Source organism: Oryza brachyantha, chromosome 3 (assembly GCF_000231095.2).
Source record: "Oryza brachyantha chromosome 3, ObraRS2, whole genome shotgun sequence".
NCBI classification, from domain to species: domain Eukaryota; kingdom Viridiplantae; phylum Streptophyta; class Magnoliopsida; order Poales; family Poaceae; genus Oryza; species Oryza brachyantha.
The window spans coordinates 26298851-26438775 of NC_023165.2; the positions used below are offsets into that span (position 1 = coordinate 26298851).

At 41.0% G+C, this 139925-nt stretch overlaps 15 protein-coding genes, 1 long non-coding RNA gene and 2 other non-coding genes across 21 annotated transcripts in view; 9 read left to right on the forward strand and 9 right to left on the reverse strand.

Annotated features, from left to right (window-relative positions):
- Positions 1-6381: 6381 nt before the first annotated feature.
- On the reverse strand, positions 6382-9054 carry LOC102703479. The gene is made up of 9 exons (XM_006651792.3): positions 8799-9054; positions 8626-8687; positions 8471-8532; positions 7548-8376; positions 7371-7460; positions 7183-7281; positions 7040-7099; positions 6798-6940; positions 6382-6694 (listed from the first exon to the last, which is right to left on the reverse strand). The coding sequence occupies exons 1-9, from the start codon at positions 8971-8973 to the stop codon at positions 6610-6612; spliced, it is 1605 nt and encodes a 534-aa protein (XP_006651855.1). The 5' UTR covers positions 8974-9054; the 3' UTR covers positions 6382-6609.
- Positions 9055-11480: 2426 nt separating this feature from the next.
- LOC121053978 lies at positions 11481-20365 on the forward strand. Its single transcript, XR_005811461.1, has 4 exons — positions 11481-11651; positions 13214-13281; positions 18414-18549; positions 20070-20365. It is a non-coding gene; the product is annotated as an uncharacterized LOC121053978 (long non-coding RNA).
- A 552-nt stretch (positions 20366-20917) lies between these two features.
- On the reverse strand, positions 20918-22622 carry LOC102716389 (transcription factor RAX3-like). Its single transcript, XM_040522724.1, has 3 exons — positions 22338-22622; positions 22095-22224; positions 20918-21975 (listed from the first exon to the last, which is right to left on the reverse strand). The coding sequence occupies exons 1-3, from the start codon at positions 22471-22473 to the stop codon at positions 21249-21251; spliced, it is 993 nt and encodes a 330-aa protein (XP_040378658.1). The 5' UTR covers positions 22474-22622; the 3' UTR covers positions 20918-21248.
- A 6915-nt stretch (positions 22623-29537) lies between these two features.
- Positions 29538-35873, forward strand: LOC102703767 (homeobox protein knotted-1-like 8). The gene is made up of 5 exons (XM_040522722.1): positions 29538-30144; positions 30258-30368; positions 30478-30586; positions 34310-34545; positions 35348-35873. The coding sequence occupies exons 1-5, from the start codon at positions 29806-29808 to the stop codon at positions 35573-35575; spliced, it is 1023 nt and encodes a 340-aa protein (XP_040378656.1). The 5' UTR covers positions 29538-29805; the 3' UTR covers positions 35576-35873.
- Positions 35874-41220: 5347 nt separating this feature from the next.
- On the forward strand, positions 41221-43592 carry LOC102716665 (L-type lectin-domain containing receptor kinase SIT2-like). Its single transcript, XM_006650600.3, has one exon. It carries the CDS (start codon positions 41246-41248, stop codon positions 43304-43306), a length of 2061 nt encoding a protein of 686 aa, XP_006650663.2. The 5' UTR covers positions 41221-41245; the 3' UTR covers positions 43307-43592.
- Positions 43593-45817: 2225 nt separating this feature from the next.
- Positions 45818-47857, forward strand: LOC102716946 (cytochrome c oxidase subunit 6a, mitochondrial). Its single transcript, XM_006650601.3, has 4 exons — positions 45818-46011; positions 46116-46222; positions 46310-46352; positions 47514-47857. The coding sequence occupies exons 1-4, from the start codon at positions 45894-45896 to the stop codon at positions 47546-47548; spliced, it is 303 nt and encodes a 100-aa protein (XP_006650664.2). The 5' UTR covers positions 45818-45893; the 3' UTR covers positions 47549-47857.
- Positions 47858-48261: 404 nt separating this feature from the next.
- Positions 48262-49653, reverse strand: LOC102704047. Of its 2 annotated transcripts, none has more exons than XM_006651794.3 (2): positions 49348-49653; positions 48262-49182 (listed from the first exon to the last, which is right to left on the reverse strand). In XM_006651794.3, the coding sequence occupies exon 2, from the start codon at positions 49123-49125 to the stop codon at positions 48517-48519; it is 609 nt and encodes a 202-aa protein (XP_006651857.2). In that variant the 5' UTR covers positions 49126-49182; positions 49348-49653; the 3' UTR covers positions 48262-48516. The 2 variants fall into 2 exon arrangements, with proteins under 2 accessions (XP_006651857.2, XP_015690201.2); XM_015834715.2 differs by having other exon boundaries at positions 48262-49188.
- Positions 49654-56599: 6946 nt separating this feature from the next.
- Positions 56600-58296, reverse strand: LOC102704326. The gene has a single exon (XM_006651795.3). The coding sequence runs from the start codon at positions 58203-58205 to the stop codon at positions 56889-56891; it is 1317 nt and encodes a 438-aa protein (XP_006651858.3). The 5' UTR covers positions 58206-58296; the 3' UTR covers positions 56600-56888.
- Positions 58297-68286: 9990 nt separating this feature from the next.
- Positions 68287-68358, forward strand: TRNAQ-CUG. The gene has a single exon. It is a non-coding gene; the product is annotated as a tRNA-Gln (tRNA).
- A 326-nt stretch (positions 68359-68684) lies between these two features.
- On the reverse strand, positions 68685-72872 carry LOC102704604 (probable LRR receptor-like serine/threonine-protein kinase At2g16250). Its single transcript, XM_006651796.3, has 4 exons — positions 71117-72872; positions 70246-70374; positions 69654-69676; positions 68685-69514 (listed from the first exon to the last, which is right to left on the reverse strand). Exons 1-4 carry the CDS (start codon positions 72706-72708, stop codon positions 68934-68936), a joined length of 2325 nt encoding a protein of 774 aa, XP_006651859.3. The 5' UTR covers positions 72709-72872; the 3' UTR covers positions 68685-68933.
- A 13664-nt stretch (positions 72873-86536) lies between these two features.
- LOC102704880 (kinesin-like protein KIN-8B) lies at positions 86537-94070 on the forward strand. Of its 2 annotated transcripts, XM_006651797.3 has the most exons (16): positions 86538-87170; positions 87297-87374; positions 87507-87623; positions 89307-89392; positions 90000-90144; positions 90256-90351; positions 90883-90974; positions 91246-91347; positions 91438-91584; positions 91658-91808; positions 91969-92031; positions 92124-92360; positions 92627-92731; positions 92812-92925; positions 93008-93586; positions 93979-94070. In XM_006651797.3, exons 1-16 carry the CDS (start codon positions 87123-87125, stop codon positions 94006-94008), a joined length of 2190 nt encoding a protein of 729 aa, XP_006651860.1. In that variant the 5' UTR covers positions 86538-87122; the 3' UTR covers positions 94009-94070. The 2 variants fall into 2 exon arrangements, with proteins under 2 accessions (XP_015690199.1, XP_006651860.1); XM_015834713.2 differs by lacking the exon at positions 93979-94070 and having other exon boundaries at positions 86537-87170; positions 93008-93900.
- Positions 94071-103118: 9048 nt separating this feature from the next.
- Positions 103119-107106, forward strand: LOC102717227 (leucine-rich repeat receptor-like serine/threonine-protein kinase BAM1). The gene is made up of 2 exons (XM_006650602.3): positions 103119-105899; positions 106195-107106. Exons 1-2 carry the CDS (start codon positions 103319-103321, stop codon positions 106677-106679), a joined length of 3066 nt encoding a protein of 1021 aa, XP_006650665.1. The 5' UTR covers positions 103119-103318; the 3' UTR covers positions 106680-107106.
- A 4469-nt stretch (positions 107107-111575) lies between these two features.
- LOC102717505 (malate dehydrogenase, glyoxysomal-like) lies at positions 111576-114618 on the reverse strand. The gene is made up of 9 exons (XM_006650603.3): positions 114296-114618; positions 114003-114212; positions 113412-113726; positions 113213-113302; positions 113016-113099; positions 112275-112310; positions 112108-112197; positions 111928-112022; positions 111576-111821 (listed from the first exon to the last, which is right to left on the reverse strand). Exons 1-9 carry the CDS (start codon positions 114365-114367, stop codon positions 111749-111751), a joined length of 1065 nt encoding a protein of 354 aa, XP_006650666.1. The 5' UTR covers positions 114368-114618; the 3' UTR covers positions 111576-111748.
- A 658-nt stretch (positions 114619-115276) lies between these two features.
- LOC102717781 (tubulin alpha-2 chain-like) lies at positions 115277-118052 on the forward strand. The gene is made up of 4 exons (XM_006650604.3): positions 115277-115488; positions 116303-116537; positions 116622-116992; positions 117071-118052. Exons 1-4 carry the CDS (start codon positions 115396-115398, stop codon positions 117725-117727), a joined length of 1356 nt encoding a protein of 451 aa, XP_006650667.1. The 5' UTR covers positions 115277-115395; the 3' UTR covers positions 117728-118052.
- A 1542-nt stretch (positions 118053-119594) lies between these two features.
- Positions 119595-119668, reverse strand: TRNAT-AGU. Its single transcript has one exon. It is a non-coding gene; the product is annotated as a tRNA-Thr (tRNA).
- A 113-nt stretch (positions 119669-119781) lies between these two features.
- LOC102705151 (NADH-ubiquinone oxidoreductase subunit 8-like) lies at positions 119782-122955 on the reverse strand. The gene is made up of 8 exons (XM_006651798.2): positions 122836-122955; positions 122590-122671; positions 122096-122149; positions 121913-122004; positions 121714-121827; positions 120504-120571; positions 120284-120395; positions 119782-120202 (listed from the first exon to the last, which is right to left on the reverse strand). Exons 1-8 carry the CDS (start codon positions 122887-122889, stop codon positions 120107-120109), a joined length of 672 nt encoding a protein of 223 aa, XP_006651861.1. The 5' UTR covers positions 122890-122955; the 3' UTR covers positions 119782-120106.
- Positions 122956-126328: 3373 nt separating this feature from the next.
- On the reverse strand, positions 126329-133891 carry LOC102718066 (5'-nucleotidase domain-containing protein 4). 2 transcript variants are annotated; one of them, XM_015835638.2, is made up of 17 exons: positions 133438-133891; positions 132582-132844; positions 131854-131931; positions 130699-130919; positions 130499-130591; positions 130299-130382; positions 130009-130125; positions 129833-129923; positions 129703-129759; positions 129323-129376; positions 129161-129218; positions 128611-128687; positions 127824-127894; positions 127536-127596; positions 127041-127100; positions 126833-126895; positions 126329-126762 (listed from the first exon to the last, which is right to left on the reverse strand). In XM_015835638.2, exons 1-17 carry the CDS (start codon positions 133580-133582, stop codon positions 126715-126717), a joined length of 1641 nt encoding a protein of 546 aa, XP_015691124.1. In that variant the 5' UTR covers positions 133583-133891; the 3' UTR covers positions 126329-126714. The 2 variants fall into 2 exon arrangements, with proteins under 2 accessions (XP_015691124.1, XP_006650668.1); XM_006650605.3 differs by having other exon boundaries at positions 126329-126743; positions 133438-133887.
- A 4917-nt stretch (positions 133892-138808) lies between these two features.
- LOC102718346 overlaps positions 138809-139925 on the forward strand; it is a 1969-nt gene continuing 852 nt past the window's right edge. The window contains exons 1-5 of the mRNA XM_015834603.2: positions 138809-139057; positions 139152-139259; positions 139354-139478; positions 139562-139662; positions 139757-139816. Coding sequence (XP_015690089.2) covers positions 138835-139057; positions 139152-139259; positions 139354-139478; positions 139562-139662; positions 139757-139816 — 617 coding nt within the window. The 5' untranslated portion in view covers positions 138809-138834. The remainder of the gene's footprint in view (positions 139058-139151; positions 139260-139353; positions 139479-139561; positions 139663-139756; positions 139817-139925) is intronic.

The window sequence follows — 139925 nt, forward strand, 5'->3', positions numbered from 1 at the left end:
ATCCCTATCATCGCGATAATCGTGCGAGACATGTTTTGAAATTTTCTTTATAGAATTTCAAAATTTTAGTAAAAATTCGAACAAAATGAGTGGCCACGACTATCCATATTGATCGTGCCACCGTGATTGTCAATACTGTGAAAACCATCCCTATTACTGCTTAAGGGGGTGTTTAGATGGGACTAAAGTTTTTTTTAGCTCATGTCACATCGGATGTTTGGACACTAATTTGAAGTATTAAACATAGACTAATAAAAAAACTAATTTCATAAATAAGAGCTAATCCACGAGACGGATTTTTTAAGTCTAATTAATCCATACTTAGCAAATGTTTACTGTAGCATTACATAGGCTAATCATGGATTAATTAGGCTCATTAGATTCGTCTCGCGAATTAGTTCAATATTATAAATGAGTTTTATTAATAGTCTATGTTTATTATTTATAATAAGTGTCCAAACATCCGATGTGATTAGAAACTAAACTTTAGTCTCTATAAACAAACACCCCCTAAGAATATTATGATAATCATTAGATACCTTGTGATTTCCCTTCCAAAACCTCAGCGATTTCATCCAAAATTTAAAATTCAAATATAAACATTTTTGGATGATAATCTATCACTGATTATAATCATATCGGTCGCGTCATGGTTTCGGCCAAAAACGATATTGCAAATTGTAGAATCATAAAGGGTCTTTTCTAACCCAAAAGCTAGCCATTGAGGTGAGGGGCTCTCCCACTTATATCTTAGGTTCTTTGCCCCTCCACAATCAATATGGGACTATTCAATAATTTCCTACTTTCACACATTGGTGTTCCTTAGCCCTTCACCGTCCCTTCATAGTATATGGGTCTCCACCGGCCCACGGTCTATTAGGCCTTCACATAATGTGTTTATCAGGTTAGAGATGTTAAACTAGCCAGGCTCTGATACCAATTATAAAATCGTAAAAGGTCTTTTTCACCCAAAAGTTAGTCATTGAGGTGAGGGGATCTTCCACTTATATCTTTGGTCTTTTGTTTCTCTACAACCAATAGTGACTATTCAACCCAAATCACCTATGGGAGACGCAAGGACGAACGATAATCTATCACTCATTATCATCATACCGTCGTCACTCCTAAAAAATTTTAGGAACTAAATAGCCACATATAGGCTATTGCTCTGGTGAATAATGCGCAGCACGCAGAGCGATTGACCCGACAGGGCAGCGAGACAGCGAGAGCATTGCTACTGCGTGGAAGCAAGCATGCGTGTGCCAATCGATATCGCCATGAATGAGTGAGTGGTACTGGCAACCATGCATCACTCGTACATGCTGCATGCATCCATGGGTATCGCTACTAGCAACCTACTACAGCAAGCTGCGGTTGCAGCGTCGATCAGCGATTCAGCGTGCAGCTAGCTTGCAGGGCGCCCAGCCCTGCACGGCACGACAGTGAAATTAAGCTCTCACGTCGTCGATCTCCTCGTTGTACGTACGTACGTATAGGTCGAGCTGGCTCGACGGCACGAACGCACTGTGTTCATCAATTAACGCCCATGTAAATGTGCAAGCGTCATCAATACAGGCTGCTAGCCACAGTGGCTAGGCACTGTTACAATGTGTATAGAGAGAAATTAAAAAACTCAAGGCTGCGTTCAGTTCGCAAAAGAATTCTGGAGGGGAGTTCACATCGACGCGTATGGTCACATATTTAAAGTATCAAATATAGTCTAATTATGAAATAAATTTTAGAGACGCGAGACGAATATTTTAAGTCTAATTAATTCATCATTACCATATATTGGTTACCGTAGTACGTATGGCTAATCATGTACTAATTAGGTTCAAAAGATTCGTCTCATGATTTCTTTCATAAGTATTTAATCAGTTTTAATATTCATGTATATTTAATATTTTATTTATATGTCTAAAGATTCGATGTGATGTATTTTGGAAAAGTTTTTGGGAACTCATCCTCCTGAGAATGTATACACTAGACCTACGTACGCACATTAGCCGCAACACGTACGTATAATGCCAGCAGCAACAGCAGTCGATCGATGACCCGTTTGTGCGACGTCGATCGACTTTTCGTCGTTCAATTAACAACGGCCGACCGGCCGCCCGGGCGAGCTGCTAACTAGCTGTGAAAGCCTTCCGGCGGCCGGCAAACGGAGTGCGGACATGCTTGGTAGCTGGCTTACTGGCTAGCCATGTCGGCCAAAGGCGGCGTCTGACTTATCCACGGCCACAAAGCCCGTACTGTTTGACGAAATATAAAAAATTATTTGAACTTTTGATAACCAGTTAATAAGTATAAACGATAAAATTAACTATTATAAGATATAAAAAAGTAATATTTAAGATGATTTACAAAATATTCTATATAAAACGATCGTTTAGTAGTGTGAAAATCTAAGTGAAAGCCGAAGAATAATAATACAGACAAAAGACGCGGCATGTCTGGCTGTTTCTTGGCAAATCACACGGATTTCTTCTCGTCAAACACTATAAAACTCCCGGCGCCAATCAGGCAGATCGCGCCGCGAGCATCAATGGAAACCGTGCGATCGGGGGCATGGTGATGGGGAAATGGAGGGTGAATCGCACGTGCCTGCGCGTCCAATCTCGCGGTTTGGGCCCCTGTCCGCGATCACGGTACCTCGGCTCGCGAGGAGAAGCATGTGACATGGATTGCGTTTTTTTCCCTCCCCTTTTTCTTTTTTCTTCTTCTCATGGACCATATGTGGTTTTTGGCCCAGTAACGATGATGATTGCGGCAGCGAGGATAAAAAAGGAGTGTGAGATTGTTAACGTAACACAATTTTGTTAGCTACTTATTCCGTTGAATGAACGGAGAGAGTAGCTTTATCATGTGCCTGATCTACAAAAGCTTATGTTATAAACTCATTGGTCTTTGTGTAATGCTCACTTAGGTTTGCCCTTTTTTGCGGAAACTAAATGAGAAATAACGTAATGCGGAGGTTTCGAGGCGGGATGAAAGCAGACTATGGATGCGTTCGGCTCAGGGGAGGAGGTTAGTTATTTAGCACGAAAAACATATTAATAGATTACTACTTCTGTCCTATCGTAACTTTATTTTCCGTTTTTCCGTGTCCAACTGACCATTCGTCTTATTTGAAAAAAATTGTACAAAAAATTAAAGAAATTAGTCACGCATAGAGTACTATTCATGTTTTATCATCTAGTAAAAATAAAAGTATTAATCGCAAAAAAAATTTAAATAAGACGAAAAGTCAAAACATTGTAGGAAAAGAACTGGAAAATGATCTTATTTCGCGATCAAGATAGTAGTACATAATTAATTAATTATTAATTATTAAAAAATAAAAAATAGATTAATATGATTTTTTAAAACAACTTCCTATAGAAAATTTGTAAAAAAATATATTGTTTAGCAGTTCGGGCAATGTGCACAGAAAAACGAGGGGGTTAAGGTAACTTATTGGCTTTGCCAAACACAGCCTATGAATAAGATTTTGAGTAGTTATCAAGAAATCATATTTAAAATATACCTTCTTTAGGCAAAAATATTTATCGGTTAGGACAAAATTTAGTAAAAATTCTAAAATTTCGACAAACATTTTTGTGTTGAAATAATTTTACAAAGTTTAATAATTTTATAATATTATGATAGTATTTTTTTAAAGTAGAATCTATGAGTGTCACTTATTTGGTATTTAAACTAAGCATCTAATAAATTATTGATGGTCGGAATTTTAGAAGTTTGTTCAAATCATTTCCTATACAACAAATATTTTTTACCAGAGAATGAAAGTTTTAAAGTGAATTTTGATTGAATTTTAGCGGAAGTTATGATGCTGATAGTCGACACGGGTCGAATTCAACACTCACACCCATTTTTTGCTTTTGCTTTTGAGCTAAAATTTAAATCTTTAACCTTAAATTTAAGGTTACTTTTATGTTTTTCTAATCATAGTTTATCTTACCACTTTTGTTTTTAGATTACTAAAATATATATGTAGAAAAACTTTTCGTTTGCACCTATGACCCTTGGCAATCACCCCCTCAGTCGAAAAAGGTAAACCCGACATGTGCACAAAAGAAACGGTACGGGAGGAACGTGCGTTGGTGCGTGCACGTATTGCCTGTCACGTACCACATGCATGCCAGATCGATCGGAAAATTAACCGGCCGGCGACCCCACCGTCTTCTCTCTCTCTCTCTCTCCACACAGCGAGAGGGGGTAAAGGACGCGCCGCGCATCGCCGCTGCCAGCCACCGCGCCGCGCGGCGGCCGCCGTGATCTCTGCGCCATTTCCGGCGGCCGGCCGGCCGGCACCACGTCCTGCAAGTTGCAGCGAGACAGCCCGTACGCCTCCTAATCCTAATTTAACCCGGTGCTTTTAGCACGGCTGCTAGCTACCACTAGTCTACTACAGTACTGTCCATCGGTTTAACTGGGGCGTTCACGCACTTGTTTATTACTGGGATCTCCGATCTCGAAGCCGCCGGCATCCATGGAGGAATGTTCCCGCACCTCGCGAGAAGGAAGCTTCTTGCCCTTTGCTGCGAGGTGCCAACTGTCTGAGTATTTAAGGTGGAGCTCTTCTCTTTTACTCCCTTGATACATTTCATAAGTCAATATTTTATGTCAACTTTTTATAAGCTTAACAAAAAAATACTAGCATCTATATCACCAAATTAGTTGTACTAAATCCATTATTGAACATGTTTTTATACTTTATAGTTTGCATTGGACATATTCCTATATTTTTTATGAACTTGGTTAAATATCAAGAGGTTTATAAAAGGGAGTAAGGTATTTGGATTTTCTTAATTATTTAATTTTGTGATCGCTATGCAAGTTATAAATGACTGACCTGGGTCTTTTTGTTTCTTGCTTATATTTATTTATATGCGAATTTTGAATTTTAAACTTATATCTAGAGCTAATTTGGGGGGTTTTTTTGTGCAGATTATTTTATATCATCGGTACGAATATATATATATATATATATATATATATATATATATATATAAAAGTTCTAACAACAATTTATTTAATTAACTATTACTGTAAGAAGTTAACATTTTTCTTTGAAAAGATCACTGGAATAACTTTTATGTAGATTCTTTGTTTAGAAGCTTAAAAAACATGTAAATAAAAATCTGAAATCAATAATTAGAAAAGAAGATAGCCTGAGTGGAACCGTGCAGCAAATCCTTGTGCTTTCTCGGCAAAGCCTGATGGCGCTCGTGCGATGCTACAGACAGCTGGATCTGCAAGCATCAGTGATCAAATATGCTGCGAGACAGAAGATCTTTGCTCGGTCCATTTGGCCATTTGGGCCATCCTGAAGGACCCAGTTGAAGCTTCCTAGCGCTACCTTTCTAGCTTTGATGAAACATTACCAGATCCCATCCTTTTGATCAATCTGTTGCAAATCCGTCGAACTATTCACCGGATCCCACGCTGCCGCACACCCAGCTGAGAGGAGGACCAACCAATGGGTTCATGGTCATCAATGGCAGAGTTGATGGCAGCGGGCAAGCCGTATCCGTAGGCGAGATGGCGAGATGCACCTCTTGATCTGGTGTACATGAACAGCTCTGCACTACAATACAACGCAGATGCAGTGCTGCCTGCGTGTGGGTGGTCCACGTCAGAGTTTAGGTTACCGTGGTTACCGTCACGGTAACGCGGTAACCGCCCCTCTGTGGAGACACGGCTTCGATAAACTGCGGTAACCGAGTTCAAATTTAAGGAGAATTTAAAAAAATTGAGAAAATTTAATGAAAAATATATATGTTGATATATAGTGTAGTTTTGTCAAAGAAATTAATAAAAAAAGTGTATTTTCGGCGTAATTAAAAATCATAAACGAGTATCTCTGCGTTTTTTTTCGATGGACCGACGCAGAGAGGAAGGAGAGAGGGAGAGAGAGGGGCCAGGGGTTTGGCTTGGATTGGCTGGGCGGCTGGGCATCAGTAATCCTCCTCCTCGTGACATTCTGGATTCAAATTTATGTTCTGCCATTCTGTATTTTGTTCAGACTTCAGACTGATCAGTGAGCCAATGGGCTTGCATTTACAACAACAAAAACACTGTGAAGTTAAGGGATCTCACATGAGCTTATTTCACTTATATACTGATCTAAGTTTCTAATGGGCCAGCCCTCTACTTTCCCCACATTTTCTTTTTAGGGCCATTGAAAAAAAACAAACGACGTATTGACAAATAAAAAATAATTTGTAAATAAATTTTTATATACGTGTTCTTATCGAACTAAAAACAAAAGTTAGGAAATAAACTATGATATAAAAATCTTAAAATTAACTCAAACTTTAATATTAAAATTTTCAAAATTTGGCTTATAAGTATAAGCCCAAAACGAAAAGACGAGGCCCTTCGAGTTACAAAAGAATCTGGATGGTACAGAACAAAAGAATTCCACTCAACACTCGAATCGGCATGGACAGAACAAGGAAACATGATACATCCTTGTTGGTGTGAGTGTCCTGACGATTACAGACTACAGTATAGTTCAAGAACAGCGGGGCATGAATCTGATACAGTAAATACATACTCCTATTTTCATCCTTGGAGTTGACAATAAAACAGTTGTCACTTCAATCAAGCTGCAGCTGCTTGGAGTCTCGATATTTTCACTGAGGTCTTCTTCTTCTCTTTTCCAATCTGAGACGGTGCAATGGAGCCACTGAACAAACACAAAATAAATGTTACATGATTGCATTCTGTAAACACATTTCTCTCAACGCATCCAAAGATTTTTGTTTCCTGTGTGTGGGCTGTGGGCAAACCTTGTTATGTTGGTACTTCTTGTTGACTTCCCAACTGTTTTCCTATTCGTCATGGCAGGCTTCACAGTGTTGCAACGAATGCTATTCAAGACCCTTTTGGTTTCATCAAGCTGACCCGCGGCAACGTTTCTGGTTTGCTTCTTCTGAATATACACAGAACAGCAGACCAGCAGTTTAGCATGAGGAGTGTTTTCTAAATTGAGTTGGACCTGCAAAATCTTTTTGGAGATATCAATGCGCACCTGTTTCTCGCCACAGATCGGTTTGTCTCGTCCCTTTCCATCATGACATCTTCCTAGTTGCTGCATCAGCGTACATACATAATAGATCAGCGAGTGACCACTACATTAGGAATCTTATAGTTGGTGTGCGTAGTAGATCTTACCTGGTTTGCTCTTTTTCCATCCTTGAGTGCAGCCATGGAGTTGTTCTCGGTAACCGCCTGGTGTCTTTCTGGGTTTGCTTCTTTCAACACTCCTCTTTCCTGATTGAACATGGTGGAGTAAAAAAGGTTAGTACATGAGTGAAACACTCCACATCAACGAGCATTGCACAATGTAGTAATTAACTCACATCAGTCCTCAGCCTAAATGGCTTTGGATTTGTAGTCTTCTTGAGTTTTCCTCCTTGCTCTGCGTGCACTTTGCTCTGAATTTTAGCTACCTGCACATTGCCCATTACAATTTCAGGCTCATGTCTTAACTACAATCACAAAGAGGAAAACCAATTAAGTGCCATCAGTTTCAGTACCTTCTGTGGAACATTCTCATTGTTCTCCAGCTGCTGCATGTTTTCACCATCGGAACGGAAAATTTGCTCTGTTGGCTGATCAACGTATGCCATATTCTCCTTATCGGCATCGCAATTGTCAGTTTTGGATGTTTCTATCCCAATTCTGGATTCTTGAATCACCTTTCGTTCCTCATTGGTGCTTTCAGCTTCTGTGCATGCATTCTCATGCGCAGCTGTGTTCTCAGGGCCGTTTCTGTTTTCTTTACCAACTTCAGAGTTGGCAAGTTTCAACGAGCAGCCTAATATCTTCTTCTTCCTCACATCTTGCCTGGACTCTTGAGCTGCCTTGATGCTCTTCGCTGCAGTCTGATCGCATTTCTTGGCGGTGTTCTGATTCGACGACGAACAAAGATACCTGCTAGGCACCTCCCGGCACGCCAAATTCAGTTTCTTCATCTTGGAACAGACCTCGGACAGGGGTTGCGCCTGGCCCTTCGCCGGCGTCTGGCTGGCGTCCTTCTTCGGCGTGGTCATGAAGAGAGCTTTCACTACCGTCCCCTTCCTCGCCGCCGCTACCGGCTCCTTCTGGTGCTTCGCGCTGAGGAACGGCTCCTGCCTCGGCCGGACGGGCTTGCTCCTCGGCGTCGTCAGGGCTTTCTTCCTTGCGCTGGACGCCTCGACCCTCGCCGCCTTGGTCCGGGGCGGAGAGTCCCGGAGGGTGCAGATCCGGTGGGTCTTCAGCTTGGGCTTCGCCGCCTTCTCGGCGGCCTCCGCCACCGTGCTTGGCCTCGCGAACCGAGCCATGGGAGGCTTCGGCGGCGCGGTGTGCGGGCATTTCAGCGTCGAGCTGCACCACCAGATCACGAAACGGGTTCCACTTCAATCGAATGAACCATACAAAATTCATGCAGGCCGCGCGAGAGAGAGATCGAAATTCCCACCTCTGGTTCCTCCTCCTGATCGCCTTCTGCAGCCGGACGTTGGGGCTCCTCGCCGCCATGACCTGCCACCATTAAACCAGAAGCATTACAACCTCCTGACCACAAAATTCCCGCACACACACGATGGCGAGAGGCGGGACGAAGAGGCGACGCACCCGCATGAAGAAGCTCCTGTGCAGCGCCTCCGGGTCAACCTGCTCATGGTTCTGGTCGCAACCTGCGCACGCAGCACCACGGGCACGGATTAGGAATTCAGGGTCGGCGACTGCGCATTCATCATCAACAACAGAATCTCGCAGAGACGCGGTGGATCGGTGTGAGGGCGTACCGATGCGGAGGCAGAACCAGGAGGGGCCGTCGGTGGGGAGGGCGGCGTCGGGCGCGGTGAGGTCGACGAACCTGGGCGCCTCGATGTCCTCGTAGAACACGCGGTCGTACTCCTCCTCCTCGCCGCCCTCCCGCGCCATGTCGCGCTTCGACCAGGGGATCTCCATGAGCACCATCTCTCGGCTGATCGGAGCGCAGCTTGCTGATCGAAGTGGTTGGGGCTGGGGCAGTGGATTTTTGAGTTGGGGGAGATTGGCGACTGGTCGGGAACTAGCCGTTGGAGCGGCGCGTTGGAGTAGCGATTTTTTGAGGAAGGGGAAGAAAATAAAACGATCGTTGCCGGCACATGGCACGGTCTCCTTGAGAGGCCAGAGCCGTTGGCAGTTTGGTATGCAGTAACGCAGTGAGAGTGTGAAACTGCACCAGAAAAATACAGTGCGATGAGTGATGGTAGTGTGAAATTGTACCAGAAATTCACGAGGGATAAAAATAGAAATATCAAATATTTTAAGCGAAAATGAGTTTTTACTTCGGCTTATATTTACAAGCCAAAATTAAAATTTTAATCTTAAATTTATAGTTGACTTTAGAGATTTTTTCACCGAAGTTTATTTTTCAGCCATAGTCATTAGATCACTTGTATACGTATATAATTTTTTTATTTCTAAATTACTTTTCTTTTACAAATATGTTTTTTTGACTTTTTCCTAAAAAAAGGTTAATTAGATTCATGTCATCATAAATTTGCCAGTTTTAAAATATACCATTAATATTCGACTAATGGTAAGGATGTTATTATGATTTTAGAACTATTTCATATATGTTATTTTTGGACTAAATTGCCCTTTGCATATATCAAAGGCGCACCTAACAACATAGGGGTAATATGGTCTATTTTTTAAAAAAATACACCGAAGGGGGTATGGAGTGGCATATTTCAAATATTTCTGAAATTATAATAACATATTTACAATTAGTCAAATAGTAATGATATATTTCAAACTAGCAAATTTATAATGGCATTGATCTAATTAATAAAAAAAACAATTACCCCGACGGCTCTCCTGCCACCCGTGCAATCATCCGAGAAAAGAAAACACCACAGCTTGAGCTTATAAGGCTCTTTGATTTAAGTTGTGCTTATAAGGTGTATAAAAGCACTATATTCATCAAAACTTAACCTTAACTTTTCTCTCATTCACCGGATATCATTTAAAGTCTTAAATTGTATAGGTAACAACTCCATCGCAAATTAGGAGAACTTTTAATAGTATCTCTAAGATAATGCTAATACTAATACTTTACTCCTAAAAGTTTATACCGGATCAATCAAAAAAAATTACACAAATCCATATCCCCAATGGTTAATTAGACCATGTCATTATAAATTTGCTACTTTTAAAATATACCATTACTATTCGACTAATGGTAAGGATGCCATTATAATTTCAGAACTATTCGAATATGCCACTCTATACCTTTTCGGTGCATTTTTTTAAAAAAACTAGACCATATTACCCCTCTGCTGTTCACTACACCCTTTGTAGGTACAAATGGCAATTTGGTCCATTTTTTTCTAATGGCATATTTCAAATAGTTCTGAAATTATAATGACATCCTTGCAATTAGTCGAATAATAATGGTATATTTTAAAACTGACAAATTTATAATGGAATATATCCAATTAACCCTATCCCTGTAAGCCCAAAATTGAATATCTTGTATTGGAAACACATATCTCAACCCTATGAAACAACCGATGTGTAAATATTAGAAATAGAACTGGAAACATATTGGAGATATGTTTACCATTATAGTTCCCAACTTACAGGTTTAGGAATTAATTTTAAACAAACTCTTGAAGATGCTCGGTCCCATTAGATATTACATGACAACTACAAGACGAGATTCTCTTCAGATGGAACACTTAGGAACCACTTGGTATCCTCCGGTACCGGACGATTCCAACTATATAGTATTATCTGTTAACATCGATGCAACACTACGAGACAATACGGAGAGCTCAAGCAAAGATTAGCGTCGGCGTGTGAGGCAACACGAAGGAGTGACGACGATATCTAAAGTATAGTAAAAGACTTTGTGTTAGAATTATGGCATGTTTGGATCCCGAGTACTTTTTAAGTCCCTATCACATCGAATGTTTGGACAAATTAGAAGTATTAAATATAGACTATTAATAAAACCCACCTCATACTCTCGACTATTTCGCGAGACGAATCTATTGAGCTTAATTAGTCCATGATTAGCGAATATGATGCTATAGTAAACATTTGCTAATCGTGGATTAGTTAGGCTTAAAATTTTGTCTAATGAAATAGTCTTTATTTATTCAATTAATTTTATTATCAGTTTATATTTAATATTTCTAATTAACGTCTAAACATCCGATGTGACGAAGGACTTAAAAAAATCGTTGAATCCAAACGGCCCCTCAGAACTTCACCACAAGCTATAACTGTCACTCCCGGCCCAATCAGATGCAGAAATGGAAGCCCCACGGCCTCGGCCTGCCCAATTAGGCATGACGGGCCTATGGAGGCCCACACTTCTACTGGTAGCAACTAGGCCTGATGGGCCTACAAAAGCCCACGCTTCGCGACCTCCAGTCTTCCCACGTCGAGCGCGGGACAGCCGGCTGCCACCCCCGCCGTGCCGCCAAAAATTTCCAACCCCCAAAGGGAGGATCGAGGCTTGCGGAGAGGCGGAAGCTGCTGCTGCGGCGGCGGAGGAGACAGATCCTAGGGTTTCCTTGACCCGTCGCGTGAATCGTGTTCGCGCGAGCGGAATTCGCCGTCTCCTGCGCGCGCATCCATCGGAGGTACCCGATCCGGAGGTTTGCCCTTGATTTCCCCTCCCCCGCCTGCCTGGATGGCTATAGATAGGATCGTGTGGTTCGCGCGACGAAATCTCTGGCTCGTTGAACGGTCGGCGCGGTTTCATGCGGATTTTGGTGGTGGTTGGAGTGTTGGTGTTGGAACCGGTGGCGGTGTTTGATTTGTTTGATCTGCAAATCACGACGACGGTGGTTTCAGGTAGTGTTCGATTTGCCGATATATATTTTTTTTTTGAGTTTAGGGAACAAGCTGCTACTGAAAAGGGGACTAACACGCCTGTGATGTGAGGTTTGGTTAGATAAAACGCGGGGTGGAGAAATTCTATGCGTGGAATTTTATGAACAATTAGAAAATCACATATTATATCTGCAGTGATTTAAGTGAAACTTGTCCCTGTTAGGTGCCACAGTGAGATGATCAGACCCATGAAATGCGCCATAGAACGACTTCCAGTTGGCTTCTGCTAGTTGTATAGGGACTTCAACTGTATGATTGGACCAATGATCGATGTACTGAAGTCAAGCATTAGCTTAATTAGGCTTTGTTATAACTCGAGTTTACATCTCATCTGTTTATTCCCTTATGTCAATCAATACAGTGCGGCTACACCAAGCTACTGAGGTAGCTTGGATTTTTGTTACTTCATTATCTTCCTTGCAGCCCTTTTTATAGGCTTGACTCTTGACCAAATTATCCACATTCAAGTTCTATTAAAGGCAGACTACCTATTGAACCTGAACTCTTATGTACTTAATCTAGCCAATAAACCACTATGTTTCATCATCTTCTCATGCATCCATATGGATATATGGTGCAGTAGGACATGGATTCATATTTCTAGGCCTTTACTGAGTTAAAATCTGTGAGGTAACTGTATCACAAAGGAGACTTTCCTTAGTAAAATCTGTGAAGTCTATTTATAATCAGCTATGGATCTACATGTTGGAGGAACACCTTTGCTGAGTTAAGGAGCTATCCTTCCCCCCCTTTTCCTTTTCACTGGTAGGGGCCATCAGTTTATAGAGATCATGAAAAAGGGGCTCTCATCTTGTGCCGAAAGAGCAAATGATAGATCCTACACCATTCTAGCATTTCATCAATCTGTAGGGTGTGTTCCTAAGGTGAAACCAGTTACATCGACTAAGGATGCGATAGAATAACTTTGGATTCCTGTTCATTGGCATATATTAACCTGATTGGATCAAATGCACCTCCGTCACATGGTTTGGAATCTACTTAACTGGCTGTATATTTATCCATATGAGAGGTGACACGTAGCTAATAGCATGCAAAACCATTTTTCAGACTAATCATGTTTACAATTTAACATGCCGTAGAACATTACATGCATGTTGAACAACAGGAACGTGTTGTTTGATGGTCTCTGCTTGCATCTTTTATTCAGTTTGATGCCATGCTGCCTGATCTGCTGCTTGAAATGTTACTCTGCAACTGAATCATAAGATAGCACGTTGTTTCAATAGTATTTTCTTACTTCCATCATTTAATTTATAGAGAAAAATATTTCTAATGGCATACACTTTATAATTATTTAATGTAGGAACAAAGCGATTCTTTGTCTTCAAAGAATGGATCTCTCTCATGGAAATTTTGCAGACTGTAAAGATGGTAAGATCTCTTATTACGTGAACAATATCATATTTCTTGAAATTTACTTCATCTTATTGATAGCCAAATTTATCGTAACATCAGTGCGGGTTTAATTGGTATGATTTGGCTCTTAGTCAAGCAATTAGCCGAAAGAAAAGTATTGTATCTTTAATTTGGTGATTAGTCTTAGTCAAGCAAGGAGTAGATGAAGAAGAACACTAACTAACTGGACTAGTCTAATCAAGGTTCTGCACACATTTTATTCGGTCGCTCGGAGCACAAGCCGTCCTTGAGTACCTCAAACTTTAGCCGTTGATGTGCTTAGTGAACCTGTCTGCCGAACAGCCGGACTGCTTCCGGTGGAAATGGGAGAGCTCAGGTCAGTACTCCATGAGATCAGCTTACTGGCCAATGTTCTTGTTTCGTACTATCTTCCCTGCATCCCCAATGTGGAAGACTCTGGCACCCCTCAATGCAGATACTCACTGGTTTTTTCTTAATTGACGTTCCAGACTTTTAGATCTGGATTTAACCATTCGTCTTATTTAAAAAATTATATAATTATTAATTATTTTTTTATGATTTGATTTATAACTAAAATAATTTTAGGTATGATTTATAGTTTTACATATTACACAAAAAAGTTGAATAAGACGAATGGTCAAACATATATCCAAAAGTTAATGATGTCAATTAAAATATCCGGAGGGAGTACTTTCTATGGCCGGTTGCACCTCGTCATTCTTGGACGACATACTGGCTTGGCATGCATGGTATCTCTCACCCTAGCTGCTATGTCCTTTGTGACCGGCACGAGGGGACCATCGACCACATCTTGGTTTTCTCCCTAGAGTTGTGTCAACTATGGTGGATGGCGCTGACCACCATCGGTCCACCAAACTGTGTGTTACTCAACCAGCAATCCTTTCTGGACTGGCTTTGTGATGCTCAGAAGAAGTTGCCCAAATGTCGTTGGCAAGAGTTCAACACCACCGTTACCTTAGGAGCCTGGTTGATCTGGAAGGAGCACAACAAAAGAATCTTCGAGACAAAGCAACAGACTTGGAGGGAAACTGCTAAAGCGATGGCAGAAGAAGCCATGCTCTCGCAATTGGCCAAGGGGGTGTCCCTCAACTAAGCTTGAAGAGTCTAGGTCACAATATCCTCTAGCGAGACTTAAGACTTCGTTGTTTTCTAGTGGTCATTGTCTTGCTTTTTGAGGAAAAAGGTGAAACGTTATATTTGCAAACATAAAATAATTTATGAATGTGTTCTTAGTGATCTATAAGTAAAGGTTGAAAAATAAACAACGATAAAAAACCCAAAATTAATTCCAAATTTAAGATTAAAAATTCAAAATTTGGCTTATAGGCATCTCCAATAGTATGACTATTTTTGGTTCTCCATTTGTCCATTTGACCAACTAACAAAAAATATTCCTTTCCATATCTGCTACACACTCTAACAATATCTTCATTTCCAACTCTCCAAATCTTAACAGCTAGTTCCAACTCGTTCTGTCACACACTTTGCCTCCTATGCTCCACATCATCCATACAAGATGCAAACTTTTTGACATTATTCTTCTGTATATCACCCCAACGATGCATGAGAGAGCTATGATTGCGATCTGAAACAAACGTTTTGAGTTCATGGAAGTAAGCACGGATTCTCTCCCAATAGGTGTCATGTAGTTGTTCATTGCCTTGGATTGGATCCATACTATCATTAAGCCAAACTGAAACTAACACCCTGTCTTTGTCCTTTGAGAAATTTTTGGATCTTTTGGTGCTTGTTCTCATAGACATAGGGGAAAATCTACTTGCATGTCAAGTTGTTCCTTTTCCGAAGCAAAATATGCCAAGCTTTTGCTAATACACAGTCTATAGTAGCTAGCTAGGCAAGATCGGTGTATGTTCTTGTTGATCAAATTTAAAGCACATGTACAAAAATACACACGCACACATCCTTGTCAAGCTCACCTCCTAAGCTTTTGCTAAACCCCTAGGGATTTATACATAAACACAACACAAAGGGGAAAGGAATGGTGGATGGGGGGTATTTACCTGCAGGCTGTAGGCGTTGGAGTAGGTTGGACAACGACAAGAGGGTTGTTGATGGCGGTGGAAATTAGAGGGATGATGGTGGCGAAAAGCTCTCGGTCTGGGACGACGACTCTCGGTCTAGGATGGTGACAGTAATCACTTGCTTCGGGAACAACAGGTCTTGTTCTAGGGACGACGGGGCGGTGGACAAGGGAGAGAGGGAAGGGGCAGGCCGTGCGCTCGATCCAGAGAGGGGAGGGGCGGCACATTACCACACTCGATCTAGGAGGGGGGGAGTGCGATCGATCTGGGAGGGAGAAATGATACGTGACGAGAGGGGAGAAAGGAAATATATCTGGGGCCCATGCGTGAGCATGACAAGGCAATTTTGGCTGGCCAACTTTGGCCAGCACGATGAGTAGTTTGGCTAGCCGATTGGTAAGTCTGTTGAAGTTTGGATTTTGATCAAAATTACCAAATTTTGGCTTAAGAGACAGTATTAACTCTGTTAGAGATGCTCTAAACGTAAGTATGAGAAAGAAAAAGAGAGAGACCTTCTGTCTTCCTATCCCTTTGTTTGCATCCAGAACTACAGTTTTTGGGATTTTCTGTGAATAATGAGAGTTGTAGACAAAGTTACGATATGATATTGATTGAAGATAATCTTAGATTCCTACGGGAGATGTATGGTATGGAAGTATGCATGGAAGTGACGAACATGAAGCAGCGTGCCAACCGACCGGTAAGATTTTCTGCAATCGAACTCGCCCAGCGAAATTTTCCTTTTTAGAGATAATTTGTAATTATGTTCCAATTAATATGGTAGGCCCAAGCTAAAGACTAGATGCCCTATATGAGTGTTTAGGCCCATTGGAGAAATTATCCCCCAAGAAAATCGACCAAAAAAAAAAAACACTTTGCATCACATGTTCTCTTCTTTCTTTTTCTCTATGCCTAAGAGTATATTAATCTTTTCTTTATCGATTTGGCTGGAAATCATTCGTTTGTCACCGCCGAAAGTCAATTTATTCTTCACAATCGTACTGCTTGTTGGCGATTTTCGACGCCAACACATACTTAATTCCTAGCTGATTCATATGTTTCACAATGTTGCATCACAACCACACTTTCCCCATTCATTTTTACTTTATACGATTTGACGGTTCAACGACAATTGCGACACAATGCTGCACCCTAGCTAGCTTGCAGCTAGATAATTGCTTAAACTTTCTAATCTAACAAACTTGCTGTCATCCCAATAAAAATAAGTGTAGATGCATATATAATATATTTATCGGGGACAGAGTCATATGGAAGACGATGGTCAGTGAGCATACTATGATTATTCCTTTATCCTTCCTTGGACAACATAATCAGAGCCAGTTCGACTTCTTCCTCTTGTAATGGAACAATGAACAAGTTAGTAAAGTGGCTGCCTTGTGACAGTCAATAAACTTACATAGGTGCATTAGATTATATTACCCAAAGTGAGAGGAGGCTGCTAGATTAAAAAAAAAGAAAAGCTTTTGTATTAGTATCACAAAAGTTAAGCAACATCAAAATCTATCTTAGTGACTGTCCCTGTCATATAATAAACAACGAGCCTCCTTTCTCAGATTTCTTGAGTTCTTTATCATCGCAGTACTGGCTCTTTAGCTCTTGTCTCAGGTGCAGGCAATACTTATAAATTAAAACTCAGCTAGTGTTGACGGCATGTGCCATCAAGTTGTGAATGATGTTTGACGTTTTGCAAGCCGCTCTTTCTTGCAGAAACCTAGTTGAGCAGAGATATTCTCACCACTTTACAGCCAATGTATGGTTTTTATAGTGAAATTTGGGTAGCTTTCAGGGAAAGTAGTTTTTTTTTGGGTAATACATATAAGCTTAATTATGTCCTGTTGAGATTTCTTGTTAATTTTGTGTGATGTTATTATTGCATCCTTCAGTGAAGATAGGTTGCAAAGCAAGCAATGACCGGTCCACCGCCTAACAGTTAATGATATAGCCATATACTAACAAGTAACATGTGTTGTCCCCTATTTCTAGCTAGCAACCAGTAAAAGATACATAGACAACAGTTACCTCCATCATCCTATACGTACAGAGGATTACCATTTGTCTTATACCGGAAAATATCACATATTTTTGATAAAGCATTAAATGGGCAGTTCATTACTGAAAGTATATATTACATAGAAGCTGAATAATTTTGTTTTGTTGTGGAAAAATTAAGTTGCTTTTGCCTAACAGAAAAAACAAGACAGCTGTGTGCTCTTCTGTGTGTGTATTCGCGTGTAAGGGCCTAGGAGAGGGGAATTTTGGCATTATCAAAATGTAAATTAATGTGTTTGAACTTATAGCAACAGTGTGGTTTACTTCTAAAACAATGTTTAATACTCAATTAGGGCTTCTTCGCATCACAGGAATTTTACAGGATTTTCAGAGGAAACAGTTCATTTTCTTCATTTTTTCTTTCAAAAATCCTTCAAACCAAAATGACCCTTAGATAAAATGCCACGTAGCTAACTAGCGAGTCTTGCCAGTTAGCAACAAGTTAGTAGGCTAGCCGGACTAGGTTCGAGACACACCTCCTACTTAATATTATTGATATGGAAGTCCTTCCCTTCATATCCACTCTATTTTACAAAACTATATCTAAATATGTTCTATTAGACACTTATGCTTCCTTTGTAAAATTCTTGTCTAACAAAATGGGAATGCATGTCCATTATATTATGCGGAGTGTCATACATTGCTCACTGACTCCAAAGCAGATGATCCGCCAAACCATAGTGTATGTGAATTCCCTGCAGTGTCACTGCTTACGTAACAGAGTCCTTGATATTAAAACATTTACATAGCATTACTTTGCATATCATTTGTACATCTATCTTATGTGATTATTGATATGATTTATATTCATGACAAAGAGGATGGTGTAGGCTTGTAGTTCGTGACTAGCTGCACGTGCATTTACAAGCATTTATGCCTTTTGGAACATTGTTTCGCTGTGTGATTAGTGTTGTTTCAATCAAGGATAATGACTCTTGTGAGAACCATGTAGCCTCTCTTTTGTAGACTCAAGCTGTTGCCCCATCTGTGCAGGTGTTAGGTATTTGATTGAAACTGAGCTGTTACAACAAGTGTACTTCAAGATGTCTCTAAAGATGTTGTGGCCGTACGGGACATCATATTAAGGAGCTATACTAATCATTGACACATCTGATAAGATGGCCATGAGGTGAGTGTGGCCTCAGTTTAAATATATTTTATATATTACTATAATAATTTTATTTTTTGATTTCTGTGTCTAATGTTTGACCATTCATTTTTTAAAAAATTAGTCACACATAAAATACTATTTACGTGTAACAATAAAAATATTAATTGCAATTTTTTTAAATAAGACGAAGAATCAAAACATTATATCTAAAAGCTAAAAATAAACTTAATATGAAACATGGATATTATAGCATACCGTGGATGTCCAAATGCAATTACATAGATACTATAAGATGATAAATCTATAATTAGCTATGGCAGACTGTAGACATTACTATGAATTAACAAATTACATGATGGAAATTGAGACAACCAACGGGACGACTGAGGTGGTGTTTAGTGACAAAATTTTTTGGCAAAAACATCACATTAAACGTTTAACCAGATGTCGGAAGGGGTTTTTGACACGGATGAAAAAACGAATTTCACAGCTAGCCTAGAAACCGCGAGACGAAACTTTTGAGCCTAATTAATCCGTCATTAGTATATGTTGGTTACTGTAGCACTTATGGTTAATCATAGACTAATTAGACTTAAAAGATTCGTCTTAAGATTTCTTATATAACTATGCAATTAGTTTTTTGGTTCATCTGTGTTTAATGCTTTATTTAGGTGTTCAAAAATTTGATATGATGTTTTTTTAAAAAAAATTGGAAACTAAACCAGGCATTATCTCGATTGACTGCCTCATGAAAATTCAATTCAAAATAAAATTTTCGTTTCACAACAGATGAGATGTATGGCCTCTGTCCCATCAATCCAATCATTTTAAAACATGCCTATAACTCACCTATATGTCGAGGTTAGGTGACCAAAGCAGCTTTGACTTCTTGCCCTTGGTAGATTTACAGGTTCCTTTCTGGCTTGGACTGTGAATTAACCAACTTGACTCTTCTTAGGCATGCTCTGTACTATACTATTTCTTTTCTAACCGATGATAGACTTGTTTGTCCATGGATGCATGATTCTGATTCTTCCTAATAATCATATACATAGGCTGGGTCCGAGAACTTCTTTTACCAAACAAAGCAACATAAGTAAACTTGACCTTTCTGCTTCGGCTTATTATGGTGGCGCCAATGAAAATAGTTTATTTTAATTTAATTCATCCATTCGATTTCTTTAATTAGCAAAACATATATAAAAAAACACCCAGGCCAAATGTATATATTTATCTAAATTTCTTGCAGTTTTTCAGTTCCTCCTATAACAAAGTAGAAATTAACGGTGATATCGAACCTTATAGTAAATGAACGTAATATATCTATATATGTAACATGTTTATTGATTACTCCTTTAATTACTTAGAAGTACAATATCATATTTTGTATTGTAAACCTAATAAATACTGTGGCTGGAATCACCCAAAACAATATAAAGTACTTTGAAACTTTGTACAATTATGTTGCGCCTTTCAATTCCTTTATATATTTATTAAGAGCTCCTAACTAAGCATGCTCTTTACTTCATTTTATGCAGGCATCCAAATGGAAAATGAATGACGACATCTCACTGGAACAATGTGTGGTTTCAATGATGAGAGAGAGGTCAGTTGAGTTCTCTCTCTCCCTTTTTTTCTAGAACAACAGTTTGTTGAGCTGACATTTTCCCTGGTCGTAGGAAGGGGCATGCTAGCTTAATAGTAGATATAAATATCGTTTAGTTCGTACCTTGGTTGAGATATGTTTTCTTCCCCAGGATGACAGCTACTTGTTCAAGGCAAATGTCAACTAATGGTTATATTAACTCTTGCACTAACTTGGCTACTGTACGGAATGATAAACCACCTAAGTCAAATAAACGTTTTGATAATTGCATATGGAAGCTAGAGAAATGAATCCATCATTTCAGACTCCAAAATACCAAACTTGGTCACTGATTAGTCACCATAAATATATTTGACACAGCATGAGGAAGTTTGAACACATTGAATCTCAATCTCATATGTCATGAACGAAACCTCTTGTGGCACTTAATTAAGTAGAAGATTATTTTACTTTACCAAAATGGCCAGTGCACTGGAATATCAAATACATTTAAGTAATAGGAGTATAGACTGATTCTTCTCTTGCCTTTGCACACAAAAAGGTAGGGCATATAAGTTGTACTGGGGATTTTGTAGACATGCGTTCCTAATTAGTATGTCTCTTAATATCGCATGAAGTACCATGTAACATTGGACAAAAAAAAAAGAGAGTAAAGATCGTCATTCACCTCGATAAAAGTGTGTGCGCGTACGTATGTTCTTAAAAAAAATGTAAATATTGTGCCCTATAGACTATAGTATGGTATTAGGATCACAAAACAAATTTCTAGCGATAGCCTCAAGTCTAATTAAGTTCAAGGGTCAGTACTTGTCACTTGGTACAGATAAAATACGCCAAAGCACACAGATAAATGCAACTCGTACAATCTAATATAAACTGTTTCTGTATGGCAGCAAGAGAGTATAGAGAAGATATCATTCAAAGACTAGACTCACACACAACGACGATCACATGAAAAATCAGCAGGGAGTGGTGAGAGCTCGACCTTATTGTTCTTGAGTTGAAAGAAATTGAAGCTTGGTCCCATCGATCTTTCCCCATTCCCCATGAATTGCTACAGATTTACACCACAATAATCATGCATGTACACGGAAACACAAAAACTGAATTGCTACTGCATCCCGAGGTGAGCTGGTTCTTCGACTAGGCAGTACTGCTGCATCCCCTGGGAGCTAGACGAAGACGACGCCATGGCGTTGCTAGGGCAAACCAATGGGCTCACCTCGTTCCATCTTATGGTCTGGTCTCCCATGCCGAAGAAGCACTCGAGCCCGTCCAGCTTGACCTGGTTGAAGTGGAAGCTCTCGTCCAGCTCCAGCGCCGGCAGAGCGCTGGAGCACCGCATGCCGCCGCCGCCGCCGTCGTTGAGCGGCGGCAATGGCGGCCCCGCGAGGACAGCTGGGGCTTCCTCGTACATTGGTGGTGGGGGAGGTATGCATGGCGGCGCCGGCAAGGCCGCCAACGGGCTCGTCCCGCCGAGCTTGAGAAGAAGCTTCCGGATTGACTCATCGACGTCGTCTCCGACACGGCCACCTTCCAATACCGGCGCCGACATCATCGGGTGCACTGGCACGGCCATGGCGTGGTGGTGGTGGTGGTGGTGCCAGCTACCGAAATTGGCGCCGGCAGCCAAGCCATCGGCCTCGCTCGCATCCCTGATCGCTTCTTGCTTGATCCGCCCGTCGTCGCCGGCCGCCGCCTGGCGCGCCAGCTGCTGCTGCTGCCTCTGATCCTTGCGCGACTGCTTGCCGAAGAGCTTCTTCTTCAGCCTCGTGTTCCAGTAGTTCTTGATGTCATTGTCGGTCCTCCCCGGCAGCTGCGCTGCTATTATCGACCACCTGTGCCACCATGCATACACGGTCATTTCAGATCATAGGCTGTACTGCACCTCTCATGCCCATGTGCCCTCCTGCCTGCCTGCCTACCGGTTTCTCAGCTAATTCCACAGTAGTAGTACCTGCTGCCTATGCTGATGTAGAGGCTGACGATGATCCTGTCTTCCTCCTCCGAGAAGCCGCCGTGCTTGATGTTCGGCCGGAGGTAGTTCAGCCACCGGAGCCGGCAGCTCTTGCCGCACCTTTTCAAACCTACACGACCAAAAAAACCCAAACCCACATGCACTTATTAGCTTTCTTTCTTCTTTCTTCATCTGCTTCTCACACAAACATCGTCACCAAATCAATCGAATCGAGGCACATACCGATCTTCTGGGGCAGGGCGATCCAGTTGCCGCCGGTGCCGTTCTGCTCGATGTAGGACTTGAGCTTCGCGTCCTCCTCCGGCGACCATGGCCCCTTCTTCACGCTCGCCTTGTCGCAGCACGGAGCTCTCCCCATGGCGATCGAGGTGTGTGTGTGCAGAGCAAAGCGTTGTTGATTAGGGCCTAAACTTGGTTAGGCATGATGAATTGATCGATGATGGCGAGCGAGGGCGGTGTGTTTATGTGCTCAAAAGGCAGACACGCGAGAGAGGAGTGTATTATTGGGACGGGAGAAAAGGGGTCTGCGTGTGATGGTAATAAAATACGGTTTAATTTGCGGTGGTGTGATCTGGGTTGCTTTCTTTCTAATTGTTGTTTCCCTTGGATTAGAATCTCCATCATGCGGCCATCAGCAAGGCAGCAGCTAGCTTGCTGGCCTTTTTCCCTTGGACACGGTCTTTGTGCACCGTTTATATGCTTCGAGTTCTCATTATCTGGTCCAGTACCTTTGGTTCATGCTGTGGACTACGATTGCATATATACAGTAGTGCAGACAGCCAGACAGTGACCAGTAGTAGTAGAGTGTAAAAATCATACTCCATCTTGGGAGTGCTACTCATGTACATTATATAATCTTTTGTTTAGGAAAATGCAGTGAATTTTGAATTTCCATTATGGGAGAGAAGAAAGAAGTCTGTCTTGCGAACTTACACGCTGAAGTAGGGTCTCATCTTTGTCTCATCTTTTCGTTTTTGGTTATGCTTATAAACTATAATTTAAATTTTAACTTTAAATTTGAGTTGATTTAGGGTTATCGTAGTTTATTTTTCAGCCTTTGTTTTTAGATTGCTAAAAACACGCATATATATTTTTATTCATAAATTATTTTTCGTTTGTAAATATTGTTTGGTTTTTTCTTTTAATCTTGATAGTGAAATAACACTGTCAGAACACCTTCGAATCCATACATATGTGCACTTTGCATTGTAGTAAATAAAATGCACGCATTTCGTTGTTTAAAAAATGCACCTCATTATTTCTTAAAGAAAGTAGTGCCCAACTGCCCATCCTTCTTCAGTTTGGTAGAATATTTGGTAGAAGCATAGTAACTTACTATAGCACAGAGTAGCTAGCAACAAGTACAGTGCTTGCATTTTCTAAAAATATCCTTGTTTCCAATGCAAGGTACAGCAATCAGGTGGCATGATTGATCTTCACATTACCTCCTCTCTATCTGGATCTCAAATTCATCATCCACTCTAGCTTGTTCCGAAGCTTCTGTACTAATTTTTCAAGGGGAGTGGGATTTTGCTGCTACCTAAGCTTTTTTACCGTTCTCAAAAAATAACTTGAGGTACCAATAAATTAGTACATCAAGGAACCAATTTTTTATATTTGAAAAATACGATACTTTAAAGTATTTTTTCAAGGATGTTAAAAAAAGCTCAGAAAGAGCATGAGCTAGCCATTTTGTTGTGTGATTGCTGCTATCCATGGATCCATACCAACCCTCCTGAGCATACTATCATATTCAACACCATTTTTGTGTGCCTTGATTGAGCCACTTGTGGAGAAAGTATGTCAGTAAAAGAAGTTGCTTGAGTTCCAAGCGCTATGAAATATACCCACGGAATAAACGAGCCATTGGCATTTGGCACTTGGCCTTCCTTCCTTGGTCCCTTTACTCCTCCCGTCAGTGTCAATGCTACGGTGAATGGGGTGATGTAGGCAGGCTTGCATCAGTGTAGATTTTCTGTTAATTTGTGTTGTATTGTTATTCTTGTTCCGTTCTACTCAGTCTTACAATATTGTTCGTGCTGATCTTTTAGATGGTACACTTTGAGCTGTGCTCTTTCATGGTTTGAAGTTCCCTGATTTAGTTGAAGAAAATTAATATATTTTAATGAACAATGGGGCCAAATTGGTCTGATTGGCTGATTATCAATTAAGGTCCAAGCTAATTTACATCATTGTGCTATTGCATTGTTAAGCCACATTGGGATGTCTGAAAATAACTTGGTTATGTTCTATGGATTAACGATTTCAACTGAGAAAGAATATAATTGATATATTGGTAGATGTCTAGATGTCATGCTTTCTTGAATTTATTTGACAGGATGGGATCAGGGTGTTTGATCTTGTTTTTTTTTTCCTTTTCTCCTTTTTATTGTCGTCTCGTCAAACGCTTCCTGTGACTTTGAAATGCATTACATCTCATATTGTTAGGAACTTGGAAGGCATTTGAGGTTCATATACCATGCTATGAGTAATCCCTACGTCTGTTTTGGCTTTTCGTATTCAATAATCAATATATTATTTACTGATTAATTACAATCCGGTGAAAAGTGGCAGTTTTTATCTGATACATTATTTGGACAAACCGGACCTGTCGGTTTTAACGCTGAAATTGCAACGCCTTTTGTCGTTGGTTTGAACTCTTGTTGCATTTACTCATGGCATCATTCATATATATGTGAGGACTAAGGAAGTGAAAAGTTGTTTCTATATATATGACTGCAGGTTTGTAACTGAAGTAATCTGGACTTCTGAAGTTCTGGACACGAGAAAGTGAAATCCGAGCAAAAGATAAGACAGGTCAGGAGCACATTGATACGTAATTATCTATACATTAACCATTTCGCATTCTCAAAGACCTCTCCGAAAGTAACTTGGAATGGTGGATGTGATTACGCTTTGCTTGTCATTTAGCTGGTCATCTTTTCTTGAAAGGCTATCTTTTTTTTCTTCTTTTTCTTAAGAGGATCTTGGAAGGTTATCTTATCTATTGGAGTAAAGTAAAATTGGCTCATCATATCCTAGATAACACCTGTATCATCGAGAAAAATCAGCCCAATTCTTGGACAGCACACCTCAAAGGCATAAGTGGGCTCTAGATAGTTTATCAGGCTGAAACCTGAGCTAGACATGGCCCATAGAATACAACATGTTTGAAACTACTACCTGTTTGTGTTGGGCTGATATTCTGGCTGTGGATGAATGGCCGTAATTAATGCAAGGTCCAGTTTCTACTGCATCTGCATTGCATGTTGATCTGGCCCCGATTGCACAGCCCAAACTTTGTTATATCCCTAACCTTTTGACCCTGTGGATGTTTTTATACATGTTTAACTATTTATTTTTATTAAAAAATTTACATAATTATTAATTATTTTTATATCATTTTATTTTTTATTAAATATACTTTTATACATATATATATATATCTTTACATATTAAAAAATTAAATAAGATGAATAGTCAAATGTGTATAAAAAAGTCAATGTCTTACGAAAAAAGGTGTACTGTAGTATTTAGAGCAAGTTCAATAGTATAGCCAACTATAAGCTCCAATTCATCTATAGTCAATCTAATAGTCAATTCATACAATAGTTACCTACAAAACATCAATACAAATGGTCCTACATGTCATACACAGTTTGTCTTGAGCCCGTATGCAGCTGGCTACAAATTAGTAGTCCATCTCTCTTCTCTCCCCCTCTTATCTTATAGCTGACTTATAGCGCTCTTAGCGGCGTACTGACATTTTCTTTTCCTTTTCAGCAGGAAGGAGGATTGGCCTACTGCCGCTTTACATAAGCACCAGGTTGATGGATGCTGTGCTCACGTCCATGCTGACCAAGTGACCATGCACGTAGTCGGCCGGGCTCAAGCTTCTGACCTGCATCCATGGGGTCTCCCTGGTCAGTTGTACTACTATTTAGCTCCTCTTTGTTTAAATTTTGTTGATTCTGTTTTTAATATCTTGAAAATAATATCATTCTGTGCTAGACGTCCATGCACATCAAATAGCTGGATGAACTATTAGATACGAAAACACATAAAATGTGTACTAACCCTGTTCGACAAAATAATTCTATTTTTACACTAAAATAATTTTACCTTTTCCCCCTTACGTACCCTTGTCTGTAAATTGATGAGGTTTGTACTTCTATGACTTTTATTCCTCTTAATACAAAGATGCGTAAGCCTTTTGTGTATTTCTAAAAAAATACTTTTTCTAAAATGAGAGAAATTTATTTAAAATAGTATCCTGAGATAACATTTTTCTAACGTAAAAAATTTGTACCTTCAGATTTTAGCGAGGTACATTTAGGTGCTTTCTCATAGTCTGTATTTTTTTCCATAATGAAAGTTTATTATATTCTGGTTTGGTTAAAGATGAGTTATTTTTCGAGGGAGGTATTACGAGACAGTATATATATAATAACTCGTACTCCCTCATCACTAAAAAAAATAATTTTATTTATTGTTAAATATACTTTTATACATATATGTAGCTTTACATATTTGATAATTTTTTTAAATAAGATAAATACTCAATATTTATAAAAAATTTAACGACGTTAAATATTTATATTTATGATACATTTACGAGAGGTAGTATAACGCCTAGCCGACGACGGAGCATCCCCCTGAGTCTAGGGGTACACAAAATGATAAGATTGGTGACAAGTCTAAGTCCATCTTTTGCTTTTAGATAAAAGATTCTTTGGCTACATTCTGCCACTATATCCAAAAGATATCTCAGGTAATCTCTGTAGGGTGATTTGATTTTACAAGGCCACCACCTGCACAGGCGTTTTATGAGCAGCTTTTCAACAAAAACAATTAAATCGGTGATTAATCACCTGTCCCAACCACTGTTGGGGCGGCTATGCAAATATAGCGACCTTTGATGATGTTTCATCTTCAAGTAATATGATTAGTACACGTATTTTTTATGTAATCAGTACATGCACATACCTCTCCTCTGAGGATAGATTTTTTAATAGAATTCTACTACTAGCACATTGTAATATTTATTTTTAAATACAAACAGCTTAAGACTGGTTTCACCACAGACTGGTTGGCCTTATCTTGCCAAGCTAGTTTAGCCGGCGTGACCAATAATGCTATACCAATACAAATATGTGTTATTTTGACACACCAGCCAATGATGTGGTCAAAATGGTGTGTATTTTGAAATAATTTTTTAGATGGTTATTTTTATAAATAAGTATTAAAAAGGTGTAAAAAAATCCAGATCATATACATATTTGATAATCAGAACAATATTTAGTTAATTTTGATCGTCAATGACTAGCATAGAACACCAAATAAGTGATTCTATATGTTGTGCATCGAAAACTGGCACGTACAAGCGATTTTCGCCCATATCATGAGCAATGAATGTGAATAGGACCAAACTTAAAAGCCGGTACATATAAAACTCCATATGTGTCATGATACTCTCACACATGTGATGAATTTATATGCTGGTTCTTTTAAAAAAAACACTATACACGTGGTAACATAGGCACCCCCACTTCAAAATAAAAATGGTCTTATGTCGCTGTTTTTCTCTATATTACAAAGATATCACTTGAGTATAGTTTGTGGTATTATTATAGTTTTTAGCAATATTTTTACCATAATGATTTAAACTCTCGTTAACTTTATAATTACCTAAAACACAAAAATATTATTGGATTAGACATATCATGTTTTTGACTAGATTCGTAAAATTGATTTTTAATATCAAATAAGGTGGTGAGTATGTCATATATTTATTACAAACTATATTTATATATAACAAAATGATATATATGCACCAATACACTACTCACAATCATAATTCTAAAGAAAAAATGAGGCAAATTGTATTTTAGCGTGTTACAACAGCGCGAGAATAAGTGACATTTTAACGAGACCGCCTGTTAAGAAAAGGAATTTTCTCCTACGGACCTGAGAGGGAAAGATTTTTCTCTAGTGGTCTTCCGAGTGAATAGCTCTAATTCTAAACACGCTCCATGTGCCTATGCCGTTATGCCTGGGCTAGCTGCCTGCACAACGAAAACCGAGCATCGATTAGACGGTAAACTAGTAGTAGTACTAGCGCATCTTTCGACGTGGATTTGACAGGACGAACTGAAAACACGGGCTCACCCGTCTCCGCACAAACTGTCCAGAGCTCGTATGGAGGATTGGAGTTGTAACCTAGGATATGTTATTTCTCTCGGTTAACTAATCAGATTTTCATGTATTTTACGTACATGTTCTCTGAACCAATAAAGATTCGTTCTTTACAGAAATCTATACACAAAATTTAATTTTAAAATCATATCCATTCACTTTTTAGCCGTTTATAACTAATAATTAATTATGTATATACTAATATATTGCTACGTTTTTTGTGTCTTTTACTTGACCCATAAAAGAATCGAATCCTGCTCGAGGCCTCAATGACGTTTATTTATAAATTATTTTTTAAAAAAAAATTACATTTATTTCTTAACATTGATATTTAGATTGCTAAGAAGAATATATATATAAATTATTTTTTGTTTATAAAATATATTGCGTTTAGCTTTTTAGTGAAAACCCAAGCCATAGGTCCTTTATGTATTGTGGTACTTACCTGAGGCTGTTGGCACAGCGACGATGTGATGTAGGTGAACATCTGAATTTTCTGATAGGATATACAGTGCCATCACATAACTTCCCAAAGAATCTTTCCATCTTGGTGAAAAAGAAGTTAAGAGCTCGACGTCTCACACATGTAACAAACACTGAAACACAGTTACTGTAGCTCCCTTGAACAAGCACAGTCCCGCCGTTGTGCACTTGTGCTGTACATGAGAGATGCCCCTCCTGCCACTGCATGCAAACGCTGCTGCCGCCGCATGCCGACCTGGAGACGAAACGAGCTGCGGATCAGCATGAATATCCTGTATATCTCACCTGACTGAACAATCTGGAGACTGACCCTCGAAGAAATATTCGCATGGGAAGCTGAAGAAAACATGCCACACGAGAGGTGCATGTGCCATGTATCAGCTCCTCCTTCCCCGGCTGTTTTTATCTGCCGTGTCCTTGTTCTTTGTCCATGTTTTTAGTGCAAGTTCAATAATATAGTCAACTACTAGCTCTAATTAATTTATCCATAGTCAATCTAATATAGTATAATAGTTATCTACAAAACATCAATACATGGTTCCACATATCATACATATATTTTATCTTGAAGTCCGTGTGTAGCTGGCTACAGCCCACCTCTCTCCTTTCTTCTCTCTTATCTCTTTAAAATATATTTATAACTAGCATATAACCTGCTATTATACCTGCTCTATACGATGAGTGTAATTATTCCAATCCCATCTCATGTGTGTGTTGCAGTATCACTGTAGCAGCAGCTGCTGCTTCTTGCAAACAGTGCAGCTAGCCCTCTTGTTAAATTTTGCTCTGATTTGACGTTAGAACGAAGCTACGATGGCCACCAGCCACACATAGATGCCATCACTTCACTCGCTCATCCTCTCCTTTCTTCCCTCCCCCTTCACATTCCAAGTATCTGTCCCTCCCAACCACCACCTCCTCTTTTCAGGAGATCATCTCCTCCTTTTTCTTTGCTAGGGTTTGTCCACCATAACTATCACCTCTTCTTCCGATTCTTGTCCTGTTGTCGGCCATGGAGAACTTCGTGAGTCTCGCGGCAGCAGCAGGAGGAGGAGGAGGATGCACCGCCAACGGCGCCAAGTCTTGTTCTTTGCTGGAGCTTCCACTGACGACGGCGTCGTCGGCGCCGGACAACAAAGCGCACCACAGCTCGCCGCCAGCGTACTACCAGCTGCTCGCCGCCGGCTCGGCGTCGTCGGCGCAGCATGGCCGCCACCACCACCACCACCACACCGGTGGCGGCGCAGCAGCTGCGCCGGGACAGATCTCGCCGGCGGCGGCGGTCAAGGCCGACATCATGTCGCACCCCCAGTACTCGTCTCTCCTCGCCGCCTACTTGGGTTGCAAAAAGGTAGCTAGAAGCAGCTAGCGAGCAGAAGCATACTGAACCCCCATGCAGATACACAGACGACACACGCCATGTGAGCGCTGAGCCGCTGACTGGTTTCTTGGTTGGTTTATCAGGTCGGAGCCCCGCCGGATGTGCTGGCCAAGCTCTCGACCGTGCCGGCGGCGAAGCTGGACGCAGCCGGTGGCCACCCTCGCCGTGATGACCCGGAGCTCGATCAGTTCATGGTCTCGATGACATGGATAAACTCCTTTGCTCGATCAGTTCATGTGCTAGCTGCTTAGTACATGTTCCGTGGTGCTGTTCTAATCGATCGACGAACTCTGATCTTCACAGGACGCGTACTGCAGCATGCTGATGAGGTACAGGGAGGAGCTGGAGCGGCCGATCCAGGAAGCAGCTGAATTCTTCAGGAGCGTACAGTCGCAGCTCGATTCGATCGCTGGTGAGTATTTATACTCTTCTTTTTTTTAAGAAAAAAGATTAATTTGCTGCTTGCCTTATTGGGAAAAGGTATCTCACTTTGTTCGATTGGATCAGATAGTTGCTTTTATTTTTCCTCCTCTTGGACTCGTGTGGTTGTTGCAGCTGCTTTTTAAGGCTGCTAATTTTTTGTGCGTTAGTTTGTTTATTAATTAATGTAGAGGATATTAAGGTTTTTGCAGCCTTGTTTGCATGCTTTAGAACACTCTCTTAATAACTGGAGCTTAACAGAGTACTACTTCATATATTAGCAGTGTAGTAAGGAAGCATATCACGAGGTCACACAGTGATGCAGTGAGCTGCCTGAGCTTCAATTCAGGCTTCAAATTCCTGCTTTTATGTCTCAACCTCCTTAATGAATTATACAAAGGAATAACACTGGAGCGCATGCACTTCTTTGAAATTCTAAGAACATTCTTTTTTCCTTTTAATAAATATATATTTTTTTAATTAAGACCGTACCCTTGCTGACGACGTTGACTATTAAGGAGTTCAGTGCATGACAATTGATAGACTGACAGGAGACGAAAGATCTCAGCACGTTCTGTCTCCAATATCTCTGCACTTCCCTGTACCTGTACGTCTTGCTCTAGTACTCACAGGGAAAATGAATACGGGAAAACGAGTACCATCTCTCGTCAGGATAATGTGTCCACGCAAATTAACGAGTCATCAGTAGACGATTTATGGTTGACGATCGTCATTGGTCTAGTATAGATGATCTTCATTTTACAACCTAGACGATTTATGTCAAGATTAAGATATATATCTTCCAGGCAAACGAACCATCAAAGTTTACTGATGAACATAGTGACTAAACTGATCAGGTATAATATACTATGTAAGTAGAGCATTTTCCCATTCTCGATGAGATACCATAAGGTAACATTATTTTCTATGTAAAATTTTAGAGCAGTTTTACAATACTTGAGAAGGTGCCATGAGGTATCAAAATTTCAGTATAAAATTTTGGTATCTTTTAGTATCTACTATGAGGTACCAAATTTTACACTAAAATTTTAGCACCTCTCAGTATCTACTCAAGCACTATAAAATTACTAAAAATTTGGTATCTTCTAGTATCTAAAATTCTAAGGTACCAAGATACTAAATTTTACATAAAAAACAGCGGTACCTCTTGATACCTTCTCAAGGATAGTAAAATTGTTCATATAAGTATAACAGTTAAACTGTTTGAAAACATGTATGGCGGTGGATGACACAATGACTGGTAGTATGTTTACGGACCTGAACAATCTCCAAGTCTTTGGCTGCTGGACATGAATGGACACTGTTACTTACTTAGTACGCTGTGCACTTTGTCTCATGGTCTGGCTAGCTAGTTACTGGAGTGGGGTAAGGATCCAGCTATATATTAGACGATTGATAAGTGTGTATGACCATCTGTGTCCTTTCAAGTGTTGTTGTTTTCAGACATTATTGACCACTTTCCATAGGACATAGATTGCCAAACCAAAAATTATTCCCTCTTTGCTCTATAAACATGCATCGATCATCTGGGAGCCATATAACTGGGGAAAGAAAAGAAAAAGTAACGTGGTGACCAGCATGCATATCATTGTGTTTTATTGAAATTAAAGCCTCCATTTGCATGTATATGCATTTGGAAGAATCTGGTCTCTGATATATTATTGCCAGACCTTTATGCAGCTATACCCTTGATGATGGGTCATTAATTGTGTGGACACATTATCCTGGCTACATGGTCTCTTTGAGAATTTAACTGGGTTTTTTGTTGGATATAATTTTTGAGTAGTGCAACACTCTTATACCATCAGATCAAAATGATTAAATTGATTAACGAGGTTGTGCATATGTGAGTATTCCATGTCATCGGTGCTATTTGGACGCCTCCTATAGTCTTATTTATCTGCGATATATACGTGGTCTTCTATGCACAACAGTAGAAAATGCGGTCTTCTATGCACAAAATCAATTTAATCAGTGTGTCTAGTAGGCCGTTAAGCATCAATGCTACCTAAAACTTTGCATCTTGACTCCATTTCGTGCCTAGCATTTTCATTTGAGAACATCCATGTGACTGTTCATATGTTTGTTCTCTCTATATATTAAAGATTTTCAAGCTCTATTACATTTTAAATCGATCATATATATTCTGGTTGCGTGCTGCTGTACTGTCTGGAAATATTCCAATTTGAACAGAATGTGTACAGAATAAAAATAGCACCCAAAAAGTTCAAAAGGAATTTTGGTAGTGGTTGGAATTTGAATGCAGGCTGGTAAATTTTAGTGAGCATAATGTGAAAGGCAACATTTAGTACATTTGTGCATAGTATCCTATTAATTGAAGGAGCTGTATATATAATACATTGGTATATTGTAAATGTACTCTAAATACATGTGCATGCTATTTATATATTTTTAGGAGCATTTAAAGTCAAGGGAAAATAAATTTTACTGGGACTAGTGTGGTCTTTGCAAGTATTTGGCGCTGTTTCATTGTTTAAATCAATTATTTTGTGCATGTTAACTAATGTAGTATTTTGCACTAGCTAGTAATGCATAAATATAATGTAGCTTTTTGCAAGCCAACCAGTATGGAAAAAACTGTGCAATTCACTATCCATACATATATTACGATTGCTTTGAGATGAACGCAAAGAATGGGTGCAATTTTGTTCATAGCACAATGGAATGGTTTTCTTTGTTCATCGCCATCATTTCGGACTCATGTCTAATATGTGACACTGCTAGCTAGTAATTCTAATTTAAAATTGTTCTCCATTTATATGTTCACAGTTCACACAAGATTACTGAATGCAAGGCCTTTGTAACATTTAATATTCTTGTAATAATTTTTCCTTATGAATCAAAATAAATATCCTTACCTGAAGAATTTAACGGTGTGACGGCTGTTTGACTAGTAGTCGTAGTTATTGTCTGCTTAGAATTCGGAAATAGTGTCTAGATGAGCAAGGACAATTGGGTGTACAGCATAGTCAGAGTTGCACTGTTGCTTCCTTCAATATACCTAGCTAAACCCAAAGAATTAATTGACAGAGCGGTGGGGCTGCGTAGTGTCTCTTCAGCACGGAATTACGTACGTTAAGTATGCATAATGTACTCGATCTCCCACAACTCCGCTTCATATGAGGTTTACTACGGAATCATGCAGCCAACCTTTCTTAAATATATCTGTCAATGTGAATAAAATCGTATTTGACATGTATCAAATGTTGCCATGGGATATGTGTTGGAAATTTGGTGGTAAATCATATATCTTTTCTGAGCAATTTCTACTGTACTTATACTTAAGAAAGTACCAAGAGGTACGGTACCAAAATTTTAATGTAAAATTTGATATCTTCTGATATCTAAGATACTAAGGAATATTAAATTTTACATTAAAATTTTAATACTTTCGGTACGACCTACTTAAGTAATATAAAATTGCTTATCTTTTGTTATTTTTTGGTCAAGTGCCTGCTATTATAACGTTGCATGTGAGCTTTGAGTATAATTTTAGTGTGGCGAGAGATGCGCCGCTGATCTCAGACTATTTTAAGTGTTTAGCGTTAACTGGATAGTGGTTTGTGCGTGTTTACGTCTAACGTGTAGGTAAAGAAAAAAGTAAAAGAGTACAATGGCTGTAACTATCACTTTCTTCGTCTATTAATATTTTTTTTTCAATTGCTGTCTATAGACAGTAATGGCGATGGCCCGGGATCATCCGAGGAAGAGCAAGACACGAGCTGTCCTGAAGAAGCCGACCCTAGTGACAGGGAGCTGAAGAGGCAGCTTCTGAGGAAGTACGGCGGTTCTCTGGGCGATCTCCGGCAGGGGTTCTCCAAGAGGACCAAGAAAGGGAAGCTCCCCAGGGAGGCCAGGCAGAAGCTACTGCACTGGTGGGAGCTGCACTACAAGTGGCCCTACCCCTCTGTACGTATCAATAAGCTTGCCAATGCCGTGCATCATTTCAGATCATGTTTAGATCCCTCTAAAAATATTAAATATATATAATTAATAAAACTCATCTTATACTCTGGACTATTTCGTGAGACGAATCTATTGAGTCTAATTAGTCCATAATTAACGAATGTGATGCTACAGTAAATATTTGCTAATCGTGGATAAATTAGGCTTAAAATTGTCTAATGAAATAGCTTTTATTTATACAATTAGTTTTATTATCAATCTATATTTAATACTTCTAATTAACTCCAAACATTCGATATGACATGGGACGATAAAAAAGTCTCTGGATCTGGCTCAGTTCAACCACTTATTTGTCTTGTTCAGATCTAAGTAAAGATTCAGTTACATCACCGGCTAGTTTAACCAAATAGCTTAAGCTGTTGAGATAATGCGGTCGATTTACTCATACGCCCCCCTATTTTCGTTTTTCTTATGTTCATGAGCCAAAATTTAAATTTTTAATTTAGATTTAATTTTTAGGTTTTTTATCAAAATTTATTCTTCGGCTTAAACTTTTAGATCGCTAAGAATAATTATATATAATTTCTTAAACTTTTAGATCGCTAAGAATACTTATATACAATTTTTATTCATAAACTATTTTTTATTTGCAAACGGTCCTTAGGAGAGCTTGGCACCCTACCTTATCCCACAATCTCAACTCTCTAAAAATGATCTGATTTCTTAGTAACTGTTTTTTAAAAAAGTTAAGCTCACCCAAACAGTACCTATAAGTATGCACTAAAATTAGCGCATAAATGAGCAGGAGACGGAGAAGGCTACGCTGGCGCAGTCGACGGGGCTGGACCAGAAGCAGATCAACAACTGGTTCATCAACCAGAGGAAGCGGCACTGGAAGCCGACGCCGGCGGCAGGCGCGGCGGCCTTCCCGGCGATGGAAGCTGCAAGGCCCGGCGGCGGCGTAGCGGCAGCGCTGCCGCTGTACATGGGCCGGCCGTTCGTGTTGGACGGCATGTACCGGCTTGGGTCTTGACTCTTGAAGGCTCTTGGGTCCTTTTGGTAATCTGGAGATAATGACGCTGCTAATGGCGATGTTACTACTCGATCAGTAAATAGGACTATATTTGCTAGCCTTTTGTGTTGTGTGTGTGTGTGTGACAAGGCTCAGATATGTATCTCTCCTACTGGTTCAAGTCCGAAATGGAAATGTAATTGAAAGCCTTAATTCTAAACATATTTCATTCTTGGGCGAGATGAGATCTGCCCAATGGTGGGTTCCCATCCGTGCTTAACTGCAAGATACAAGGTTTCACAAGCTGTCCGTGAATGAACTCGTCCTGTAGCACCGATCGGCCAACAGTGCGTGCGAACTGCCCATGTCCCCCCTTAATAGTACCGGCAGGGCTTATTCGGTTTCAATTAATTTCAACTCATAATAGAAATATGATAAGTAGAGAAACTGGGATATATGGCAATACTTATTCATAGAAATTTTTACAAGAGATTTGAGTGGATAAATTTTTTTCTATATTTTCTTTGCAACCTATAGAAAATATTTTTTTTGATTTTACTATGTTGTATTCGTATAAACTGAATGGCTTTCAAATAAATTTAGTAATTGAGTCCTTTATTTTTCCTTCAAAACGAGTAGGCCCTAAGCCTGATTAGAGGAGCCATGGTTAGCAATTTTGGAAGGCACAAAATTTCGAGAGAACCGAACAAATCTGAAATCTTGGAATATTTTGGTCTGAAACTATTTGAATTTTGAACAAAATTTACTAAATTTATAAAAATATGAAAACTTTGGATGAAGTTTTTTTTTTGGTGTCAGGGGCCTGCTGAATTTTGTGGGAATTTGAAATGAAATTTCAAACCCTGAGAAGAGCTCGAGATCCAAAGTAGCTAGGGGCCACCGTTAGATAATAACTACTCAGTTGGTAAGAATAGAAAAATCTAGGCTATCCTCTTTTGGCCTAACACGCACATATCATGGTCAAAATTTAAATTTAAAAATTTAATTTTTATGATTGTTTTTAATGTTTGTTTCATCATAGTTTCTTTTCCAAAAGTAGTGTTTAAGTCACTAGGAACTCAAATATAAAAGTATTAACCATAAATTATTCTTTTATCCTACTAATACACCGTTTGGCATATTTTCAGCATATGGCCAAGGCCCATAACCTTCCTAGCTTATGCCATCTATAGTTTATCTTCTAGATTTTACATTCACATTGTTTAAAAGCCGTACTAGTGAAAATCTAGAACGTCCCCCAAGTTGAAGACTATAGAAGAAACCACAAATGTCACGCACCCCATCTTTTTATTTTTAATTATACTTATAAGTCAAAATTTAAATTCTTAACCTTAAATATGAAGTTGATTTTGAGTTTTTTTTTTGCCAAAACTTATTTCTCAGCGTTGTCTTTCATATGTATACCTGTTTAACTTCATATGTATACCTGTTTAACTTTTTCCAAAAAAGAAGAACGAAGCCAGCCTCAGTGCAGCATGGAAATGCATCCAACTTCTCATGGAGGACCGCATCGAGGTGCACGCACTGTTTCGCATTGCCGCGCGCACAGTGCGATCAGGGCAGGCGCTACGCTCGCCGGAGCCAGCGTGATTTTGACGAACCCGGGCAGCTTTCGCATTAAGCCGCGGAGTAAATGGCATGCTCCCCCACCCCGCTTGCATTGCATTTGCAGCTCGTACGTGCAGCGCAGATCGACCGACCGGGACACACACACCTTCAAGGGGGCGTGTACTTTCCACTGTTCATCGCAGGCGAGCAACAGGAGGAAGAGGGCCGTACGTACTCGATCGATCCCCGTCCTGCGCCGCTGCGCTGCGAGTCTTCGGCCGCTTTCGGCGAGAGGCTACGGCCGTGTTTAGTTTCTAAATTTTTTTAAAAAAATATCACATTAAATTTTTAGATACCTAAATAAAACATTAAACATAGATAAACAAAAAACTAATTATTTGATTATAGAAGAAATCTTGAGACGAATCTTTTGAGCCTAATTAGCTCACGATTAGCCATAAGTGTTACAGTAACCAACATGTGCTAATGATAGATTAATTAGGCTCAAAAGATTCGTCTCGCGGTTTCTAGGCTAGCCGTGAAATTCGTTTTTTCATTTGTGTCCGAAAACCCCTTTCGACATCTAGTCAAACATTTGACGTGACACTTCTCCTAAAAATTTTCTCAATCTAAACACCACCTAAGTTAACTTAACTCCCTCGTTTTTCACGCGCACGCTTTCCGAACTGCTAAACGGTATATTTTTTAAAAAAACTTTCTATATGAAAATTGTTTTAAATAATCATATTAGTCTATTTTATATTTTTTTTAATAATTAATTATTTACTAATCTGTTAGTATATTTTTTGTAACAGGTAAGTTGCCTTACCTCCCCCACTAACGAACGCGGCCTTCGACGACAACCATGCAGTTGCTGGCTTGCTGCAGCGTTCACCTACTTGTACTGCTACTGTGCCGAGCCATTTCGCCATCGCCATTTGCCAGCCGGGCCCTGTCTCGCCTTTGATGCTTGCGTGCTAGCTGCCGGGCTCCACGACGACGACGACGGCGGCGGCGGCGGCGTGTGAGCAGAGCAGAGCGGCCCAATCCTACAAGAGTTCGGCCCGGCCCGGCCCAGTAGGTAGGTGCAGACATTAGGCCCGTCTGTTGGCCTGTTGTGGGCAGCCAGAGTAGTACAGTTAGGGTGGGTCCTTTTTCACTTATTTAGTTCTTAAAAAAAATTTTAGCTAAAAACTCTGTATAATTTTGTTTTCAATCTGTTTTAAATTCGGTCCTTAAATTTGTTTAGATAAAATAGTTAAACTCATTACCACCCACCTCCACCCCCACCCCCTAAATACAGTACTTCCTTCGTCGTAGAATACAGGGATCTTAAGAGCTGTGCACGGATATTTAAAATTTTAGTGAAATTGAATTAAGAAATGTTACTTGGTTGAGAAGACGAACTAGAAAAGAAAAACACTTAGGATGGAAGTCTATGATTAGTTAAAAAGATAATATAGATGTAGATATTGTTACTCCCTCCGTTTAGGTTACAAGATGCTATGTGTACACGTACTTACGTATGTGTTTATGCATGCATGTATCTTTTTTAATCTACCTTGTACAAATCAATAAAAAGCCATGAAGACTAAAACGCTCTTCATTTTTTTTCAAATCACAATCCATTTATACTCTATATTTTTAAATTCTGATGTATTTGTTCCTCAAGACGAAGCTTCAATGCAATAGTTGTTCAAGAAATAAATTCTTTCTAAAAAATTGAAAAATGCAAAAAATAAAGTCTCTTTGAATTTTGAATCAAAGACAGTATGGATGAGGAGCGTGTTGATTATTTTTTCCCTGCCTACTTAGTCTGTGTTTGTTTCTTGATGAAAGATTAAAGATTTTCCGATTTTTATGATAACTATGTAATGATATAAAGATATAATTAAATACTATCAGGTTAAAATCTACTTTAGAAAGATGAGATGATAAAATAACTCTTTTATAAAAAGAATAAATTGTTTAGCTGTTCGATAAACATGCACACGTAAACCGACAATAAACCAGCCTGGAGAACACACCCTGAACGTATCCTGCGATTCTGGGTTCAAGTAATCAACTTCCAGAACACACAAGTCACCAGGCAATGGTTTGAAACTTGAGATATCTATCCATCTCGTTCCAATATCTACACCACATCTACATCTGTCAAGTTCCTGTTAGCCTAGGCAGAATTTTCTCCAATATGCATGCGCTGGTCATCGCTTGGGACGGCACGAGCGTCGCCTTTGGACTGCGAGAGGATGTCAACATGGCTCCCGTTCCTGTCCACGCTAACCAGAGTTCAGACGAACAAATTAATCCCGGTCAAGTCGTCATTTCTTACGTATGAATTCTAGAAAAAAAAAACGGTGTCCTTGCCGACCTTGAATCAATAACACTGACGTCTCGATCGATCACGTCAGCCAAGGTCCCATTTAGGCCTCGTTTGGTTCTTAAAAATTTTTATCCAAAAACATTATATTAAATCTTTAGACACCTAAATAGAGTATTAAATATAGATAAATTGAAAAACTATTGCACAGTTATGTGAGAAATAGTGAGACGAATCTTTTGAGCCTAATTAGTACATGATTAGCCATAAGTGCTATAGTAACCTACATGCACTAATGACGGATTAATTAGGCTCAAAAGATTCGTCTCGTGGTTTCCATGCCAGCCGTGAAATTCATTTTTTCATTATTGTCCGAAAACCCCTTCCGACATCCGGTCAAACGTCTGATGTGACATGCAAAATTTTTCATTTTGCCAACTAAAGAACCCCTTAGGCCCGTTTTAGTTGAGAAAAATATTTTAGGAGAGAAGTCACATCAACGTGTACGGTCATACATTTGAAATATTAAATGTCGTCTAATTACAAATCAAATTTTAGATTCCGCCTGAAAACCGCGAGACGAATCTTTTGAATCTAATTAACCCGTCATTAGCATATATTGGTTACTGTAGCACTTATGGCTAATTATGTACTAATTAGGCTCAAAAGATTCGTCTCACGATTTTTCATAACTGTGTAATTAGTTTTAATGTTCATGTATATTTAAGGCTTTATTTAGGTGTTCAAAATTCGATGTAATGTATTTAGAAAGTTTTTGAGAACTAAACAGAGCCTTAATCATTTATCCACAAATAGCTATATCTACATCAATCAGCGTGCTTATGAAGTTATCTTTTCGTTTTTTTATGAAAAAACCAAACATTATATTTGTAAATTAAAATAATTTATAAATAAAATTTTATACATGTGTTCTTAGTAATATAAAAACAATGATAAAAATAAACTATAATAAAAATTTTAAAATCAACTATTGAAAATTCAAATTTTGTATTACAAACGTAAATAAACGGAAAGAAAGAGATGTGTTGTACAAGTGTGCGAAGCTTCCGACTGGTCCCGGCTGCAGCTAAAGGTCCAAACGAGACAAGATAAGCGATGGCTCGCGTGACCTGCCTTTTGTCGTTTGTCGCCGCCGCCACAGGAAATGAGGAATAGAAAACTCAACAGCTACGTCAAGATTATTGCCAAACATGAACGGTGAAACATGTTAAATATGTGTTAAAAAATTAACGGGGTTAAATATTTAGAAACTGAGAGAGTATTTGATAGCAGAGATAAAAAAAACGTTATAAGCCTGATAACGAGTATCATGCTAGATCTACCGAATCCCTCGGGTCTATATCGTTCAAGCCATATACTATTTGGTACTGTCTTTCGTAAATTTAATAAATAAGGTTAAAATGAGTGATATCGGACATGGTTTTTAAGTGAACGTACTCTTCGAAACGTGGAGCAAAAAAAATGTTTGAAGGATTGGCTAAGTTCCGCGTGCATAAACCGTAAAGAACATGACAAGGGGTGATTTTTTTGGGGGTTTTCAGCTAAAATGTCAAATGACATGTTTATAAATAAGCATTACTTTATTTTATGAATAAAATTTTTATATAAATATTTTTAGTGATATAGAAACCATTATAAAAAAATCTTAAACGAAAAAACTTTAAAATCAATTCGAAGTCAAGCTGACTTCGTTGCTCTGCTCAGAGCGGTATATGACGCAACGGCTGCATGCTCTGCTCTGCCCTGCGACGCAACGGCAGAGCAGCTTCTCTCTTGCTGCAATGGCTGGGAAGAACGGCGCGGGTGGCCTTCTTGCCGTGCTCGTCGTCGTCGTCCTCGTTTGCTTCGGGGTGGGCGGCGTGCTCGGCGCCGGCGGGAGCGATGACCACTTCGTCTACTCCGGCTTCACCGGCGCGCCACTCGCGCTCGACGGCACTGCCGTCATCACGCCGACAGGGCTGCTCGAGCTGACCAACGGCACGGCGCAGCTCAAGGCCCACGCGGTGCACCCGGCGCCGCTGCGGTTCCACGTCGGCTCGCCGTCCGGCGGCGGCGGCGGCGGCGTGGTGCGCTCCTTCTCGGCGTCGTTCGTGTTCGGGATCATTCCCCCGTACTCCGACCTGAGCGGCCACGGCATCGTCTTCTTCGTCGGCAAGAACAACTTCACCGCCGCGCTGCCGAGCCAGTACCTGGGCCTCCTCAACAGCGGCAACAACGGCAACGCCACCAACAACATCTTCGGCGTCGAGCTCGACACGATCTTCAGCTCCGAGTTCCAGGACCCGAACGACAACCACGTCGGCATCGACATCAACAGCCTCAAGTCCGTCGCCGCGAGCGCCGCCGGCTACTTCGACGACAAGACCGGCGCCTTCCGCGGCCTGTCCCTCATCAGCGGCAAGGCCATGCAGGTCTGGGTGGACTACGACGGCGCCACCACGCAGATCAGCGTGTTCATGGCTCCCCTCAGGATGGCCAAGCCTTCGCGGCCACTGGTGTCCGCCATGCACAACCTCTCCCAGGTGCTCGTGGAGCCGGTGTACGTGGGATTCTCGTCGGCGACGGGCACGGTCAGGTCGCGCCACTACGTTCTTGGCTGGAGCTTCGCCATGGACGGCCCTGCTCCTGCCATCGACATCAACATGCTGCCCAAGCTGCCATTTTATGGCACCAAGGCAAGGTCAAGGGTATTGGACATAGTCCTCCCCATAGCGACCGCGGTGTTCGTCCTCGGTGTGGTGGTGGTCGTGGTTTTCCTCGTCCGGAGGAGATTGAGGTACGCTGAGCTGCGGGAAGATTGGGAGGTTGAATTCGGGCCGCATCGATTCACGTACAAGGATTTGTTCCGCGCGACGGAAGGATTCAAGGCGAAGATGTTGCTTGGCATAGGAGGATTTGGGAGGGTATACAAGGGAGTTCTACCGAAATCCAATATGGAGGTTGCTGTGAAGAAAGTGTCCCACGAATCGAGGCAAGGCATAAAGGAGTTCATTGCGGAGGTCGTAAGTATTGGCCGTCTTCGTCATCGGAACCTTGTGCAGTTACTAGGTTATTGCCGACGAAAAGGTGAACTTATTTTGGTTTACGACTACATGCCAAATGGTAGCCTTGATAAATACCTATATGATGATAAGAACAGGCCTACTTTGGATTGGACTCAAAGGTTCCGCATCATTAAAGGGGTAGCATCTGGTCTACTATATATTCACGAAGATTGGGAGCAAGTTGTCATCCATCGAGACATTAAAGCAAGTAATGTGCTCCTCGATAGCGAGATGAATGGACGGCTAGGTGATTTTGGTCTAGCAAGATTATACGATCATGGTGCTGATCCGCAAACCACACATGTGGTTGGTACCATGGGATACCTAGCCCCGGAATTAGCCCGATCCGGGAAGGCTACCACTCTGACCGATGTTTTTGCCTTCGGTGCCTTTGTTCTTGAGGTCGCATGTGGACGAAGACCCGTTGAGCAAGCCATGCCGGACAACCAGCTCATGCTGGTCGATTGGGTGCTTGAAAATTGGCAGAAGGGGACCCTCTCAAAGGTAATCGATGCGAGGCTCCATGGTAACTATGATGCTGATGAGGCGATGCTAGCACTGAAGCTAGGGTTGCTGTGCTCACATCCATTACCCAATGCGAGGCCTAGCATGCGACAGGTTGTGCAGTATCTCGAAGGTGACATGCCCTTCCCGGAGCTAACGCCAACACATCTAAGCTTCAGCATGCTAGCTCTTATGCAGAACGAAGGCTTTGACTCCTTTGTCATGTCAACATCGCTTCCTTCGGAGACGATGATGACCATGGGCACAATGAGTGGCCTTTCTGGAGGAAGATAGCACATTAGCACCTGCTTGATTTTCTTTAACAAGAGTTTTATTTTGTGTAACTCTTTGTACTATTGATAGTAACTAGTAATTCACTGCTGCCTATAAAAATTCTCTTTGGTTTTGAGACGCAAAGAGTATTTTCTAGAAATATATTAATAATAGAGCAATGATATATTGTTGTGCGCAAAGCAAATTCTTATGGTAGAGTAGATAGTAAAGTAAGAGAAATTTTACGGTGTTTGAGAGAGGTACTAAATATTAGTGTAATATTTTGACTCCAAAAGTTCTAAGTATCTAGAGAGGATAACTTTATCATTTTTAAAAAAGTATCTATATGTACCAAAATTTACACTTAAAGTTTCCGTATCTCAAGTTATAAATTATTTGGAGCTACCAAAATTAATATTAGAAATTATGGCATCTCCAGTTACACCAGAAAATACTTTTCAGTAACTTTTTAAGGATGATAAAATGATCGTCTAATAAGATACATGCAGTAACTCACTGTAGCGCACAGTAGCAAACTGTATAATGCCAATGCAATGTGGGGAAATTTTATGTCCCTGAGAAAGTAGCTAGAAGTATTAAATTGTTTCAAGATACATTGAAACCAGCATATAATTTGTTATTTAAACATACCCATACCAAGGGTGGTAAAAAAACTCTGTAATGTATCTAATAGATGTGCTAGCAGAGTAACAGTACCGTCTTGCTTTTTTGATACTCTCCAAAAAATAGTATACAGTCATACTGCGTGCAGATTGATCTTTACGTTGGTTTTGATACTATCCAAATTTAGTATAGTATTAAATTTGGTTGTCAAAACATCTAAGCCTCAAATAATTGCACAAGCTAAGAGGATTTCCGATCGCCAATGATCCCATCATGAACACTTGCTAAGCAACACCTTAGGAATGGTAAAACAGGGTATTCATCCTAGTTATGCAAAGATGAAAAACTGTTCCAAAGAAAATAAATTTGTCTACCCCTTCATTAGTCAATTGTCATTCCAATGGAAATGACACTACCTTCTTGAAATTTCACATTTGAGAGAGTTTGTTGCAGTTGGGAGAGCCTATTCAAGAATTGTTTGCTGTTCCAAAAATTTCCCGGTTTAGATTTGAAAAAACTCACTAGCTACACAATCTAGAAACTAACTAGTATTCAGAAGTTGGGGTTATCCAACTCTCCATTGGTTAAGCTGGTATGTTCATAATCTAATAAGTGAGCAAGTGACCCGTGTTCGAGCAAAGAGTATAAACACGTTGATTTGGGTGGGGCAAATTAGGAGTGCTTGACGGGGTAAACAAATTAATTAGGATTAGGACGAACCAACAAAATTGTTCCCATGGTACTGTTAACGAAGGGTATTCTCATGGTACCAAATAATTGCACAAGAAAGTGGTCCCTTGTTGCCGGTCATCGCATCATGAATACTCACTTATTAGTACCAAATGATTGCACAAGAAAGTGGGTTACCTGCTAAGCATAACCTAGGGCCACATCGTTTTGCCTCTGATTATGTCCAAACTTTGAATTTTAAAACTTAAATTTTAAATTAATTTTATGTTTTTTCTATTATAGTTTATTTTATATATAGCTAGGTCAAGTCAAGTTAGGCTCGACTCGATCCCATCGGGGACCAGGCTTAGGCCTTGTATTGAAGCTTGGAATTTATGAAAATACCCGAAAAAGCCATGGGGGGCAGGTCGGGCTTAGGCTGTTTGTTTTGGCTTGGGATTATTATAATCCACCTTATTGAGTTAGATTATTATAAGGTGGATATAAGCTCGAGGAGAATAAGTTGCGAGCTGTTTCTTTATCTAGATTATTGGAAACCTGGATTATTGAGTTTGCATGGCTAAAGTTTAGAATGTCCTTAACTATTTTTGAGTTTGTGGTGGCAGGTTAGATAATTAATTAGAAGTAATCAAGGGTAGTGGATTTTTTGCCATCTAATAATCCAAAAAAGCTCCCCTTTGTGAGCTTATTGGATTGCAATAATCCATCATTCAGATTATAATAAACTATAAAAATAATCTACTTGTTTTTTCAGCTTACTAATAATAAGCTAGATTATAATAATCTTAAACTGAAAAGAACATGTCTCATGCCTGTGTTTTTTGGTTGGGCTTTTTCAGGCCAGTCCAAAGCCCAGCCCAGTACATGACTATTTACACCATATGTCTTCAAATTGATATAGACATGCATCTCAAAGTTGTATCCATAAATTATTTTCTGATGGATAAAAACCCATTTTGTGAGCTTTATTGTTAGAAATCGTTAAAAAAACTATCCGTATTTTACCTTATCTTTGAAATGGTAAAAAAATGTGTCAACAATTTCATAGCTGCTTTTTAAACTGACATGTTCTGTTTGATCGACCTGGCTGAAATTCCATACCAGTGACTGCAATTTTTTAATCAAGGGCCCAACAAATCAAAGCCCACCAGACTGCAAAGGCCCACAAAATCGGCAAAGCCCACAAAGACCAGCACAATAAAGAAACCGGAGGAACGGCAAAGCCAGGTCCATCTCCACCCGTTTCCCCCAAAACCAGCGGCGCCACCACCACCCCACCTCACCTCCACGACCCATGGCATCGGCGGCGGCGGCGGCGAGATCCGGCCTCCGGTCGCTGGCGGCGCGCGCCAAGGCGACGGCCGCCCCCGCGGCGAGGCGCCGCATGTCGTCCTCCGCCCACGACGACGCCCGTGCGCTCACCGCGCCCCTCTCCCCCCCTCCATTCCCTTCTCGTTGACCCTCGATTTGGCTCCTGATCCGGGGTTTCGCCCGTTTCGATCTCTCCCCCTCGCAGATGAGACGGCCAAGTGGGAGAAGATCACCTACGCCGGGATCGTGACCTGCACCCTGCTGGCGGCGTACAACCTCTCCAAGGGCCACCCCCACTTCGACGAGCCGCCGGTATAGATCTCGACCTCGTGGTTTCATCGGGGTTTGGATCAGCTATCGCGTGATTCTGATTCGTGGAATTTTTTCCTTGTGTTTCAGGCGTACCCCTATCTGCACATCCGCAACAAGGAGTTCCCGTGGGGTATGGATTGTTTACCTATTATTACCCGTATCCATTTCGGTACTTGCTGTGATGTTATTTTAATCTGATTTATCCCGATTACGATTCTGATTGAAGTGAAATGGCTGGTGTATACTTGCATGCGAATTGTTATATAGAAGAGTTGCATCCATGCTACGATTTTTCATTTTGTCAAAATACCAGTGCCTTCAATTTAGTTAGTTCATAATCTAGCTAATGCTTCTTCATTTTCCGATGAAACTAAAGGTTTAGTTGACTGGATAGGCATCTATGATAATTTGCTGAATATCAGTTAGAATGCGCATATATATGTCTGCAAGCAATACTTGTTTTGTCGCTGCAACAATATACAATTTCATGTTTGAAGATTTAAGGAAATATATTGAGAAACTTAGGGTAATGCCAAGTTCTGCACTCTGCAGAACACTGTTTGGCCAGATGCTTACCATACTTTAATATGGAAGTTGATCATATATTGTGCTTGCAACATTGCATCCAGTTCTTGGTGTAAATTTACCTACAGAAACTTATGCAGTTACATTTGGTTGCCCTCATGTGCATATTAAATTACAATGATACCCAATGCCCTTCATTCATCTGATTCAAAATTAAAATAGTTAGCGTGGGTTTTGTGGCATTTCTATTTCACACTTAAGCTTAAGACTGCTCTAATATTCTTGTAGGAACGTTTTCACTTTTCAGAGTTGCATTTAACATGTGTCAAACAACAATGCTATGACAAGATGATCATAAACTCAGTCAGAGTTTAGAAAAGTCTCCATGCCTTCCACCTCACGCTTATATGACCTATTGTACACCAGAATGTAGAATAGTTCGTTATTGTTGAAGGAAGCTATGAAAAGCTCAAAGTTACATTAACAAATGCCATGAACACCCACAGTAGATAAGATGTGAGCATTATCTTTTTTTTTTTTTGGCATGCATATGTTAGTAAAATACCTTCTAATCTAGTACTCCATATTTTTTAAAATTGTAAGGCATTGGCTACACAAAGAAAACACGGCTATTTTTTTGTGTGCCTGTTAAGTGTCCACTAGATTATTATTGATTGAGTGCGTACTGCCGTTTCTGTTCTGTCATTTTCTTCAAATTACTGTTTTGCTTTCAAATTCTCACACATCCTACAATCCTTCCATGCAGGACCTGATGGTCTATTTGAGAACAAGCACCATTAAGTACTGAGTAGCGCCCCTCCAGAAGACCAGTGCATGCTTAAGAAAAAAAAATCTCTGGATGTTCCAGTGTTCTCGTTTTCATTGAGACCTATTTTTCCTGCATCAACAAATAAACAAGACAAAACACTTGTGTTGATAATCAGGATTTAACTGTGTCTTTAGTTGTCACCTGTCATTTACTTCCTTCACAGCAGTGATTGCATTGCCCAGTTTCACAAACACTGTCATCATTACTGCAAGCTTTGTTACCATGGCTTTTGCGCTATTTTTTATGCCCGTGTGCCTTAATGAATTAAACCTATTCTGAAAGTATTATTTTCTCTGTTCTATATTGTTCTATATTATAAGACTTTCTGATTGTCAATGATATCCCCTTGTCTACCTCCGATTGCCAACCAGCAGATGCCGCCAAATCGCTCCCGGGGAAGAACGATCATGCCATGGCCATCCTCCACGACCTAGCTACATGAGTTTTCTTAGAGGTAGCCGCATGAGTTGGGCGGAAGAGAACCGGGCAGACGTTAGATAAATCTTCCTCGCCGACGCCGGTGTGGCTTCCTAAATTCTTTCGGTCCTTGAGTCTCCCGATTTTTTTGTTCTTCCTGAATCAGGTGAATCTGGAGCCTTTTTATGCCAGCACCTTCGGAGGATGCTGGCATTCTCAATTCAGAAAACTAATTTGAAAATTTTAAATGATTATGTTTTGGGTTTAGTTAAAAAGGTCCAAGTTCAAATCGAACAGACACGTGGTCTCTCGCTTTCTAACCAAATTCGGAAGAATATATCTGGTTGCTTCCAAATAAAGGTAAATGATCACCTCTACAGCTTTACTGAAACAAGATGGGGATCGATGCTAGCTAGTCGTACACAATTTCAAGCAGGGTCAAGTAATTAAACAGGCTTATGTCAGCTTGAACCAGCGAGGCTGTGCTGAGTCGATGGTAGACTTCTCTGCGATTGTGCCTCATTCACGCAGCCATAGATGAATTCATGCTTACAGCAGAATCGATTAACAATGTGTTAATCCCATCAGTTTTGTTCAAACTATCTGCAACACCATTCACCAATGGAGCAGCTATGGCGACAGAAGATTTCACCGGAGGAACAATGTCTCCCTGATGGAATTCTCTGCCGTCATCGTCTTCGTCGTCACCGGAGAGGCCACCCTCGGCAATGTACACGTCGTCGTTTTCGTCCTCTTCACCGGTCTCCTCGCCGCCGTCACCTTCGGATTCGCCAAGTTCACTCTTGCTCAACTGATTGGACGTGAAGCCTCGCTCAACGTCGGCCTCGACACCGGCATTGCTCCGGTCACCTACGATCTCACCAACGCCATCACCAGCGAAGTCGACGAGGCCCTTCCTGCCCAGCCGGCGCCGCGTCGGCGTCACCTCACCGTCCATGTCGGCGGTGGCGGCGTTCTCCACGGCCACTACAGCTCGCCGCCGGTTGTTGTAGGAATGTGTCAGCTGGTACATCAGCCAGACGCTGACGGCGACTAGCAGGAAGATCTGGAGGCCGTGCTTTGGTCTGAGCTTCTTTGATCTGTGGCATCTGCTGGATGACTGCCTCAGCATAGTGAATCAGTCTCACTGTGAAGGTGTTCAAAGAAATTACAGGTTGAGCTCCTTCTGCTGCACCTTAACAAAAAAAAAGTGTTAAAAATCAGAACTTTTTCATGTTCATGTTCTGCGAAGCATACGGGTGGCTGATGAACAGCAGTAAATCATTCAGAACCGACGTGAGCGTAGGAAAAACAACAGCTTGGTGAGCATTCTCGAACAGAATAGTGCGTTTACCTTGAAAAGTGAAACGGGTGAAAAACGATCTTCTTCTAGCTCCTACAACACTGCGGACGCGAGGAAGAAAAAGGTATCCCTTCCCTTCCTCTAGCTCGCTACAACAACTGCTGCAACTGAAAGACCTGAATCTCTCCGATGCAGCTTTCACGCCCCCAATTACTACTTCCACTGTATCTCTGTGTTCTTCAGCGGCAGTAACAGCCACAGTATCATGAACGAGTACAAGGTGCATGACACCATGAACGCCGAGGGAGAAGCAGTTACGAGACACTTATGTCGCATGAGCTATAAAGCAGGAGATAGTCACAGAGACTGAAGAAAGCAGGGTGCCATAGCAAAGCTGAGTACCAACAGTAGTTGGGCACAGGCGAAAAAATTTTCAGAATCCAACCAGGATTGCAACGGATCGGGGCGAACGAATCATCAAATCATCAAAAGCTGACAGCGCGGGTGTTCTTGGTTCGGTCAAATCGTCAAAGCAAGCAGCTGGGGTGTGTGTGACTGTGTAAGAGCAGGTAAAATAGCAGGCCAGAAGCCAGCTATAAGCATATTTTAAATAGATAAAAGGGGAGAGAAGAGAGGTAAGCTATTAATTTATAGCCAGTTGCACACGGGGTTTAAGACAAAATATGTGTATGACATGTGGAACCATATGTTAATGTTTTATAGGTAACTATTTTATGAATTGGCTATTAGATTGATTATAGATGAATTAAAGCTAATAGTTGACTATACTATTCTCTCATTGCGTGATTGTGCAGGTGTGCAGCACTAGCGCACATGTGGCTGCATCCTGCATCTGCGCCCCTGCATGCCTCGACACCGAGGCGAGGGCGGTGTTTTTCAGTAAAATGAAGGATAATCGAAGAAATCTTCTCATAACTGAAGAATACAAGAGGAGGGACTACTTGGCCCATAGAAACGTGAGCTTGGATTAGTTGATAGAGGGGCCCAACAAGAAGATTAGGCACGATGCACATTAGCATGTCGCCAACCAGGGCACGTGTTTTTCTTCAGGTTTTGCTATAAATCACTCGACTAATTTTGCATTCAAATCACACGAATATAACACGAGACTTACCAGCTGGTTACATTTATAATTAAATGCTAGTTGAATTATAATTACACTATAATTATACCATACTTACATTCGTGTGATTTGGAGGAAAAAATTGCTCGACAGCTCAAGTATTATGTAGTCATTCCCGGCCGTTTATGCAAGACTGCAACTGATCAACGAGACCATAGAGTATGTCCAAAAGAATATTATAGTTTACTTTCCAAAATATTATATTTGGTCCATCTTGTATTGGAAATATATATTTTTGCCTCAAATTTAGAATACGGGAGAGTTGATTTTAGTCCTACGCCAATGCTACAAATAGAATTGGAATCTATTGGAGACATGTTTTACAGTCTAATTCTCAAAATTTAGTTTTATGAAAAAATTTTAGGCAACTCTTGGAGATACTCTTAGCTAAGCTATGTATGTTCAACGGCTCATGGGTACTCAGTAAACTGGGATGAAAATGACTTGGAAACTAATGAGAACTACATCTACCATTTATGGTTCCATATCTTTTTTTTAATCAAAATCAAAAGCATTGGATAAGAAAATGTAACTGAAATTTATCATATCATAAAAAAAACCTCAAACTGTGCTCCCAATTTTTTTTGTAAAATAATATAAAAGATTCCAAACTTTAACAACTAACCATACAACTTTTTATCATAAGACCAAGTTTATAGTCACTTGTCAATGGTTGTCTCAATACCAAATAAATGATATAATCTACATGTTATTACAAACAAAAGTGTATATCTCACATAATAATATTACAAAGCAAATTGTGTATCATATAAGTCATTACAAAGAAAAGTGTTTGGACATATGCCTGGACTAATTAAGAGCTTAAGGTTAAGGTTAATTTGTTAAGTGGGTTGGACTAGGACTAATATCATGGATTTATGGCATATTGGTTCGCATAAATTTTAAGAAAAATTTCTGAAAGTTTCTGACTGGTTCTAATTTTTGACGGAACGTGCACTTACCGTATCCATTCTCTTTCCGAGAGAAATTCTAAATCCGTTTCCATTTCAATGATTTTCGAAAATTTCAGATCGACGATTTCCATTTTAAAAAACTGGTCTCGAAAGTTCTCAAACCGTTTTCATCCCTCAGCAGTAGCAGAGCAGCGTGAGGGTCACGACGCTGGCGTTTCCTCCGCCGATCCATCGATCGACGCAGCCAACGCGCTGGGCGCTTGCAGCTCCCTCTCTCTGCAGCCGTTAGCAATTGCCAATTGCCAGCAACACATGCGATCTGTATGAACATACAACACACACAAAGAAAAAGGAAGTCGACATTTCTTGGTTCCATAAAATTGCCAAAGCGTACACTCAAATCCTCTTCGATCCTCAAATCTCGTAGAGTATATGTACTCAGCACACGCCGTGATATGCTTCTTATTGAATCTTGATCGAGTTTTTGTTGTGCAGGAAGCAACAATTCGGTGCTAAATAATTCAAGAGAGAACGAGTAAACATCCCCGACACCGAGGTGGCCTTAATATACGTAGACTAACATCCAGCTAATAGATACTTTTTCAGTACGAATCCAAATATTATAATGTGCGGTACTAGAGCCAATGCACTGGCACGAATTAGATATATTTTTGCTACAAAACACTTAATGTTTATATAATTTGCACGTAGACATGCTGCCTCCGTGTCATAATATGATCATTCATCTTATTTAAAAAATTAGTCATGCATAAAGTACTATTTATATTTTATTACTTCTTGAAATTTATGTGTACTCCAAACTATTCATCCATATTCTCTAAATCCTAATAGCCGGAAGAATGACTTGTGTGCCCAATCACGTGAGACTCACTAATAGCAATCCTCTAGGTGAGAGTATGACTTACCACATTTGGTCATTGAGAAGACACAATTAGACATTCAAATGATATAACAAGTTAAATATGTAGTCTTTTGAAGAATAATATTTTAACATAATTGTTAAATTTTGATACAATAAATTAAATAAATAGTCTCTTGAAGATGCTCTAAAACCATCCCCACATCCTTGTCCAAAACCGTAGAGCTATGGCTACAAGTACATTTTGCAACTTCTCGAAAAATTTAAATACCACTCTAAGCAAACATCAATAAATATATATATATATATATATATATATATATATATATATATATATATATATATATATATATATATATATATATATATATATCACCCTAACCATGAGTACATTGATACCGCACATCACATTTCATCTTTATTTTTTTTCCCCTGCGGAGCACGTGGCGCCCGGCTAGCATGGACAGCGCGAGCCTGCTGCATCCACAGGTGGCGATGCCCCGCCTATAAGCCATCCATCCGCCCATCTCCGATCGGACGACCCACAAAACTCGGGCGACGTGGCCAGGGCGAGGGCCGCCCTAGCCCGTCAGCTTTAATATATACTAATTTAGCACAAGGATATGATTATTTTTTAAATATCTAATTGGATAAAAATAATAAAATGTCAGCTACGGTGTTATTTGCTAAAATACTAGTTTTAGGATGTGTTTTTTTTATCCATGACATGTTTTTATCATACCACCAACAAATTACACAAACTTTAAACATATCATGTAGCAAAATTCACGTACTACCTCCGTCCCAAAATAAGATCATTTTTTAGTTTTTTGATACAATATTTTGACTATTCATCTTATCTGAAATTTCTTTGCGATAATTTTTTTCTTACTAGATGATAAAACATGAATATTACTTTATGCGTGACTAATTTTTTTTTATTTTTATATAAATTTTTTAAATAAGATGAATGGTCAACTAGACACGGAAAAACGAAAAACGATGTCTCGAGACGGAGGACGGAGGGAGTACAAATTAACGTGTGGGTGCATACAAAACATGCAGGATGGTTGAGTCCGTATAGCATCACCACTGCAGCATTAACAGCACGTACGTGTAGTATACAGCGTGTACGGCGTACACCAATAACGCAATAGGACAGACATATACCGTCGTGCCCGTGATGGCGTGACATATACAGCCTAGCTTACGAGCTCTAGGGACCATGCAAATGCAACTTGCAAAAGCTAGCATTCATACCTGTGTCACCCCGTCCTTCTGCTTCTGATTATAGTTATAAGCTAAAATTTAAAATTTAAATTTCGAGTTAATTTTAAGATATTTTTTATCCTTAACTTTTATAAAATATTTTCTATTTATAAATTATTTTTTGTTTGTAAGTACGTCGCTTGGGATAAACAATATCCTCTTGCGGCAAGGCAATTAACTAACGTTGCTGGCTCGCTAGCCGGCCAGACCTAGGTCTGCTAATGAGTTGGATGGAAATGGGTTAAATGTGTTGATTTTAATTTGGATTGTGTTTGGTTTGGTACAAATGGATTGTAACTTCAAATGGTCTGGATTGGATTGGGTTATAGAGACAAATGGATTGGTATGGACTGGATTTGGTTAGGTTATTTTAGTTTCTAAATGGATTTAACCCGTGGAGGGTAAATGGATTCTTTAATTGGATAGGCAATGAATAAGATAATAGACATACGTGAGGCCCACATGTAGAAATCGACCAAAATTTGCGCAAAGTTGCTTTTATACATAACAGATCATCCCACTAAATTTCAGCCAAATTTGATAAACTTTTATAGTGTGAACACGAGTTTTAAAATTTTAGATCCGAGTTTATACATATCAAATGGTGCATCCATTTTGTAAGGGTGGGTTAAATCCATTTTAACCAAATGGGTTGATGCGGGTTGGGCTAAAATCAAAGTTGGATTGGTTTGGATTGGATCCCAATAAAAAATAATTTATGCGGGTTGATTTGGTATATTAATTAGTAACGAAATGAATTAGAGCGGATTTAGATTAGATTACGGTCCCTGGCAGGCTTAGCCAGGCCAGGCTCGGCCGAAAGCCACGGCTGATCCGACGCTGCAAATATGAAACGCACATTTCGTAACGTACGCACGCCGTGTCATTTTGTGCTGTGTGGACGGTAGAGACCAATGACGGTAGGGACAGGGCATGCATGCTTTGCATGGTGAAGAAGTACATGTTTCGCTAGCTGGGCAGTAGACGTCATGAGTTCAATCATCCTCGCATACATACTTGCTGTCTTGTATCATTCATATCTAAAATTTGAAATTCTAAAACTAATTTTAGAGTTGGTTCCCCACCCCCATCCTAGTTTATTTTTTGGCTTTAGCTTTTTCAAAATGCTAAAATAAAATATATAAACTTTTATCTATAAATTAATCTCGGTTGTTTTAATTTATTTTTGTCTCGAGCCGCAGATCAAACAAGTGCACAGCAACGTCATGCAAGATATATATAGCTAACTGCCTAACATGTAATTTATTTATAAAAGAATTTCTCTATTGCAAAATAAGTTGATGCTTTGACTAATTTAAGTCAAATAAATACGTATGTGAAATGGCCTAATGTCCCTATATTTATTTACCATTTTTTATGATGGAAAGATGTAAAAATAATTGGCATACATAATTACTCTACTCTATTTCTTTTATTTCAAATTCCAAAGCACTTACTTATTTTGTGACAATTTTTTTTAAAAAAAATTATCTGTTATTTTGGAATGGATAGAGTATCAAAGTCCACTTATCTCACAGTAGATCAGTATTCCTTCCATAAGCCGCCTTTAAATTCTTTATTTCCATCGTTGTGCACTTGTCTAGGTAATGGCCAGAGCTTTCTTCACCGGCCATAGCCGTAATTGTACAGTACAACCACAGACAGGAAGGCTCGAGCTGGCATGATTTGGATGCTTTTCAGCAGCGGATGAGAACGCCAAATTCTCGCCAATTCCCACTCGTCGTGGCAGCTTAATTCAACCTGCGATCGCCGCCTTCTCCGCCGCACGCATCGTTTTCTCCGTGGTCAAAATCGATCGAATCGAATACACCACCAACGCTGGACTGCACTGGCCATGACTGTCTCCCCCCATTATCCATCATCTGGTGGTAGCTGTCTCGCCAGCTCGATCGATCAATCACCGGACGCATGGCATGGAGAGACGAGATACAGGCATGGGCAAAACGGCTTTAACAACAGCAACAGGTCAGAAAGCCACCGTTTGCGACAGTAGTACAGTATAGTATTTTCATAGCTAAGCCTAAATTTATCTATTAGTTTATATATATATATAAAGATTCATTAGTATATTTATATAACAAGGACACTACTAAAAAGTTTTCCGTTCTGAAACGAGGAAATACGCAGAAGAAACCACTACAGTGCAAACGCGCGGTGTGTGTTGAAACAGAAAAAATAAACAGAATTAGAGAGGAGGTGTGATGTGTGGGCGCATGCAGAGGAGGTGGGTGCGTTGGATTCCTTTTTGGCCAAAGCGACCGGACCGGACCCAACTCCACGGTGGCAGCAGCAGCAGCAGCAGCAGCAGACAACCGAACGGGAATGGCATTCCTCCCTAGGCGCCAATCCCAACAAACCATCCACACACAGCTCCCCCCACGCCGCGCCGCGGTCCACACGCACCGGCCGATCAGCTCCTCAGCAGCAGCAGAGACGACGCAACGCTGCATCGCCCGTACCTTGCCTGCCACTCCATCATCACGTACCTCGCCTGCCTGCCATCCAGCTCCTCCTTGCCGTCCGCCGCATTCAAAGTCCCCTTTTTTTTATGTTCTCAATATGGACAAGCTAGAAAAGTTTTTTCTCCATCTTTTCTCTTTTTCTCAAAACTTTGCTTGACCGACGCTTGATCTACTGACTATTGCCACTTTGCAAAAGCAATCTCACCTGGAACGCACTCCGATCCAACCTGTAGCTTCGGTTCCCCTTAAGGGCTTATTCGTTTTAAAAAAAAATACAAGAACATAGAAATAGAAAAAATATAAGAATATCATGAGTTTACATATACAAAACAGAGAATAAAAACAAAAACAAATGAGGTAAGGATAGATGTTTTAATCCTACGAAATTCCAAAAACAAATGAGGTAGTAATAGATGTTTTAATCCTACGAAATTCCTAAGATTTGTCTAATGCATGACATGATCAGTTCCTAATAGGTAATCCTGTGAAAATCCTTTGAAAATCATTTGAAACAAATAAGCCTTAAAATTGAAGCTTTTCATCGTGTGCCGTTCGTAGAATGTCACAATCGCACACCGTTCTGAAGGTTATATTGCAGAGATGGGTTCAGATGGATCACAAATTTCTCTCGATTATGGACATTGGAAAGGAATGCACCAAGATTGGCTTGAAGCAAAGAGGCCAACCCAAGAAAAACAGAACACTCGCTCGCAGATGCACACACACTACTACTACTAGCAATCACAGAAAAAGTGATCTAATCTAATAAGCTCAACCAACTGATCACCAAAACTGAACTACCACTACACCAACGAACGAACGAACGAACAATCTCGTGTCAAAAGAGTCTCAACTACTTATGTACAATTTGCTCGTGATCCGTGGAAGGCGGTGGGTTCCGGTCACCGGAGCACGTCGGAGCGCAGGTGGGAGAGCTCCTTCCTGAGCTTGTGCGAGAACAGCCTGCACGCGTCCATGCTCAGGTCGACCGCCGCCGCCAGCGCAACGAACGCCGCCGCGTCCTCGGCGCACCCGACGTGCGGGACGCCGACCTCCACGGTGGGCTTGCTGCACCGCCCCTCGCCTTGCACCGACGACGACATCACGAAGCCACGGTAGCTGTAGCTAGCGAGTGGCCAATGGCTGAAGTCGCCGCTGCCTCGCGGGCTGCACCCCGGCGTGCCGCCCCGGCTCTGGGGCTGCATCGAGGTGAGGTCGATGGCGAACTTGCCGCCCTTGGACGCGCCGATGGAGGACTCGGCCAAGGGGACGGCGTGGTCGACGCCGGGGAGGAGGAGGTCGAAGCGGTAGCCGAGGCTGTCGGAGGCGCCGGCCCCGCCGCGCTCGCGCCAGCACTCGAGGCGGCCCCAGGGCTCCCACGAGCCGTCGCCGGCGGGGCGGAGGATGAGCCACGCCCCCGGGTTGGAGCGGCTCACGCGGTCCGTCCCCGGCGAGGCCACGAACGGCGTCACCATCGAGGCCAGCGCCACGGGTGAGCCCGACAGGTCGTGCACCGTCACCGACCACCCCTTCCGCTCCTTCCCGGCCGCCGCGTCCCGCTCCGGCTGAACCATCGATCTCCGCAGGTCGCTGTTGCTGCGGCACCCGAACTTGCAGGTGAACATCGGCTGCTTCATGCTGCCCCTCACCTGCAGCACCTGCGGGCTGCACTCCGGCTCGCCGTCGAACTCAAACACGAAGCGCGGGTCCGGCTCCGCACGCACGGTGAGGCTGAGCTCCGCGGCTGCAAACCCACCCTTCCCGCCACTCTTCCCGATACAGATCCAGCCGCTATGCAGCACCGCGGGCTTCGCCTCGGCGCCCTTGAGATCCACCGGAATAGTAGCCTTCCCAATCAGCCGCCCGGAGCTGACCCCACACGTCGTCCCCTTCCGCCCGGCGTACACCGCCACCTTCAGCACCGCCGGTCCGCGGCACGACGAGAACAGCGACGGCTTCCGGCCGAACCACTCCAGCTCGGCCTTGGACAGATGGAACGCCGCGGCCAGCGTCCCCGACGACGGCGCCTGCTCGCCCCCGTCCGCGACCACCAGCGGCGCCGCGGCCGTCTGCCACGGCATCCTTCCCAGCCGGATCTTGCAGTAACACGGCGACGTCGACGGGTGGACCCCCGCCCCGGCGCCGGCCGCCGGTGGCGCCACCGCCATTCTGAGCGCGAGGTTCCCGACCAGCACCCGCACGAACGGGCACGGGTCCATGGCCGCGGATCGATTGCTCACTTCCCTACTCCAAATCCTCCCCCTGATCAGGTTGGTTTCTTGCTAGCGATGGCGGCGAGGACGACGAGAGGGATAAGGGGGGAGAGGAGTATATGAATCGGGAGGTGGGGCTTGGGGCGCGGCCAGGCTGGATCCCGGTGAGCTGTGGCCGGCCGGGACGGAGGCTAGGATCTGATCGGTCACTGACTTGTGGGTCCAGAGGTGAGTGGGGCCGGAGCGTCAGTGGCTGTGCCTGGTGAGTGTGGGTGGGTGAGTGGGTGGGTGTGGGGACGCGCGCTGGCATGAGGGGGAAGGGGAGCTGGAGCCTAGCCGGATCCGAACGGGCAAACTGGTAGTGTGGCTCGCTCTGTTTTGCTTTGCTGTGTTGTGCTGTGCTGTGCTGTGCAGCGCGCGCGAGATGGAGATGAGATGAGATCTCGGTTGATTGATTGGTTGCCCTCTCTCCGGGTTGGGGTTTTGCTGCTTTCCAGCAACAGAGGCTGGGGCATGGGAATAGTCGACGTCGACTGGTCCGGGCCTACGTGTCAGTCTAACTCGAATCGATGGAACAGGTTTTTAAAAGAGTTTCCCACTCAAGTGAAAAAAATGTTTATAAAAATATTCTTTTGCATTTTCTGCAAAATTTTAACCTTGTTTAGAGTAAAAATTATCTTAATTGTTTAAAGACACACGCTAGCAGTAACACCTTAATAAGATTCATGGGCAATCGATGCCAAGTGGCGAGTAGGCATGACGAACTACGGCGATGCATACGACTTGTGTTGATTCCTATCCTTCTTATATTGGCTCGCCTGGTAGTATGCGGTAGAAATAGTTTACATTATTTGTGTTAATCCAAATTTTCTTAGTGTCATTGACAGTATAGGTGTCGCCCATATATAGACATGTTTGATGAGTCAAATCTTCTTAGTGTTTCTTGACAGTATAGGTGTCGCCCATATATAGACATGTTTGATTAGCTTAAGATTTAAAAAACAATCAGTAAAAAGTCAGCCTTTAGTTTTACAGTTTTTGGCTTTTATTTCATTTACCGAATTCTACTATTTTAAAATCTTAGAAATTGGGTGATATTTTGTGAGTGCTTTTGACTTTTCTATAGATTATGTCAGAAGTCGCACCTGCCATAAGCTTCCAAAATAGGCCCCGTGAGAGTTTTGTTATGTGCTGCATTAGTTCAACAAGACTACGACAGTAGACATCAACACGCCTGAGTGGCGAGCAATACGAAGGGCAGAGCGGGTGTCTCCTCGTCGTCCTCGAATCCTCACCCATGCAATAGAAACCCTCTCTAACAATACATACTTACCAACGTTATTGACCAACTGTTATAAAAAACAAATTTAGTAACACTTATTAGTAGATGAGGTGAGTTTGCAATGGATAATTCGTGTTGCAGCACATACATTGCAACATCTTACACAATTAGCAATAAATAATAGTATATATTGCTAGTTATGTGTTGCAAAGGTTAAGTTGTGTTGGTAAAACTTTTAGGACTAGATATGTCAATCTCATCCATACTTAACCAAAAAAAATTCTCATATATAGAAAAATAACATATTTCAATCTTATCCGTAGTTAGCCAAAAAATCTCATTCATGAGAAAAATAACATATTTTAATCTCATCCGTAGTTAGCCAAAAAAATCTCATTTATGAAAAAATTACATATTTTAAAAAATAACATATTTTAATCTTATCCGTAGTTAAAAAAAAATCTCATTCATCGAAAAAATAACATATTTTAATCTCATTGCAGTTAGAAAAAAATCTCATTCACAGAAAAATAACATATTTCAATCTCATCCATAGCCAAAAATAATCATTTATAGAAAAAATAGCATGGTAAAAGTGCACAAGTCTAGGCTCAAGCACACTACCTATAGGTTGAAGCATTGAGTCAATGTGTGAAGACTTGATATAAAGAGTACTTAACTTTTCTAATAAAGAGTATATATCAGAAGTGGATTAGTCATTCACATTCATTTGACAAAATAATACATTTTATAAGTTAAAATATTAAATTATTGTACATGTACGTACTCAGGGGTACATGTCAATAATTTAAGAGAAAATTGATAAAATAATACGTTTTACTATAAGTTAAAATATTAAATTATTGTACATGTACATACTCAGGGTACAGGTCAATAATCTAAACTAGAATAATATCAAAATATGTCACGGGCTCACGAACCTAATCGAGATATTTTAGATCATTCTCACGCTCAGGCTGACTACAAATCAAGATCATGGTCCAATAGGTATGGCGTCCCTCCACAAGTAGGAGGTTCGAGGTTCGATCCTCGGCTCTGGTCATTCTTCAGTTATATTTAAATAATATAATATAATTATAAATATAATAATAAAATCATAAAACTGGAGGAACATAAAACTGTCCATTATTAAAATTAATAGCGCACAAATATATTGCTACAACTTATATTCTTTATTGCTAACTAGCCACGCTTATTGTCACATATTACCCTAGTTGTGCATGTATTGTAAATGATGTTAGCAACGATAGCAAAGACAACATATATTTAATGTGTTGGTGTAGACCCTAGCAATACTTATTTGAACTTTTAGCCATATATATATATATATGTATTGCTAAAGAGGGTTTCTCTAGTAGTGATGGTGGCTCAACCTAGACCTTTTGGTAAACTGGTAGGTTAAGATAGCTAGTACTGTACCTATCACAATGTAAGATTTTTAACATTGTTTATATTCATATGAATTCCGATGAATCATTCACATATTTACAAACAATATATATTGATCTATTGATAAATCTGTATATAGCTAAACTGCTTTTCAACATAAAACGAAGGGAGTATAAAAGTAATTCGAATGCTCATGCTCGATTTAATGTATTGAATGCTTAATTCAGACTAGTTTTATTTAGAGCCCCAATTTGCATAGTCCTGAGCCTACATTCCTGCCAACAGCCCTAAGAGTGATTACCATACTACAACATTAGTGCTTCTGCAATAAAGACTATTTGAACATTAGTTTCATCAAAATGCGGTTATATAATCTAGTTTATCCAATTTTCATGGGTGTCTTTTAAGTTTAAAATAATGAAAATATGATTAACCATACATCATTGACTCTTATTTTGCTCAGTTCAGGTTGTCTGGACCCAAAAAGAACTCACTAACCGTACAGAGACCAGCAAGGATGAGTAGGACGCGAAGCGGCCGAACGGCTTGAAGCGGACAAGAAGCCGGCACACAGCCACTTGAATCTTGAATTCAGCACTGATCCGTCCAACGACGAGACGAAAAAAAGAAAGAAAGAAAAACTGCATCCGTGGATCGATCGATCGATCGCTGTTTTGTTTGGGAGCGCGGGGGCGCATGCATGCGCATCCACCAGTGAGCAGCAGCAGGAAGGACTGGAGCCCCATTCGCGCTGGTGACTCGGCTCAGCTGTCGTCTTGGATCGCGGAGACAGACAGAGAAAGCGAGCTGTCGATCGATCGATCGCGCGCACTGTGCGCTCCACGAGCGGAGCCGGGAATGTCTCGAGGATCCAATGCCCCCCCGCGTCCGCCGTGCCGCGAAGCTCACGCCTCGCACAGGTCGATCAGGTGGTGGTCATAGAGAGAGATGCCCATGCGATCTCATGTGCGAAAACTGTAGAGATTAGTAAAGAAATTAGAGTAAAATGCAGGGCACGCACGGGTGCAGCAGCAGAAGTTGGTAGTAGTAAGAGCAGCTTAGCTGGACTGGACTGGAGTAGTACCACTACTAGCTAGCAGCAGCTGATGATCGGCAGTACGAAAAGGCGACGATCTTGACTGCATATGCGCTGTGGCGCTTTAAAAACGAGAAATCAAAGCGTGGCGAAAGGAATCAATTGATGGATGACCTGTCCAATTCCATCCGTTATCCTAATCGCCCCCAATAATCTAAACCCCTCGTTGTCATCCAGCCATGCGGGCGCACGTACGCACCCGGGGCCCCGCTCCCGCACGACAGCGGCGGGCGGGCGAGCGGAGATGTGAACGAAGCGAACGGTCTGCGCTAGCTGCGTGTTGGAGTCCAGGCTGGGGACAGCTCACGCGCGCGGCTCCGGATTATTCCGGTTCCGTTCCACGAGTCGCCCTCGGGTGGTTTCTCCCTCCGATAAGAATCCGCACGGCGATTGGGGTGGTGGGAAAGGTCGCGTCGCGCATTCAATCCGGTGCTTGTGCTGGCCGGCGGGGTCGCGGTGCGCTGGCTGCTGCCAGCCAACAGCTCAGCCTGCTCAGGCTCAGACCATTCTCAACCCATAACACCGATTTAGTTTTCATAAACTCTATATCATTAAGAAACTAGTATTAGATATTATTCTTTCAATACAAACATCATTATTCTATATTTTAATTTAATACTACTTATCTCATATGATTGTTGTATAGAAACCATGTCTCATGTAAAACATGATTTTATTCTCTTTCTCATTTATTCACTTGCCACATCATCTTTTATCCAGGATGACAACTTAATTAATATTATAGGCACTATCCTAGTCATTAGGTTGGAAATACAGGTGCGCGCTGCACTGCAGTGCCAACGACGAGGACGAACGCGAGATCCCATGATATTCTCATCCGATGCAACCGTGCGGCTTCGCGACCCGAATCCACCGGGGGTGTGGCCGACGGAGAAGCTTCCCGCGATGGATGATACTGTACTCCTTAAGATCTGTGTTGGTAACATGGCGTCCATACATGCATGGGTGTTCTCCCATGCTGGTGACACGGCATGAGCGCGATATTACTTTAGGGTAAGGGGCTAGTCCCCCTGTTGTTCTTTTGTCGATGCCGTGGTTAAATGTATCGCGTGTTTGAGTGTAAACTGACAGGCGTGGTGTTTTTCTATTAAATACATTTTTATTAAGCAATTGTTTTTAAACCTGAAACCTTTTGGTCACGCCAGTGTTGGTGATGTGATAAGACAACGCTGCCACGTAGCCTGACTGGCGTGCTATGGCGTGATAGTCTTGTCACACCAATGTCAATAGCGTAGCAAGACAATGCTGTGGCAGGCTATTTCGCCACGTCAATGTTGGTGGCTAAAAGATTCATACGGTAAAAATATTTATCTGAAGGTTTAGTAATAAAATTATTTATTAAAAGGGTTTAAAAAATAAAAAAATCCCTCTCGTGGTTTCTTAAGTTTATTTAATATATGATTAAAACCTTTTATACCTTGTCTATAGCAATTTAAAAGAAAAAATGAAAAAAAATATGATGAAAAAATCAACTTTAAAATTAGGTTTTAAATTTTAATTTTTTACTCATAAACAGCTGTAAAAAGCAAAATAATGTGAACATGAGACTTCGGTTCGGTTGAATAAATTCGAACCTTATTTTTTTCAAGAACTCACTCAGCAAGGCCACCACATCATCCGTCTTGTGGGTGACAGGGGAGGCAACCAGCTGGCTAGCCCTAGCAACCATCTCCCCTTATCCTCCTCTCACACCTCGGCATCTCGCGCACTATCAGAGCGAGTCGACTAGGAACAATGGTAGGGAACCAGGACGACGTATACGAGACAACTGCTAGTTTTTACAGGCTTGGATCTAACATGGAGAGAGGGACGGCGAACGGGCATTGACAACGGTTGATGCGACGATGGGGAGTGTTGGGGCTGATCTAGCACTCCCATGGCTAGATATCGTGTCTTCTAACATAAGTAGCGTTGGATGGAGAGGCAGGACAGCAGCACATCCTACAAGGATGTGAGATCGAGCAAAGCAGTGCACTATGCGGCACTAAGGCAACGTTCGCAAGTGATGTATCCAATTTGTCTAATCAGCGCACGTAAAACGAAGAAAGCCATTAGCATATGATTAATTGAGTATTAGCTTTTACAAACTTGAAAAATGAATTAATCTGATTTTTTAACAACTTTCATATAAAACTTTTTTTAAAAAAATACATCGTTTAATAGCTTGAAAAACGTGCACATGAAAAAAGAGAGAAAAGTGTTATGGGTTGGTCGGTTTCGAACGCTCCCTAAAGGTTTCGCATATGACAAGGATGAGCGGGTCCGACGCTGCTCATTTGAATCCGATGATAGGCTTTGTGTGGCAGCTAGCGCATGCAGCGAGTTGCTCAGTTTTTACCTATAGAGGTTACCAGCGGTGACATTGTATTTAGATTGTCTTCAGTGTGGTACTCCAGAGGAGTCCCTACCCTAGCAACCACCATTGGATGCAAAAGGAGCGATGAAGCGATGGTTGCCAGCACCAATCCTCTTCTTCCAAACCGTGAAGTGCGTTATTTGGGTTAGCTAGTAGGCGATGCAATGGCCATTAGTCGTTTATCCGAATGAATTCCAACAAATCTGCCCATTGGTGGTGGATTGAGGAGACTTGCACATTGTTCCTGGTGGCTGCACACTTTGTTATGTGTGATCATTTCAGCCATATGGTCACAAAATAGTACTTGATAATAACTCTAGGGTGAAAGCCGTAATCCAATTTATCAAGATCATGTAACAATGACGCTCACATATCATTTTTCATGTTAAAGGTGGGGAAACTCTCCCCTCCAGTGAAAATTAAAAAAAATCATGTTAAAGTGTCATATCAGGTTTCGGATGAAATTCTATTTCTGTTTCCCGATGGCAATGACGATCGAGCGTTGGTCCATTATTGAAGGTGTTGTTTTGAAGTAGATGTTTAGAACTCGCTGCGCTTGTCTTGATTGCAATTAAGTGAGCTACTCAAGATAACATTATATGTTTGCAATTAAGTGAGCTACTAAAGATAACATCATATGTTAATGTAGTACCTCCGTCCCATAATAACTTTATTTTTTAGGTTTTTATACGGTGTTTATAGTCTTCGTTTTATTCGAAATTTTTTGCGATCAATATTTTTATTGTTACTAGATGATAAAATATGAATAGTACTTTATGCGTGGCTAATTTTTTAAAATTTTTGTATAATTTTTTCAAATAAGATGAATGGTCAAACATTAAACACAGAAAAAAAAAATTATAAGACGGAGGTAGTAAGTCTTAGAAGAAAATCGAAAAAGACGAGGATCATAGTGCGCCCGTCGCCACGGTCGCCGCTGCAAAGCTACCGGCAAAACCCTCATAATTCGGCTGGCAACTGCGCTCCGCTTGCCCGCAAGGGCATGCGTGGTGTCAGCGTCAGATTCAGGGCTCTCTCCTACTCCACTCGCCTGCCTTTGCTCTCGCTGTCGTCGTCGTCGATCGATGCGGTAATGATGAATTCATGGAAATTCATTGCGTGATTACTTTGTGCCGTGTTGGCATTGCTAATGAGGTGATTTGATTGTGGATGCGAATTGCACGCTGGTCTTGTTCTTTTCACGGTGAGATATGGAGAAACGGGAGATAGGAAAAAAAACACCGGGAAAATTTCACAAAACCATAATGCTTATGAACCACGTTTTAAAAGACAATACTATTCTTTATGTGACACATAAGCATAGATAAAAAAACGCATGCAGTAGCTTCGTTTTTCGTATGCATGCACTCTATCATTGAATCAATCAACCGCTGGCCATGGATACTAATTATTGAGATCCCAAAATATGCATGTATTCGTTTCGTTTTTCGTATGCATGCATGCAGAGATTTTTCCATCATCGAGTCAATCAACACCCGACCATGGATATTAACTATTGAGATCCAACAAAGTGCAGAGATTTTTCCATCATCGAGTCCACTTCAAAAAATAGATTTTCACAAAAGTTCATCGTCTCTAACATTAAAACCTGACAGCTAGAGACAAAATATTTCCTCAAAATGCACAGTATCCATATTGTCACATACGTCGAATCGAAACTGTAGCGTCATACGCTATTCTGTATTGTTGCCCTGTTGTGCCCGACTACCTATACAGGTTGTCATAGCCTAAACAAACTATCAGAAATCCAGCTATTAGCACTGCTCGCATACTATCATAAACAAAATAATCTACCGATAAAGCACAAGGAGATCACACATCATTAAAAAAAAGTGAAGCCTGCTACTTGGGATAGCATAAAATTCTCTTACACTACAGCATTAAAACATGCTCGAGAATATGCAAAGGAGTACCAGAACCGATATTGTCCATCAGAACATCACTAACGTTCAAATATTAAGAATTTGATACATATAATATGATGACAATTGTATCAAAAAGGGTAATACTTGATAAGCCTATTACACTTCCATACTTTTTCACCGATCTATGGTCCCGTTCCATTTGAACTTCCAACTTTTAACGGTACTGCAAAAGGGGAAAAAACACACATTGAGAGATCCCGAAGAATAAAAGAACAGCAAAAAGAAACACAGATAATACAAGCACCTGTACGATAAAATAACTACATATCCATTCAAATTTCAAATAGACAAGAACAATAAGGTGGAATGATGTAGAAAATTCTAGCAGCTCCACAAGGTCTACACCAAGACTAGCATAAAAACAGGTGATTAGATAACTGGACTGAAAACATGGGAAAAAAATTTAAGCAAGAGGTAGCCTTTAAAGTGTGGTTAACTACCTTTTTTTTTCTCAAAGGAAACTACCCTGATTTGATTGAAGGCAATCATGAAAAGTTCAATACATATCGAAAAGGAAAAACAGACAACTGAGGAATGGGGACTCCAGTAAACAGGAGTTAGCTCAGAAGATCCAAGGTATATAACAAGAAACCATCTTAGTATTAAGACCAGTAAACAAAAAAAAGAGCCTCAAAGGTCATTCCATATGCACAATTAAAAGATGATAGTTTAGTCTATTGTTTCACAATAGATCCTCCTATTGTTCATTGAACTACGGTTAAATTTAGAGAGATGTTTGCAATACATATCAAGCATTGGCATTTAGAAGGTATCTACAAGTGACAACTATTGAGTTCGCATTGCGCATACTAGTTAAGTCAAAGAGGTAACAAATAAGATATGTTTTTCAAATTAACTGGTAAGCAGAGTATTGCCATATGCAAGATAAGCTCAGCTCACGAGCAGCGTGAGCATCTATTTCACGATTCCAACTAGCCCTTAATTTGTAAACATTCATACCAGCCCAAACTATACTGCGAACATGATGTGATAGATGTTATGTTTCGTATTGTAAGACTTTCTAGTCTTGTCTAGATCCATCAATTGATGAATGTATATAATTTATATATATGTCTAGATTCATTAGCATCCATATGAATCTAGGCAAGACTATAAAGTCTTACGGTACATAGTAAAACGGAGAGAGTAATGGATAGTCCCAAGACCCAAGGGGGACTCGTACTACAGTTCGTAACATTCACGCTACTTCGTTAAAAACTAGTGTCACACGGGATGCAGCACTGACGGACTAAACAACCTCGCCTTGACAAGTAAAACTACCAACTCGAGTCTGGGTGTTAGAGGTAGCCAACAAAAAAGTATTGAGTATACCTTAATGAATCCAATGTCCTTGGCGTTGCTGCGGAAGCACTGCCTGCAGCACATGAGCCCGTACTTCCGGATCAAGCCATGCGGGTTGCCGCAAACACGGCTGCATCAACAAATCCACGCCACAAATCCGTAAGCACTCGTCGAGCAATCGAAGAGAAACCTTCTACTGGAAGCACGAGATTGCTATAATAGGGATCGAAGCTAATCTACGCCACAAATCTGACCCCGATACTACGGTTTGACAATCGTCATCGAACTGAATTGAAAAATCCGAGACAAAACGCGGCAGCGGAGTCCCGGATCGCTGAGATCGCGAGCGGAGAGGAGAGGATTACCAAACCCTGGATCCGGGGCCGTAGTTTTTAGGGTGCGAGTTCCACACGTTGGAGTGCCCCATGGCGGCGGCGGAGGCGAGGTCCTGACTTGTAAACCCTAGAAATTCTTCCGCTTGGCAACAATGAATAAGCGCGTGCACAGCAACTCGGGTTTCCTCTATATATAAGCATTAGTTTCGCCTGTTGGGCCTGCGTCCGACAAGTCCTAGCATGGGCTTTCTGTAATGGGCCGTAGGCCCAGTCAGGCTAGCTGGTAGGTATAGTAAGGTTAACTTATATATAGAATGTAAAAACCATTCTCACCAGAATGGTCCCATGGTCTAGCGGTTAGGACATTGGACTCTGAATCCAGTAACCCGAGTTCAAATCTCGGTGGGACCTGTTTTTAATTTTAATTCCCTATTTCATTTTTTTTTCCTTTCATACATTTTGTAATCGTTCGTGATTCCTAGTACTGTAGTAACTTAATATTTTTCAGTGTAGAAATCCTTTTTTTTTAACAGAGAGGACGTTGTGGTTCTTTCAAGTAGTAGCAGCGAACAGAGAGAGCCAAAACGACTTCTGGACGAATGTTCTTGTGACAAGTTGCCATTGACTGGATCAGCAGCTGGATTATACTTTTTCAAACAGACGATTCTTCCGATTAATACTCCCCAAACCTTAGGCTTAAACTACAAAAAGTTGTGCTCGGTTTCAAAGCTCCAGAATGACGAAATCGTGGCCACTTGCATTTCGAGCACCGCGCACCATTGTGCCACTTATTCTCTCAGAATCTCAGATACAGATTACACAGCACTGAAATGAAAAAGGAAAAGAGAAAGAAGAGCCTACCTCCTATATGCACAGTTTTTTTTCTTTCACCTAGAGGCATCAGGAGATGCGCATCAGAGGATGAATTATACACAAGTGAGATGAGATCTGAGAGCATGTAAAGTATTGCTAAATCTGTGGTGATCCTACACAACAGCATTCTCTTCCAACTCTACCGATGGGTCAGGGAGAATCTCCCGTGAAGCCCTCTTGAAGGAGAACGAATCCTCCTCCTCCTCCTCCTCGTCACTTCCTTGTGACTTCACTGACTGCTTCCGAGCAAGTGATTGCCCTAATGTTGGCCTGAGCTCCGAGCTTCTGTACGATTGCCCATGGAAGGCGAACTGCCATGAGCTTCGAGATGAGGTACTCCTGAGCCGTGATGAGTTCAATTCTAATTCTTCCCTCACCACCCGTAGTGGGTTCTCCAAAGCTTTCAGGATGTACCGAGCCAGCGGACGTCTGGAGGGCTTTGGATTCAGGCATGTCTTTGCAACAATGGAAACTGCCCATACCTCTTCTAGGTGGTCCTCATCTACTACAAGTGAGGGATCTACAATATTTGAAAGACCCTCCTTCTCATGGGCATCGATGAAATCTAATGTTCTTGCCAACCACTCCTCTGAACCAGTGTCATTTGAGCCACTCACGCCAAAATTCCCGGTGATTAGCTCAAGCAGCACCTTTCCAAAGCAGTATACATCATACGAGCAGCTGGCTGGCGGACCTGTTAGGTAACAGATACATACATTAATGTTAGACCATCTTTATTTTGCACATCAGAATTATTTACACAAATGGTTGTGTAGTATAATAGTAGAGATTATAAAATTCCCCTATAAAGGTTATTCAGACGCTTTACACACCTGATGTGTTCTTGTCAAGAGACCTGCCACAAGAAAGAGACGAATATTAGTGTTAAGCAGAGGCCCCGATATTCTATACAGATGTAAACAAACAAAAAACTTTCATAGCAAGCATGGTGTTGTCATGTTAACAAGTGGGCTGTCATATTTTATGATCTGCAGGTGGTAGGTTTTCTTATTTTATCTGTGTAGGTGAGCAGGCCTGGCCATTAATTTACAGGACTGACTCTTGATGAGAATTTCCTTTTTGGAAGTGATTTAACAAGAATTATTGTAACTTATGTGAGAGAAAGGACTAAAACAAAAATTCCCTGCAGCCAATGATATATTTTATTGACAATCCCATTATCTTCAGTCAACTTCATAAAGAAGTTATTGCTTTTGCCTTCAAACTTCTTAGTGCTAAAGGCATCCTTAAGTGATAAGAATAGTTATACCCATTCAGGTGATCATAAAATACTTAGGCATGTTTTAAAGAAATATGGCAACTAAAGCTGCAATTTTCAGAGCAATTGATAAGAACAGTTATACCCATGCTGAACTCATGCAAAAACAATTAAATAAGAGGAAAGGATAAATATAAACATCTTACTTTGATGATCTCAACATCCTAGAGAAGAAACTCCTGCTTCCCTCACTTTGTTGAGTGCATACATCACTCAAACTTCCAAGGCACACTTCAAATTTGTCATCAAGAAGCACACTGCTGGCTTGGATATCTCTACAGTTATAACAAAGGGCTCAGAAAAAAATATTGATTTGAAAGTAATTGAAACATATAAGAACTTGAACAGAATGCATAAAATAAAAAATGAGTCAAAAAGGACATGAAGTAGAACGATGAGTCAACTAAAGTCATTCAACTGGAATAAAAGATGACTAGCACCAAGTGCGTCCAAAGTTTAATGTGCTGCTTATGTTACCTACAATGATTGATGACACTATACATCAAAAGATAAACTACCACAAAATAACTTCAGAACCATGATAGAGACATGAGTTTCTCGTATAGTTACACTACGATGTACAAATGAATTATATACTGTACTATCCTTGCATACAGCTTCCTAATTTTCTACAATATATTTTCATGAGAAGTTGTGACCATATGCACATGAATAACAATAATGAAAATTCTAATTTCCTACATTAGTCTATCATGTGTGCAACTAGTAAAAGTATAAATGAATATATAGATTAAATTATCCCACTTGTTTCACTCAAGCACTTGCCATAAATAGTGCAGATTTTCCATTACATAGATAATTATTCATGCCGAGCTGAATAACATGTAAAATTTCCGCGCTCTTTTTTATCATCGCCGTTCAAACTATGATTAGCACACTTATCATATGCTTTATGCAATTAAAATACTTTTGGTAACTACTGTTGCTCTATAAATCAACCAGTTCCACGTTATATTAGCTAATTAGCTAACAAGTCAATAATATCACTAGGCATACCTGTGAACCAATGGTGGACTACACTCGTCATGCAGGAAGCACAAAGCCTCTGCAACACCGATGGCTATCTTCAGCCTTGTTATCCAATCCAAAGACTGCAACCCCTCCTCAGAATCGACTGGTTTCTTGTGTAATGCAGTAGTCAAGTCTCCCTTTGCCATGTATTTGTATACCAGCAATTCCTCATCATCCACAGCCAAATGCCCCAGCAATGGAACAATCCTCCCATGGGAATTCTTTGCAAGGAAGCCCAATTCCCCCAAGGTCTTATTACTGCTCTTCCGATCAACCTTTTTGACGACAACATTGAAACCACTTTCCAGTGCACCATGGTAAATGTCCCCAGAATGCCCATGCTTGACAAGATTGTCATCCCCAAAACCCCCAGTAACATAGTGCAATTGCTCATAGGTGAAGTCATCCACAATGGTAGGCAGACCTTTCACAGTACCATTTGCTGCCGGGGATGCCGCCATAGATGAAAGCATCACAGGATTAACGCTGCTACTCCTGCGACCTGAACGAATCCCTTCTTCATTCTGCTCCAACCCTCTTCCTCTCGGTTGCCGTCTCCCCCTCCTCATCAGGCAAAACACTAGTGCTACAAGTAAAAATACCACCAAAATTGCCGAGCCTGCCAGGACTCCAGCAAGTACATGCTTCCACTTCACCCCTTTCTTGCTTGGTGATGGCGATGCATTTGGTGGCTCTGGCAATGAAGCCCTATTCCTCTTGTAGAACGCCTCACAATCCCCCTGGCTTCGCTGGCTTGATCCGGAGAAGCAATTCATATTTATGTGCACTGCTCCATCGGAGCTGTTCCCATATCCAGTTCCAACTACCTCACTGAAGTAATTTCTTGACACATCGACCTGACGAAATCTCTTCAGGAGGGGCCCAAGGACATCTCCAATGGCACCGTACAAGGAATTGCCAGAAGCGTTAAAAACTCCGGTTCCATCACCGGCAAGGATGGACACGTTTGGTAGCTCGCCGGTGAGATTGTTGTCAGAAATATCGAGAAATTTGAGCCCCTTAATGAGGAACAATGTCGCCGGAATTGAGCCGGAGATGCTATTACCAGAGAGGTTAAGGGTCGTCAGGTTCCCGGACATGCCAAGATCGGCTGGAAGCTCTCCATTGACAGAGGTGGAGTGGAGGTCTAGCACTGCCAGCGACGGCGGGAGGCCGGTCCCGAACCACGCCGGGATCCGACCAGGGAGCGGGAACCCCGACGCGTCGAAAACCTCGAGCGCCGTGAGCTCCCGCAGCGGGTCGACGGCGAACCCCTGTCTCTGCGCGCCGGCGCGGGTTCTCCGGAGCCCCGTTAGCCGGAGCTCCGCGACGCGCCCGGCGCGGCAGACGACGCCAGCCCAGGCGCAGGGGTGGCCCTTCACCGGCCAGTACTCCGCCCGCACGCCGAGCGCCCCGCGCAGGCCGTGGAGCGCGAGGAGGTCCTGCCTCTCGAGCAGCCACCGCCGCCCCCCACGCGCGGTCGGCGCGGGCGCCGCCCCCACGCACGCGTTGGTGACGAGCAGGAGAACCGCGGCGGCGGCGGCGGCGACGACGACGAGGCAGCATCTCAGAAGCATTGGGGAGGGATCAGGCGAGGCGAACAGCACCCGCGGGGAGAGGGAAGCAGGGGAGCGGCGCGGCGGAAGCTGGTGGCCTCATGGAGCGGGCGCGGCCATGGCGACGACGAGGAGAGCGGGAGCGCGAGCGCGAGCGGGAGCGAAGTGGAGAGGAGGAGGTGGTGCGCCGTGCGCGCAAGGTGTTCGCCTTTTTGGGCGGCCCCTGCCTGCCTATTTCGGCACAAGGAAAGGCCGCAGCGAGTTGACCACGCGGAGCCCGCGGGGAGAGGGGGACGCGGGTGGAGACCGCACGACGCAACCCCACCACTCTCTCACTGCCGGGTGGGCTCGCTCGGCAGGTTCCCCTGGGCCCCGCGCTGCAGTGGCGGCGCACGAGTCTGACTGGACTGGTCACCGCGGTCGCCGGCATGTGGGCCATGCAGGCACGGGGAGATGCGTGGGGCCCGGTTTGTCAGTGGCGTTCGGTCGCCTGTCTGCCTGTGGGGTCCACGCCCTTTTTACTGGTGCGCGATACGGAATGTTCTCTCACGTCTCGCTTGGCGCCTTTCTTTTTTTTTTAAGGCTCGTGTCCTTTTCGGAAAAAGAAAGAGAGCTCACCAGAGAGGTCGTGTACTCGTGTCTCCATCAGTTTGTTGACGATAAGAGGAAGCGTGCAGCTCATCGTGCCATCGTGTTCCTCGAGGGTATTTTCTTTGAAAAAGTTACAGTTATGTATTTTGTTCCACTTATTATTACTCCTTTGATTTTTTTTTTATTCAACTCCATTCACATTTAGTTGGACGTTTCACCGTTCATCTTATTTAAAATTTTTGTATGAATATATAGAATAATAGGTCATATTTAAAATATTTTTATAATAAATTAAATCATAATAAAATAATTAATAATTATATAATTTTTTAATAAGAAGAATAATAAACCATCGATCCAGCAGTTAAATATGTTAAAATAAAAAAAAAAGAAAGGAGTATTATTGTATAACTATATGGCTTTATAAATCCATGTAGTTTTAGTCACGTTGGAGAGTAAGGGCTAGGATAAGTAAGAATCTTGTTTCTCGTAAGCACGGTTTTAAACAGTCGAACAAAAGTTTTTTAATATATATATATTACTTAGAAATTATATTAATTTAGTTTTTAAAGTTTGGAATAACTAATGGTACGTATCTTATTCTTTTCATTTTCAATTATCTAAACTCAACCTTAATTGACATGTTGTACTCTCTTACTCGGTCTATGACCGAGACTTGAGAGAGTAATGACACAAATGTGGCAATTGCACGTGGAAAAGTAGCAATGGAAGAAACGATGACTTCTTTTCCGTTACGGCTGGTGAACTAAGGTAGCAAGAATTCCAAACTCACCACCGCTCTAGCGACTTGTGGTAAACCAGCAGTAATTCCGTCTCCTACTTTTATCCACATCTTTTCGTTTCTTTTAGTGCTTAATAGGACAAAAAAATTCTCAATCTTAAATTTCAAGTTAATTTATTTTTTCACTGAAATTTATTTTCTCACCATGTTTTTTAATCAATAAGAATATATATATATATATTATTTATAAATTATGGTTATTTATAAATATACCGTTAATTATCACCCGTTTGTAATTTTGTTGTGTGCACACATATGTCCGAGCGTAGCTGTCAGTCAACGAATCATTTTAATTCGCCGTGTCATCGGATGATCCAAGTGAAGAAGGCTGCTGCTGCTGCCCGGTCCAAGTCTTCACCTGGGTCGTCGAGATTGTTCGTGTACATGGATGCATGCATGATTGGCCCCTCCAAATGCCGACAGGGCGAGACGAGTCGCCACGGACGCTGCCAAAACCAAAAAGAGCATAGATTAATCAGCTCTTCCCACTGTTACAGTTCACCGGTACTACTGTACTAGTACTGACTGACTAATTCTGATTAAGGTCATGTTTAGGATAGCATAGATCGAAGTATTATCTGTTTTTCTGCGAGTATTTCAGGGCATAAATAACTCAATTAACTAATATAAACTACTTTAAAAATAGAAAAGTCAAATAAAAAAACGTACTATCTCATTTAGAAGCTTGTGAAAACGTGTCCACGCAAATCCACTGCCCTCAAGTGAAAACGAATTGCTTTGAACTTAACCATGTTTGTACGGAATACTCAAACACAACAGGGTCTAAACTAGTCCATACCGTTAGTTTACGACTAAAACTGGTGCTCCTGGACCTAAACACGTACCACCCAATCATCGATATAAGAAGCTTCGTATGTCACATCTCGACCAGCAGCCGACGAGACGTTCGCGTCATCTAATTAGCTAGCCCCGGCTAGCGCCACTGACTGGAGTGATGGATCGAGTCAAGCTTGCAATCTGCGACTCCTACTTTGTAGTTTTACCTGGAATTCCATTGTGCGTCAAGGTCGCAGTAGTCGTTCATACTGTACGTGTTTTTTTTCCTCAACCTCTAGCTATCGAATAATTAAGACATGACACAGCAAGCAGCTAAGCTCATAAAATAATAAGTTTTGGATCAGATAGAGGTGTCAGGTGTGTCTAAACAGAGCCCCATATGCTCTCTATAGGGCACACTCATCTTGCTAGAGCAAGATTAAATGAGAATGAGTCACAACTCACAAGCCGTGATGGGCAAGGCCATGCCCCATAGCATGCCTCTCATCCAACCCCAACATCTCGATGCCCCATAGCATGCCTCCCATCCAACCCCAATACCTCCCGCCATTTCCTCAAACCGCAACGGTGACGAAATCTAAACGTGTCAGAGAGAGGCGCTAACTTTGAGGAAGAGTAGCAGTGTCACGACAAGGTCGTTATTGGGAGAGGGAACACCGGCACTGCCACTGGTGAAGTGGGCGATGAAGAGTGGATGAGGACTAGGCAGGGATGAAAGTTATATTTGATTTTTAAGGAGAGTCAACCTAAAATATCGGAGTCCAATATAAATTGGAATTGTAAAGGATTAAAATAGAAAATATCTAGGGTTGGCTTGAAAAATTAAAAACATTATCTAAAGCTACTTGCACGGTGAAAAACAGATTCTTTAAGGCATCATCTTAACCTACATGACAAATATATGACATATGAAACCACTTGAATATATGCCTTGCATGTTTATGGTCTAAGTAAACCAAACGTGGGGACCAGTTAAAAACTACTTCCGTTGCTCGGACCGATTCCATGGGTCATGTTTTCTCACATATATAATTTTTTTGCATGAAATTTATCGTTTATGAGCTTCAGACTTATACCTGCTAGGCTGCGAGGTGCGGTAATGCATAGTCAATTACGAGAAAAAAAAAGCATAATAATAGCTGTTGCAACCTTGCAGTATATATGCATGTGCATGTGTTGCGTTATATAGTCTTTATTTGCCCTAAAGCCTAATTTTAAGATAAACGTTTTATCGTGTGCATATATCGTCGTATGTATAGCAGAGTTGCTTCTAGCGTGTGCACATTGTGGTATGGCAAGCGAAACGTGTTGGAGTAGCAACGTTTTTCTCCGTCGAATCGTCGTACAATACTCGTACTACCGAACGCAGCGCGCGAAGTTATTACTCCGTGTTTGAGAGGGTTAATTAGGACCGCTAAATATTGTGTGCTTCCCGACTCTTGGTTTCTGAGTGCCTGAGGTTTCAAGTTCAATAGGCCGGCTTCGGTCTTGGCCCATATTATGTTTGAAAATGGTATACATCCATAAACTCTTACCAAAATCTAAATTTAAGACACCTGTAACTCTTAAATTGTTTTGCCCCGTGCCATTTTAAATCGTTTGCTTCGTATATCTTGACTTAACATAAGACAACTTTGACCTTATGGTGCCTCCTAGTTAGGGTTATAAAAAGGGGGTCAAGGCTCGTAAACTGCTCGAGCCCATCATAGACTTAAGGTGAGTTTGAAAGTGGGTGGCACAAAAGAAGTAAAAGATTATACAAAACGAGCCAAGCTATTAGCGTGTAATTAACAGAGTATTTATAATTGTATGCTTTCTAAACTATTAAATGATATGCATTTTGTAAAAAATAGAAAAGATACTTTACAATTTCATATGTTTTTAAGGTTTTAGCTATTTTTTTATGAGAACACAGTACAACGCAGACGCTCACAACGCACGCACACTTTCCACTGAGAGCACAAAGCCGTTAGAATCCTGGAAAATTCGCTCCAACAAAAAGTCGAACCTAGTACCTCAGGTGCTACTAAGGCCTTATGCAATCACTAGGCTAATATTTAATTGAACATCCACTAATTTATCACTTTATTTTACATGCAGAAGGGTTTAGAACCGATCTAACCCGTTGTATCGAATGAGGCCTTGCCCAAACCTAAGCTCACGGCTCCTGAACTTTCTTGAGTTGAATTTGAGCTTCTCGCAAGCCTACCTATACATGCAATTTTATTTTTCACTTGATAACCTAAGGGGTGAACTTTTGACTTTTTTTAGAAAAAAATCAAACGACATATTTCTAATAAAAAGTAACTTTTAAATAATTTTTTATATATGTGTTCTTATCGATCTAAAAGTCAAGTATAAAAAGTAAAGTACGATGAAAAACTTAAAGTTAAAGTTAAAAATTCAAATTTTGACTTATAAGTATAAGCATAAGTGAAAAGATGAGGGTGCTAGTATCTGAGATGTGTTGATATCATATATTAATCTTAGTCCTTCTTGTATTTTTTTTCTTTAATCAAAACTATTGTTTTTCACCTTTTATCAAGAAGCTATCATAGAAAAATACATTATGTACTTGAGCAGAAATACATCTGCTTAAAAGCTCGAAGACAGAATAAACTCAGTTTGAACTGAGGCCGCGTTCTTTTGAGTGGTGGTAACTTATCCAGTACGGAAAACGTAGTAATAGATTAGTACATGATTAATTAATTATTAAAAAAATATGAAATAGATTAATATGATTTTTTAAAACAGTTTTTCTATAGAAAATTTTTATAAATTAAACACCTTTTAATAGTTTGTGAAACGTACGTGCGGAAAACGATGAAGATTAGTTAACTTAGCAGGACAGCCTAAGTAAAGTTTGGTCCTTTGTCCCATTGATAATTGTTTGAGCTTTTTATTTTCAAAAAATAGATCACCCTAGATCCTATTTTCATCTATATATTTTTGCCACGTCAGTCTCATTAGTACGATCAAACAACGCCACCATGCCAGACGTTCGTCGCATGGTAGCATTATTTTATTTGGTCACACAAACCAATCTGGCATGGCTGCTGATGGCGTGTCAGTGCTATTTGGAAACATCAAACAGGATGACGCAGACAAAATGTTTGGATATAAAAAAAATGTCGGGAGGGTTTGCTTTTAAAATTAAAGAATAAAAGAATTCAAAAAATAATAAAAGTTCTCCCAACGACGGCCCTAGTCATACTAGGCGATGGAAGAAAAAATGGACCGGTGTGTGGCACCTGTCTTTTGGTTTGGACCGAGTTAAGCCCATCTAACCTTTCTGGGCCTGGCCAAATCTGCACTGTTCGGCAATGTGCAAATCGATCCCTATAGGCTATAGCCCATGCACGATCGATGGCAAAGTACTACTCCTTTAGATGGACGGTTTGCAAAGCTTGAAACTTATCCATGGAGGAGTAAACAAATGAAAAGGTAGATACGTACTTAGCAGTACAAGAACACGAAGAAAAAGCAACACAAAACGTATAATCTTAGAACGCGATTCCGCGGTACCCGGGGCACTTGCTTCCTGGGACTGGGAGGGCTAGCTCTACGTACAACCATACACATACAGCGGGTATCGCTACGCATCAACGCATTTACTTGGGCGTACAGCCGGCACCGTTTTAAACTTTTAATATTGCCTCCCACCCGTGCTTCGCCGCGCGTCACGTACGTCTCTCGCTCGCCCTCGCTTCGAGGCTACACATGTCACTCTGTTCAAAAATAAATCAATTTTTCACTTTTTATATATAATTTTTGACTCTTCGTTTTATTCAAAAATTTTTTACGATTGATATTTTTATTTTTATTAGATGATAAATCATAAATAGTATTTTACGTGTGACTAATTTTTTTTAATTTTTAAAATTTTTTCAAATAAGACGGATGATCAAACGTTGGACATGAAAACCCGAAGAATTGGTTTTTTTTTGGGACAGAGGGAGTAGTGTATGCTGCCTCGCCTCGCACTCAATAGCCGCCGCCGACGGCGTGTCGATCGGTCGGACCGGACCCAGCCAGCCGCCGCAAGTAAGGCCGTGATCTTTTTGATAGATTATTCATTCTTTTTACAAGTACGTCTTCTAAATGATGAAACGAAATATTTTAAAAAAGTTGATGGTATTGATTATATCATATTTGTAAAGTAGAGCCAATTTTGTTCTTTATATCACAAAATAACTATAAAAAACTAAAAACTAGATAATCTTTTATCTTTTTCTAACAAAAGAATGTAGCCTAAATATGATGCGTCGTCAGTTTATGGGAATACACGACCGTTTGATGTTTCATTTCAATAAACTAGATACGGCTGTAGTAATTTATATGTAGATCGGTCTGTATTTATTCTTCGATGTAACCTCTAGCTACGAGTAATAATGGATTATGGATGTGAATTGACCCATATAAGTCGAACTTACTATATGAGTCCATACAAAATTAACCACGATCGATTCACGGCCATCGCTAGCTGCCCGCTCGGGTGGCAACGTGGTGGACGGTCGTTCGGCAGTTGCTGCGATTGGGCCGGGACGTTGGATGGCGTTGGAGGATCCCAACCGCTCGTGGGGTCGTCGTGGTCGCGGGCTGGTAACAACTAGTAGAGCAGGTAACTGAGGAGCGACCTGGAAGAACCGGAGGGACGGGCCTAGCTGCAACGCCGAGGGGGACGAAGCGAATCGGTTCTGTGCCGGTGGCCCGGTGGGCGACCCGGTGCGCCAACCTGACGAGATGAGGCCGCCTGCCCGCCCCCTCCTGAACGTACGGACGGCAGCAGAAATTTGGTCGTGATGCTGCCAGTGGCGGCGTCCAGTTCAGCCTCCACCAACGCGCGGGCAATCCAGACGCGATCTTCGCGAGCGAGACGGTGGACGCGGCATCTCTACTCGCTGCAACTATCCAAGTGCTCCATTGTTTACGCGCCCAGGGAGATCTTGTCGTCCTGCTCCTGTTCCCCGCGCCGGCTGAGCTCACTCGCCACCGGCAGCTAGCCCATCTCCCACAAAGCCATAATCACATGGTCGGAAACTTAAATTTAAATTATATGTTTAAAACAAAATTTAATTTTTAACTATAAATTAAAGTTAATTTCAGATTTTTAATTATATATTACTTTTAGTCTTTGTATTTAAGATTGTGATCACGTGTATAAAATTTTATTTATATATAGTTTGATTTTTTTTTCACCAACTGTGCTAGTAGTCTTGAGTCTTGACACGGCCACTTCTTCTCTGGGGTCGTGTATGCATGCAGGCACTTTTGGCATGAACTGGAGACTATACTGGAGCGAACTCAATTCTGCCTTCCCGTGTACTCGCGTTTCAGCGAGAGCGAAACAATCGTGAAACCCAGGTGGCCAGTTCGTACCACCACGATTACTGCCACCGACAAGCCAGTTCGTCATACACGGGCATACTGTTACTGTGGTGGCACCGTCGCAGAGACTCCTAGTATCTAAAAGAGCAATTTTACGGTTTTGGGTAGGTAACAAGAGATATCAAAATTTTAGTGTAAAATTTGATACTCCTGGTACTAAGATATCAAGAGGTAAGTGGTACATCTGGTACCTTTTTAACGACGGTAAAATTGCTCTATCTAAAAATAAAAAACATTATTTAAATACTTTTGCTATTGATCAAACGTTTGATTTTTTGTTCTTCTGTCAAATGCGTACGTAATGTATGGGGGCTAGAGGGAGAGTGTGTATGAGATTTTTGACTTACGTGCATACCTTTAGATTATCATCTTGATCAAATTAAAATTTTCAAACATTTAAACAGTAGACGGACCCTTAAACACTTTTGCTAGCCGAGATATAATATGTGGGGTTGACTTGTCTAACTCCGTGATTTCTAGATCCTAGTCGGCCCCATCTCATCAGCTAAAATGTGAAAAATGTAAAAATAAATAGATCTATTTTTTGATAATGTTTTTAAATAGGTCCATTCGTAAAATATCGGCTAAAATGTGAAAATTGTCCTCACCTTGCCCCCCTTCACCCCTTGCCTCTGCGGCGATGATACGGTGACTAAAAAAATAAGCGGGGATCCGTGGCGAGTGGCGCCAAGCGGTGTCGTATCTCGTCCCAACCACCGCGTCGGCATCGCCAACTTGCGTTTGCCGGGCGCCGTGGCCCTCCCCCGTGATCGTGAGCGAGCTGGGGCCCTGCCGCTTCGTCGTCGTCGTCTCCGTGCGCACGCATCAACACGACACGACACGAGCGGAGCATGTTTTGTGGCAACGGGAGGAGGGTGTCCTGGACGCCTGAACTCCTCCTCCTGATCCCAGTGCTCGTGCCTTGAAGCGTGCGCCCCGTCTCGGTAGGCTTTGGCCATGGGCACGGTTTGGACGGAGAAGCGAGGACCAGCTGACCAGGCTAACAGGCGAGGACGGACCAACCTCACACGTTTGTTCTCACGGACCGAAAAGTCACATAAAAATAGAAAACCAAAAAATAGAATCCGGTTTAAAATATAATTTCGGAATTAAAAATATATAAAAGTACATACAGTCCTATTCAAATATATTTAGATAAACCCAAAATTCAGACTAAAATTTTAAAATAATTAATGTTGAAGAGTCCCTCTATATACGTGCAATTTAGAAATATCTATAATTCTAATTAAAAGTAAGTAAATTTAAGAGAAAGAATGAAATATAAATGTAGTTTATAAGCATAAGTATAAATACAAACTGGGAATTAAAAACAAAAACAAAGGTAAAATGAGGTTCCACATATAAATACTATTTAGAAAATCTAAAATTTAAATAAAAATGATCGATGTTAAAATAAGAAATCATGTATAAATATAATTTATAACAATATTAGCCGTGTGATATGTATGTACCACCATGACATTTGTTGAATACTGGAGTTGAGTAAGCTATATTACGTCTTTTGCTTATAGGCTCTATCTTTTTTATCGATTATGCTTAGCCTTTTCAGCTTCATCGTTTCACTTATAATAAGTATAAGCAAAATAACATATTATCAATTTAAAAGAAATTTGCAGGTAAAAAGTTTTCCAACATGTTATTCTCGTTCTGAGAGTAATTTTTGTAAAATAAACTAAATGAAAAAATTCCTAAAATATCAACGTCAAAATTAAAATATAAAATTTAAATCTTGGCATATGTTTATATAAAGGTACAGTAACGATGATGTTCTTTGCTTGTTTAAGCACAAGCCAGATTTGTCAAACATACATACAGGTTATGGACATATCGTTCCAAAATATAAACATCTATAAGTTTTTTACCAAATATTACTGTTATGTCAAAATATACTATTTTAGTCGTTTCGATGGCTCACTTTCTGAATTTTGAATTTCGTAGTTTTTCTTTCCAAGCTTTTGATTGGCTGAAGAATCGTTTGATGTGATGAGAATCATGGAAATCAACACGAAAATATTTATATTGTATAAAGTTTGAATCCTATAAATACTTATATTTTAGAACGGAGCGAGCACCAATTGATGAATGTTACATGTATGTGCTTGTCGTATGTGCAATTTAAGGGGAAAACAATATTAGTGAATGGAAATGATGTGGTCTCCTAACATTATGTAGAGACTATTCATATATAAGCACTCTCCTATTACTATACTTGTTTTCTTGGGTGTTTCACTATGATTCTATCGTAGAAGATGCCCAATTCCCTATAAAAATAGATGCAACTGGGTTGACAAATATGCAGATGCTTAAAAACACTTCAAATGGAATGGTTGCGCTCCACGATCCAATTCCAGCGTATGGTAGTGTCCCACATCACATGCCGACATGCGTGCCAAATTACTTTCAAAAGTTTGATCCGAAGCTCACCACGCGTGCATATATGAATTGTTTGGCTCCATGGGCATTTGACTTTTGAATTTCATTTGAATGCCTCAGGTATCCGTGACCTAAGCATAACTACGTGACGTTTTTGTTTCAAAAACTTCGCCGAGGTTGATTCAGAATGGGTTACTGGCGTTGCTTTCGTTTGGTCGTTGCCTCCACGTGCATTCGAATTTTGAACTTCGTGCAAATTATTGTTTGCCTGTGTTGATGCCTTGAAGACCTGAATCACAAACACAACAAACAAGTCAGTTTTGTAGTTGGATGTTTTAATTATTTCACGTACATTTCAAAAAAAAAAAAGAGTTCAAGTTCAAAAGGCGGGTTGGCTGTGGCAGTATGGCACAGCATCTCCATAATAAAGTGAACAACAGTTCGATCTGTTCATCAGAAAGTTGTGCCCATGTTAGGTGCGGCACGGAAAATTGTCACTAATGCCAGAAAATGATATTTCTAAAAAAAGGGGAAAATATTATGGAAGCAACTTAATGAATCTGTTGATGCGTTTGTTTCAAAATTCAAGATGAATAGTGTTTCTGATCCGGACCAAATCGCAATGATTGTTTGGTGCATCTAGTAGAAGCAGGTCAGATTCAGCACGGAAATACAAGATACAAAATCAAACTTTCGAGGTTGTGGCAGTACAATGGCCAGTACTATACGACCGATATTCCAATAGGGTACCATATCCAGTGATTTTTATTGTGGTTGTTTTAATTTAAAACAGTCGGATCCGTGAATTTTGACCGATAATTAATTACTTCCTCTGTTTAAAATAAATTCACACATTTCATCCATCACACACACACATTGTTCATTACTTTATCAGTTATAATACATTTGTTCTATACCATACCAAAGTATAATACAGTGATTGCTCCAAGATTAACTGATTTTAAATAAACGGAGGGGTCAAAGATGATTGTATTTTAGAACATATATTAAGTGGATAAAAATTACCACTAGACTCGTATATTTCAGTTACTTTCAGACAGTGCTGATTCCACAGCTACTATTACGGATTTACTTTTGAAAAAGATTAAAACAATAGTGATTTCATAACCTTTTATAAGGTCTTAAGGAGGCAGGGCAGTCAAAGAAAATAAACATCATGCTATTGCTTTGCTTCCCACTAGAAGGAACAAGTGATTTTTTTCTCCTAGCAAAACTGAACCGCCTTTGAAAACAGTTGACCATAGGATCGGTTTTGTGATCTTAAGCGGGCTCGAAGTAACCAACTCTCGCAAAAAAAAAAAATAATCCATCTGTTTTTTTACGTAGTTAACTTTTTTTATTTATGTTTGTTTAAAAATTTTATCCAAATATACAAAATTATAAATCATACTTAAGTTACTTTAGTAATAAATCAAATCATAATAAAATAGTCAATTATTATATATTTTTTTAAATAAGACGAATGATCAAACATAAATCAAAAGGTCAACGGCTTTAAAAAAATCAGAGGGTTTATTTGTTTTTCGTTGGCATTGCGAAAACCGTGCTTTCGAGCTTGCCATTTTGAGAGTAGACTGGTACTTTTTCCGTTCGGAAATAACTTAATTTTCAGCCATACTACACGGACCCCCTGTAAAAATTAAAAAGAAACTAGAATATTCTTAACTTTATCAAATAGAAATGTATTTTTTTCTCAATTTATCTAATTACAACATACTTTTTCACTATTTTCACAATAGAATGATTATTTAAAATTAAACTTATTTTAGGACAAACAAGATTTTAATAAAAATGACCATATTTTAGAACATAGGGAGTGCATATTTGCACACAGCACCGAGCAGTGTGTTATGAAAGTATACATTTTTTTTTGTGAAATTTACTGAAAAGTTATACACCAAACTTTATTTCGAAGATTAATAGAGCTAGATATGTAAGTTATACCATATATAAGCTAACACGTCGGAAGGACCTACGAAAATAGGATTATCATATAACATTATTTCCCTCTAATGTGGTCACTAACATCTCTGTTAGACGGTGGTGGGCCCCGCACGTGTCAAAGAAAATCGGGTGATTGCCACGACATATTTAAATATAAAATAATTTATAAATAAATATTTTATATACATATTTTTAGCTATCTAAAAGTGAAAACTATAGTAAAAATACCCTAAAATCAAACTTAAACTTAAATTAAGGTTAAAAGCATCAATAGACGCGGAAAGATGAAACGATATCAGTAGAAGGGTCATTAGAGGAATCCAGATTCAGATGATGCTGTTTTTCATGGTGGAATTAATTTAGTACGCAGTTATGAATGTGACCAACGTACGTCAACATTAACTTAAATACGTACTCCTCCGTTGCTCGATTGATTACACGTTATTGCCGCTTTCATAACCTGTTAAGTAAGGTCTTAAGGAGGCAGGGCAATCAAAGGAAATAAACGTCAGGCAATTGTTTTGCTTGCGACTAAACAAATGAAATGTCTTTTTTTCTCCGGACAAAACCGAACCGACTAGGACAGGCTTTCACGAAAACCATTTGAAAACAGTTGATACCTACTAATTCAACAGCAAAATTTTAAAAGTAAATTTCGCTTCGAGTTTTTTTTTAAAAAAAACTTGGTCATTGTTATCTTGAGTGGTTTTTGAATTTTTTTTTCCAAAAAGTACTATCTCTTTCTTTTCATATGGTAAGATATTTTATTTTAACTAGCTGAATGTCAATACTTTGCAAAGGATAAAAATATATTATGTTATTCCTAGAATAAAAAGAAAAATATGTGACCGTCTTTTTTATATAGGAGATATTATATCAATTTGATTTTATATAGATATCCATCTAGATTTGATTGATTTTTAATATTTCGAAGTTAAGAGGGTAAATTGTAAAAATGCAATGAGAGTAATTGTTGGTGGCAGATTTACTGTCACAACCATAGACTTTTATAGTAGTAAAGATATTATTTAACATCATCTTTTCGCTTCTGTTTATATCTCACTTTTGAGACATAAAAACGGTTTTAACCTTAAATTTGAAGTTAATTTTGAGGTTTTTATCGTAGTTTATTTTTAGCCTTGGCTTTTCGATCGCGAAGAACATGTATATAAAAACTTTATTCATAATTTTTTTTGTTTACAAATAAAAAGCCAAACAATCCTCGCTAGATTTATCTATAAATCAATGTATATGTTATTAATTAATATTAAGAGAGACATAACACTTTCTTCGTCTGTCCCAAAAAAGAATCTATTTTTTTTCCGTTTGACTATCCGTCTTATTTTTAAAAAAATTATAAAAAATTTAAAAATAGCCATGCATAAATTAATATTTATGTTTTATCGTCTAATAAAAATAAAAACACTAATTATAAAAAAATTAAATAAGACGAAGAGTCTGATATTATATAAAAACTAAAAATAGACTTATTTAAAACGAAGAGAGTATAATATAAAAGGGTTTTCGGTCGGTTTTACAGCAACCTTGGTTTGGAGCATGGTATTTTGGGAGTAGGCTAGTAGAGATTTACTCACGACAGAGCGTACATACACTGAGCAGTGCGTACTAGGATCCAATGTGAGGTGCCAGGCAGAGGATGGCATGGAGGAGTATGATTTGGTCCAGTAGCGAGAGCGCCATGGATGGTTGGTGCAGCTGTGCATGGAGGCCATGGGGGTAGGGTACGGCGTCGTGTACCGGAGGGGAAACGGACCGTTGGCGAGGGTGGGCCCGGGTCCTGCGGGCAGGTGGGCCCCCACCTCTCCCCTTCCGTTTCGTGTCTTCTTCTTCCTCCTCCCCCGCGACAGCTGCCGCCAATTAATTATTCTACCCCCCATTAACACCACCTCCACCTCCACCTCGTCCCTCTTCTTCTTCTTCTTCCTCCTCCTTCCCGTCCCGCCTCCCCCCACTCCTCCTCGCGCGCCTAATCCTCCCTCTGAATCTTCGTACCCCACTCCTCGTCGTGCAATCCACCACCAGCTGTTTTTTTTCTTTTTTGTTTTGCCTCGGGCGTCGCAACTGTTGTTCCTCTGGGAGTGGCGGCAATTTTGGGCTCGGTGAGCGTGGATTGTGGAGGCGTCTCCGGCCTCCCTGGCGGTCCTTGGCCTGCGGCGGGAAGGACGGGGGGTGGAGTTTTGGAGGTTCAGGTGGCATTCTGATCCGGCATTCGTGGTTTTCTTGAGGTGTTTCTTGGGGAGGCGGCGCCGGTTGGTGTCCAGGCAAGTCGTCACCAGTGCAGCTCGCGCCTTTCCGCGACGGCTTTGTTTTTTCGCCGGCGCTGTGCTGCTGGTGTCTGGTGGGGATGCGCCTCGCCTTTTTGCCGCCTCCGTGTGGCGTGGCTCTTAAGCGTCGGCGCAATTGCGTTGGTTTCTGGTAGATAAAAAATCGCATCTTTTCTGTTGGGTGGAGGGAGCTCAGGCGAAGGTTCCTGACAATGCCGAGCATCCGAGCTCCGGCTTCCAAGCAGACGGCCACCCTACAGGTAGATAGATCCTCCTGTGATGGAGGGGATGGAATGGAGTAATTTGTAGCAAAATTTGGTTTTTGTTTGGAGGATAGTGTTCTTACTCTGTTGCTACTCGCTGTTTAATAATGTCTCTCTCTGCAGGTGGCTGTCAAGTGCAGGCCACTAACAGACAGCGAGCAGCGGCGTTCGCGGCATATCATACAAGTCATTGATGATAAGGTGCAGGCTCTGGTTTAGCAATGCACAATTAGTTGTGTAATTGGTTCTCTCAAAGGAAATATTCTGTAATCGGTCAGTTAGAATTTTGCCAGAATATGATTGTAATGTATTGCTTGTATGTTTTTTCCCCAGACTGTGGTTGTGTTGGATCCTGATTTGTCCAAGGATTACCTGGAGCTCATCCAAAACCGGACCAAGGAGAGGAGATACAGCTTCGATCATGTCTATGCGCCCGGTTGCTCCAATGCGGTAAGCAGGCTCAGATAGCTTGTGATGGAGAATCTGGAACTACTTTATCTGTCATCAAATGGGATCAGATGCTGATTACAGCAAGTGCTTGGAACTGCACAACAGCTTGGAAGTTCCTCAATTGTTCATAACTAGCATGTTAGGAAACGATGCCCCAAAAGGCCAAACCCCCCCACCAACTTCTTTGGATCATTAACTGCTAAATTTAGGAGTCTCTCGTGTTTTGCACAGTTGAAACAATACTGTTGGTACCTACAAAAGGCCAACGCGGAGTATTGTACTATTTTTCAGTCTGGAGCACCATTAGATTCAGTGTTACTCTTAAGAGCGTTAGGTAGAATCCCTAACACATACGTCTGGTTCAGGAAAAGGACTGTAGTTTAGTTGTATTAAACTCCAAAACCTAGAACCTTTTTAAGGAAAGCTTGCACTGTATGCATGCTCTATATACACATACATTACCATAACTGTTCTAACCTGTGATACTTACAACTGACTGCTCAAATGATCAATCAATTTTCATCCCATGGTCTCTGTCAACACTGTATCTTCCTTACATAATTCCAATATTCTACACTAGGGCCATCTTATATACCCATGAGTTCTTGTGCCTGTTGTATTAAGATCTGAAAATTATGTAGGTTAGTGAGTTACTGCATATGTTTTGTGTTTATTTTGGTGGACCACGCAACCGTGAGAGTGCAGGAGTGCCAAATTGCTTAATTGGCTGTATACTAATCTACTGACCTGTTTAAATCAAATCCATCTGCAAATTTTGTGGTCAGCTAGATCCTGCTGGCAACAAAGGAACTCACTATCAAATGCTAACAGCTTTATTCTAACTCTAAATGCCTACCTAGATAATTTTAGGCTTTGTAGCCCAAGTGCCCAACTGTTGTACAAAACAATAATCTTTTCCGTAAAAAAAATTATTTTACTTTTTGGGGAAAAAATCGTAAATCGTGTATGGTGCTAAAACAATTTATGTTTTATATGTGGCCTCTGTCAGTCTCATTCATATAAACAAGATATGCAAAACATTAAACAATTGATGTTCAATGATTGGGCCATGTTGGGCTGATTAATAAAGACATGTAAATGGTGACCATATGCTTTGTCAACATAAATTATATAACTGGGCTAACCTGTTCGTAGTTATTTTCTGCTTATACATTGTGTGGTTACTGTGCAGTTATGTACCTATTTTAATGACCTCTTTCTGCAGTTAGTTTCATTATCTCATGAGATGTTTTCTTCAATGGCAGTTGCCTAAAACTGTATGTCTGCAGGCTTTATAAAAGGGATCCGGATTCAGTGACATTGTCCCGTGACATTCTCGGTGACATTCTGTCACTGACATGTGGGCACTGCATGTGCCTGGACCTACGTGGGGCCCGCACGTCAATGACAGAACGTCACCGAGAATGTCATGGTGCAATGTCGCTGAATCCATGTCCTTATAAAAGAAGGTTAAATAACCGCTTTTAGATCTTGACAGCTTTTCAATATCTAGGGTAGTATTACTGAAAAATTTATGAGAACTACAGGATGAGAATCGGTCACACATGAATATTTCCCTGCTTGCCCTGCTAGCCGCTGGAAATAAATTCCATGTTCTCTTGTACTTTCCACTATCACATTTTGAGATTGTGCTTTGACAATGCAATGGCATTACTTGTGCAGGACGTATATAAGAATATATCTTCTACAATTGGTGGTGTAGTTCAAGGCCTTAATGCAACAGTCTTTGCTTATGGTTCTACTGGAAGGTATGTGTTCACTGGATAGTTTTTTTTTAATGGCAAGCAGACTGCCTTCTCAACATCATGCTATCATTACATATACATTCCTGAAGTATCTCGTTATTATTATCGTTAGGTATGGTATGGTTCACATTTGAAAAACTTGCTATGTTGGAGTGGTATGATATCAAAGTGTTTCTTCTAATCAACCACATCATGTTTTCGTGAATTTTATCTTAAGATTTCTGTTTGAGGTGGCTACTTAGACTGTGATATGCAATATATACTACACCTGCGGAGTTTACCTCATGCTTACTTAAAACAAAATCATGATTACATGTTTAATTGCATTGTACTTATATTTATTCAATTTGCATACTTTTTGTGATAGTTAAACAATGCTAAAACAAACTCAGATCGTCCTATCTTTTATCAGTAAACCTGAACTTCGTTGATGAATAACTATTATACTATCTGTGCACATTTATTCTCTTGTATGGGATAGTCATACAACATTGTGTTCATTAATAATGAAGTTCTTACAAATACTTCAATGCTGATCTAGATGCTGAAATTGTTGGGATTACGCTCCATATGCGTAATATGATATATTCTATTGTATGTGAATGTGCAGTGGGAAAACTTATACTATGGTTGGAACATATAGTGATCCTGGTCTTATGGTTCTTAGCTTTCGCACAATCTTTGATCTTGTAAAGAAGGATGACAGTAAAGATACTTTTGAGGTCTCATGTTCATATCTTGAAGTGTACAATGAGGTAGTGTGCAATATATTTTGTTAAAGATTTAAGTAGACTTTTTTTTTCCCAAAATTCAATTACTAGCCCTTGAATTCTCTTGTGAAATGATCTATGCTTTCTGAATCACAGGTTATATACGATTTGCTTGAAAAATCCTCAGGTCACCTGGAGCTTCGTGAAGATCCTGAGCATGGTATAATGGTTGCTGGTTTAAGAAGCATTAAGGTTTCCAACTCTGTCTAATCTATTTATATTTTTGTCATAATCAGAAAGAACATGTGTTCTTATAGTAATACCGTAGATTCTAGCCTCTTTATTTTGTTTTCTTGTTATTTTTTGTTATCCTAATGTTTATAGCCTCTTTTTTTGCGCATATGCTATCTTTGTTCATTAAGCCAATTAATCAAGGAACAATTTTAAAGCTGGACTATCTAATAGATCTGTCATTCTGTCTGTTTTGTTCTTTTCTTTTTCTGGAAGAACTGAAGAAATACTTGTCTTGTTGAGACCAATTTATTCACATTTCTTCAGTTATTTAACTCTTGTTTATGATTAGTTTATATGACCAATTTCTGCACTTGGTTTTGCATGAGGCCTTCATCCTACGTTTTTTTCCCTTTCATTCTCGTTACAGCACTAAGTGATTTATTGTGTTTGAGTACCATTTCCTCTTCATATTTGAAAAGCACGCCTGTTCAATGTACCATTCACTTCTACATAAAATAATATTTGATGATCAACCTTTTATTTTCTTAGGTTCACTCAGCAGATAAGATTCTTGAACTCTTGAACATAGGCAACAGTCGCCGCAAGACTGAGAGCACAGAAGCAAACTCAACCTCTTCACGGTAATATTTTGTCGTGATTTTTTTGCTTTCCTTTTCTGGAAGTAGATGATTTCATGACCATCCACCTTTGCAAGGCTTCATTGATATCTTGCTTAGCGAAACAATGTATTTGTTTGTTGAACAACTACTGTTAAAGGAGCACTTACATGTTAATCGGATGTTAACTGAGATTGATTCTATGATGATAGCTGATTAGCTGCTGTAGGACATAATGCTGAGCATCTTTTTCTGTATTCTCTTATAAGAATTACCATTTCTTTTTTCATTCCAGTTCACATGCTGTCCTGGAGATAACTGTAAAGCGAAAGCAAAAAGGACAATATGGTAGTCAGGTTCTTCGTGGAAAGCTTGCCTTGGTTGACCTTGCAGGCAGGTAATACACTAATATCTACTCCTTTTGGATTGTTTTTTGTCATTTCCCCCTGCTCAAAAAGCAATCTGTAAAGTAATGCTATCTTAACAGTGAGAGGGCCTCTGAAACAAATAACTGTGGGCAAAAGCTTAGAGATGGAGCCAACATTAACCGTTCACTTCTAGCACTAGCGAACTGCATCAATGCCCTTGGCAAGCAAAACAAGAAAGGGCTTGCATATGTTCCATATCGAAACAGGTAGTTCAGGTGTATACTTTACATTCTGGAATCCATTTTTATATTAGCTATTTATGACAATGGTAATTTGCAGCAAACTAACACGAATCCTGAAGGATGGGCTCTCTGGTAATTCTCGAACTGTCATGGTTGCTACCATATCACCAGCTGATGATCAGTATCATCACACCACCAATACACTCAAGTATGCTGATCGTGCAAAGGAGATAAAAACACATGTCCATGTAAGGGGCCATTTTTTAGTCAACCGCGTAACAAATTACAAGATGCTATGGCTATTTAGTCATCACTATTCTCATCCAATCCATGCAAAATAATTTCATGTTTCTGAATCATAAATGTGGGAAAAAGGCCAGTTCTTATGTTGTTTATTGTCCTGTGTAGAAAAATATTGGACATCTCGACACCCATGTTGAAGACTACAAAAGGATGATTGACAATCTCCAGGTTTGCCTTAATCTAATAGAAAGCACAGTGAACTTTCTACAATTCTATAAACATATCAGCACATTAGAATATGTTCCATTGTGACTTTATAGGTTGAGGTTTCTCAGTTGAAGAAGGAATTAGCTGAGAAGGAGCATCAGTTAAGTGTAAAACCTACCGAAAAAGCTGCAGACAGTGAGCTATCTTGGCTAAATATCTTGAGCCAGGAAACTGGCGAGAATGTTCAAGAACGCATTAATCTACAGAAAGCACTGTTTGAACTTGAAGAAACCAATAAGCGTAATCGGATGGAGCTCCAGCATCTTGATGATGCAATTGCAAGACATCAGGTTGGTTGCTCACCTACTCAGTTCGTTAAGAACTCAGAAATCAACTCTTTTGGGAGTTCTTTAGACACTGGCAGCTCACAAATCCCTTACAAATAGCGCTCTGGTCAATACCTCCAGTACAACACGAATAAAGGAAATAATGGCTGTTAAATTTGAGATAGCATAACTAAGAATTGATTGTGGCATTGCAGAAATGCAGACTGTAGCAGCTCTATTTTGTTGCAATAGTATCTGAAATTTCCTTGCTCTGATGAATTTGTGTTCAGGTGAAAGATAAGGATTCGACTGTTCTGCAAGCATTAACATCACGAAGACAGGTTATTCTTGACAACATCCGGGATAATGATGAAGCTGGTTCTGGTTACAGAAAGGTATGTGTAATATGATTTTGCACTATCCTTTGTTTTTTGTTTCCTTAAAGCAAGCTTTATATGGCAACCATTCTACGTAGGATATTGAACTGAATGAGAGTCGCAGACGGCAGCTCCAAGATATGATTGAGGAAGCTACCAGCAACAATGGCAACAGAACCTACCTCCACATTCTCAGTCAGTACAGGCTTCTTGTGAGTAACCACAACATTGTAGTATGTTTTCCTTATAAAAGTTGATATCCCACAATTTGCTTATGGACAATGTGTATTTTAGGGGATGACTAATGCAGAGCTTCAAATTGAGATGGCTATGAGGGATCAAGTAATACATAATCAGAGGGAATCTCTAAGGAGTATGTGGAATATCCTTTATGGAACAGGGCTAAACCAGAAACAGATTCTTAAACTAGCCGCAAAGCAAGGCTTAACTATAGAAGGCTGTCCATTGCCGGTCTCAAGTCCCGATGTTACTACTCCACCTTCCTTTTCACCCCACGGAAGGCTATCACCATTCATGTCATTTCCTAGCCCGCAATCTCAGACTTATTCTCCATCTGCTTGCTTTGTCCAACATGGTTTCAGCACCATGTCTTTTCTCAGAAATCAACATGAGACACCTACAATATGTAGGCAGGAACACCTCAGTTCTTACTACATGATGTCTGAGTGCTCGCCTTTTGATGGTGATGGAAAACAAAAGGCAAGTGGAAGGTCAATGCCATACATTTCTACCCCAGGAAAACCAAAACAAATGTATAACTTTTCCCCTGGGACTGAAAGTGAGCGATCTCCTTGCAGTAAGGAATCCCCCACCTTATATTCTGGCAATGGAGATTTCCATCAGCAAAGGAAGGTAAACAGTATTCCCCCATACAAAAAAATAGTGATTATAGATCTGTAATGCATGTGATCCCTAGCATACAGTTTTTCATGCAAGCGGAAACCTAAAATGAAAAAGAAACTGTACCATATCAAATAAGCATAGCAGTCCAAATTGTTTAACCGTGCACTTGTTCAAGCAATTTATTCAAGCAGCATAGGCCATCTGTATGCCATCTTCAATTTTTTTAGCCTTTGCATTCTCGGTATAGAAAGGTCATAAGATTACATCTTTTAGCAGTGTTGCTTTAAGATAAAAAGGAAAAAAGAACATATTAAACATGGGAAATGTTGAAACTATCTTAGAAGTGAAAATACAGCTTCTCTGTCTGGTTGAAAACAATTGCAACTTTTCTTATTCTTCAGGATTCATGGCCTACAGAAGAAAGACAATGAGGAAGCCAGAAAAGACATCATCAGGCCAGACGTTTTGCAACTCGAGCCCGTTCCTACATCTTCTGCCAACACCAATGTTACCAGTAGTTCATGAAATGTGATAAAACAGTCCTTCAGTTAGATGTTAGGATATTCAACCAAGCTGTGGTCTTCATGGGCCATGAGGCCACGGCCATTTTGATCTTGGTGCCTCTATGAATCCCAACATGGCCCAGTCACAACGCCCTGTACAGTAGCTGTTAGTCTCTTCTTTCTTCTCCTTTGTATAGTATCTTTTATGTAGGGACGAATCTGATTTTCCCGACCATTATTGCTGTACTCCAAGCCTGTAAATCTGCTATGATTCTAATCCTTCTCCACATGAAATGAAAAAAAAAGAGAGGATTTCACAAGATTGGTCTCCAAGCACTGATGGAATGAAATGAGTAGCAGATACTGTCAGCATCACTCACCTCTGTTCACATCACCATCTGTTCTGGAATGCAGGGCATGTACATGTTAATTGTTCTTGAATCTTGACACACCCAGATAGTTGATTGATGAACAGGACAGCAAGCAGGTTGATGGCCGATCAGATGGGCAGGGGCATGTGTTGTGCATGGGCTGTTGCAGCAGGTAGGATAGGATCTCCTCCGGATCATTGAATAACCTCCTGGGGGCGTCACTCACCTACTCTGGAGACCACCATTCATGTCAGGTAAGCTAACCACACTGCACTGCATGGTCCAGCAAACAAGCCATGCTCTCCGGCTGATGAATGAAACGCTGCAGCTGCAGCTGAAGCAGCAGAACGGCGAGCACATTGCACTGCACACCAAACTCCTTATCCACCATTAAAGTCAACAGCTCGCCCAGCCATCAAGCCAGCTGGGGCTTCTTCAGTCTGACTACCTGCTCAACTGAATGACTGACATGTTAAGCCACTGTTAATTTTTGTGTGACTCGCACTACACAGTTACTGAAGTTAAATTACAGTAAAATTAAGTTAAGGTAATACAGGATCAGAAGCTTAAATGGGCTATTCTACTATCCTGGAGATCAGTGTGTTGCATGCGACAGGGTTTCTTCTTGGAGCCCAGCCACTGCAGATTTGCAGACGACCGCCGTACGTAACAGCGATCCTACCTTGGAACCACGCCTTTGTCCCAATTGCCAAGGTTTTTATTGCATGCATCGTGCTGCTAATTTACTTAATCAATTTGTCCCAGATAATTTGATGGAAACTAATTAGGTTATTCCCCGATAAAAGTTTCATTCTTATCAAATAGGATATCATGTCAATATTTGTTGACGACGTAATAAAGAAAGAAATGAAATACAGATGAAACCATATATACACTATTACCAATGTAATTGTCTCACATGTATTATCTAGAAAATAATAAGAAAATAAAACCAATATATTGTATGGACCACTTCAATCATCAAACAAATATCATGTTACTTATGTGTCACTCTTTGAAATACCAAAATGAAACTCCTCATGGGGAATGGCGTTAGTATAAACCGTGTTTTCATCTGCTTAATTACAATGGTTGGACACCGATTCCTCTATGTTTGTGTGAAATGTGTGCTAGAGGTTGGCGAGGGGGACAAATTGCACCCAACTCGGTGCTTGCAAGTGGCGACTCCCACACCAAAGCCATAGTTTTTCCTTGATAGGCCTATGAAAACAATAGCCATCCACTTTGTTTACTTCCACCTAGGCTCTAAACAACACACACACCATAATCAAGGACATAATTGATCATTACTACGTTGAAAACGTTGGCCCAAGCATTACCATCTAGTATCAACCCCAACCAGAGTTCATTCAATGAATTTCTTTTTTTTTTTGCTGAAACGACCGGAGGAGGTTGTTCAATGTAATTAAGATAGGAAGAAAAAAGTTATAAGAAAAGTTTTATATTAACAACTGATTATCGAGAAAGGATGTGTACCAGAGCACACGTCACGAAACATGTGCCAACCGTCCAAACACACATTCAATGAATTTCTAGCAAACAAGCACTTTGGTTAACACTTGGAGATGAGCTAATTAAGCCATGGAGGTTTCTGATGGAGGTGAGGTGACCACCTAGAGCAGAGGCTGATTTGGGGGCCATTTTCATCCATGGCCTCCTACTACAGTAGCAGGGAGAATCTCTGAATCTCCTCTTCTTGTTTCTTTTCACCGATCTCAAGGCAATTCATTCATTCACATGGGCGTGTGGGGTAAAGGGCCTTGGCTGGACCGTCCTTTTACCAAAGCAGAGGCCCATAAAAATTGCATAATCATTTTGGTTTTTGGTTTGATTATCTAGAGGCGATTAAAGATACCAATATATCATTCGTCATTCCGGATGTCAGACTTCAGAACTCAACACATGCAGCTCCAAGACAGAATCAAGTTCATGTTCAGCGATCTTAACAGTGGCAGTGCTGTGCTAGTATTACTGAATAAAGAGCATTCTTATCAGTGGGGTTAAAGTAACTTAAGTTTTTAATTCCCGGTGATTAAGGAGTGACCACTTTTGATCAGCAAACAATCTCTGCAGGTCCTAGCCTTTCCTAGTTTCTTTTGTCCCTTTTGAGCTGTGAAGTTCAGCCTTTTGTGGTTGCTAGGTCATTTTCTTTACGCAGTGCCCACGTATCAACTATATTAACAGCTAACAGTTCATTAGCCACTGATAAAAGTGAGGGCCAAAGAAAAGTTTATGCTGCAGAAGTGGTGGTTGCTGGCCCTGTGTTCTCTTTGTTGTGTTGTGTTTGCTGCAGTAGACAGGTAGACTGACGACTGAAATAAGTGCATCTCATGTCATCAGATTAAGCTATATAATAGTAGAGTATAAATCAGCTATAAATATATTTTTAAGAAATAAAGAGGGAAGAGAAAAGAGAGTGAGCTACTAATTTATAGCTAACTATAGCACAGGCTTCAAGACATCATATGTGTATAACACGTGGGACTATGTATTAATGTTTTGTAGATGACGATTGTATGAATTAGCTATTAGATTGATTATAGATGAATTAGAACTAGTAATTGACTATACTATTAAACTTGCTCTAATCAAAGAATCACTGATATTTTTAACATCCTCATGTAGCCATGTTAATTAATTAAACTCTGAAGCCAGCAGCAGCCTAAGCACTGAATCGGTGGATGTTATTTCGCTGCAAATACGTGCAGTAAAAACACGTCCTTTTTACCGGGTCCTGAGTGAGTGGCCTCCAATGGCCAAACTCTGACGAGAATAGAACAGCGAGATCAGCTGTCAATCTTGGAATTACGCGAGGAAGGAGATGGAGATGGTTTCTGCCGCTCCGGTGCTAGGAATGGGCAAGTGCGAGAGCTTTGACTGTCCTCTCTCTCCTCCCTTCCAGCCCTCTTCTCTTCTCCTTCTCTAGACTGCCAGGAGGAAGGTGGGGCCCACGGTGTCAGGTCAGGAACGAAAGCCAGCAGTAGAAAGCAATGATACGCTCTACCAGCTCGAGTAAAAGCAGGGGCACTAGTACTAAGAAAAATAATCTGCAAAAGAAAAACTGTGAAAGAATCGCGAATAATTACTCTGGAGAGTGTGTCTCAGGGTCTTTTCGAAGAGGTTAGGGTGACTATTTGTTTTTTTTTGGAAAAACTTTAATGGTATATTTGTAAATAAAAAATAATTTATAAATGAAATTTTTATATGTGTATTTTTAACTCAATGCTAGAAAATAAACTTAATTGAAAAACATAAATCAGCTTTAAATATAAAGTTAAAAGTTTAAATTTTGGTTTGTAATCTTAAGCAGAAGCAAAAAGGAAGCAACAGGTGAATCGAGGTTTTTCCAAATATAGAAAAGATAGGCTTTTCAGTTTCTGACGTTTAGTTTATTTTCTATAGTCTATGACTCTAGATTTTTAAAAGTTAAATGTTATTTAGGAGAGATTATCTATAAGCACCTCCAAGTAAACCCTCAGATCAGATTCTGAAACTGCAATCGAAACCGCAACAAAAGCTGTAATTGTGATTGATACTACTCCGTAATTACTGGTGCTGTCAAGGCAGTAGTAACCCTCTAGCCAGTTCTTGCAAACGCCGATATGTACATCATATCCAGGCCTGCAAAAATTAACTGCGGCTCTGATTTTTTTTTTGTTTGATGAATTGCGGACAGCAGCTCAAGGTACTAGTGCGATTTAACTCCTTTTCCTCCTGGCAAGTCAACAATGTTTGGTGAAGTTATAAAGCTGCTGGAAATGCAGCCTTGACGTCAACACTGAAGAAAACAAATGCAAAATACCAACACTCGTTTCACTAACTATTTTATCTGTACAGTCACTCTGCCAGTCAAGATTATCGTTGAGGTTTATAAAAGTTGCTCTGAATGCACATCTGCGTAATTGCATCAATGGTCTGTTGGTCGCCTATCGTATACAGTATACTCAGCATCTTGTAGTAAATCTCCAAAATACACGTAGCTGGAGTAGTCTACAAGCTAATACTACTACAGTATACACTGCATCTACTCGCAGTTGCAGCAGCGTCTGAATCACATTGACATCGGTATTAATTCACCACCCAGCCCTGTACACTGCTGTGCCATCCGTTACCACGAGGAAAACAGTTGAAAATGATATCATTTACATGAAAATGGTTATCGGTGCGTTGGAATTCAGAATTTCTACATGTATCAGTTTAAATATTCTATATTATAAAAAAAAATCAAAATTTATGTATGACAACTAAAATTGGAAACGATCGAACACGATACCACTGTTTTTAAGGGAAAAAATGTTCGGTGAATTTCCTTAACCATCGTCGGGCACCGTTGGGATTTTCCAAAGAAAAAATCAAAACAACATATTTATAAATAAAATTTATATATATTATTATTAGCAATCTAAAAATATTTACAATGATAAAAAAATCTTAAAATCAAATTTAAATTTTGGTTCAGCCATAATCGGTAAGACAGAGGGTGGAGGTCAAAATTATTGGTGGGGCCTGTAAATTCGCCGTGGCTGTGACCTTTCCCGCGACGAGTGAATGCAACGCTGGGGCATTAAACGCAGGCGAGCGAAGGAGCGGCTCCGTGGAGGAGCCAGCCTCCAGCCGGCCACCGTGGAGATCGTGGATTGGACGGACGGACGCCATCAATCTTCGCACGTTTTGTCCTCTTCTTCAGCTTCGGAGCAAAGCCGTGTTGCCGTGCGTTGTGAGAGCGATCTGCTCGTGCTGTTTCTGCGTTGGATTTTAGCGTGATTATTGCGTCGTAACGATGGTAATGTCCGGGCTTGAAGCCCATGAACTGCTCTGCCTCGGTGCCATTATCACAGATTTGGCTGTGGAACTGGACCAGAGGCGGAGCCACACGGAACCGGATCCTCTCAGCATCAGAGGCAGCGTTCGCAAATGATATTGCCCAGTTAAATCAGCGTACGTGAAATGAAGAAAACCACTAGCATATGATTAATTGAATATTAGCTTTTACAAACTTAGGAAATGAATTAATCTGATTTTTTAAACAACTTTTATATAAAACTTTTTTCAAAAAATACACCGTTTAACAGCTTGGTAAGCGTGCGCACGGAAAAAGAGGGAGAAGTGTCCCCCCTTAGTCGGATTCGAACGCTGCCAGAGAAGCTAAGCTTAAATCCTAAATGACAACTTATTTAATACATTGGGTGGCATTAGCTTAAATCCTATCCATTGATCTCTATCCAACGCTACAGCTAGCTCCTATACTTCTTCAATCATCTTTGCTATTCTACCGTTACTAAATGAGCTAGTATATGAGTCCTCCTTTTCTCATTACTCCTAGTATTTATATTTCGTTTGGTCTACCAAAAATCATGGTACTATAGTTCTGTTAAGTATTTTATTTGGTTCACCAAAATGGTCATAAGGGATGGATCTTTTTACCTTAAAATGGCTTGGCTACTCCAAGTATTTCACTAACACATAATTTAAACCATTAAATTGTGTTTTTCGTGTGAAAACCTCTACAAAGAAGTTGATTTAAAAAATCAAATAGATCTATTTCTTAATTTTTAATAATTATTACAAAATAATATTGAGATATGAAGTACAAAATGGATCTTAAGAAGAAAGATAATAGTATAATCCTTAAAACCTTAGACCAAATGTGGGCTCCTTTTTTTTCACTTTTAGGAAAAAAAACCCGTATTTTTATAAACAAAAAATATTTTATGTGTAAAACTTATACATGTATCATAACGACTCAGAGTAAAAATGGTAAAATAAACCACAATGAAAAAAAATCACAAATTCAATTCAGATATATAATTTAAAGTTTGCTTACAAGTAATTGTAGCATCATCGTGAAGTCAACCTCTCAAGTGTCTGAAATGTTTTGCCTTCACCAAATGTTACATACTCCGATTTGTTATGTTTGACGGTATTGGTTTCTGAATATACGTGTGACCACTCATCTTATTAAAAATAAAACTATTACATAATTACCATTTATTTTGTCATGTTTTATTTTATTATTAAGAAAGTTTAAGCATGATATTTTTTATATCTGCAAAACAAAATGAATAAGATTGAATGGCCAAATATGCGTATAAAAATCAATGATATCAAACATAAAAATGATCAAAGAGTAGCAACTAATATATACCATGTATGAGTAGACTACATATTTGCTAAATCCATTAAGCATAAGCTGAAGTTTGCTGTTAGTAATTTTACATAAGAAGTAAAAAGGTCAATATCATCGAATGGTCATATACTGATAGCACAAGAAGGAAGGGGGAAAAGTAATTAAGCTAAAAGAAACCAGTAGAACCCGCTGTAGCCATTGGATGAAGATAGATGAATAGGATTGAAGCTAATGCCACCCTTTGCATTAGCTCCTCTGATACAGAGGATCCGTTTCCGAGCCACATTGCTCAGCTACCCTGGACATGCTATTGCAAGGGATCGATACCTGTTTGATGTTTATGAAGTGACTAAAAATAACATTTTCTAACAAAATGCCTAAGGTAATGTAGTGATCGAAAATGGAATATATATACTAGTGCATAGATCTAGACATGTTTCATACGTAGATTTATATTATATGACTAGATTGTTATATTTTGAAACGGATCATGTGGATTGTTTGGTCTTTAAAGATTTATTTGTTCTAAATCATTTCACTTGCTTTTGCTTATAAGATAAAATATAAATTTTATTTTTATATTAGTTGATTTTATAGTTTGTTACCGTAGTTTATTTACATGGTTTCTTTTTAATCACTGTGAACATATATATTGAAATGTTACTCATATTTTTGCTTAGTTGCTAGTAGTAATAACCTATTTCCCTTTTTCTTCCCGTATGCGAAAGGATGGGTGCCAAAAATTTTCACAAAAGAAAAAAAGAACTTGGGTTACAGTGCAACAGATATGCCTCTGCCGTGTGATGATTCCATTGCTGTAATTTTTGTGCAGGGTCGTTGTCGATCAACTGCCCTACCACGAAAGTATAGAAGCCTGAGACTGATGCGGCGTTCTGCAAAGCAGACAAGGCACAGCTGCCGGTGCATCGCCGTTGCTCTGAAAAAAGCTCTTTCTTTTGGTTGCTCTGAAACTTTTTTTTTTTGGTTGCTCTGAAGTTGCTGCTGGCTCGCGAGTTCGGTGCGGTGCCAGCGGCATGCTCCGGTTTCCATCCCGTTGCATTCGTCACCCTGTCTTTGCCATCAGTCGGCCGTTTGGTGCGTGGTGTATCTGAATCCTGATTTCGCATGTGGTTTTCAGTGGGCGTTTGTTTATAGATGCTAAACTTTAGCCCTTACTCATATCGAATGTTCGAATATTTATTATAAATAGTAAATATAATTTATAAATAAAACCCACGTATAATTTTAGACTAATTTACGAGACGAATCTAATGTGCCTAATTAATCCATGATTAGCCTATGTGATATTACCGTAAACATTTGCTAATTATGGATTAATTAGGATCAAAAATTCGTCTCGCGGATTAGCTATCATTTATAAAATTAATTTTTTAATTAGTCTATATTTAATACTTGAAATTAATGTTCAAACATCTTATGTGACATGGAGCTAAAAAGTTTAACCCCATCTAAAAGTATTACCCATTTCGTTTTCAACAGTACCGAATTATTCTAGGATCTACTAATTCAGTAACGAAGGACTGAGAGGTGAGGTTTAATCCCCACCCCACCAAAATAATACCATACTAGTATATTTTAACTAGCTACGAGACATTTTAGAGTGAAATAGAAAAGAAGTAAAGAAATAGGAATACATTTCATAGTTTCTCAAAAGGCCTGGATAAAAATTTCCCATGTCATATCTTATAACTGATAGTGTTTTTTCTAAAGTTTTCTGTACATTGTTCCTACAAAACTGAATGCTACTTATAGAAATTAATATTAATTGCTACTTACAGAAATTAATATTAATAATCCAAGTTCAATGTTTTTTTTGTTAACCGAGCAAGCCCTATGAATGTGGAAGAAACAATTTAATTCATGCAAGAAATTGTCGAATTAATGGCGTTTTCTCTCTGGAAAATTTCAAGAGAATTGTTGAATACTAATACTTTTTCAAAATATATTCTGCCAATTGATTATCTCACCAAGGCTTTCAAAACAGGGTCTACTGGATTAAGGAGTAGCATGTCTGTCTTATTAGCAAAAGCGAACGTATAGTGCATTTTCTAGGAGTTTTTTTTCCCTCCTTACAAATATAGAGCACATGTTATTTCTGTATACAATTTCATTTTCCCACCCACATTACTCGTTATATTAGAGAAATGAATTCGAACTAAACACTACAAGGGTTGTTAATTCTTGTGTGCTGAACAACTGGATGGCTAAATAGCTAAATATTTATGGTAATTATTTGAGTGCACAGACAAATTAATTAAATACTACAAAGTTAAAATGCATTTAAAATAATTTTCTAAGAATTTCATACGCAGAAAGTTTTTTTTGTCAATTATTTATCGACCATTTCACAGACTTTACTATGGTAAACAAAATAAAACAAAGAATAATGATAGGTCAATCTGCCCTTATGGTCATATCTGTCCATCCATCCAAGACCCAATATCACATTATAAAACCAACCCAATCCCCCAAAAGAGAGAGCCACACACACCCCGCACCCCACCCTAAAAGAAACAAAAGAAAAAACACATCTTTTTTTTTATGAGCCCAATATCCCTTGTTCAAAACCACATCAATCTTGCAAAAAAGACACCACCTTTCCCTTCCCTCCTCCCTCACTCTCTTGTCTCCACTCTCCCGCCGCGCCGAGAGTGTGAGCTCGCTCCCCTCCCCTCTCCTCCTCCTCCAAGAAATCCAAATGCATCTCCGCCTCGCGCTGCTCCTCCTCCTCGTCGGTCTCGCCGCCGCGGATGGCGACGCCGACGCGCTGCTCGCTGCGAAGGCCGCCATGTCGGACCCCACCGGCGCGCTGGCGTCGTGGGGCAACGGGACGAACACCAGTACCAGCCACTGCTCGTGGGCCGGCGTGACCTGCAGCTCCCGCGGGACGGTGGTCGGCCTCGACGTGTCCGGGTTCAACCTCTCCGGCGCGCTGCCGGCGGAGCTGTCGCGCCTCCGCGGGCTGCTGCGCCTCGCCGTCGGCGCGAACGCCTTCTCCGGGCCCATCCCGGGGTCGCTGGGGCGGCTCCAGTTCCTCACCTACCTCAACCTCTCCAACAACGCCTTCAATGGCTCCTTCCCCGCGGCGCTCGCGCGCCTCCGGGGACTCCGGGTGCTCGACCTCTACAACAACAATCTCACCAGCCCGCTTCCCATGGAGGTAGTGCAGATGCCGCTGCTCAGACACCTGCACCTCGGCGGCAACTTCTTCTCCGGGGAGATCCCGCCGGAGTACGGGCGGTGGGGGCGGATGCAGTACCTCGCCGTCTCCGGGAACGAGCTCTCCGGCAGAATCCCGCCGGAGCTGGGGAACCTGACGAGCCTCAGGGAGTTGTATATTGGGTACTACAACAGTTACTCCGGTGGGCTCCCGCCGGAGCTGGGTAACCTCACCGAGCTCATCCGGCTCGACGCCGCCAACTGCGGGCTCTCCGGCGAGATACCGCCCGAGCTGGGAAAGCTGCAGAATCTCGACACGCTGTTCTTGCAGGTGAACGGCCTCACCGGCGGCATACCATCGGAGCTGGGGTACCTCAAGAGCCTGAGCTCTCTGGACCTATCGAACAATGTCCTCACCGGGGAGATACCGGCGAGCTTCTCCGAGCTCAAGAACCTGACTCTGCTCAACCTGTTCCGGAACAAGCTGCGTGGTGACATCCCTGATTTCGTCGGCGACCTGCCCAGCCTCGAGGTGCTGCAGCTCTGGGAGAACAACTTCACCGGCGGCGTGCCCCGCCGCCTCGGCCGCAATGGTCGCCTCCAGCTGCTCGACCTCTCGTCGAACAGGCTCACCGGCACGCTGCCGCCGGAGCTCTGCGCCGGGGGCAAGATGCATACGCTTATCGCCCTTGGCAACTTCTTGTTCGGCGCCATCCCGGACTCCCTCGGCGAGTGCAGGTCTTTGAGCCGCGTTCGTCTCGGGGAGAACTACTTGAACGGCTCAATTCCAAAGGGTCTCTTTGAGTTGCCGAAGCTGACACAGGTGGAGCTGCAAGATAACCTCCTCACTGGCAATTTCCCGGCCGTGTCTGGCGTCGCGGCGCCCAATCTCGGGGAGATCAGCCTGTCCAACAACCAGCTCACCGGCGCATTGCCGGCATCGATTGGAAACTTTTCTGGTGTTCAGAAGCTGCTTCTTGATCGGAATTCATTCTCCGGTGTTGTTCCACCTGAGATTGGGCAACTGCAGCAACTCTCCAAGGCTGACCTTAGCAGCAATGCATTTGAGGGAGGTGTGCCACCAGAGATCGGAAAATGTCGGTTGCTCACTTATTTGGACCTGAGCCGGAACAACATCTCCGGGAAGATACCTCCAGCCATCTCTGGAATGCGGATACTCAACTATCTCAACCTGTCCCGGAACCATCTTGATGGAGAGATACCTCCATCCATTGCAACAATGCAGAGCTTGACAGCGGTTGACTTCTCATATAACAATTTGTCAGGGCTTGTGCCAGGAACTGGGCAATTCAGCTACTTCAATGCCACATCTTTCATTGGTAACCCAGGCTTGTGTGGACCATACCTCGGACCATGCCGCCCTGGCGTTGCTGGCACTGACCATGGTAGCCATGGCCGTGGCGGGCTATCCAATGGTGTCAAACTGCTCATAGTCCTTGGCTTGTTGGCCTGCTCCATTGCATTTGCTGTTGGAGCGATCCTGAAGGCCCGGTCCTTGAAGAAAGCCAGTGAGTCACGTCTGTGGAAACTCACAGCATTCCAGCGGCTCGACTTCACCTGTGATGATGTGCTTGACTGCTTGAAGGAAGAAAACATTATTGGCAAAGGTGGTGCTGGGATTGTGTACAAGGGGGATATGCCTAATGGAGAGCATGTTGCTGTGAAGCGTCTCCCAGCTATGGGCCGTGGCTCTTCACATGATCATGGTTTTTCAGCAGAGATACAAACACTCGGGAGAATTCGGCACCGTCATATTGTGCGCTTGCTAGGATTCTGCTCAAACAATGAGACAAATCTGTTGGTTTATGAGTACATGCCCAATGGCAGTTTGGGGGAACTACTCCATGGCAAGAAAGGTGGACATCTCCACTGGGACACCCGGTACAAGATCGCCATTGAGGCTGCAAAGGGGCTCTGCTACCTTCACCATGATTGTTCCCCATTGATACTTCACCGTGATGTGAAGTCAAACAATATCCTTCTTGATTCAGACTTTGAAGCTCATGTGGCCGACTTTGGCCTTGCAAAGTTCTTGCAGGACACTGGTGCATCTGAGTGCATGTCTGCTATTGCTGGCTCATATGGCTACATTGCTCCAGGTAAAACATCATCTCCCATGGTATTTCAATTCGTTCTACAATGTAGCGATAATAATTGTATTTAGTTGAAAAACAATCTTTCCCCAATTTGTCAATGCAATCGATATATGGGCAAGAAACTTAAGAATGATTCTTGAATTGCTGTTTTAGTTCCTTGTCCTGTTTTGTAGTATATACTATACCGTCATTGCTGAGTAAGCTTAGCTCCTTACCGAATTGCATGGCTTACTAATCTGAAATGTCATTGTTCATTTCAAATGGACTGAGCCTTGGATTGTATTCTGTGAATATCCAGAGTATGCCTACACCCTCAAGGTCGATGAGAAGAGTGATGTTTATAGCTTTGGTGTTGTGCTTCTTGAGCTGGTTACTGGACGGAAGCCTGTTGGGGAGTTTGGAGATGGCGTTGACATTGTCCATTGGGTGAGGATGATGACCGACTCAAACAAGGAACAAGTGATGAAGGTCCTGGACCCAAGGCTTTCAACAGTTCCATTGCATGAGGTCATGCACATCTTCTATGTCGCTTTGCTCTGCATTGAGGAACAGAGTGTGCAGCGACCGACAATGCGGGAGGTTGTACAGATCCTCAGTGAACTTCCAAAGCTAGCTCCCAGGCAAGGAGAAGTGCTTTCACATGCTGTTGATGGTTCTGCATCCAATCCTCCAGCTCCAGTTCCCTCTGGGTCTGCCAAAGCACCAACTGGTGATGCGAAGGATCAACAACAGCAACAAACAAGTTCAGAGTCAAGAACACGTCCTGATCTCATCAGCATATGAGTAACCAAGTCTAAAGTTCTTGTCAACCTTTTGTTGCAAAGTTTGCAGGCAAGTATTGGAAACTTATCTAGGTATGGGTTTCAAGTCTTGGTAAGTTTTAGGTCTTTGTGCTGTACATATTCCAGTTTGGTGGGTTGTCCTGTTAGTCTGTTACCAGTTTGTTTCCTTTGGTACTGCAATGTAGGATTCTGTAGCGAGTTTCAGGTACTCTAGAGATTTTTCTTCATCCATCTTCGATGTAGGCAATGGCTTTCTATCCAATTTAGCATCAAAATCTAAGCTTTACTGTGGAGCCAAGTTTCCTTTAAAGCAATTCCTGGCTTCCTGGTCCTGTGTAAACAGTTGAAGTTGGGTCCTTTAATTTGAGAAACCCATACTAGAATGCCATCATGGAAAAGCACCTTTGCATGGTGAACAGATATGCACTCAATCAAGCAAAGTCAAGGTGTTGTGCTCTTTTTATTCTTTTGGAGCTGAATTAATCAAAGAATGTTGCCTCTTTTTTCTCTTGTCAAAGAAGGCTATCCACTCTTGTGTGATGTGTAGAAAGCTGGCACAAGAATGGTTAACAAATGCTTACCCTTTGTGGCTGCTTTGCATAACCTTTAGTGCACTGTTGTAGCATCACATCGTGTGGGATCAGCATATAAGAGAGAAAATCCATGCTTTCCAGTTTCCAGTGTCCAAAATGTTTTGTTAGAGCCTGTTTAGAACAAGAGTTTTACTTTCATATTTCCTTTTGTATCTTAAGGAACCAATACCTCGAATTACTAAATTGGCTTTTACCATTGGATCTAGCTAAGCAGGATGTGCAACGTTAGATCCAACGATCAGAAACGATTTGGTACCGTGAGGTACCGGTACCTCGAGCTATAAAAAGAAGGGTGAGAGTAAAACTCTTTGAAAAAAAATCATCACGGGAGTACCGATATAATGTTCAACTATGTTAGAAAAAAATCCTCAAATTCCATAAAAAAATGCAAGAGAGTTCTGGATATAGGCGTTCAGAGATCAATGACTTATGACCTGAGTATGACTGGCAAGTTGTAGCCATGCACTGCTGTTAGTGCTGCGTGAGGCCCATCACATGATGATGCCTCTCTGCTCCCCTACTGCAATCATGCAGCAACAGTGCCTAACCTTTTTGAAGTGTTTCACCTGTTCTTGACAGGTATTGCAATCTCTAGACATTTTTAGTGTTAATCAAGATATAAATATAGCTACCTAATACCGATTAGCAGTAGCTGGTACTCATAGTTCGACTATTGGACTGTTCAAGATTTTTCTTATTCAGATGTCGCATTCTCTTGTACCGAAACGAAAATCGCGTAAAATCCTCGCAAGAGACGGTCTGCTCGTGAGGGATTGACAGGGCCGGCTGTACCTATGGGTTTTTCATTGTGCGATGGTGATAATGTCGGGAGGCAAAAGGACCATCAGATCAGATCGGATGGTGAGTGCGATGGTATTGAATTCTGACGCTGCACTGCTGCCGTTTATTCGGTGCAGTTCGATGCGTCCAACAGAAAGTTCACGTCGACAACAAGACGAAACAGCGAGTGTATTACTATCACCCAGATTATTATTGCCTCTGGTACTCCTATGATCGATCCTATCTATTTAAGCAGTACTAAACTCTTGTTTATCTGCATGTAAGTAAGTTCAGGAACTTTTACATTCTGTCACCATCCATTGCAGGAGGAGGTCTTCCTGTTCTTGTTTCTGCAAACAAAGAAACAAAAAAACAAGAGATTGGCAGCTGCACTGCAAGGTTAAGGTTGTTCGCTTCATCATGGTAAGAGAGAAAACAAAGAATAGAAAGGTTCCCAAGAGTTTGGTCTCCTACGGAGCAAGCAGCCGTGCTGTCATTGCTGCAACTCATGCAATGCAACAGTTCGTCCACTACAGCTTTTGGTTGTGGCTGGTCAGAGATGTAGTATATCAGACGAGAACCATGGCTCCCAACCACTGCTATGCCGACCTTACTTACTGTTCACCAAACCGCTATTTACCACGGCTGCAGATATACAGTGGCTTCAGCTACCACTGTTCTACTCTCTCTGGTTCATTGATGCAGTACGTGTTCCAGGGCACCACCACTGCACTGCACCAGCTTGTTTTGTACATTTGCAGAGCATGCATGAGCCCCCCCTCCCCCTAGTGTACTACTAGCAAAGGCATCGCCTCAAGATTCCTCTCATCTTTGATCCATGTTGGAGCATTCTGGACAAAGATCATGCAGCACACAGGACCGGCTATCCCTGTAGCCTCATGTGCTTAATGATCCAGCCATTTGTACTGTTCTCAACAGGCAAAGTACAATTAGATTCTGAAAACTAAGGGAGGTCACTCCAAATGACGCTGTGCTTAAACACAGAGCAAATGGCAGCAGTGATGATCAAATTCAATCCCATAATGTGGAGCAGAATAGAACGCAAGGCTGTATTTGGGGGGGGTGGTCCATGGACCATGGATGCAGACTGCAGAGAGACCGAGACGTGTTTGGCAGTGAATACCTTCACTACTGCTCACACATGGTAGGGGACTGAGCTGCCATTCTTCTTTCTCTGAAGAAGATGAGCACTTAGCCGAAACAAGGGCCTACATTGGCACAGGGCTGGAGAATAGTGACAGTGCACGCAGGAGGGACCATTTGCTCTGCTCCTCTGATCGATCGCTCACGCATGCCTGTTGTTTTGTTTTCTTTTTCTTTTTGTGTTTCTTGTCTGTCTCAATCTCTCTCTCTCTTCTGTTATGGAGATGTTGAATCGGAATATGGAACAGTTTTAGGTTTGCGTCGTGCTAATTATGAGGAAAATAACCGCTCATCTCATCATTTGCATCATGAACAGTTTGAGCAAATCGTAAACCCTAAGAGTCTATTGTGATCAGAAATCAGAAGCGAAAACTGAAAAACGCAGCACAAACAGAACGTGAAACAAGAAAGAAATAAAGCGGGCAATAAGTATAGGAATTTACCAAGGGAAGCGCTTAATTTCCAGCTGGATCCTCGAGCGTTTTCATGGCAGCTCCGGCGCCGGCGTGGGATCGGTCGCCGTCGGCGAACCTGCTCGCGGGCGGAGAGAAAAAGACAGACAGCAGCGAACACCGTTGGGTGCAAATCGTACGGACGAGATCTAACTGGATGGGAGGTGCTGGCTAATTTTCCAATAGGCCCCTCTATTATATAGCGATCCTGGTAAGACTCTTGGACGACCGTTCGATCAAAATTTCGCAGTCGGATCGACGAATGCGAGTGGAGCGGAGGCCAGTTTTGCTCAAGAGCCCCCGATTTTCTACCATATCGCGTCAAACACCCTCTCCTTTGTTGCCGGTCATCATCATCCCTTTGGTAACGGGTCAAGGTTATCCTTGGGTTTTATCGTAAACTTATTTAATTCTTTAAAATTTTTAGCTTAAAATTATATAATATTTTATTTTTAGCTTATTTAGAATTCAACCTTTAAATTTTATAGAATAAAAAGTTAGGCTCATTACCAGGACGGAGCTGCATGTATCCCCTCAAATATTTTTTTAGCTAAAGTTTATCAATTTTCACCATATATGCATTACTTCAATCTAAATTCAAGCAGCCGTAATAGTCTAAATCTAGTTTAAAATACTAAAAAAGCAAATAAGTGGCACCCCTTTATTTTGCTTTAGAGCATCCTCAACAATTCATCTAAATTTGATCATCCATATCTTTATTTGGATGATTATCTAAATTAGTTTCATCATTAATATCTCTTTGTACTCCACTAGATTATTCATATATGATATCCTCTATATCTCTTTAGAGAATAGAAAAAGATCATCTAAATATGAATGTTCTCTCTTCTAGTATGGATGACATCTAAAAATAGATAATAGGATAGCCGTTAAGCTCAATTTGTAGTATTCATCCTCTATTTTCAGAATAGAGCTGAAAATAGAGATGGGATAGATAAGCTGTTTGGGATGCTCTTATCTCCGATCTGCCCATTACCACCACTGCCTTCACGCGTGGGACGACCGCCTTACGCCGCTCCGGCGAGGCTGAACGGCGGCGGAGTCAGCTCAGCATCTCTCGCGGCAGGTCATCGGCGGACAGAGCCCGGCGGCGACGAAGGCTGGTGCCTTGTCACTCGAGGTTGGTAGAGAAGAAATGCGAGAGACTTGGAAACAAATGCGAGTTAACGTAGGGACAGGACACAGGTGGGACATGCAGAATCCTATGGAAACGATGATCACTTGATCAGAGTCAGAGACGCACTGCACCACCAACCACAACAACTTCCTTGGTTCAGAAATGTAAAGCGCACCACCATGAGGACAGAAAGGGGGGAAAAAATACAGGGACAAGCTATAGAGGAAGAGAAGAATCCTGCAGCATTCCAGGCTAGTATGCATGCATCCATGCAGAAATGAAGTCAACTCATGTTCCTGGTTAGGCTGGTCCTCTCAGATACTCAGATGGTGCTCACTTAGCCTCTGTCAAGCAAGCACTGATACTGAAATTCAGAAAGGTTACACTGATTTGTCTGTCCAAAACATCTGAAGAGAGATGGTTAAGAATTACTAGTTTGGACTGTATCTTCATGCGGTGCACAAAGCGAGTTCCAGTTAATCACAGAATGGAACTAGAGATAGGTCCCAATTATATAAGGCCATATGACCGTACCAATACGGCAGGCAGCTAGGCAAAGAATCAGCAGCAGTAAATGCAGGTCAAACTGTTAGAAACCTGGAGCGGAGCAAATAAATGCTCATTTGCAGTGTCAACCGTCAAGGTTTGGTCTGCTGGAGAGTGATGACTGCCTTGACCCAATCATCGCGAGATCGACGAATCCAGAGGAAGGCCATGATTGTAATGACTTAATGAAAATAAGCATGGAAAATTGTTCAGAACAGGATGCATTCTAGGAAAGGATTTTTATTCCATGACACGGAAAAAAAGGTTTAGTGCAGCTAAGGGGTAATTAGCGTCTCACCGATGTTTTACAAAAGCGAATTTTTACATGTATAGGAGCACTATATGACACTCTTTACATCTATGAATAACTTGGGGGGTGTGATCCCTTCATGTCACCTCACTTGTTCATGAAATCGATACCCTTCTGAATGCTCCCAATCAGCTCTTTCTTTGCCAACTCCAGGCCAGCTCTGTAGAGTAAAATAAGTCAAACAAGCACCAAGTTAACCAATCATTTTGGAAGATATTTGCAGGCAACTGTACTTGAAAGTAAATAGGTAGATACAACTAATGTACCTCTCAAAATCATTCAACGGCCCAAGAGGGAGAACCTCTTCAGCTCCACCACGACCTAACCTCACTTTTGTTGCAAAGAACGGCAACTCGGTCACCTAGTACAAGGAAGATGGGAATAGTCATAAGATGACGTCATTGATTCAAGGGAAGGATGATTATTCAGATTTGATGTAAGCATACCGCAGATGCAACATATGAACATTCCACAATGCCGGCATCACCACGCATTGCTCGCAAGCATGCATCAGCAAATTTTGCTGCAGCAAAAGCCTGAGATGGTTTTCTGTTAGTATATGCACTTACAATTCAGATACTAATCACAAAGAATAAGCAGCAATATAACATACCATCGACAATGTTGCAGAGCCTGCTCCTGCCTTTGCCTAAATCACACACAAAAAAGGAACCTTATAAATGCATTCAAGCAACTATAAACATTAAAGAAAAGCAAAGTGGACCTGTGATGGTTTCAGTAAGAGACATATAATGACTGGTAGCTAAAGTAATATGCAGATACAGATACAGCTATGTACTGTTATCAGCAGCTTCCTTCACTATCGGTTAAGAGCATTCCATTACATTTCTATTAAGTGTAGGAGCTGAAATATTGTTTCCTAGAAACTCAAAACCGTTCGCTCATCATCTATTGCCATATCTGGTAACTTAGCCTACTAAGGATATGGGGACATGTCTTCCATATTTGGTAACATCAAGGGATGGAATTCTAGTTGAGGCAATTTGACACTAAATACACCATAGAATCATAATAAATACGTTTTGCTTTCTGGACTCTACACAATAATTTGTTAGTTAATTGGAAGCAACCAATTCGTTAATCAACTCCGGGACTAGAACTTGGCATATAAACATTGCTTCTGAATATAAACGAATGATTGTACATAATCGAGGCTAGATATCTCCACACAAACAACTACATTATGGTAAGTTTATGAAAATTTCCATGTGAATAAGATATGTATATAGTGTGCTATTCAAAGAAAATCAAATGAAGAGCATAGTTGAGCAATACTAATAATGTGCATCAAGCCAATAATAACTATAGCACTCTGGATATATAGGCGTTATACCTCAACAACTTCTGTGCCACCATTCTGTATGCGTTTAGTCAAATAGCTGATTTCATCTGGAGTAAATGAGCATGGGGGAGTGACCTGTATAGAGAGAGGCCTCGTGTTAGCAACCTATTATATTTGCTGGAGTTGAGAGTATTTTTGAAATGCGGATAATTAGTAGTTATCCTGTGCTGACGTTGATGAGTCAATACCTGAGAAAGGAGAGGTAATATAGTCACTCCAGCATGCCCACCAACAACGGGAACATTGACTTCTTTTGGATCAACTCCAAGCACTTCAGCCTATAAGAAGCAGTATAAGTCCAGAGAAGTACACAGTGTTAGTATAGTATATGCATCTTAAGGTTTTTTAAGAGATGATATGGCACCACAGTTTTGTTAGGTTGCATACCACAAAGGTGTTTGCCCTTGCTACATCTAGTGTTGTCACTCCAAGGAGACGTTTGGGATCATAAGTTCCAGCTTTCTTGAAAACCTCTGCAGCAATGGGAACGGTTGAGTTCACTGGGTTGCTGATCAGGTTCACAATCGCATTAGGACAACACTTGGCAACGCCTTCACAAAGTGTGCGAACAATCCCAGCGTTTTTGTTGAACAAATCATCCCTTGTCATTCCTGGTTTTCTTGGAAGACCAGCAGGGATAATGACAAGATCCATTCCTGTAAGTGCTGCCTCAAGCTGTTGAGCCCCAAGGAAACCACGGACCTGAAGCGGATTTTTGGTACAAATATTAGTTATATCAGTATTATAAACAGATAAATAAATAATCAATATCCATTTGAACTATCTGAAAAATAGTGGAATGAATTGTCAGTTACAAGTAAAAATTTACCAGTTATAGTGAAAGTTCGCAAGATAACACTTCAATCGTACTAATCATGTTATCCCAGTATCATCATAGAGCTTGCAGGTGTCATCACTGTGCAAAGTGCTAGTGCAATAGTACCATTAAGCTAGAAGTAAATGAAATGGATAGATTACCACGGCGGTGGTGTCCATGTGGCTGACATCGGCTGTGACCCCGGGCGTGTTGACAACATCGTAGAGGTGGAGCACGGACACGAGAGGGTTCATCTTCATGAGCAGCGAAAGCGACTGCCCGATCCCTCCGGCCGCACCCAGCACGGCCACCTTGAACCCCGGCGCGCCGCCCTTGGCGCGGCAGGGCGCCGGCCTCACGCCCTCCTCCATCTGCACACACGCACGAACGCACAGAGTGGTCACCCCCTCACAGCACGGTGATTAGTCCGTCACAGAGGAGGAGCTGAGCGCACCTGGGGGAGCGTCGACGGGCTGAGGTGCGCGGCGACGCGGGCGATGCGGTGGGAGGCGGAGTCGGGCTGCATGGCTGGTTGCGTCGGCGACGGCGGCGGAGGAGGAGGAGGAGGCAGAGAGCAGTCGGGGCGCGCGGGGTGAGGGGGGTTTTGATGGGGGGGAAGCCGGGCGCGTTATCCGGTGGCCTGTGGCTGCGAGGGGCCGCGGGGATCGGGAGGCGGGGAGGCGAGCTCAGCCTCAGCAGCTAGCTTGCTCCACTCTCCCCGGGAAGCTCATCTCATCTCCTTTCGATCTCCGCCACTGCTTCGGCGACGTCGACGTCGCCATCGCCGTCGCCGTCGCCCCTCCGGCTGCGGTGCGTCGCCCACTCGCCACCGGCCGTCGCGGCGTTGCTCGCTGGGCCAGGAAGACGGTCCTCCCCCTGCCACGAACTTGCAGCCCATTGTAGTACTTGGGCCGGCACGCGATTGTGCCACGCATGCGGCCCATTGCGTACTGGGCCCGAAACGGGATTGTGGCTGACGTGAGGCCCATTCAAACTTCGCCACGACGGAAGTCGGAACGGAGTTCCAAATATTTCGAAATTTCGAACGGAAGCCGTTCCCTCCCGTTGCCGTCCTCCGGAAGACTCGGCAGGGCGCCGGCTTGCCATATCGCCGCTCACTAAATGTCACAGACATGTGGGCCAGAGTATGTCTTGACCCCACATGTCAGCGTGAAAGCCCTGGAAGGTTATACGTCACCAACAATTAGTGGGGCCCAAAGCCAGCTCATAGCCACCGTGGCCGGCCGGGCCGGCCTCACGGCCGTTAGATTCCGTCACTCGCCGGCTTGCCGGCCCCCCGCAAGCTGACAGAAACCTAATCAGACTGGGCCGTGGGCCACCACCCAAACGGCGGTTAGGTTATAACGGGGGGCCACTGCGCTGATCACGCACGCCGCGCCGCCGCCTCGCCTGCTATAAAAGGGCCGCGGGGGCCGAGCCGGGGAAGCACTTCTCCACGCACCGGCGTCTTCACAAACGCCGGCGAAACGAGACGCTCGACCTCGTCTTCTCCGCCGCCGACCGCGAGAGACTCGTTTCGTTTTGGTCGGAGATATGAGGGAGTGCATCTCCATCCACATCGGGCAGGCCGGCATCCAGGTCGGGAACGCGTGCTGGGAACTTTACTGCCGCGAGCACGGCATCCAGGTCCGGTGATCTATGATCTATCTCATCCCCCTTCTCTTGCTTGTCCTGTTTCCTGCTCGTTGCGTGCGTTCGTTCGTTGCTTCTCTGGCCGTATCTTAGGAGGCTCCGCGCGTGACGGGTCGATTGCTAGATGGTGAAACTCGAATTTAGGGCGAAATGTTTGTTAGCCCGCTGGAAAATCGTTCCGCGGTTCAAGTAGTGTAGTTTCTCTAGGATTTTGATTGGATTAGCGTTCCATTAGAGTTTTACTGTTCGTCAGTATCTGCCTCTCCGGTGTGGTCCTGTTCGATTCACGTTTCTCGTTTTCTAGACTTTTATAGTAGTAGTAGTAATAAGTTCTGTGCTGCGCATCGCTTAGTTTTTTGTTACCAGTTTTGACTAGATTCATATGCGAATTCATCTAGGCTATTATTGTGACGAATAGATTAGTTTCACTGTTAGATCATCGAAATTATCCCAACCATAAGATCATCGAAATTATGTTATTCCTTTGTCTTAGCGCCTATTCGGTTCGGAGGAATTTCACTGGAATTTGGAAGGACTCGAACGGTTTCAGTGAAAATCCAATAAAATTCCTGCGTTCGGAAGGAACCATGAGAACTTTTTGCATTTCTGTGACCGTGCGAAGATAACAGTACTATTCACAAAGTATCTCATTCACAAATGGATATTTATATGTGGTGTTCTGATCTGTATCACCCTCCTTGTGTATGAAGCTTATAGATCAATGCATCAGGCCAATCATTTTGATTGCAGTGTTACATAGCCACTGGTAAGAATTGCATCCGACTGAACAGCTTTATGTTTCCTTCAGCCTGATGGTCGAAAGCCCATTGACAAGACTATTGGAGGCGGTGATGATGCCTTCAATACTTTCTTCAGCGAGACCGGCGGAGGCAAGCATGTACCTCGTGCTGTCTTCGTCGATCTCGAACCCACCGTGATTGATGAGGTGCGCACTGGTGTCTACCGCCAGCTCTTCCACCCTGAGCAGCTCATCAGCGGCAAGGAGGACGCCGCCAACAACTTCGCCCGCGGCCACTACACAAGTAATTGATCACTTGATCATAATCTTTGTAGAGGTTTTGGTCAAGTGATAAATTACTGATGGATGGGCAATCTTGTTCTTGTAGTTGGCAAAGAGATTGTTGATCTCGTCCTTGATCGCGTCCGCAAGCTCGCCGACAACTGCACCGGCCTGCAGGGCTTCTTGGTCTTCAACGCCGTCGGTGGCGGCACTGGCTCCGGCCTCGGCTCGCTCCTCCTCGAGCGCCTGTCCGTTGACTATGGCAAGAAGTCCAAGCTGGGGTTCACTGTCTACCCGTCTCCGCAGGTGTCAACATCTGTTGTTGAGCCTTACAACAGCGTGCTCTCCACTCACTCTCTCCTGGAGCACACTGATGTCTCCATCCTGCTCGACAACGAGGCCATCTACGACATCTGCAGGCGCTCCCTGGACATCGAGAGGCCTCACTACACCAACCTGAACCGCCTCGTCTCTCAGGTATCAAACTGACGCAGTTGTGTGGCATGTATGTGTGATCGAATTGCAGCTGAAATCTGTGTTGATTTGTGTGCGCAGGTGATCTCGTCGCTGACTGCTTCCCTGAGGTTTGATGGTGCGCTGAACGTGGATGTGACCGAGTTCCAGACCAACCTGGTGCCGTACCCGAGGATCCACTTCATGCTGTCCTCGTACGCGCCGGTGATCTCGGCGGAGAAGGCGTTCCACGAGCAGCTGTCGGTGGCGGAGATCACCAGCAGCGCGTTCGAGCCGTCGTCGATGATGGCCAAGTGCGACCCCCGGCACGGCAAGTACATGGCGTGCTGCCTGATGTACCGCGGCGACGTGGTGCCCAAGGACGTGAACGCCGCCGTGGCCGCCATCAAGACGAAGCGCACCATCCAGTTCGTGGACTGGTGCCCGACGGGGTTCAAGTGCGGGATCAACTACCAGCCGCCCACGGCGGTGCCCGGCGGCGACCTGGCCAGGGTGCAGAGGGCCGTGTGCATGATCTCCAACTCCACCAGCGTCGCCGAGGTGTTCTCGCGCATCGACAGCAAGTTCGACCTCATGTACGCCAAGCGCGCGTTCGTGCACTGGTACGTCGGGGAGGGGATGGAGGAGGGGGAGTTCTCCGAGGCCCGCGAGGACCTGGCCGCCCTGGAGAAGGACTACGAGGAGGTCGGCGCCGAGGGCGGCGATGAGGACAGTGGAGACGACGGCGACGACTACTGATCCTGCTGCTGCCGCATCTGCTTTCTTAGTCTGCAGGATTTGATTCGTCTGCCAACCTTTGTGATGCGATCGATGTCGATGTGCTGCTTTGTTCCAGAATATGTTTAATGTTTGTGTTGGTCTCCATCGGTTGTTCGCTCGTACTGTTTTGTGGGAGAATTATCTTGCTTTAATTCTACTGGAGTACTTTTGTTCGCTCTCTCGCTCGCTCTAGTCTCTGTTACTATCTTGTCTTTACGTTTGCTTATATGATCAACAAACACGGCGTCGTCGACGTGTGTCTAATTACAAGTTCTCTGTCACTGCTCGCGGTGGACAGCACATGAAAAAATATACATTTATTCCTTTTTATATGAATATATAAATTAGAAGAGGAATTGCGGAAATATACATGTGGAACTCGGCGCTGCCTCGGTGCCGCATTGTGGGTATAAAAACAACTGATGATGTGAGTTATTACGTACGCAAATGCACGTTGGTATCGTAGACCCACCGTGTGCGCCACGGTGCTACACCCCTGCGCTCTACGTACATTTCTGCAATTTCTTTCGCTAGTATATATTCATATGAAACGGAAGAATAAAAATTATATTAAAAAAGTTAACAAAACACTCGGCTCATGGGTTGGATCCGCTCGAGGTTAGCTCGGATCTTCGAACTTGCGGTCTAATCCGTCTAGTTGAGAATAGCCTTTTAGCTCATGAGATTAATGAGTCAGTTCACGAGCTGCTTGTTTAGCTCGTAGTACCAAATATCATAACTAGTGATTACTTATATAATCATATCCCAACTATGAGCTATTAATTAGTTAGCTCCAATTATTATATTAATATATAATAAAATTATAAAATTATAAATTATAATGATGATTTACCTGAGATATAGCTTTTAATCAACTCGAGAGCCGAGCCGGGCTTGGCTTATAGGCCATCCCCAACCCTCCATGTCATTTAGTTTTTATAGCATTAAATATGTTGTCATATAAGCAAAAATCTTATGTGGCAAAGGAGTTAATGAGGAGAGAGAAAAAAAGATAAAGAAACCATTTCTCAAGCACGAAACCATCTCTACACAAGAATAAAGAACAAAAACAAGATGATAGGTAGATAAAAGGAGAGAAGAGAGATAATTGGATAGGAATTTAATTTAAAGACATTATCCATTGAATACATAGTTTCTACGTATATTGTCATGAGCCGAGTTATCTCGTTATCCGTCCCTAGTCCCTACACGACACAAGATGTCTAGCAACAACCATATTCATTCACCTCCTACCCTTTTCTTCACTCCACTGCACCTAAACATGACTCCCCTATTGGCTTCACCCAGCGAAGAAGCTATGAACAAACAAAAATGACAAACTAAGCTAATGAACAAAAAAAAGTCTAGAACAACAAAGACAGAGAACATAGTAACAAACACAAAATAGCTATGAACAAGAAAAATAAAACAAAAAAAGAACAATTAAGCTATGAAAAAAATCAGTCTTGAATAGCAAAAAACATAGACTATGAACAAAAAAATTAGCCTTGCACAACAAAAGCATAAACTATGAAAAAGTCTTCAACAACAAAAACAGAGAAAAGTGGCATATGAACAAACAAAAAAACTATGAACAAAAAAAAAGAAAAAAAAAAAGGAAAAAAAACCAAGGGACTGAGCTATGGGGAAAAAAATCAGTCTTGAACAGCAAAATATAAGATGAACAAAAAAATTGATACAAACAAACAGAAAAAGGGAAAATCTAGTCTTGAACAGCAAAAAAATAAGAAAGGGAAAAACTAGTCTTGAACAGCAAAAAAAATAAGAAAGGGAAAATCTAGTCTTGAACAGCAAAAAAAATAAGATGAACAAGAAAATTGTAGTGTGCTTTCGTTGAGAGTCGAACTCAAGACCTCCCGCTTACTAAACGGGTGCTCTAACCAACTGAGCTACGAAAGCTCTCGGTTGTTCCTCAGTCTTTCTCAATTAGTTCAAACACTTTTCAATTAAATCAAAATATCCCAGTTCTTTCTCAATTAGTTCAGTCATTTTTCAATGGGGATTGATGGTAATAGTAGTATCAATGACTAATCATGGCAGTCTTATGAGAGTGACAGTACCCAAGCAGGCACCGGTCATACGTCCAGATACAAGAAAGTGGTGCATTCTGCACCTCAGTGTTTTGTTCGAAATGCATCTGAGTTGACAACAGTACAATGATAGCAAAAACGTATGGCGATGCACCTTTACCCTGGCACAAAGTACAACAAATGGACCAAGGTGCAGAAGCATGGTACCAGGTGTTGAGTAAAACAAGGAAATGGTACAAGGTTTGCTTATTTATCAGCTAGTTGAGTAAAACAGGGGAACACCGAATCCTTATCATGAGTAAAAGAATCAACGGTAAAGACTCTCCGACTCCAAGTTTGCAGCAATCTCAGTCTCCCAACGATCGCCATTCTCAAGCAATTTCTCCTTGTCGTATAGCAGTTCCTGTCATTGCAGAAAAAGAAATGCATGCATGATATACCAGCAATACGCAAGAAAGGAATCTACAGTGGAATCAGTGTTTACCTCATGGGTTTCAGTAGCAAACTCAAAGTTAGGACCCTCAACAATAGCATCAACAGGACAGGCTTCTTGGCAGAACCCACAGTAGATGCATTTGGTCATATCAATATCATATCTGCAAAAAGGAGTTCATCAGAACAGAGCTTAACTGCAGATGTAGAGGCAGTAAACCATCAATCTTTCATAATTCACACAGTTCAAGGAAAGCCAGCCAAAGGATTACCTTGTAGTTCGACGACTACCGTCTTCACGTTCTTCTGCCTCAATTGTAATTGCCTGAGCTGGGCATATCTGATCATTTGGATTTTGGAATACCAAGTGAGCAAAATATATTTCTTACATATACACATAAAAGATGCAACAATAACTGCCCTATATCAGCATGAAAATCATCATATCTTCAACCATATCAAGCTAAACACACTGCTTTACCTGAGTAAACCTGGTTACCTTAGGCTTTTCAAGTTGTTTCTCTTACATTTCACAAGTAAATATATTGAATTACTCGGTAAAATTAAACTGCATACCAAGCGACTGCAGAATTTACAGGTTCAAGTGTTTCTGGTAATTTTTGGTAAATTTTAGTATGCAGCTAGTGCACATATGGAATCCTCGTAAATTTTATATTCACATATTCAGATGTGAAATATCAACAATCAAGGTATTGGACCCATCAAAAAATTTCCTACACCTATTAAGTGCATTCGGTTTGTACACCATATTAGATTCAAAAGGAGATTCTCCAAAAGAACAGATAAACAAGATGACCAAGTACTCTAATGCACTGTAATAGGTTCAGAAGGGGATCCAATTGATATAAAGTTCAAACCTATGGACTCTTACTTACAAACTCAAGATGTTTCACAATGAGGGTTTCAACTTTCAATCTCTGGTTCTACCACTCTACTAGTCTACCTGGTGGTACTGTTTCAAGAAAGTTGATTCGGCATTTTTAAGGTAGTTTAAGTTCAGTCTAATTTAACAAAACAAATTTGACCAATTATTGATCAGGACAAGCAATACATAGTCAATTACTATTTTAAATTTGAAATCTAGTCTGCAATGACCGACCTATCTAACTTTCTAAGCACCCGCAAAGTAGCAGTCCAAATAATTCAATTAACTGAACTGAGTGTTACACAAAAATATTCTTTTCCATATGAGAACAGCAAAGATAATCAGTCATATGAGTGAATTCAGTAATACCTAAAGTCCTAAACACAAACCTCTTCAGTTTTCATATAAATCAGAAAATCACCAATTCAACTAACAACCCTGGTTGAGTAGTGGGAAGACTATATTTCTTTTAGTTCTAGGAGTAGCTAAATTCCTACATTTAGCTATATGTATAATATCTCAGTTCCTATATGGCTAACTAGGTTTAACATCAGCTAGTTTATTTACCATGCAAAATATAAGAAAATGTAACCTACAGCTTCACATAATTTACAGGCGATGCAACGCTCTTCTCCAGTTGGATAGCGTCTGAGAGCATGCTCTCCTCGGAAGCGGGGACTCAGAGGACCCTTCTCAAATGGATAGTTGATCTGTAAGAAAGTAGGATAAAAAAGGGTAAATACAACCATGCAATTACATTGTGGAAGCCATTGTATGCCAAATTCGCCACTTAACTGTAACATTCCTCTCGAAGAAGTACTTCAGTGTCAGCATCAAGCCACGGACCATTTCAGTTAAAAACAATGTATTGATGCTCCTTTCAAACACTGAATCAAGAAAGATCAAAATAAGCATTAAAGGGAACAGTGGATCACAAGCTTTTCTGATGCATAGATAAAGAATATCACTAGAATTCACCAGCATTCCAATCTTTCGCTATCTCTTTTGCAAGCTGCTCTTTCTCCTCATCCTCTGGTAATTAGGAAGAAGAAAAATACGTTCAGAGCAATGTAGCAATATGCTGAAATCGCACGAATTTAAATGAAGTACGCACACCCAAAGGAAACGAACAAATAAAGGTCATGTCAAAACTAAAAATACAACAGGCTTTCGTGGGGTTTTGTCTAAGAAGTTCTGCAGATTATTCTAAAATTAAGACACCCAGCACCGCACAATTTAATCATATTAACTGCCTTACATGACTAATACCACCTCAATATCCAATGACTAAACCATGAAGCTTCTGATATATCATTTCAATCACTGATCTTACAACTGTGCACCTCAAATGTAACTACTCCCAACATATAGGATTCGTAGCAATCATACGATGAAACCAACGCAGCACGAATCGGTCCAAAGTAGAAACCCCAATACCAAACCACCCAATACACAGGGATAAGGGTTACGACCTTTGAACCTCGTAGGCTTCCCTGCGCCCATGTAGCTCCGGATGTGCCCCTGCATCGCCGTCGCGGACGGCCCGAGCTGCGCCTGCAAACACCATCACCCACCCGGAATCAGACGCGAATCACAGCAACCAGAGGTGCGATGCAGAAGTACACGATCTGAGAGAGGAGGGCGAGGGAGGGGAGAGATCTAGGAGGTCGGGGGCGGGGGCGGGGGCGAGGGGAGGGGGGCTGGTAGGGTTCCCGCACCATCTGGCGTGCGCGGAGCGCCTGCGCTGCTTGCCGGGCGAGGAGCGCCGCCATGGTGGGTGGCGTCGACGTCGGATCGGAGCCTGGCGAGCTAGTGGTCGGGGAGGGGAGGTGGCCGGGTGGAGGAGGGGAGGAAGAGGCGCTGCTGCTTGCGTCCGAGGGCTGGGCCGAGGTCGCGACGTGGCCCAGATAGGACTTGGCGGTAGTTTACTCCGAAATTGCGATGGATTAATTTTGGGTTAATTACACCATATCTTTATAAATTTGCTAGTTTTGAAATATACCATTATAATTTGACTAGTCGTAAAGATGCTATTATAATTTCAGAAGTATTAGAAATATGTCACTCCATACCATTTCGGCATATTTTTTTTAAAGAAAGACCATATTGCTCATCTGCTATTTACTGCGCCCTTGTCATGTGCAAGGGCAATTTGGTCCAAAAATGACATATCTGAAATGGTTCTAAAATTATAGTGGCATCTTTATAATTAATAGAATTGTAATGGCATATTTCAAAACTGGTAAATTTATAATGACTTTAGCAATAAACCGAGACAAGAATTAATTACATAAATGCCATTTTTTTCGGTGCCAATCTCGATGGCATTGAGAACATCTCAATGGGGTTTTGTGGAGTTATCATGCACATTATTTAGGTGACACATCAGCACAAAAGAAAATATTTGCATGAAACCGTGAGGAGAGGGAAATTAGTTTCATGACCACGAAATGTTTAGGCACCGTTAGCATGTCATCGATAATGCAATGAAACTCGTATTGAGGGGCTTGAGGCGTTTTATACATTTAAACACTTTCTCCATGCAATCAAACTTTTAGCATTAATTAAATGATTTATGTAACTTTGAAAATAGTACAACGAAACGTTGCACTGTAAATGAATAATTGTTTCATGCATCGTTTTATCGAGTTAACTATTTTAAAAATCACGTAGGGAAAGTGAGCATTAAGACTGGCCTGAAGTCCTAGCTTGATTTCATCGTATCATCGGAGGTTAATTAAAAGCTGGGTTTTACTCTCTCTGTCTCAATAAGGTCTTCTTTCTTGTTCAAATTTTAATTAGGAATAGAACGGTGGTGACATCTTTTGCCTCTCGCATTGAGATATTCAGTTTAAATGCCACTCTTACATTCTTTTAACATTTTTTCACTACCATACATCTCAAATTTTATCCAGCATTCTTATCCATATTTTTGTTTAGCACCCACATGGTAACTTAAGAATTATAATTTGTTTGACAACTATAAAGTTACGTATTAATTGTGCCAATAAGGCAATAATAACATTGTTAAACGTAATAGTGGTATAACAATATTAATTGCAGACTGCTATAGCGGTCGCTAAGTGCTACAGCAGTCATTAAGTTGCTAAGTTCTAATACATTATATTTGGTCCACTATAGCGATAAAAGCGTGTTACACAATATCAAATACTTGCTCCATATTTTTTTACATGACGCCGTTGACTTTTAGGTATATGTTTGAACATTCGTCTTATTTAAAAAAATATATAATTATTAATTATTTTGTTATAATATGATTTATTATTATAGAAATTTTAATTATGCATTATAATTTTGTATATTTGGATATAAATTTTGAATAAGACGAATGGTCAAACATGATTCTAAAAGTCAACGGTGTCATACATAAAAATATGTAGGGAGTATTATTTATTGCCTAGTCAAGAGAATGAAATCCTCCTCGCACACTTCCTGCTGGTTAAAAACCAATAGTTTCTATATGGTGGGAGGAAAGACGTTGTGGCATATATGCATAGATCATATATGTCTAGGCTTAGGTAGCAGTGTGGCCCGGAGAGAAATATGGAGGTGGTTACTTCTCATATTCATTTGTACAGTTGCTCTTGTGTTGTAGCAAGGTTTGAGTCACAAACGTATAAGTATCCATACATTATGATCATGTTGACTATCTATTTTCTAAACCAGTAATATACCCATGTATTGCATCATACACATATAGTTGAGAATGTGTTATATAGGTCTATAGGGGATTTTTATTAACCAGTAGGCTGTTTTTTTTTCTTTTTTGAGTGTATGGTTGGGTAGCATGCCGAAGGTAACCTTTGAGAGTTAGCGGCTGCAAGTGGAGGGGATTGAGGGGACCGATGACTCTACTTTTGATAATATTTAAGATATATAAGGTCACCTCTAACAAAGATAGCATACGATGCTCTTTAAGCATTTTAAAAGATAACTTCTTCAATGGTCTAGCTCTTAGTAAATAGCTTATAATATAACCCTATAATTCATTCTCACTTGACATTAAAATATATGCAAGAGATAAGAGATAGTTAGTATATCTTATAGATAGCTTATAGATACCTATTGAAGGTGGTCTAATATAAACATGCTCGTATACACGATGAATATATTCCATATGAGTACAACATTTAAGGGTTATATGGTTGAATACTTCAGTTCAGTTTTGCCTGCCTTATATTACTAACATGTGGCTTACGAAAAATTATGTGACGAAGAAATCCTTAGCCACTAGTCAAATTTTAACAAAAAAATGTGAACAAATATGGGAATGAAACTAGAACTATGCTAAGTTAATTAAAGTTGCTAATACTTGTTGAACTCGCATTGTGGGCACTTTGACTCGATCACCCCACTAAAAAATAATACTAGTATGTTGTAAACATGATAAATTTTGACTTTCCCAAGTTTAATAAGATTTTAAGAATTTTAAGAAATACTCCCTCTGTCAAAAAAAACCAATTCTCTAGTTTTCGTATCCAACGTTTGACCATCTGTTTTATTTGAAATATTTTCAGGAAATTAGAAAAAAATTAGTCACACGTAAAATACTATTCATGATTTATCATCTAATAAAAACAAAAATATCAATCGCAAAAAAAATAATAAGACGAAAAGTCAAAAATTATAGGTAAAAGTGAAAATTTGATTGATTTATTTTGAGACGGAGGGAGTACTTCACACGTTACTATGATCTACACATTCGTTGGTTTTTCTTTGATAAATGGTTTATCTGTTAAGGGGTGGTTTGTTTGGACACTAATTTGAAGTATTAAACATAACCTAATAAAAATACTAATTTCATAGGCTAATTATGAATTAATTAGGCTCAATAGATTCATCTCGCGAATTAGTCCAAGATTATGAATGGGTTTTATTACTAGTTATGTTTACTATTTATAATAATTTATAATAAGTGTCTAAATAATATTTGATGGGAAAAGGACTAAAAATAAGTCCCTTGTCCCAAACCCCACATAAATCAGGTTTTTCCTCATCAATGATTTATCTGTTAAATCAAAATGAAGCAGGATGGTAAGTTCGATTACCTCAAATACAAGTTTCGTCGACCACGCATTAGCCGCAAATTTGCAATCAAGTTATACCATCAGATGCAACCGCTTTGTTTGCTACGTTTTTCAGATTTAACAACTTTACGAGGCATCACCAATCAAAAGAATTAAAGCGGACTAGAACTTCCAATTAACATCTCATTCCTTTTAATTTTCTTTAAGCTTGTTATTATGTACAAAAAGATACAGTTAAATTGCTGATCTGCTATGGCCGACTATAATACTTACAGATAAACCTTTCGCTTTCTTTTCAGCGGTAACTTGAAAAAGGGTGAGCATTCACAAGATCAACCCCATGCTTGTTTGCAAAATTAACAGAAACTAAAACATGTTATTCGATGACAAGAGTCACAGGACTAAGATCATGTTCCTATCCAGATGCAGCTCAAACTCTATTCAAAGGAGATCTCTTACAGCCCAAGCACATCGAACTCATGGGGCATGTAGTCCTCGCTTGGACGGTAGTACTTGTTGGGGGAGTACAAAGCAAAGTTAGTGACTTGACTACTGTAAAGGCACGCAAATCTCTCGACCTGTGTAAAACATGTAAAACTGAGCCTTGTGTTAACTGTGAAATGGCAACTAACATGAGCATTCAGTCCAGGATGCTGCAGCATGTTACCTGATGAGCAAATCGGGAGTTTTGGTAGCCCGTCTTCATGAGCTGTCCCCACACCTTATGAAACTAAATTATAACAAATAACAGGAATCAGTATAGGGCAGAACAAGAGGCCATGCAAAACTCAAGTCTAGAAAATGTTGTCGCAATAAGTTTTTTTATTCAATACTGAATGGAATATCGACAGGTTTTGTTATGATAAGCAAAGTACCTTCTGATGATGTTGCCTTTGAGCCTCTTGATGAAGACGGCGAACATGCTCCTTCTTTTGCTGCAAAACCAAAACAAATGATAAGCAAATAAAAATCTTAGGATGAAACCATACCCTGCTGGGACAGACATTGTTATCAGAACATAAGACAGCCACCACTAGTTTATTGGTTACCAGTTGTAACCAGATAATTTATGAGTTCAAATTTGTTTATGTAGTGGAAAACAAAAAAGCATTGATTTTCAGATGAGACCTCCAATATGCGGCCACACTGGGCTAGTCTGCTGCCTAAAACAAACGCATATTTCCATAACTGGTGATCTTTGAAGTCAACTGCATTAAACCCAGGTGGCCAAATTCCCACTTTCAAGCCAACATTTTCGACTCACATTTTGTCACCAATGGCTTCCTTTTGTGCCAGCAGTAGACATATCTACCATTTTTATTTTAGTACCAAGTGACAATTGCCATTATTAACTCAGAATGAATACGTACCAGCAGAGTGTCATGCTCCGAAAATAACTGTTCCTTCTCATCTTCTGTAAGATTTTCAAACCTGGACAAAAATGGAGGGGTAAGCCAGCAATGGATGGCACAAATGGAAGGAAATGTCTAAACCTCTTATTACACACTGTATGTTAAAAAAAGGTGGATGGTAGTAGACCTGTTGTTCACATCTAGGTATTGAAATAACTATATGGTGTGAATATTGATTGATGTGACATAAGATTTTTAAAATGTAGAACTAATGAAAATAGATAATTTGAAATTTTGTTGACATACTTGAGTGACCATTCAAGACGATGGATTCTATCTTCAATTGAATCACGCTCCATCCTAAGATGCCTAAGCTCCTGTTTAGGTTAGCAAATAACAGGATAATGAACAATTGCTTGGTAAACAAACACAATCAGCTCAGCACACAAAACATCATGCATACAATAATATCCAATTCACACCATGAAACTATGCGAGAGGATCTGAAAAGCTTTCAGGCCAGACAACATTTCAACATTCTGGTCTTATTTTTACCCCATATAGATACACTGAAAATTTTACTAAACAACATTGTTTGCAAACTACTGATAATTCCGACAAGAACCATTTTCCTATTAGATGATATATATGCGAGAGTCGTAGAAGAGCCATTCTAAAATTCAATCTAATATGCGCTTCTGACTAATCGACATACAAATAAGAGCACACAGTTGAGTTTGCTAAATTCACTCATAGCAGTATGCAACTCTCACAACCAAATTTATTATCACTAGGTTTCTGAAAGTTCTAGATCTGCCATTTGGCAGTGTGCTTTCATGAATGTTACAAGGTCAGCAACATCCAACCAATATCAGATAGCAGCTAGTTTTCAAGTAACAAATTTTGGAAACAAATATCAGCAGCATCCAACCAGTAAGCTTTAAAATTGGAAATTCCATAGAATTGAGCAATGCTGATCATGTTATTAGTATAGCATGGCAAGGCGAGCAGTTGCATAGAATGATAACTTAAGACTTGTACGATTTCACTGTTGGGATTCATTCTGTACTGGTAAAGTGGGTATAACTGATACCTTTCGAGTTGATTTTGATTCCGAAAGAAGTTTCACCTCTTGCTCCAGTTCTGGTATTACTAGCATCGTCCGCCAACCTGTAAGAAAATTACAACACAGAATCACCAGATGATTGAATAGAGAAACTGTTTTTCCTGCCATTTTCCTGTTCAACGATGCATACTACTGGCCTCATTAATTTGCACCAACGATGCATACATGAAACAAAGAGAACTACAGCGTTTATACATAATACACTGTTTATTTAAGATTTGCCCTCTTTTCCACATCAAAAATTGACACTTTTGCTGGGGAGGCCCAACCAAGTCCCCCGATTAAAAATTGACACTTGATAATTGAAAAACAAAGATAATGATGCTTCATCATATCTATGCAGTACAAGTCACTTGAGTGGAACTAGTGCTCAAATTAACTTTTGCTCGTGTAGTCATTTATCTAACAATCACACAACAGCATCTAGTATTCTGTGCAATAAAAGAACATATGCTGCAACATTTATCAAATCAAATAGGAGAAATCTGATAAAGAAAGAATGAACTGCACGACAGACCTAAGACTTTCTTGCTGCGCAGTATGTCTCCATAAATATGATCTCCAACATATAGGACCTATGCAACGAAAGATAATATAGCATTTTACTTATGTAATGATGACACTATTAGCATCATTAAAAACATGCAAGCATGCAACCAGCCACAAATAATAATGATACCTGTGAACTAGAAGCAACAGAGAGTAATCTGTGAAGATGGCCAACATTTCCTCCCTGTTAACAATATGACAACAAATAGATCCTACTTAATTTGCTACTTGAGGCGACATAGAGAGTGTGACGTTCAAAACAAGCCACAAAATCCAAACAGAAGAACACTACTGTTAACTAGTGAATGCAATTCCTCCCTGTTATCAAGATGACTACAAATAGAACCTACTTATAATTTGTTATTTGAGATGGACAGTGTGATGATCGAAAGTTCAAAACATGCCACAAAAATCAAACAAAATTTGTTAGTATTGTTTGCAATAGTCATTGTGACCTCTGAATACTTTGGAAAATCATTATATGGCTAGAATTATTGTTAACATTAATACCTGGTAAACTTTGTGAACTGGTCTTGAGGGCTGCTGACCAGATCTGGGGCTTCCAATCTTTTCAACAGATTCAGAGCTTTAGAAATATGTAGTTTATAAAAAAAAGTAATTAGAAAGTAATATTACTAACATGTAGATCAGCATTTAAAAGTTTCCCAGAATCAGGCTCAACTTCAAACAGTCCTGCACGGTTACCATCATGGAAGAACCCTGGCTTTGAGCTGAATTGATAAAAAACGACTTCAGTTTAGGAATCAGAATAGTTTCAAAACAAAAGTACAAACAGGAACATTAGAGGACACCAACCTTCCTGTTATCACAACATCAAAATATCCAAGCCACTTGTGGTTGTGACCGGAGTTTACATCTGAGGTATATGGCCTACATAGGTAGTTCATGACAACATCTGTGTAGTCCCACAGACTGCAAGGACATGCATATGGCTAGAGTAAGATATTCTTACTAAAAGAAAGAAAACATAAAATGCAGCAAGATGCAAAACAATTTTGCTTAAATACATCAAAATAGGAAAAGAAAACATTAAGCAAGCACACAAGCCTCTACTGGAGCCTGAAACACTATGGGGAGTCACATACCTATTTGTCACCAAGAATGTTGAACGCCCAGATTTTTTAATCATTTCAAGCATAGGAACAATGGCCAGGTCTTCGTTGATGTACCTGTCAAGTTTGGGCTACATAAATTAGCAGCAGAAATTATAACATGTCATTGGACCAAACTAGCCTAAATGCCTAATACAGAAAAGGAAATAGTGGTTTCGTAAAACCTAAATTACCTGCTAGGATCTTTTGCAACCATTTTCTTTAATGTTCCATCACGATGGCATAAATCAACAGCAGACCTCACATCTCTGTACATAAGTGGATAGCTGTACCGAGAAAACAATGCAAGCTCTAAAACAAAACTACAGTATATGAACAATTTGACTCCCAAGGTGAAAAGACAATCAGCAAGTACAGATTAGAAGAACCGTACTCAGTGCCTGAAGGTACTTTTCCAGGATTGTTGTCCATGAAATCAACAAGTTGAGCAAATAGATAGGCTTCGCCCAATGAGAAAAGCGTGTCTATGAGGGCATAGTCAGGCTCATCAAAGGAATCTCGTATCAATGTACTTCCATATGCAGAAACTTTTTCTTCTTTTGACATTTCCCTAAATCCATGATACGCAACTTTCACATACTTGTGCCGATCCATCTGATATTGCAGCATCCAAATGATAAAAAAAGAGTTATTTTTTCTGAAGGAAAAACACTGGGTTGATCCTATCCAGCTCATAACCACAGCGAAAAAGAGTATCCTACATACAATATAAAAGAACCTTGTCATGGTGATAAGCCTACCATGACAATACCACCTCTTGCATTGGTGAACTGGTAGGATATTCTACGGATCAATAGACCATCATCAATATATGTTTGGTTGCAAATCATTTATTTTTTTTACCTAATATAAAGCTTTCTAGTTTTAGAATGTATGATATATTCGTTAGAAATCCATTGAAACACCAGGTTATCAATCATGTTAAATTTTACAGCATGGCGGGAATATATGAAAGGAAAAAATACCAATGAATGTCCAATGGTATAAAGTATGCTAGGCCTACGTGGAGCATCTATTGTTAACTCTTAGTAATTAATTTTTTTAAATCAAGAGATGTAAATTACTTTCCAAGTGATGAAAGTGTCCAATGAACAATTAGCGTATTGAAAAGAGCTAGAGATGTGTTATTCACAAAATAAGTGGATGATTAAAGTCCAACAATAACATCTGAGATCAAGATAACTATCATTTATAGTTTAACAAAAAAAAGGAACCACTAGGTTTAAACTAGATAATTTCAATTTCAACCAATCAAGTACCAATAACAGGTATCAAATATCAAAACAAATGAGACTGTTTTCATGTAAAAGAATTAAAGAAAAATTAAGTGCATGATCCAACTACTCTTGGTTATGCTACCTTTGGTTTTGTATAGATTTCCTTTTTCTTCTGGTTCCCATTTTACATCAATTTATATCATACTTACGATGTATGGTTGCTTACTAAAATGATGATTCTGGTTTCAGAATAAGCATGTATAATAGTACTATTTCTACAAGTGCGGTGAGTTCAACCAATAATAGCTGACCTTCAAGATGTTCCCTCTTTTCTTATCAAGAACTAATCCTCGGACCATATATTTCCAGTCAAACTGCCATGTTAACAGCTGCACAGTGAAAACAGAGTATATTAAATCCAGAGCAAAAGGAAGCAAAGGAACAATTTGCTTCATACATCTCCACACCAAAATGTTAATTATGAAATGGGTGAAATTATATTTCCAGAAAGTGTACAAAAAATCAAATATGCAAAGGAATAATAAATGTCTTTTTTACAAGACAGCTACGGCTGTAGTGAACGATAAACTGCAGAAAATGAGAATCAGTATACATGGACACAATTGTAATGGCATTTTCTTCATTGGCTGCAAATCTATAAGTATGCTTAGTCAAGAGTCAAGATAGGTAAAGAAATGATATGGGAAACAAATGCCAGAATATCCCAACAATCCATAATGCTATATTCTGGATGACAAAAGTTACAAACAAACCACAGAAAAAAAAAATACATTATGATAGTGCACGGAACAAAGAAGGCTGCATCACAATTTAACTACTGTAACAGACAAATAATACAATCTTAAACGAGGAAGAAGAAAAGTCCCTATGTTATATGAAATATCTCAGTTCATACATAGAAAAACTTGGCACACTAAGTCCAAACATCTACATAAACTAATATAGGGTCAAATAAAACAGTTTCCTCAATTTTATCTTTACACACCAAACAAGTATGCATGTCCTCAGTGCAACTAACCTCCTCAGGGTAGCCGAGGTCATTGACAAGCTTCTCTATTGTGCCATTGTAAGCAAGGGCCTCAAATGTCTCGGGCTTGTACTGTGCAAGAGTGTAATCCATATCAAATCCTACTGCAGTGATGTTCCTCATGTTGAGTGACCGATTGCAGAATATCTCTTTCCCAACAGAAATGGTTTTAGGTTCCACTGATGGAGTTGACCATATTGCTCCAGTTGATGCTGGCTCCACCGCACCGGTATCCATCCTTACAGCACTGCAGCCTGATAACAATCGATATTCACCACGAAATCAGTGAGAAGGTGCAGTGCCACAATCTGAATTCCAGCATCTAGGTAAAAATTGATGGATGATCAGTCTGTCACAAATGAGTAAAATGAACATTTGGACTACTATTGCATCCGTAAACAATCCGACTACTATAACAATGCAATAACAAGTGTGAAGCGTACATAAATAACACATCAAAATTCAACAAATTCCATGATACCAAATTGTCATTACCGGTTCAGCAATAGGATTCGACAAATCAATGTAAATACACCAGAAAGAGCAAAATCACACCGTAGGTTAAGATGGACCATTGAATTCACTAAAAAACAAGCAAAAAAATGATAAACAACCGCACCATGTCGGCCATGGGACGGCTAAATCGAAACGGTTAGCCTCCACGACTCGCCTCGGATCAAAGCCGCCATTTCAAAGCAGAATAAACAACGAAAACCAGAGTTGAGTATCGCATACACAGAAAATACCACGAGAGAACCGCGAAATCACGAATCCCGCCACAAAATCCACCCCAAAAAAAAGGAAACAAACGCCTCGAATTTCACGAATGCCCCAGAACCGCGTGTACCTCTAGAACCCGAAGCCGAAGCCGAAGCCGACGCGGCAGCTGCGGAGCACGACGAGGCGGACGCGAAGAAGAGAAGGAGAGGGGGCGACAGCGGCGCGAGTCGGGCGGCGGCGGCGGCGGCGAGCGGCCTCCTGGAGAAGAGCATATCGCTCCACGGCCCGGGCGCGCGGCCTACTTAAATAGGCCGAGGCAGGCAGGCAGGCAGGCACACGAGTGCGACGAGGCGTCAGCTGCGTGGGGGGCGTGGGAATAAATGAGCAGTGTGGGGGAAAGGAATAGAATCCAAACGGGCGCGCCGGCGGCGCTGCCCCCACCCCCTCACCGTGCGCCGCCGGGCATTGGCCGGCGCGGCGGGGACAAGTGGCGCGGCCGCGTACGGGGGGTGGAGGTGGAGGTGGAGGAAGGGATCCGCGCGAGGAGCGAGGTTTCCGATGCGAATGCGTGGCTCGCGTGCGTTGGAAGCCAGCCAGCGAGCGACGGACGGGAGGGGGTGGGGGAGGGTGGGGTGGGGTGGTGGTGGCTAGCTGGTGGGGAGATGCGTTTGGCCGGGGGCGCGGCAAGCAGGAGAAGCACGAGGCCGCCGTGCGGTTCGCGAGGGCGAGGCCAATAAGACCAAGTTCAATATAATCATCTAATAGCTCCAATTTATTTATAGTCAATTTAATAGTTAATTTATATAATAGTTATTTATAAATCATTAGCATATGATCTCATATGTTATACACACTTTGTCTTGGAGTTCATGTGTAGCTGGCTACAAATTAATAGTCCACTTCTGTTATTTCTTCCCTCTATTTCTTTAAAATATATTTATAGCTGGTTTATAGTATGCTGTTCTACCTGCTCTAATGACGAGACGTCGTTCCGGTGGAGGGGGGAAACGGACGGTGCTGCGGCTCGGGCTACCGCTTCTGGGATTCTGCTCCGCCCACACGACCAGAAAAATGCGTGATCATCCAAGCGGTTTTGCTAAAAAAGAAGTGGACTAGTTTCTAGTTTTCCATGACAGACTTCAGAATTCCTGCGTGCCATAACCATCTAGACAAGATCCAAGCTGATGAACCAATAATAATGTTGGGACCTAGCTTTAAGCGTACAATAATAGAGTGAGGATGAGCATGCATGGTTGATTAGTGCGAGAGCGTTGAATTGAGATTGCAAAAAGTAGTTCTGACGGTGATTAGTTATTGGAGACGAGGAAGAAGATGGTTGGACGTTGGAGGTTGATGATGGGAGGATAGGGCTAAAATTAGGTTTTTAACATGCATGCGACAATATAGGCGTTAAAGATTTGGCAGGATAAAGAGACGAGGGTGGAAGAAAATAGTATGTGACAAAGGTCTAAATAAAGCAAGATAAATAGTTACTTGTTTTTTTGAGGTGACTACATAAATATAATAAATAATGTAAGTAAATTTTGAAAATTGACATATCAAAGTTGTGCTTAGATGGAGGGAGAGGGGGTGAAAAAAAAACACCATACTACATATTTGAAGTCAATGGTAGCATAGATTACAAGACACTACGAGATAGACCGGATATCAATGATGTAGTGTATATTTATGTATAATTATTGAATACATATATTATTAGATTTTGTGGTAGATGGTGTGTTATTTTTTAGAGTAGTAATTGCTCTAATGCTGCTATATGTTGTCATTTATTATAATTTTCATGAATACATTATACAATATACCATGGTAAGACGTAGAAAAATATATATTTACATTGGTATTCTTATTTATGAAAGTTAATTATATTAATGGAGGTAAACGAGCGCAATAGCATTTTTCTAGGACATTTATTATCGATTTGTCGCTTTTAAATTTGACATCTAATCGATATCCTACAAGACAAGGCTAAAAAATAAACTTTATAAAAACGTATAATTAAATTTTAAGATTGTGAATTTAAATTTTGGTTTATAAATATAAGTAGAAGCGAAAAGATGAGAACGTGGGTCTAGAAAAATCAATGCCCTTTTTTCTAATTTATATTTTAGGATTGGCATAGACCATGGAGATTCAATAGCTATCCACAATCCCGTGTATACATTTCAAAGGTGAACATATCATTATTTGAACTAGGCATAAAAAAGGGCATCGAACATGGAGGGGAATCCTAGCGGTTGAATAGATTCTCTCCTGCAATTTGGACCGTGGATTCCACGTTGGCTTCTGGATCACTAACTCCTGGACGAGAACAAAAGCCGTTGGTGTCGCTTTTCCGAGCCTCCTGCCTCTCCTTCCGACCCCACCGACGCGTGTTGGATAGATAGATAGATAACTCACGCCGTCTGCTCCACTGGTAGCTGTACTGCACAGCACTCGTTTCTCTAGCAAATCGTTTAGCATCTACGCTCTTTATAATATAATATACTCCGTAGATCTAATTAATCTTTGTATATAATATATATATATATATATATATTTTGACACACAGACAGACGAATTTAGATAAAGCCAAAAGTTTTTATAATATAAAACATATAAACAGGCGGAGTATAATGGAGATCGAAGGATTATTTAATTTTGGACTAATTATTTGATAACCCCTTATAGTTACGTTTAGTGAAAAAAATGATTATTAGCAACCGAAAAATAATTTATGGTTAGCTTTTATATATATATCCATAGCAATTTCAAAACAAATACGATAAATAAAATATAATGAAAATATCATAAAAACAACCTCAAATTTTAAATTTTGACTTGCGAAACATGAAGCCTAATGATTGAGTTAGCTATTAGAAAGTGAAAATCCTATGTTAGAAAGATTAAATGAAGAATTTTTCTTGTATAGATTTTTTATGATATGTACGCCGTGCTCGTACTTTTTTTTTAAAAAAAATCTAAGTAGAAACGAACGCCACGTAACAGTGGCAGCCGCTTTGGCATACTCTAATCAGTTTGTTTGCACTTTTGCAGTAGTACCATCTTTGATCACATGGACCTTTGTTAGGGTATTCACATGTTCTACTAATGTCGACCTTTTTGTTTGCTTGCTGGAAAGGGAGAGTTACACCCCCAAAAGAAAGTTTTATGTGGCGACAAATGTGGTTATAACTTATTATCACCTTATCTTTTCGCTTTTATTTATATTTATAAACTAAAATTTAAACTTTTAACATTAAATTTGATGTTGATTTTAAGTTTTTTACCATAGGTTATTTTTAGCCTTAAATTTCAGATCATTAAGAATATATATATAATATAAGTTTTGTTCATAAAATATTTTGTATTTACAAATATACTATTTGTCTTCTCCATGAAAAACCAGACAACGATCCTATAATTGATGGCGTGACACTTTCAACTTGTGATTAAGTTGCAAATTGGCACGTTTAAGTTTGCGTGAGTGAGAGCACCGACGCATGAGACAAATTCTATCTTGTTCAGAAGCTTTTGTTCTGTTGCTGCACCAACTATAAACATATTTTAATATGATAAGAGAGCAGAGAAGAGCAGCGAACTATAAATTTGTAATTAGCTACAACGCGAACTCCAAGATACATGTGTATATGACATGTGAGATCGGATATTAATTGTGTACGATATAATTATTATATGAATTGACTATTAAATTAGCTATAGGTAATTTATAGCCAGGTTATAATACTGAACTTGCTCTAAGGTCAGGATTAGGACGGCATGATGATTAGACTTAACCTGATTCCAAACCACGAACACGATTCGCGGTTAAAAAACACGGAGACACGTGTAGTGCATTATCTTTCACCTCATCGGATAAAGATGCTTACAGGAAAGAGAGATCTTTCCAATCACTCTGCATCACTGGCACTTTGCCACACGGATCTGTGTGTTGCAGTGACAAGAAAACGAACAAATTCGATGTGTTGCATTGCTTACATATATCATAAAGACCTAAATCAAAATGCCAAGATGTTGTTGCAATTGTCGAGGATAGAATTAGAATAAAGCTTTCTATGAATCAGAACACACTCATCCAGCATCCTGGTCTACTCCTATCTTTTTCCTCAGAAGAGGATTTTTGATTTTACGGATATATTTCTTAATCAACTATGGGGTATGTTTGAACTTTAACTTGTTAACTTTATAGTCACAAAATAAAAAACTTTGGCTGTGTTATGGTCTTAATTGATTCCAGTAACAGCAGTGGCTGCATTTTGGCCAGGTTGGAGTTATATATATGCGATTCTTTTCCTTTTTTCTGAAAAGATGGAGTTATGCGATTCCATTTCGATCAACTCGTTCAGCTGATTAGACTTGCAACATGAAATATTATTCATTGTTCCAAGTTATAAACTCCAATTGTCCTCACGTATTCTGTTCTATGATACGCAAGCTTTCGCGTATCGGTCTTGCTTTTCGCAAATTTACCCCATTTTCGGCTGCCATTTTAGCAATGACGCGATTGCCTAACACTGACGTGATCCACCAACACTCTACGAAGATGTAATCGTAGAATACGTAATCCATCGTTCAAACGATGTGCTTGTGTGCTCAACTTGAAGGGCCACACGAAGATGAAACGAAACACGGAGCTACCACGAGTGGCCCAATGCCCGTCATCCACTCGCTGCGCCGGCGTAGGCAACGTGATCTCTTCGATGGAGGACCGGTGTCTCATCCACCTGCTACGGGGGCATGCCCAACGGGGCGGGTCTTCAGCAAGTGGTGTTGAGAATAAAGTTGGATCAGCTCGGACATGATCACAGTTCACAGAGAAGTTATCCTTCTTCCAATACCTAGTTGTCTCGGATGGGCGCTACAAAATCCAAAACCAATGTGAGTACTGTATGTACTCATATTTGGGTTTAGATCCAAATGATAATGTCGGATAAGAAGATGTAGATGATTAATAGGATCCATAAGTGGACAATTATGGTTTCTAGGTCGCTCCAAGGTCTAGCGTTTGCTTGTTCATAAGTATATGACATACGAGCCCTAAGTGTAATAGTCTACGTATACATCTTGCTTAAAACCTATGGTTTGAATAATGTATAGCTGAAGTTTGTGACTTTATATCATTTCATACGTAACTGAATTTTCTAGGCAATTACGTACATGCTGGGCACTTTCACCTTGTCGAGGTGTCCTCACACAAGCCGGGAAAGAAAAACATGATGATTTAGCAACGGCAAAGATCCCTCTCTTAGTCCTCCCTTCACAAGCTTGACCTAATCTACCTAACAACTGTCATTGACAGAAGTGGAAAATATTGAATTTGATAAATTTAATTTGAAGCCAATAATATTGAATGCGCTATCACAGCCCGTAAGAGGCGCATCCATAACATACCCGTCAAAGTCATACAAAGACGTAAAGTGGAATACGTAAACTATATTTTAGCGGCTGTCTGGAAGGCCCACGGTCACGGCCACGGCCCACACGAAGCAAATCCCAGAGCTATACTATGCGCGTCATCCACTCGCTCACCGCGCCCGCGCCCGCGCCGGCGACGGCGACGCCACCTGTCAGGCGGAGGACCAGCGCCGCCTGCATCTCCCGGGAGTCCTCTCGGCCGCAACAGGCGCTTCCGACCCTGCCCTCTCGCCGGGCAGCACTGCTGGCCCTCATCCTGGCCGGCACGACGCCCACGCCCCGCCCCGCCGCCGCCGCCTTCTCTCTCGGCATCCGTACGCACAACTTCCTTAGTTCTCTACTGGTTGCAGATCGCCGGTCGCCGGAGACTGTGCTCTCACTCTTCTTCTCTTGTTGGGATGCGCGCAGCTGGGCCCAAGGAGTTGCTGCGGGAGCAGAAGAAGAAGTCGGCGCGCTTCCTCCTCGCGCCCATCGCCGCCTCCCGCGACATCCTCCTCAAAGCCTCGAGCATTCTCGGTACCTCCATTTGCTCCGCCAGTGTATGCTCAATCTGCCTCACGCTATGACCATATGGTATGGGTTTCTTCGCAATCGTGCCTTCGCAATGCAGCTTCGGCCAATTTGGGTGCTGAGGACGCCGAGGAGGTGGGGCGGATGCTCGGCGCGGCCGGGCGAGACTGCGTGCCGCGGCAGAGGAACTCGATCGTCGCGCTGCAGTCGCGGTCCGGCGTTGAGGTTCGAGAATCGGGAGGGGATTACAATTGCTATGGTTGCTTTGTTTTTTGGTACACCAGGTGTTTGATGGAATTTCACTTCAGGTCTGCACATTCAGCTTGATACTGAAGAATGCTGCGTCGCTTCTCACTGATAAGGACCCTCTCAAGGTTGAAGCTGATGCTAGGCTTGCTGAGCTAATACAGTAGGTTTTATTCACAGAAAGAAGAAGAAACCTAGCAAATTGCTATCCGTTATCTTGGGTAAACTCTAATTTACCTACAAATTGCTTTGTACAGATCATTCTCCGACCTGGGAACTGTGGTGGATAACAGTAACTTTGAGCTCACTGCTGATAGGTGGGCACTATGGCCACACCGATATTAGTTTTTCCCATCTTACTTGTTGGAATAACCGAATAAGCTTGGCTCGTAACTGTAGAATAGCTTGCTGTTTCGTATGCTGTTT

Bases quoted from the DNA above. Each gene is read 5' to 3' on its own strand.
- LOC102704326 (XM_006651795.3), bottom strand. From the start codon at position 58,205: ATGGACCCGTGCCCGTTCGTGCGGGTGCTGGTCGGGAACCTCGCGCTC.
- LOC102717505 (XM_006650603.3), bottom strand. From the start codon at position 114,367: ATGCAGCCCGACTCCGCCTCCCACCGCATCGCCCGCGTCGCCGCGCAC. The intron at 113,727-114,002 runs GTAATCTATCCA...AATCCGCTTCAG, and splicing joins ACATGGACACCACCGCCGTG to GTCCGTGGTTTCCTTGGGGC. The intron at 112,023-112,107 runs GTATGCTTACAT...TCCTTGTACTAG, and splicing joins GTTCATATGTTGCATCTGCG to GTGACCGAGTTGCCGTTCTT.
- LOC102718066 (XM_006650605.3), bottom strand. From the start codon at position 133,582: ATGCTCTTCTCCAGGAGGCCGCTCGCCGCCGCCGCCGCCGCCCGACTC. The intron at 126,896-127,040 runs GTACTTTGCTTA...GTTATAATTTAG, and splicing joins AAAGGCAACATCATCAGAAG to TTTCATAAGGTGTGGGGACA. The intron at 126,744-126,832 runs GTAACATGCTGC...TGTTTTACACAG, and splicing joins ACTCCCGATTTGCTCATCAG to GTCGAGAGATTTGCGTGCCT.
- LOC102704880 (XM_015834713.2), top strand. From the start codon at position 87,123: ATGCCGAGCATCCGAGCTCCGGCTTCCAAGCAGACGGCCACCCTACAG. The intron at 90,145-90,255 runs GTAGTGTGCAAT...TCTGAATCACAG, and splicing joins ATCTTGAAGTGTACAATGAG to GTTATATACGATTTGCTTGA. The intron at 92,926-93,007 runs GTGAGTAACCAC...TGTGTATTTTAG, and splicing joins TCAGTCAGTACAGGCTTCTT to GGGATGACTAATGCAGAGCT.
- LOC102717227 (XM_006650602.3), top strand. From the start codon at position 103,319: ATGCATCTCCGCCTCGCGCTGCTCCTCCTCCTCGTCGGTCTCGCCGCC. The intron at 105,900-106,194 runs GTAAAACATCAT...GTGAATATCCAG, and splicing joins ATATGGCTACATTGCTCCAG to AGTATGCCTACACCCTCAAG.
- LOC102704047 (XM_006651794.3), bottom strand. From the start codon at position 49,125: ATGCTGAGGCAGTCATCCAGCAGATGCCACAGATCAAAGAAGCTCAGA.
- LOC102705151 (XM_006651798.2), bottom strand. From the start codon at position 122,889: ATGGCGGCGCTCCTCGCCCGGCAAGCAGCGCAGGCGCTCCGCGCACGC. The intron at 122,672-122,835 runs GTGCGGGAACCC...TGGTGTTTGCAG, and splicing joins CGCTCCGCGCACGCCAGATG to GCGCAGCTCGGGCCGTCCGC. The intron at 122,150-122,589 runs GTCGTAACCCTT...CCTAATTACCAG, and splicing joins GAAGCCTACGAGGTTCAAAG to AGGATGAGGAGAAAGAGCAG.
- LOC102716946 (XM_006650601.3), top strand. From the start codon at position 45,894: ATGGCATCGGCGGCGGCGGCGGCGAGATCCGGCCTCCGGTCGCTGGCG. The intron at 46,012-46,115 runs GTGCGCTCACCG...TCCCCCTCGCAG, and splicing joins CTCCGCCCACGACGACGCCC to ATGAGACGGCCAAGTGGGAG. The intron at 46,223-46,309 runs GTATAGATCTCG...CTTGTGTTTCAG, and splicing joins CCCACTTCGACGAGCCGCCG to GCGTACCCCTATCTGCACAT.
- LOC102716389 (XM_040522724.1), bottom strand. From the start codon at position 22,473: ATGGGGAGAGCTCCGTGCTGCGACAAGGCGAGCGTGAAGAAGGGGCCA. The intron at 22,225-22,337 runs GTATGTGCCTCG...TTGGTCGTGTAG, and splicing joins CGCCCTGCCCCAGAAGATCG to GTTTGAAAAGGTGCGGCAAG. The intron at 21,976-22,094 runs GTACTACTACTG...ATGGTGGCACAG, and splicing joins TACATCAGCATAGGCAGCAG to GTGGTCGATAATAGCAGCGC.
- LOC102703767 (XM_040522722.1), top strand. From the start codon at position 29,806: ATGGAGAACTTCGTGAGTCTCGCGGCAGCAGCAGGAGGAGGAGGAGGA. The intron at 30,369-30,477 runs GTCTCGATGACA...TGATCTTCACAG, and splicing joins CGGAGCTCGATCAGTTCATG to GACGCGTACTGCAGCATGCT. The intron at 30,587-34,309 runs GTGAGTATTTAT...TGCTGTCTATAG, and splicing joins GCAGCTCGATTCGATCGCTG to ACAGTAATGGCGATGGCCCG.
- LOC102703479 (XM_006651792.3), bottom strand. From the start codon at position 8,973: ATGGTGCTCATGGAGATCCCCTGGTCGAAGCGCGACATGGCGCGGGAG. The intron at 8,533-8,625 runs GTGCGTCGCCTC...TAATGGTGGCAG, and splicing joins ACAGGAGCTTCTTCATGCGG to GTCATGGCGGCGAGGAGCCC. The intron at 6,941-7,039 runs GTGCGCATTGAT...GTGTATATTCAG, and splicing joins CGATCTGTGGCGAGAAACAG to AAGAAGCAAACCAGAAACGT.
- LOC102704604 (XM_006651796.3), bottom strand. From the start codon at position 72,708: ATGCTTCTGAGATGCTGCCTCGTCGTCGTCGCCGCCGCCGCCGCCGCG. The intron at 70,375-71,116 runs GTATGCCTAGTG...TTATAACTGTAG, and splicing joins AGTCCACCATTGGTTCACAG to AGATATCCAAGCCAGCAGTG. The intron at 69,677-70,245 runs GTAAGATGTTTA...TTCTTGTGGCAG, and splicing joins AGGATGTTGAGATCATCAAA to GTCTCTTGACAAGAACACAT.
- LOC102716665 (XM_006650600.3), top strand. From the start codon at position 41,246: ATGGCTGGGAAGAACGGCGCGGGTGGCCTTCTTGCCGTGCTCGTCGTC.
- LOC102717781 (XM_006650604.3), top strand. From the start codon at position 115,396: ATGAGGGAGTGCATCTCCATCCACATCGGGCAGGCCGGCATCCAGGTC. The intron at 115,489-116,302 runs GTCCGGTGATCT...TGTTTCCTTCAG, and splicing joins GCCGCGAGCACGGCATCCAG to CCTGATGGTCGAAAGCCCAT. The intron at 116,993-117,070 runs GTATCAAACTGA...TTGTGTGCGCAG, and splicing joins TGAACCGCCTCGTCTCTCAG to GTGATCTCGTCGCTGACTGC.